Source organism: Ylistrum balloti, unplaced genomic scaffold (genome assembly GCF_031769215.1).
Source record: "Ylistrum balloti isolate Yb309-2 unplaced genomic scaffold, AGI_CSIRO_Ybal_v1 Utg370070, whole genome shotgun sequence".
Lineage (NCBI taxonomy): Eukaryota > Metazoa > Mollusca > Bivalvia > Pectinida > Pectinidae > Ylistrum > Ylistrum balloti.
In genome coordinates, this window is record NW_026782112.1 from 743,999 (window position 1) to 872,535 (window position 128,537).

Genomic DNA, 128,537 nt, shown 5'->3' on the forward strand with positions numbered 1-128,537 from the left:
CATTCCGGCGATAATGATGAAAGACAACTGAAGTAACTGAACTGAAAAGAACCCACTTAATTTGAACGCTGTCACTTTGTAGATCTGGGTAATTTGAACGCTGTCACTTTGTAGATCTGGGTAATTTGAACGCTGTCACTTTGTAGATCTGGGTAATTTGAACGCTGTCACTTTGTAGATCTGGGTAATTTGAACGCTGTCACTTTGTAGATCTGGGTAATTTGAACGCTGTCACTTTGTAGATCTGGGTAATTTGAACGCTGTCACTTTGTAGATCTGGGTAATTTGAACGCTGTCACTTTGTAGATCTGGGTAATTTGAACGCTGTCACTTTGTAGATCTGGGTAATTTGAACGCTGTCACTTTGTAGATCTGGGTAATTTGAACGCTGTCACTTTGTAGATCTGGGTAATTTGAACGCTGTCACTTTGTAGATCTGGGTAATTTGAACGCTGTCACTTTGTAGATCTGGGTAATTTGAACGCTGTCACTTTGTAGATCTGGGTAATTTGAACGCTGTCACTTTGTAGATCTGGGTAATTTGAACGCTGTCACTTTGTAAATCTGGGTAATTTGAACGCTGTCACTTTGTAGATCTGGGTAATTTGAACGCTGTCACTTTGTAGATCTGGGTAATTTGAACGCTGTCACTTTGTAGATCTGGGTAATTTGAACGCTGTCACTTTGTAGATCTGGGTAATTTGAACGCTGTCACTTTGTAAATCTGGGTAATTTGAACGCTGTCACTTTGTAGATCTGGGTAATTTGAACGCTGTCACTTTGTAAATCTGGGTAATTTGAACGCTGTCACTTTGTTAATCTGGGTAATTTGAACGCTGTCACTTTGTTAATCTGGGTAATTGGAAATAAAAAGTAATCCCCATCCAAATGTCTTCTTTGTCTTTATAATTTCACCTCGTTTAATTTGAAAACGGTTAATTTGAAATGCCGCCATATTTGAAAGGTAAATACTGGTCCAAGACGGTACTAATGAACACATCTGTTCATTTGAAGGCCACCCCGGCGCTCCTGTCGTCACACTTTGGTGCGTATGTATCTCTAGTTCAATGCCCGGGAAAGAAGTATGATATAAAATGATTAAATTATGAGTATTAATCAATGAACTGTGTCTGTTTGAACAAATATTTTTGTTAGTTTGTAGGGGAGAGCGACAGGTGTTTTACAATAGCTTCGTCCACTTCGTCTATTTATTGTATACCATGCTAACTCTCCCTACGCCATGTTTTCATGTCATGAATGTATGATATGAGGTTCAATACAATAATTTTAATTTTAATTTGTCCAGCAAGAAGCGTAAACAACTGACAATTGATGAAAAATGTGAACTTTCAAGCTGTATATAAACTACTAAACAGTTTCTAATGAAATATCATCAAATTGTGGGAAGAATATATATATATATGCTTTCATCATTAACGTGTGATAGGCCTGGGTGCTAGAAAACGCCTAACCAGTTAATTTGAAACCCGGTTAATTTGAAACCCGGTTAATTTGAAACCGGGTTAATTTGAAACACGTTTAATCTGAAGTATTATTTCCATTCCCCGAAGATTTCAATATAATCGGGTTCGACTTTATATGTCAGTATTCTGATAAATATATGTATAATGGCTTCTTCATCTAAAACAAACGTAGGATGATGATGACGAAGATGATAATAATGAAGATGATGATGATGATGATGATGATGATGATGATGATGATGATGATGATGATGTGGCGCGCCAGTTAAAATCCTACAACGGAAGGGAGGTAATTCAATACATAGACAGTGGTTTTAGTCAGAGTGGCGTGAAATAAGACTGGAAACATTAATTAAAAAATGTACGTGTGTGTCAGTTAAAATGAAAGTGCTGAAAGTACTGAGAGGCTAAACGTATTGAAAAATGTTCACAAATAACCGCTAAGCTTTATTACTTTCCCCATACTCCTACACTTTGGAATGCAAAAATCACTAAAAAAAAGAGAACCAGAGGCTATCTTATATCTTCTTTAATTCTTATTTCAAATTTGACGACAATAATGTGAACAAATCAAAATAGGTAAAAAAAATGAAATAACAAAATAAACACAACCATACATTCTTCGCCAAATGATAAATAGCTCTATGATGAAGTTGACTAAATAAAACCTTTGAAATCCCCAAGATGTTGCAATTACTATCCTATCAATATGAGGATTTAGACAAATCGGAAGGACTTTATACCTACTTCTCTATTTTAAATGTATTGCAAAGTAATAGTCCTTACTTATTATAATTAAATTTGTAGTTGAGGAAAGTAGATAAGGTGTACACAGCATTTCAGATAGATTAAAGTGTAAATAATTACATTAAATGTATTTACATGCCTATCTTCCTTGAAGTATCATGGTTAGACTTTTATTCCAGTAATTATATCTATAAAGGCATAGTTCTATGAGATTAAATTTGACTTCCATATATATACAAAATTTACAATATTTTCACTGTAGCTACTACTATTTCTGATCTCCAATGCATTAGATAATGTCACCATGACACGCAAAATGAATAAATATGTTATGGAAATATTTCGTTCTAGTTAATTGATAATTATAAACATGAATATTTTGGTTTTTTATACGCGTTTTGTTTGAAGGAATATTTTCATTTCAAGGAACTTTGACACACATCAACAAACCTAGAGAAATCAGCACAATCAACCCTCATCAAATAAAACTAAAAGACAACAAAGTCAACATCATGATCAGTACAGTATCAAAAATATATTATTCATAAATCATGAGCACCAGTTGTACCTTGCCTACGAAGCGCAAACTTTTTATCTACAAAACCTTGAAAAAGAGTCATGGCCGTGGGTGTGAAAAACCTGAAAAAGTGTCATATCGGCGGGTATGCGCGTAGGACGAACAGTCCAATTTTGTGACGTCTAATAAGGTAAAATGATGTTATGTATTAAGACGATCTTGCACAACGACAAGGATTAAAGCAAAATTGATGTTCTGTTTGTAAGTTTTCTTTGTTATAAGTGCTGTTAGTTAATAATTCAAACCAAGCCACCAGACTAGCTTCTTATCATGGCGCCAAATCGCACGTACAGTGTTCTGTACGCTTACGTCATGTCGAGAAGGATTCATAAGCCGCCATACAGTAAATACACTGTAAATCAAGTCACGCAGTTACAATAAACTTGGAAGATACAAGAAACCATTTTTTGCTTACTTACGGCAGAGACGTATCTGTGCTTACGGTTAATATGGTTGTTTTCTAGGAACATTCACAGCAGGCGTTAAGAATCACGTCAGCTCGACCTTCTTCAACAGCACAGGTGTCGGGGCTGTCCGTGAGCAAATTCCGTAAAATATATTGTTCAAAATTTATCAATAGTTCAACCACACTATGCTTCTTTTTTTTGAAATATATAGTAATCGTATTGTTATTTAAAAAATAAACTTATTGTGGATGCTTTTTAAATAGCGATTTAAAAGATTGCGGCATTACTTACGCAGAAAATTGCCGCTAGATATTTCAGCCAATGAGAAGGCCAGGATCGGTAAATTTTGTCTGAAAAGCCGTCGCAATAGGTTGTACGTACTGAGTACGTTTAGCCTAAAAATCTCACAATGGAAGGGAGATAATAAAACCAGTACTCGAGGAAAAAAACGCTTCTTATACTGTTGTATGTACCATGTAATTATATAATAACAAACAATACTGTTGGATGTAATTATTTCATAACAAACAATACTGTTGGATGTAATTATATAATAACAAACAATACTGTTGGATGTACCATGTAATTATATAATAACAAACATTACTGTTGGATGTAATCTGTTGGATGTAATTATATAATAACAAACAATACTGTTGGATGTAATTATATAATAACAAACAATACTGTTGGATGTACCATGTAATTATATAATAACAAACATTACTGTTGGATGTAATCATATAATAACAAACAATACTGTTGGATGTAATTATATAATAACAAACAATACTGTTGGATGTAATTATATAATAACAAACAATACTGTTGGATGTAATTATATAATAACAAACAATACTGTTGGATGTAATTATATAATAACAAACAATACTGTTGGATGTACCATGTAATTATATGATAACAAACAATATTGTTGGATGTAATTATATAATAACAAACAATACTGTTGGATGTAATTATATAATAACAAACAATACTGTTGGATGTAATTATATAAAAACAAACAATATTGTTGGATGTACCACGTGATTATATAATAACAAACAATATTGTATGATGTAGTTATGAAAGGGTGCGTGTTACTTAAAACATTTAAACATTTTCATAATATTGATATCATAATCAATGAATTATAAATATCTTAATATCTTCACACTTATATTTTGAATTGTTGCGATTTTTAATTACAGTTTGATTAATGAAACTAAAGCTGTTTATAAGTGATTACTCTGTTTTATTTTTTATTCAAGCGTGTTACATGTACCTTCGTGAGGTAAAGAACACGTTTTATTTTAGGAAATAAGTCAGTAAATTAATCAGTTTTCGAGTAATCATAGCTAAGGTAGAGTGCAACATCGCTCAGCCTCCAGCTCCATCGCAGAATACCTTTTTTTTTTTTTTTTTGTTCTTTGTTTTTATTTTCTGTTTTTTTTTTTTTTTTATTTTTGTCTTTTATTTATTTATTTATTAGTATTGTTTTGTTTACTGCTGATATAGTCAATGGCCCAATCGTGAGAATTTATCAATTTAATGACATAAGTGACCTGTTTTCGTATATTTACGATATATATGTGCCTCTAACTTGAAATATTTTTATCTTTTTATCTCCACTATTAGATATAGACATAGAGAATATTTTTTTGTATAATTTATTAGAAAGAAGGCCTACAACAAGCATAGTTCCCACAAAAACACCAAAGTTGTATTTGAAATGTTTAAAACTTCTTAAAACGCTGAGTCTTAGATGTTTATTAGTTATAAGCTTAATTTATTTATTTATTTCCAATGTAAGGAATGTGACTTGTTAAGAAATAAATCTTATACATTTAAAACTTGTTCTCAAAAGTTGGTTTTCTGCTTTTATTCTAAGTATTTTTTTTCATAATGGGCTGCACGTATTGTCTGTTTTGGCATTTGTTTCTTTTCGAAAAAAAAATTCAATGGCTCGTTAAATAGAATGCATGAAAATAATCATAACTCTTGAAAAAGGCACTGTATACAGCGATTTGTGTACATGTGTAGTTAATAATATTTTATGCTTCATCTTTTAGAGTTGCTTCCCTTGTATCATTGACATCAAAATTCTTATCAACGTAATCATCGGTGACAGTGTCTCCTACTTGACTTGACGAGATAAAGACCTACTTTTGACCGCGGATCATGTGTTAGATTTTAACTTGGCTAGACGGTAAGTGTCACGTATTATTTATTCATAGCACAAATCGAGACTATATTGATGATTGTCATAACATATTCACTGGGTGCGCATAACGAAATTTTCTAATCCGCATTGTCACCATTACGTAATCATGTATGTCATAAACCGTTTGTAAGAACAAGTTTTAACACTGTATCGACTTTCTATCAAATTCCAATTTTAACTTTGGCATATTGTTACTTCCATTTTCAGCGCTGTTTTATTTTCACCACAGATGCATTAATAAACTGTATTTACACGTGTATGTCGGTTACAGGTTTACATTTACAGGTAGACAGATCCATACCATTAGGGCTGATTGTATGGTGTTAGTAAGATGAATCTTTGTTAATGTCAATGACGTATGATGGTTCTAACATATGTCCCTATCAATGTACCATTTGTTTGTTCGTTTATCTGGTGGCTGACTCAAAAGAACCGCACACGGGAGGCTCGACGTATGCCACCCAAAGCACACTGTTTACATAGCGGACCAAAATGCTGTGTAATTCGCCGCTTTTCCTGTGCTTTTTGAGAGGATAGCATTATTCAGACGTGAGTTCTCAAAAGTGTGACTCTATTTCGTAATGATATTGTCGTTTGTTGTTGCGGAATGACAGTCTGAAGGATACTTTGATGCAGTATTCATATAGCCATATGTGTCCATAGTACTGTAAATATGAGTAATGTTACCTGTGCGCTTACCTGTATCAGTGAACACCGGTTATTGACAAAACAATCGCCACGGTCCATCGGAGCGCTGGACAATAACAAGTGCATCTAAAACTTTGCAAGAGGCCCACGGGGCCTGCATGGAACCATGACGCCAGACGATGTTATAGTAATGAAATTGAACTAGGAGCGATCGAAGCTCAAGTGACGAAAACAGATAAGACGGAGTTCTCTGCGACTGGCTAGGAAGGTGAGATAAAGAGCATCAGACAGGAGACATAAGAATCATAAACATTGGCCGAGGGGACCATTAGTTTTTATGATGGTCAGAGACAAGTGAGTGAACGGTATGACAGCTGAACGGCGAAATGAAGGAACATCGCCTATATAAAGATATGGTAGAGAGCGAGTTCATTTCTCTCAGGAAGGAGTGCAACGAATTTTACAGTGTTGTAGAAGACATTCAGTGCTAATCTATGAGGAACAATCTAGTAGTCGACCATAGAATTTGGCTGGCAACGTTCATCGTACTAAGAAACAAATTCCCGGGAGAAACAGTCCAATAGTCGCTCGCTTCATTTATCAAGCTGATCGACAGTCGGTGCTGGAAAGGGGTTACCTCCTACGTAATACCTTATTTGGGATTAGTGAACAGTTTCCTGTGGCAGTTGAGGAGCCTCGTAAAGATCTTTACCCCATTATGAAATGCTATAGTTAAAAAATCTGCAAAGTGAAGACAAGACGTATCTCAAGGGGGAAATGTACCCGAGAGACTCTGTAGCAGACAACAATCTTGATACCTCTGATAGACATACAATGGATACAAAGTTTAATCTAGGTTTCTATAGTGATGTTGTTCAGGCTCCTCTTATTGACGTATCTACTGTATCTAACAGCCGAGTATCCAATCAACAACGTTTAACGTCGTCTCTGATTTAAGATGTGACCGAGCCAAGGCCAATCAGTCGTCATTCTTACCCATCTGGAACAGTCTCTGTGTCACCCCTAGCAACTGAATCAACTACTTAGGACCAATCTCCGAATATTTACGTGCCGAATGACCAACTGACACAAATAAAACGTTTAATAAATTTTATGCATTGAAGAATTCGAGCCGCAACGAATGCAAACGGAGGACCTACTGGTTATTGAGACAGGGGAAATTTTAATGACTACACCCTCTGGAACCTTGACATGTTTCGCCTCACTGGTGATAACTAATCACTTCATTGAATGTGTTATCCAGTAAAATAAATCTTAATCTTTGATTAGTTGAAGTGACATATTTGAATGAAAGAGTAAAATTATTACAAACATTTATCGATTGCGTTTCTTTTACGTGTCAGTATATATACATGTATAAATATATTGAAATTATGAGGATGTTTGGGATTTATTCTCCCCTGTGTGATGGGATATGTGTAATCTGTGTATGTTGTAAGCTATGTTTTCCCCATCTTTGTAGCGCTTGTATTTGTACTGTAAATATATGCACTGTACTGATACACAGTAAGGGTTAAGGTAACATATGAATTTAATTAAAGATAAAGTGTCATTCCTAAGGATACAACTAAATCTCCACGGCTTGGGAGTGTCGACCGCGGACCTCTAATGCTGCTTGTGTAAATTGGTATGTAATTTAACATTGCAATTTTATTTAACAAAGTCTATCCCAGAGTTCCATTTTGTTCTGATCTATCAATATTATAGTTAAACAGAAGGTGTTCGTGTATGGACAGTGTGTTTGATCAGAGATGTACCTAATATAGTAATAATTCTGAGCTATGAATAAGTTGGTTGAATCTAAACTGCCACTGAGGTGAAACAAAAATGTTTTGAAAATGAAATCAATACAAGAGACAATGTCACGAACTCGCTGAAATAAGCACTTTAATATTGTATTCATGAAAACATGTAAAACAAAGTAACATATGAACAATTAATCTCATATTCAATCAACTGTCTATTTCACGTACTCATCAACCGTCGTACCTATGTATACCGACATAGCAAGCGTTCCGGGCATCGTAATGCAGACAATCCTCATCAGTTTGTTTCCTGAATTTATACTACATATGTAAATTATGCTGTAAAGGACGGACAAATAATCTCATAATGGTAGTCAATACACTATAACTCGATCCAGATCCGGCTGTCCAAGGGCCACCAAAGGATTGCCACCACAGTGTTGTCAGTACAGTAGGACTTGGTTATAAATAGCTCAACGTTAAGTAGCACAAGTAAAACCTAACTGTCAGAATAAATCTGAAAGTTTTACGCAGAAGTTCTTTTCATCTGAAACAAATTGTAACTTTTCATTTTGGAATTAACTTAACACACTTGGCCGCTTGACCAGCGTGCACGAGAGTACTGACCCATCAGGTTTGCGGCCGTTCTATCAGTCTACGCGCTTGTTGTACAACTTTCATACACTGGATTATTCATTAACTTTACTGTGGACGTCCGCCTGTCCAGTCGAATATTGTCGTCTAGCATAGGTGTTGACTTTCTCCTCCTGGCAAAATAAACAAATCTTAAAATATCACCGATATTGGCATTATTTTATGTAGATTTCAGGAAAATGGCCGGCTCAAGTTAAAATTGACACCTTACTCTCTAAATTAATTACTGTAACTCCATTTTCAGATATGCACTTAATGTTTAAGCAATAACACATTTGTAAAAAATAAAATACACAGAATTAAAACAAAATGCCGTGCACCGTATTCTGTAGTTGTTGTTACTAAGAAGTAAGACCGTAAAAAGGATAAAATTTCTGGTTTACAATTAGATTTAGTTAAATATATCAAAGATAATTTCACTTCCTTTTGATTTCCCTATTGTGGATTTTCCATTCCTAAGTAGTATGCACCTGCATCCCGAATATTTGATTTCCGTGAAGGATATCGAGAGCTGACATAGATGCAGGGTGAATAAGATCTTACATTTATCACCCATGGTCTCATTGGAAAATATTCATTTCTTTGTGCAATACAGGGCGAGGCGTTTTCATGCTCGTTAGTTTACATGGTGGTTTTAAAGTTATAACACTTGTCTTTATTTGAGAAGTGATACCGGTATCTTTGAAGGGTCACCATATAAATATTTGTTTTGTTCAAATTTTGTCTATATCTAAATTTTAATAGACTGTCTCCTATACATTCCCGATATTCTGATTTTCTATCCGTGGTAGAACCCTGCGTCAGATTCTGATTATCTATCCGTGGTAGAACCCTGTGTCAGAATCTGATTATCTATCCGTGGTAGAACCCTGTGTCAGAATCTGATTATCTATCCGTGGTAGAACCCTGTGTCAGAATCTGATTATCTATCCGTGGTAGAACCCTGCGTCAGATGGACTGTCTCCTATACATTCCCGATATTCTGATAATCTATCTGTGGTAGAACCCTGTGTCAGAATCTGATTATCTATCCGTGGTAGAACCCTGTGTCAGAATCTGATTATCTATCCGTGGTAGAACCCTGTGTCAGAATCTGATTATCTATCCGTGGTATAACCCTGCGTCAGATGGACTGTCTCCTATACATTCCCGATATTCTGATAATCTATCTGTGGTAGAACCCTGTGTCAGAATCTGATTATCTATCCGTGGTAGAACCCTGCGTCAGATGGACTGTCTCCTATACATTCCCGATATTCTGATAATCTATCTGTAGTAGAACCCTGCGTCAGATGGACTGTCTCCTATACATTCCCGATATTCTGATAATCTATCTGTGGTAGAACCCTGTGTCAGAATCTGATTATCTATCCGTGGTAGAACCCTGTGTCAGATGGACTGTCTCCTATATATTCCCGATATTCTGATTTTCTATCCGTGGTAAACCCTGTGTCAGATGGACTGTCTCCTATATATTCCGATATTCTGATTTTCTATCTGTGGTAGAACCCTGTGTCAGATGGACTGTCTCCTATATATTCCCGATATTCTGATTTTCTATCCGTGGTAAACCCTGTGTCAGATGGACTGTCTCCTATATATTCCCGATATTCTGATTTTCTATCCGTGGTAGAACCCTGTGTCAGATGGACTGTCTCCTATATATTCCGATATTCTGATTATCTATCTGTGGTAGAACCCTGTGTCAGATGGACTGTCTCTTATATATTCCCGATATTCTGATTTTCTATCCGTGGTAAACCCTGTGTCAGATGGACTGTCTCCTATATATTCCGATATTCTGATTTTCTATCCGTGGTAGAACCCTGTGTCAGATGGACTGTCTCCTATATATTCCGATATTCTGATTTTCTATCCGTGGTAAACCCTGCGTCAGATGGACTGTCTCCTATATATTCCGATATTCTGATTATCTATCTGTAGTAGAACCCTGTGTCAGATGGACTGTCTCCTATATATTCCGATATTCTGTTTTTTTTTTTCCGTGGTAAACCCTGTGTCAAATGGACTGTCTCCTATATATTCTGATTTTCTATCCGTGGTAGAACCCTGCGTTAGATGGACTGCCTACTATATATTCCGATATTCTGATTTTCTATCCGTGGTAAACCCTGTGTCAGATGGACTGTCTCCTATATATTCCGATATTCTGATTTTCTATCCGTGGTAGAACCCTGTGTCAGATGGACTGTCTCCTATATATTCCGATATTCTGATTTTCTATCCGTGGTAGAACCCTGCGTCAGATGGACTGTCTCCTATATATTCCGATATTCTGATTTTCTATCCGTGGTAGAACCCTGCGTCAGATGGACTGTCTCCTATATATTCTGATTTTCTATCCGTGGTAGAACCCTGTGTCAGATGGACTGTCTCCTATATATTCTGATTTTCTATCCGTGGTAGAACCCTGTGTCAGATGGACTGTCTCCTATATATTCTGATTTTCTATCCGTGGTAGAACCCTGTGTCAGATGGACTGTCTCCTATATATTCCAATATTCTGATTTTCTATCCGTGGTAGAACCCTGTGTCAGATGGACTGTCTCCTATATATTCTGATTTTCTATCCGTGGTAGAACCCTGCGTCAGATGGACTGTCTCCTATAAATTCCGATATTCTGATTTTCTATCCGTGGTAGAACCCTGCGTCAGATAAACTGTCTCCTATATATTCCGATATTCCTATTTTCTATCCGTGGTAGAACCCTGTGTCAGATGGACTGTCTCCTATATATTCCGATATTCTGATTATCTATCTGTAGTAGAACCCTGTGTCAGATGGACTGTCTCCTATATATTCCGATATTCTGGTTTTTTTTCCGTGGTAAACCCTGTGTCAAATGGACTGTCTCCTATATATTCCGATATTCTGATTTTCTATCTGTAGTAGAACCCTGTGTCAGATGGACTGTCTCCTATATATTCCCGATATTCTGATTTTCTATCCGTGGTAGAACCCTGAGTCAGATGGACTTTCTCCTATATATTCTGATTTTCTATCCGTGGTAGATCCCTGTGTCAGATGGACTGTCTCCTATATATTTTGATTTTCTATCCGAGGTGGAACCCTGTGTCAGATGGACTTTCTCCTATATATTCCGATATTCTGATTATCTATCTGTAGTAGAACCCTGCGTCAGATGGACTGTCTCCTATATATTCTGATATTCTGATTTTCTATCCGTGTTAGAACCCTGTGTCAGATGGACTGCCTACTATATATTCCGATATTCTGAGTTTCTATCCGTGGTAGAACCCTGCGTCAGATCCCTGAGATACTGGTGTCCGTCAACATTTTAACAGAAATGAAGATAGTGATGTCTCACTGAACAATTGTAATCCAATTTCATCCTCTCGTATGCCTCTGTATACATTTTATTACCGCAATGTCAACATGTTATTTCACACCGACCTAGCATACAGCATGGATGTCATCCACAATTATTTCTGTACAAATAGTCGGGTGAGATTTAAATTCGAGGTTGACTCTTCTCGTGTATAAATCCCACGCGAAACATTAGTGATTTACAGTATTACTGGCAGATAGAATGTAAGTTGTAGATTGCATTTGATACATACCTATGTTTGCGCCGTTTGTGAATAATGATTGTAATGATGATGAGGAAGCCACCTCCAGCTCCAGCCAATACATACCAATGGTCAACGATCCAGATCTAAAATCGGAGACAATGGTATAAAACAACCCTGACATTACATGTCACAGGTTAGCAGCCGTATAATAGAAATTTGTTTCATAAACCAACGTGTTTAATTGTAAATATATATATATGTCTGAAATCAGGAGATAGTATGCGTGTTTTAATCAACTGGCGATTACATCATGGTTCTACTTGTTGTTTAAATTGATGTCAATATCTAAATATCAAGAGAAATTCAACAAGAAAATTCTTGTTCCAAACAGCCCCTCATTTGCTCTTAACCAAAAATAACGCTCCTTTCAACCTCTGGTGACGTAAACGCTCCGCTCACTTTTGACGTTAAGCTGTCGATAAATTGAGTTAGAGAGTAGGCCGAGTAATATGAAAAAGCTAAATGGTTTCAGTGCAAATTTTCTGTCCAAATCCTTGTTTGTGTGGATTCCTGTTGTACATACCTAGAATTTATTACGTCTTAATGTCACAGCAAATACTCTTACGTAGATTAGTAAAACACTGGCATGCCACAGATAACTTCATTTAAGACATTGTAGTAATTTTAACTGGTCCTGGGTTGAGAATTTAGCATTGCATATTTGGCATTCTGATAATACCGACAAATTGTTTTAGACTTGAAGTAATTGGAAGGAGAGGTCATTGAGTTGGATATATCACTAAAATCCTCATCATTGTTCTCGTCGGCCTGTCATTTCATGTCTATGAACATGGTTAATCTGAGCAGATATTCACAATTAGAATTTAAATAAAATCATATTCATCCTAAAGTGAGAAATGATAGTATATCTGATCGGTGGCTTTTTCCTGCTATAAATAACCAAAGCTTCTTAAAGAATTGACTGAAAGGTACATGTACATCAGACATAATGGTTATTTATATTCCCATCCATACAAAAGACAAAGTTGAACACAACTAAATAGTAGCGGTTTATACCATAAACAAAACGTTTGGCCGAGATACACAAAATGACAATAGTAACTGACTTGATAGAATAACGGTTTATAATTAACACGATTCCAACTTTAACCACAAATATAGTTGTAATACTGTAATATATGGTGTTATAACTTGATACTACCTTGTCTGTTTGCGGTGGTTCAGTATGAAGAAGTGGGAGAGGAAACATGCTCTGTATGGCGGCGTCTGAGTTAATGGTGGTGTCCACCTGATTCTGTATCAGCGGTCGTCCATTACACGTGGCCGTAAACTCTATGTGGCATCTGGCATGACCACCGCTGGAAAGTGAATTAAGGAATATGATGAACAAATAATAAAATTATTGTTTCAACAATATACATAGCAGTGTGACTATATCGTAGTCCCAGCGCCTTGCCGACCACTAGGTCCTAATTGATAAATACCATCTCGATGGTTGTTTCTACTTTCACAATATGTGTGTTTTTGTGCCGCTTTTTCGCCATGTATCTTTCTCTCAAATGGATCGATCGTTGACTAACAATTGTGCGGACATCGGACACTACAGAAGATGAAATAGTTAAATACATCAGAAAGTTATTCAGAACACCTCAGCAGTGATATCCATCTGGCTCACTTGTTTCATTAAAAAGTAACATAGCATACGTAAAGTGAAGCTGTCCGATGTCTGATGCCCCCTGATGGCAGATACGTCCAACCAGAGTGTTCACTCCCGCTGTGAATAGCGTCAACATTGTGTCGTTTCCACTGCCAACAAACGTCAGGGACACATACTCTGTGATTAACAAAAAATACTGTATCAAAGAAATGTTAAATACTTAATAAAAATCCTAAACGGACCGTGGCGCCCATCATCGTTTCAACTATATTTGTTATTTCAAAGTGGGTTGTTTTCTCCTATCTTATTTTCTTTCCTCTGTGTTTTGCTCTTCTGATTTTTTTCAATTTCTCTTAGAAATTTTTAAATGGCAAATCCGGGGAAGTCATTTGTTGGCCATTTTGCTCTTTTCTGATATGTGAAATAACAGAAGCACAACTGGGGACCATGGGTAATGTTTGTGTGTATGGGATTTTAGAAATCTCCATGAAGTAATTATGGGACAATAGTGATAACAAACTTTCAATGTCAAAATCCAAGATGGCGACTGGTCAACCATTTTGTTTTCTGATCACTCTAAATTATAAAGGGAGATATGTCCATCTGGTAATTCTTAGGAAGTAGAGTTCACAAAATGTCAAAATTCAACATCGCCACCTGTCGGCCACGTTATTTCTATGATCAGTCCGATTATCAAACGTGCACAATTAGGGACCAATGGGAACCTGTTTATCAGAGAAAAATCCATCCTATACCTCTCAAGATAAAGTCATAACAATGTTTCATTGTCAAAATCGAAGATAGCCGCCTGGCAGCCATTATGTACTTTTGATCCCAAATCTAAAGACCACAGATAGGGACCAAGGACAGTGTTGATATGAGAAAGATCAAATACTTCTGATGAAATAGCAATGTTAAACTTTTTACTGACAAGATGACAGCCTGTGTGTTATTTCTTTTTGATGCATCAGTTAAAAAATAGTTCAATTCACAAGTAGTAATCAAGGGAAAGCTATATATGGCATTAGAGATTTACCCATTATGGACGTCTCCAGATTTACTATCATTGTCAAAATCAGATGGCCATACGACGGCCACTTTGCTTTTCGCTTAGGAATCAAAACGGCAAACTGCAAAATTATGGACCAAGGGTAACCTTCAAATGAAATTTGAGAATTATTCATTCGGCGTGATTCGAAAATCAAAATGGCCGACAAGTGGCCATCTTTGATTTCGATAGTAATAGATTATTATCGCTATTTCTGGAGAGAATGAGACGATGCACTCTGTATATACGTGTGAAATTCGAAAATTCTCTATCAACTATTTCTCCAGAAATATTAATTTTGAGAATGATCCATGTCAGAATGGTTTAAGGACGGGCGGACGGGGATGGGCGATTTGGTAACCCTTTATCTGACGAGGCTAACAAATACAACACGAATGCTCGAATCTGTCATGGATTATAATTGGCATAAACATGTATATAGATGTCATTAATCGTGTATTTTTTTTTAAAATTTTGCCAGCTCTTCTCTGACAGAAAAAATATATGTACATGTAAATAAACTAAACAATAAACCAATGCCTAAATTATCTACCCACGCTTTATGATGTCACTCTAGTTAAATAAAGGTATCCAAAGATTTTGTTTGTTTTTTCTGAATCACCTCCCATGAACAGCCAATAAATCCGTGAATGGTTACTTGGAGACTCATTGAAGAAGCTGATGTTTACATCATTGAACATGATGCAAGAGGACCGTCATAAGACATAAAGTGCAATTCAGGCCAAATATCTTGCCCACAACTTGATATCACAATTTGGTCCGTTATTCACCTTTCTCAGAAACACAAATCCACTAAGGTTACCTAGGTTAACACCCTAATCGAATGAGCAAATGGGCGTCATATCTACATAAGGTAGAAATTGGAACACAATATGACTTAGTTACTGTAAGGTATTAAAGAGAAAATTTTACCATTACTTATAGTAAGTGTACTATTGATACGATAATGAATATGACAATAGCGGTATCTAACACAATGTAATATCATAAAGCATTAATATGGTGTAAACAAAACCTACATATGCTGTATTAAGTTGATATCATACCTTTATCATCGTCAGTCGGTTTTGGAGATTGTCGGACTGTTGTCCCCGTGATGGTGGCAAGTGTTGTACTGGACGATGAATGACTATGCTGCTGAGTGTTGGATGTGTGGTGGGATATAGTACTTCTAGTAGTGGTTACTGGGTCATTGGGTGATGAACCAGATGTAATCGTTGACCTTGAACGCGTTGGTTTTTGAGATGTTGAAATACCCGCGTGAAGTTTATGCGATGTTGAGTTCGAAAACTGATGAATGTGTGTTGACTTCTCCGATGAGGATTGCACAGACGACGAAGTTCTATCAGTCGTGGTTGGAGATAGACTGGCATTAAACACGATGCCCTGTGCTGATGTTGCAGACGTTGCTGTCTCAGAATATGGTTTGACAGTCTTCTTGTTGGTTGTCACCTGTGATGATGAAGTAGTTGCCGACCTTGAGGACGTCTTTTGATTAGAATCGGTTACTTCCATGGAATGTGAGTTCCGTAAGTCATTTGTTGTATGAGGATTTTCTATTTCACAATTGTCGCCATACCAACCATCGGTACAAGTACAAGTGTAGCCGCCATGATAGTTCATACAAGTTCCACCATTGAGACAGACATGTTTAGAACATTCGTTGATATCAATGTCACACACGTGGCCATGCCAGCCCTTAGGACAAGAACAAGAAAAATTTCCAGGGACATTAACACACGACCCATTGTTTCTGCATACTGTTTGGGCGCATTCATCGATGTCAGCTGAGCAGTTTAGTCCTGTCCATCCTTCATAGCACTTACACGTAAACGAACCATTAGTGTTTCTGCATTTTCCGTTCCTGCATATGCTTGGATGTAAATCACATTCATCGATGTCAACAGAACAGTTGTGTCCGGTCCAACCTGGTTGACATGTACATGTGTAACTTCCATTAACATTTTGACATGTTCCATTATTGGAACAGGTTGTTGGCAGCAGGCATTCGTCAACATCAGAAGAGCAGACTTCATCAGACCATCCTTGAGGACATTGACAATGAAAATGTCCTCGTGTGTTTGTACACGTGCCATTGTTCAGACAAGGTGCTTTGTATTTGCATTCATCCACGTCCTCCGAACAGTTGCTACCTTTCCAGCCTGACGTGCATGAACACGTGTAGCCTTGGTCAATATTCGTACATGCTCCATTATTATCACATGGATGGAAAATGATGCATTCGTTTATGTCATCTGTGCAGTTCTTACCGGTCCATCCAGGTGCACACGAGCATGTATAACCACCATCGTGGTTATGACAGGTGCCCCCATTACCACATTGACCATATACCGCGCATTCGTCAACGTCAATCGTGCAATTATTTCCTTTCCAACCAAGATCACACGAGCATGTATAAGAACCATTCGTGTTTTGACACAAACCGTTATTTTGACACGGTTCATCTGTCATACATTCGTTAACATCAGTAAGACAAAAATGCCCTGACCATCCGACAGAACAACTACATGTATATGAACCTAACGAGTTAGTGCATGTTCCTCCATTGAAGCAAGGCGATAACGTGCTGCACTCATCAATGTCGTTCTCGCAGTGTTCCCCACTCCATCCATGTAAACAAATACAAATGTAGGATCCCTCGGTATTGTTACATAATCCACCGTTTTTACACGCATGACTTTGTTCACATTCATCTAAATCATCCTCACAATATAATCCTGTCCATCCGCTGCTACATAAACATTTGAACGATCCATTAGTATTTTGACAAGATCCACCATGTCGACATGTATCAGCAAAGGCACATTCATCGTTATCTTTCTCGCAATTCCTCCCCGACCATCCAGAATTACACTCACAGCTGTAGGATCCATTGGTGTTAAAACATGTTCCACCATGTTGACACACAGACAGATTCTGACATTCGTCTACATCCTCCTCACATTTTCCCCCAGACCACTGGCTTGGACAGTCACACTCAAAGCTTCCGTTAGTATTATGGCATGTCCCATTGTGATGACATATATATATGTCCTGGCATTCATCCATGTCTTTCTCACAGGTTTTTCCGGACCAACCACTAATGCATTCGCAGTCGAACGATCCGTTTGTGTTGTAGCAAGTGCCGCTGTGAAGACAGGGTAACATAGTCTGGCATTCGTTGATGTCAATTTGACATTTGCGTCCGGTCCAGCCGTTCATACAGTGACAAGCAAAACTTCCGTTTGTGTTTTGACACGTACCGCGATTGTTGCAAATTCCACTTATCTCACATTCATCATTGTCTGTTTGGCAGTTTTGTCCCGACCATCCTACCGTGCACTCACACGAGTAAGACCCATCTACGTTATAACAAACGCCTCCATTTAGACAAGGGTCTGTAGCGTTACATTCATCAACATCAGAATTACACAGCTCACCGGTCCATGTCTGTGGACAAACGCACGAAAAACTGCCATTACTGTTTAGACAGGTTCCGCCATGTGTGCAAGGGTTGGAGACAGCACATTCGTCAACATCTTCTTCACATGCACTTCCAGTCCAATGAGGACTACAAAGACACGTGTAACTTCCGTTTGTATTAACACATGTTCCGTTGTGATGACACGGGGTTGAAATAGTACATTCGTCAATGTCAACTTCACATCTTTTTCCTTCCCAACCTCTTTGACATTGACAACTGAAACTTCCTAAGTTATTGTTGCATGTTCCATTGTGGTAACACCATTTCTTGGTTTTACATTCATTTATGTCTTTCTCACAGGTTTTTCCGGACCAACCACTGATACATTCGCAGTCGAACGATCCGTTTGTGTTGTAGCAAGTGCCGCTGTGGAGACAGGGTAACATAGTCTGGCATTCGTTGATGTCAATTTGACATTTGCTTCCGGTCCAGCCGTTCATACAGTGACAAGCAAAACTTCCGTTTGTGTTTTGACACGTACCGCGATTGTTGCAAATTCCTCTTATCTCACATTCATCATTGTCTGTTTGGCAGTTTTGTCCCGACCATCCCACCGTGCACTCACACGAGTAAGACCCATCTACGTTATAACAAACGCCTCCATTTAGACAAGGGTCTGTAGCGTTACATTCATCAACATCAGAATTACACAGCTCACCGGTCCATGTCTGTGGACAAACGCACGAAAAACTGCCATTACTGTTTAGACAGGTTCCGCCATGTGTGCAAGGATTGGAGACAGCACATTCGTCAACATCTTCCTCACATGCACTTCCAGTCCAATGAGGACTACAAAGACACGTGTAACTTCCGTTTGTATTAACACATGTTCCATTATTACTGCAAGGATTTAGATGCATACATTTGTCAATGTCCGTGTCACATTGTATTCCCGACCATCCACCCTGACACTGGCAGACGAAACTTCCATTGGTATTCTGACAAATCCCACCATTAGAACAAGGATTGAGAGGCCGACATTCATTAACATCACTTTCACATGTGTGTCCTGACCATCCACCCTGACACTGGCAGACGAAACTTCCATTGGTATTCTGACAAATCCCACCATTAGAACAAGGATTGAGAGGCCGACATTCATTAATATCACTTTCACACGTGTCTCCTGTCCAACCCAATATACAAGTACAGTTGAAGCCTCCAATATAATTACTACATGTCCCACCGTTTTGACATATTGTAGTATTATAGCATTCGTTGGCGTCTATTTGGCATCTATATCCTGACCAACTGCCGGGACACAGGCAACTGAAGGATCCGTTTGAGTTGCGGCACTCTCCGCCATGGAGACATGGCGATGATAGTTTGCATTCGTCAACATCCTGTTCGCATGAACGTCCAGACCAAGCACGAGGGCACCTACATGTGTAATTACCTTCAACGTTTACACACGTCCCTCCATTTTTACAAGGATTACTGTTATTACTTTCACATTCGTTGATATCTTCGGAACATGTCAGACCCGTCCATCCGGACGAACAGGCACACTTAAAGCTACTTATCGTGTTAAGACAGCTTCCACCGTTCTGACAAGGATTTCTACCGGTCTGACACTTGTTGACTTCCATTGAACAGTTTGCACCTGTCCAGTCCGCTGTACAGGAACATTTATAATCTGCGGGTGTATTAGTACACGTGCCACCATTTTCACACGGATTTTTGGGTTGACATCTGTCTACTGAGGAGGTGCAGTTCTGTCCAGTCCTGTTTGGAGGACAGGAACAAGTGTATCCACCCTTGGTATTGGTACACGTGCCTCTTCCACACGGGAGTAGACTAGTACATTCATCGATGTCATTGGAACACGTGTGCCCATGCCAGCCGTCTTCACACTTGCATGTGAAGGACCCATTCGTGTTACTACACAATCCATTGTGCTGACATGGATTATTGCGACATTCGCTTACGTCGTTCTCACAATGTTGTCCTGTCCAACCCTGTCGACAGATACATTTACGATGTCCCTCTTTGTCGACGGTGCAGTTTCCATGGTCATTGCACAATGACCGCCTGCATGACGCACAGTTAGAACCTGTCCAACCTGCCGGGAGAACGAGAACAAAAAGAAATGATAAGATGGCCGCAAGAGTCATGTGTGCTGTATCAGCTCTGCTGTTCTTTGCTGTTTTATCTATTATAGAGGAGTTTTTAGCCATCATGATTCTGCATATAAGTCAGTAAGAGTGTATGGAAACAACTAGGACATTGCAGTTCCACAACTTACATGGGAAGGAAAAGATATTTTGTTGAAAACTTTTTCTACTACTCCAAAAAAAAAGTATATCATATATAAAGGATAAAAACATTGGATCTAGACAAGTGAGAACAAATCAGTATGGGTTAATATTACTATTACTCCTGTCCATCAATGTTGAATTGAACCCTGGACCTCCTAGTGAAGGGATTAACTCCACACACCTGGCATGTAACTTACCTGTTGACTTCTCTAGTATAGAAGTCTATTGTGTTGGCTGCCTACAGTCTTGGCACCAACAATGCCTGGGCGACAATGAGATAGTGAACAGTAGCTCAGATTAACTTACCTAGATTTGTGATCTATGTATCGATAGTCATTGCAATGAGGGAGGCCCAAGCTCTTACCTGATCATGTTTCAAGAGGTCTCTCTTTTGTGATCTGGAATGTGAGGAGTCTCATCAAACATTTTGATGAGGTAAATTCTATATTTTACAATCTAAGCCAAGTATCGTAGGAATATGTGAAACGTGGCTAACTGGCAGTCACCCCAGTAGTAACTATACCATTCCTGAATATGATTTTTTATAAGACTAGACAGATGTACTGGGAGTGGAGGCGGTGTCGCTTTTTTATATTAGTCAAAATGTTAAATACAGGGCTAAACCAACTTTTCAACACAACAGCCTTGAAATGTGCTGGGTTGAGATTTGCTCACACAATACTAAACCCATTCTCATGTGCTCACTCTATCGGCCACCAACGACACGTAGTGACTGGTATGAACTAATGACAGCGAGTGTTGAGCGAGCGTCTTTGGAAAATTCTAATATGATTCTGATGGGTGACTTCAACATTGATGCTCTCAACTCATCACCTAAATACCAAAATCTCAACTCTGAGAGTCTTGGACTCTACAACTTAGTACATGTACCAACTAGAACCACTCTGACTACCTCCACATGTATTGACCATATATGGACAAATATTCATGAGGATTTTACCTGCTGTGATTCTACCAACATTAATGTTAGTGACCACTATCCTGTTCATGCTGTAAAAGAACATTTGTGTAATCCTGAAAATAAATCAACTGGAATCAATACTATTAAATACAGATGTACAAAACACCTTAAAAACTTTCACTCCAAAATGACTTAAAGGAAGCCTTTCAGTTACCTATAGACACTAACAGAGACGTAAATGAGGCGTTAAGGAGTGGAACAAGACATTTTCTGATATATTGGATAAAAATGCTCCGATAAAAGAAAAAAGAGTGAAATACAAAACAATTCCAGAATGGTGGGATTGAGGACATAAGAACAGCCATGAAAATAAGAGATAACCACAAAAAACATAAAAACTATGATTTATATAGAAAATGGAGAAACAATGTTACTGCTTTAATTAGAAAAGCCAAAAGTAGTTTCTATATGAATGTCCTAGATACCTGTAAAAAAGAACCAAATACTGGAAATATTTCAAACAACTAGTACCTGGCAAGGTTTATACCAAACCTGATCATGTTGTTTTTAATGATAAACAAACTGATAAGCCTGATGAAATTTCAAACATTTTTAATAACTATTTTACAAATATTGTGAAGGAATATATCTCTGAAAATGACGTGAATACATTACCTGAGTGCTTGGATACTGTACATTCTTTTGTCTCGAAACATTTACCAAGCAAGACCATGTATAATATTCCTGAAATAACTTTATCATTTGTTAAAAAATTCCTGTTGAATATTGACTGTACCAAAGCCACGGGGCTAGATGTTATTTCTGCAAAGTACTTAAAAATGACAGCTGATGTTGTGGCTGAGACTATTACCACTTTGCTAAACATGTGTATTTATCAAAATTTGTTCCCTGATAATTTCAAACATGCCAAAGTGAATCAAAGTTTCAAAAAGGGTGAGAAAAGCTTGGTTAATAACTATAGACCCATATCTATCTTACCTGTTTTATCAAAAATCTTAGAAAAACATGTACACTCGTCTTTATATGATTTTTTAAACCAACACAATCTACTCATTGAAAGTCTGGTTTTAGATGTAAACATTCTTGTCAGACTGCTCTAACAGCCTTGACAAATAGATGGTACGAAGAAATGGACAAAGGCAAGCTTATTGGTGTTATGTATATTGATTTTAGAAAAGCCTTTGATCTTGTTGATTACAAAATTCTTCTACAAAAAATTAAATTACATGGATGTTCAGACAGTGCCATAAAATTTTTACATTCTATTTATCAAAACGCCTACAATTTGTTTCCTTAAAAAATAGTAATCCTTGTGAAATCACAACTGGTGTACCCCAGGGCTCAATTCTTGGGCCACTGATGTTTTTAATTTATGTCAATGACATGCCTCTTCATTCTAAACATTGTGAATTTTACATGTATGCTGATGATACAACAATGCAGAAAACCGGTAAATTTACTACTGTTATTGAAACAGGTTAGCGCACTGACTTTGTAAATGTGAAAAACTGGTGTAAAACAAACAAAATGGTTATAAATACAGACAAAACCAGTTATGTTTGTAGGCAGTAAACTGAAAAAACAAAAACAATCAAAGGAATTATGTATTGAATGTACTGATTCTGGTGATCTTACACTGGAAAATGTTAAACATGTGTGTGTATTGATGATACCCTTACTTGGAACAAACATGTCCAGGATGTCATCAAAAAGGTCAATTTCAAAATATATCAGTTATGCAGAATTAAAAAGTTTTTACCTGTTTCATCTGGAATCACTTATTGTAACTGTTTCATTCTACCTTACCTTGATTATTGTTAAAATATTTGGGGACATTGTTCTTAGACATATATATAAAAAAACTAGAGGGATTACAGAAAAAGAGTTTTACGTATAATTATGGATGCTAGCTACTCTGTATCAGGGGATGAACTATTCACCAAACTCAAATGGTTACCTTTTAGCAAAAGGGTGAACTACAACGAATGTATACTAATGTATAAAGTAGCTAACAAACTGTGTCCAAACTACTTGGACTGTAATATGCTTGTGTCCAGTGTACACAGCAGACAAACTAGGGCATCTACTGCTGATAACTATATCATACCTAAACACAAAACTGAAAAGTTTAGAAATTCCTTCCTATATACTGGACCAACTTTGTGGAATCAGCTTCCAGAAAATATCAGACAATGTGGAACCTTACCAACTTTTAAATTTCATTGTAAAAAATTCATCTCCAATTTACCAACCTAGATCCACATTTTTATGCCAGTCTTATTTTAGCCCTAAGATAATATGGTATCTTTATGAATGTTGCCAATTTATTGTTTTAATTATCAGTCCTTTATCCCTTATAAAACCTCGCTAATTTAGTCCTTTTATTATATTATTAGTCACTCTATAACCTTTATATATACCTCTTCACTATGTGCCTTTATCATTACATTTGTTTTATTGATGTACATCTTAGTCCTTCATGATTATGCTAGTTTACTGTGATATTTGTGATTTTTATATCATATGTGATGCTGTAATCTTAATGTTGTATATATTGTACATTTTACTGTCGACCACTTGTTAGAAGAGTCTTGTACTCAAAGTGTTATCGACTCTTAAATAAAGTAATTTATTATTATTATTATTATCATTATAGATGGTACAAAAATCACACGAGTGAACAGCTCCTTTCAATACACCTTTAGAATAATATACAGTACACCCAGACAATGAATTCCACTGCAACACAAAATTGTTTTGTTCTTTTTGGACCCATTAGTGATACCAAGGACTTAAATTGTGGAAAAATAGGAGGCGACAGCGGAAAATTCAAATTGCGGATCAAAGAAAAAAGACAGAATGGAAGGTCCACTTACTCAGAGATTTTTTGTTTCATTCCGTATTTACTGAACCGTGACATGTTAGAGTGGCATACATATTACCATCTATTTTCTTGTTCAAAGTGAAGATTGACGTGTTCTGGATGGTACGGAAGAATTTTAAACTGGATGAAATCATATCATTTTTGCCACAAGACGAAAGCTTTTTAATCCTGTAATACACTAGACGGATTTCTGAAGTTAATAAAACAGAATAGAACTATCCTTCAAGAGCACATGGTCTTGTACTTCTTTACAAATATATTTGCTACAACTGGTATTCATTCACCGTAAAACCATATGTCTTCTGATGGAACACAATGTCAAACTATATCATATGTCCAAACAACTATATGTCTTCTGACTAAACATAATGTAAAACTATATCACTTGTCCAAACAACTATATGTCTTCTGATGGAACACAATGTAAAACTATATCACTTGTCCAAACAACTATAGCACATGTCCAAACAACTATATGTCTTCTGATGGAACACAATGTAAAACTATATACATGTCCAAACAACTATATGTCTTCTGATGGAACACAACGTAAACTATATACATGTCCAAACAACTATATGTCTTCTGATGGAACACAATGTAAAACTATATACATGTCAAAACAACTATATGTCTTCTGATGGAACACAACGTAAACTATATACATGTCCAAACAACTATATGTCTTCTGATGGAACACAACGTAAAACTATATCACATGTCCAAACAACTATATGTCTTCTGATGGAACACAACGTAAAACTATATCACATGTCCAAACAACTATATGTCTTCTGATGGAATACAATGTAAAACTATATAAATGTCCAAACAACTAGATGTCTACTGACGAAATATAATGTAAAACTATATCACTTGTCCAAACATCTATATGTCTTCTGACGAAACATAATGTAAAACTATATCACATGTCAAAACATCTATATGTCTTCTGATGGAACACAATGTAAAACTATATACATGTCCAAGCAACTATATGTCTTCTGATGGAACACAACGTAAAACTATATCACTTGTCCAAACAACTATATGTCTTCTGATGGAACACAACGTAAAACTATATCACTTGTCCAAGCAACTATATGTCTTCTGATGGAACACAACGTAAAACTATATCACTTGTCCAAACAACTATATGTCTTCTGATGGAACAGAACGTAAAACTATATCACTTGTCCAAACAACTGTATGTTCTGATGGAACACAATGAAAAACTATATCACATGTCCAAACAACTATATGTCTTCTGATGGTACACAATGTAAAACTACATCACATGTCCAAACAACTATATGTCTTCTGACGAAATATAATGTAAAACTATATCACTTGTCCAAACATCTATATGTCTTCTGACGAAACATAATGTAAAACTATATCACATGTCAAAACATCTATATGTCTTCTGATGGAACACAATGTAAAACTATATACATGTCCAAGCAACTATATGTCTTCTGATGGAACACAACGTAAACTATATACATGTCCAAGCAACTATATGTCTTCTGATGGTACACAATGTAAAACTACATCACATGTCCAAGCAACTATATGTCTTCTGATGGTACACAATGTAAAACTACATCACATGTCCAAACAACTATATGTCTTCTGATGGAACACAACGTAAAACTATATCACTTGTCCAAACATCTATATGTCTTCTGATGGAACACAACGTAAACTATATACATGTCCAAACAACTATATGTCTTCTGATGGAACACAATGTAAAACTATATACATGTCCAAACAATTATATGTCTTCTGATGGAACACGACGTAAACTATATACATGTCCAAACATCTATATGTCTTCTGATGGAAAACAACGTAAAACTATATCACTTGTCCAAACAACTATATGTCTTCTGATGGAACACAACGTAAACTATATACATGTCCAAACAACTATATGTCTTCTGATGGAACACAATGTAAAACTATATACATGTCCAAACAATTATATGTCTTCTGATGGAACACGACGTAAACTATATACATGTCCAAACATCTATATGTCTTCTTATGGAAAACAACGTAAAACTATGTCACTTGTCCAAGCAACTATATGTCTTCTGATGGAACACATTGTAAAACTATATACATGTCCAAACAACTATATGTCTTCTGATGGAACACAACGTAAAACTATATCACTTGTCCAAACAACTATATGTCTTCTGATGGAACAGAACGTAAAACTATATCACTTGTCCAAGCAACTATATGTCTTCTGATGGAACACAACGTAAAACTATATCACTTGTCCAAACAACTATATGTCTTCTGATGGAACACAACGTAAAACTATATCACTTGTCCAAACAACTATATGTCTTCTGATGGAACAGAACGTAAAACTATATCACTTGTCCAAACAACTGTATGTTCTGATGGAACACAATGAAAAACTATATCACATGTCCAAACAACTATATGTCTTCTGATGGTACACAATGTAAAACTACATCACATGTCCAAACAACTATATGTCTTCTGATGGAACACAACGTAAACTATATACATGTCCAAACAACTATATGTCTTCTGATGGAACACAACGTAAAACTATATCACTTGTCACAACATCTATATGTCTTCTGATGGAACACAACGTAAACTATATACATGTCCAAACAACTATATGTCTTCTGATGGAACACAACGTAAACTATATCACTTGTCTAAACAACTGTATGTTCTGATGGAACACAATGTAAAACTATATACATGTCCAAACAACTATATGTCTTCTGATGGAACACAATGTAAAACTATATCACATGTCCAAACAACTATATGTCTTCTGATGGAACACAATGTAAAACTATATCACTTGTCCAAACATCTATATGTCTTCTGATTGAACAAAACGTAAAACTATATACATGTCCAAACAACTATATGTCTTCTGATGGAACACAACGTAAACTATATACATGTCCAAGCAACTATATGTCTTCTGATGGAACACAACGTAAACTATATACATGTCCAAACATCTATATGTCTTCTGATGGAACAAAACGTAAAACTATATCACTTGTTCAAACAACTATATGTCTTCTGATGGAACACAGTTATGTTGATAACAACTTTTTTAACTGTGTAAGGTTTTAACCATATCACTATACATTAATAATTGAAATTCTAAATATTTCAAAACATATTTAGATAGATATTATTGTTTGTTATATGTGTATCTGTTCACATTAAAGATCTATGGAAATAACACAGAAAGACAACACCTGAGACCACGGCCTCATATATTAGTGCACAAACCCACCATAAACAAAGACAAAACATATCAAATCAAAATAAAAAGATAACCTAAAAAGCTTCAGGAGAAATAAATTGCTTGTCTTACCTTGTTTACAATACTTCTGTCCTGTCGTTTTGTTACACTGTATCCTGGAAGATTCTACACAATGTACGCTACAGTTAATACCGTACCAGTTAGGTGTGCACCACACTAACATCTCCATTGTCACACTGCAAGACAAAACAAAGATAATTGTGATAAGATAATGAAATCAAAACGAGTAGAGGCTCAAATATACACCAAACAAACATCTCTATTGTAACACAGCAAGACAAAACAAAGAAAATAATGATAAAATGATAAAATAGAAGCAAATAGGGGCTCACATAGATATAACATAACCCCTTGATATTTCTTATTTCAAATGTGGTCAACTGTGATCTGGCTGTCTAAAATGAACTGACGTCCACCAAAATATAGTAAGAGAGTTTGTGATATAACTTTAACGTTAGCATATGGTTTCGAAAGTGATCAAGTGTGACCTTTGGCAATTAAACCATCAGCAATTAGCACCATAACGAATTATGTAGTAGAATTCGATGAAGTGACGTTATGTTATGCATATAGACTGAACTGTTTTTATTGTTGTATCTTTTTAGATGTTTTGTACACAAGCATTTGGCCTTAAATTGTCAATTGTGACTCTGTCTGACCTTTACCGCATTATTCTAGACCCATGATCAATAAACATTAACCAGTTATAATCTGATACGGTGATACTATGGTGTAAACATGAACTAAATCTATGTGACGGTCCTGAAATATCATGTTCACAATCCAAACCTAAATATCGTTTACTAGGAGGAGATATAATGGCTTACAAGAAGAATACCAAACCAATAAACGTATCGTTTTGTTGATATACATTCACACTGAACGTGGCATTATTTTCGTTGATTGACCAAGATTTACATTACGGGTTTCATGGATGAAGCAGAAGACGCTTACTCTTCCGGAACATTTGGTCTTATCCTCCTTGTTCTATTTTCAGGAGTCTCTGTGTAAATATTTCTGGTGTTCATGTTTTTCTCTAGTTTAATTGAATTTCATTTTTTATTATGATCATGTTACTGGTATTTTTTTATTGTCCCCCGACTCACCAAACCACACTTCCATCTTTTTTTATTGAGAAATTATCTGTGTTTCAAAGTCAGTACTAATAATGCTTTTCTTTACCGACACGGGGATTCACCAAAGGCTGGTTAATTATTGTGAATCAATTTTACTAAAAAATGAGTTATAATAAAGCTCGTATTGGCGTTTTGTTTACCTGACTACATGATGCATCACAATAACAGTTGGTGTTGCCTCGGCCAGGGAAATACTTGGTGTAATACTATGCGAAGACATCAGTTGATCTATGACTTCGTTGTGTTTCGTATCAGAATCTTGTACCTCAACGAACACACTAATCCTGCCCTGTTTCCATATAAAACGTATTTAAGTGAAACAATACATAGTCATATTTACATTTGTGAATTGCAAGCACGTAAAATATCAGTATATTATAGATTGTTAATTCTCACGTCTAGGCGAATACTAATGAAAATGGAGGTATATTGAGACGCAAAGCTGTGCTAGAAATACTAAACATAGATATACCAGACGTGCTACTGTCGGGTCTGGAGATTTGTTGTACACAGAAAGTCAATACCAGACATGGTACTGTCGGGTCTGGAGATGTGTTGTACACAGAATGTCAATACCAGACATGCTACTGTGTGTTGTACACAGAAAGTCAATACCAGACATGGTACTGTCGGGTCTGGAGATGTGTTGTACACAGAAAGTCAATACCGGACATGGTACTGTCGGGTCTGGAGATGTGTTGTACACAGAGAGTCAATACCAGACATGCTACTGTCGGGTCTGGAGTTGTGTTGTACACAGAAAGTCAATACCAGACATGGTACTGTCGGGTCTGGAGATGTGTTGTACACAGAAAGTCAATACCAGACATGGTACTGTCGGGTCTGGAGATGTGTTGTACACAGAATGTCAATACCAGACATGCTACTGTCGGGTCTGGAGATGTGTTGTACACAGAAAGTCAATACCAGACATGGTACTGTCGGGTCTGGAGTTGTGTTGTACACAGAAAGTCAATACCAGACATGGTACTGTCGGGTCTGGAGATGTGTTGTACACAGAAAGTCAATACCAGACATGCTACTGTCGGGTCTGGAGATGTGTTGTACACAGAAAGTCATTACCAGACATGCTAATGTCGGGTCTGGAGATGTGTTGTACACAGAAAGTCAATACCAGACATGGTACTGTCGGGTCTGGAGATGTGTTGTACACAGAAAGTCAATACCAGACATGGTACTGTCGGGTCTGGAGATGTGTTGTACACAGAAAGTCAATACCAGACATGGTACTGTCGGGTCTTGAGATGTGTTGTACACAGAAAGTCAATACCAGAAATGCTACTGTCGGGTCTGGAGATGTGTTGTACACAGAAAGTCAATACCAGACATGCTACTGTCGGGTCTGGAGATATAATTCTTTGTATACGTCCCTAGAAAGGCAATGCTAGATATATACTATACGTGTATTGGGAGTCCATGTCAGGCGTGTAGCATTCCCAAGGTATCCCGGCCAGGCATTCTATTTATTTGATTTATTTAACGGGTTTGTTGTCCACTATTACAGCCTTTCGGCCTTCCGGTCTTTCAGCGGACGAGAAAATATAGGGAAATGAGTAGGAGGGGAAAAGTGAAGCGATGGGAGAGAGTAGGATACAGGGATGGGGTAGAGAGATACCGTTTACGCTGATTGGTCTGTACTAAAACTATGATTTAGACGGCCACCAGCTGGCCTTATTTCAAACCTAACCTAACACTAAGCACATCGCACGAAGAGGACCGAGAGAGAGGGGTTGAGAATCTTACACTTGGTAAATTCCGATATGTCGATAGGATTTTGGAATTCCGTCAAAATTATTTAATAAATATTCCCTTATGCTAACCTAACCGTAACCTCTCGGTCGGCGTTATCACGCCTGCTCTTTTTCGAAAAGTCAGAGAGGGATCTTTATCGTGCGAGTTGGACATTTTAACACGGGCCACCATCTTAAGTCCCATCCGACGGAGTGTGGGTTAATGTCAGTTGTCGGTAAATTGCTAGTCTTGATCTGTTTTGTGTCTATACAGGTATAAATCGTCTTTCTATCTCTATATGCCATTCTTCACACTGTTCGCTTTATCAATGTCTATACTTTCTGTAAATCCGCACCGTTCCTTTCTTCGTGTAGCTGTTCCCTTTTCGGTTATATTTCGTGATTGTTAGTTAGTATTTGGAGAGGTTGGAGGTGTTAATAGGAGTTTACTGAGTGGTCAAAGAAATAGACTTGTTACGATGCAGCTTATTGGCCGAAGGAGCGTCATGAGATGATGTTAAACTTCCTGCGTTAAATGTAGCATTTCTACTGCTGTTAATGTCCAGTACGTACCCAGCGAGTCCAGACTAGGCGGGCGACCATCGGGCTTTCTGGCTTGGGAGTCCTGTTGTTTATGATATTGATATCGCCACATGTGTCTATTCTGTTGGCATTTGGAGTTGCAAGCGTTGTGATACACGGTGTATGGGTGCTGTTTATGCGAAAGATTTTTTTCTGTATAGATTTTTTTCGTACATATCGAGGTGTATACATATCTGTCATGATGATAACAACATTAAAATCTTATTTACCCAGGGTTACATATTTCTACAGATCTAATTTACAATATGGCCAAGCAGTAACGTATATACTGATATTACAGATAGATTTTCAATCAATTTTACATGGAAGAAGTAAATTATGAGAATTAAGATAATGCAGACATGAAATACAAAGAATACTTAAATATATAAAGATATCAGATAGTCATTTATAAATACTAAAATATATAACGACCCACACACTTCTAATCAAAATAGCGTAATGTATCACAGATATAGTCACTACAAAACGAAACATTCCTTAAAATATGTTTGAAAACAGCAACACTATCAGCATTTCTAAAATTTGCACTTACACCATATAATAAAACCGAACATATGTACACAAATGAACATAATATTTTTTTTTAAACAAATTTTTGACTTCAATATGAAAATATCGCGTTGCAATATTTAACAGAAATATGGATCTCACCTTCCTCCAATACAGATGCGAAATATTGGGTCACATTTGTCAGCATAATTGCAGTGTCCATGATGAGAATTTCCATCACAGCACTTCCGGTTACCCGCTGTTCCTCTGGACGTGCCATTAGGATTCGTGTAGGACTGGACTCGTAAAGCCACGAAGACATTCGGAACATCTCTCTAGATATATTAATTGTTAATCTGTTCTACATCGTTACGATAAATAGCATGCAAAACCTCATGGTTTTATCACATACCTTTTTATTCTATATCAGAACAGATCTATAACAATATCACTGTCTTGTTTCAAGTCAATGTGCACTAGCTGAACCAACAATCGGGCATTCAGTAAACCAACTGATCTTAAAATGTCAGTTTCAGGTGACGTCACTAGACAGGGGGTATCTCATACTATCATCAGTGATTAACAAATATATTTCACTCGGGTGTCAAATACAATTATATGAGTTACCGGTCTTCAGTGTTTGCTGACTTTGGAAATGAAACTTTACCATGGAATTGAAGGTTGCGTTACTAGTAAACAATCCTTTCAGGCTTTTGGTTTTGTGCTTTGTTTATACCGGATGTTATGATTTGTCAATTTTATAAGATATGTGTTCTCTCTTTTCATTGGTCTGCAAAAGTGTTATGTTGTGAAAATTCACAAAAATAGTCATATCATGTATCTCAGATCATTTTTATCTGGCTAGTCACTTATATTTAATAGAAAAATAATTTCAACCGTCCGATCAGTTGTAATGAGGTCGACATTATTTTATCTATTCAATACATGTCAACAGGTGGCGTGAAGGTAGGAAATATGGCGTGTGCCAATTCATCCTATTCGTATCCGAATCTACTTTCATGATATAGTACATGTATATTGTGACCGCCTAATGTAAGTATGGAAGATCATCAAATTGACCTGTTTTCACTATTATCTTATCGACATTTCATCTGACTACTTAATACCTCAGTGTACATAAGATCACACTACAACCGATCAGTCCCGTGAATTTGTTATCTAGAACACTGTACACCTCAAGTATACTGCACAATAGTACAGAAATATAAGCCCAGGGATACCTGATGTGGCGAATAAAATATTACAGGGATACCTGATGTGGCGAATAAAATATTAAAGGGATACCTGATGTGGCGAATAAAATATTAAAGGGATACCTGATGTGGCGAATAAAATATTACAGGGATACCTGATGTGGTGAATAATATATTACAGGGATACCTGATGTGGCGAATAAAATATTAAAGGGATACCTGATGTGGTGAATAAAATATTACAGGGATACCTGATGTGGTGGATGAAATATTACAGGGATACCTGATGTGGTGAATAAAATATTACAGGGATACCTGATGTGGTGAATAAAATATTACAGGGATACCTGATGTGGCGAATAAAATATTACAGGGATACCTGATGTGGCGAATAAAATATTACAGGGATACCTGATGTGGTGAATAATATATTACAGGGATACCTGATGTGGTTAATAAGATATTACAGGGATACCTGATGTGGTTAATAAAATATTACGGGGATAACTGATATGGTGAATAAAATATTACGGGGATACCTGGTGCGGTGAATAGAATATTACAGGGATACCTGATGTGGCGAATAAAATATTACAGGGATACCTGATGTGGTGAATAAAATATTACAGGGATACCTGATGTGGTGAATAATATATTACAGGGATACCTGATGTGGTTAATAAGATATTACAGGGATACCTGATGTGGTTAATAAAATATTACGGGGATAACTGATATGGTGAATAAAATATTACGGGGATACCTGGTGCGGTGAATAGAATATTACAGGGATACCTGATGTGGCGAATAAAATATTACAGGGATACCTGATGTGGTGAATAAAATATTACAGGGATACCTGATATGGTGAATAAAATATTACAGGGATACCTGATGTGGTTAATAAAATAAAAATATTACAGGGATACCGCATGTGGTGAATAAAATATTACAGGGATACCGCATGTGGTGAATAAAATATTACAGGGATACCGCATGTGGTGAATAATATATTACGGGGATACCTGATGTGGTGAATAAAATATTACAGGGATACCTGATGTGGTGAATAATATATTACAGGGATACCTGATGTGGTTAATAAGATATTACAGGGATACCTGATGTGGTTAATAAAATATTACGGGGATACCTGATATGGTGAATAAAATATTACGGGGATACCTGGTGTGGTGAATAGAATATTACAGGGATACCTAATGTGGCGAATAAAATATTACAGGGATACCTGATGTGGTGAATAAAATATTACAGGGATACCTGATGTGGTTAATAAAATAAAAGTATTACAGGGATACCGCATGTGGTGAATAAAATATTACAGGGATACCGCATGTGGTGAATAAAATATTACAGGGATACCGCATGTGGTGAATAATATATTACGGGGATACCTGATGTGGTGAATAAAATATTACAGGGATACCTGATGTGGTGAATAATATATTACAGGGATACCTGATGTGGTGAATAAAAAATTACGGGGATACCTGATGTGGTGAATAGAATATTACAGGGATACCTGATGTGGTTAATAAAATATTACAAGGATACCTGATGTGGTTAATAAAATATTACGGGGATACCTGATATGGTGAATAAAATATTACGGGGATACCTGATGTGGTGAATAAAATATTACAGGGATACCTGATGTGGCGAATAAAATATTACAGGGATACCTGATGTGGTGAATAAAATATTACAGGGATACCTGATATGGTGAATAAAATATTACAGGGATACCTGATGTGGTTAATAAAATAAAAATATTACAGGGATACCGCATGTGGTGAATAAAATATTACAGGGATACCGCATGTGGTGAATAAAATATTACAGGGATACCTGATGTGGTGAATAAAATATTACGGGCATACCTGATGTGAGGAAGTTGTGACGAATTGTCCAATCGGGGCTTTCATCAGATTTCCTATACTCGCTGTGTCGGTTGTCATCAACATGGATTCTATCTTGATGGCAAGTATCGGTTTGTTTTTGCATTTAAACGTAAACCAAAATGATTGCCTTCCTCTGAAATGAGAGTAGAAAAGACACGTGAAGATGCTAACACTCCGTAAGGCATGCCCTTTGTCCGTTGTCATGGGCATTCGTGTTAACATTACTTGTATTCCTATTTTGCCCTGAACTCAATTTAAATTAACATTCCGGTGGTATCTTGGTATGTTCTTTCTTATTCAGACCACATACAATATTCTCAAATTTCCTTTTTATACAATTAGAGATTTTAAACGTTGAACAAACATTTCATTTTTGACAGAATTTAGCAACCGAAAGACATTTCAAAAATGTTCTTACACAGCCCAAGGGCACTGAACTACATCGTGGCTTTACAGCTCAATAGACATGATTGGGAATACAACGATATCGACAAAAAGACAAATCTAATATATGTATAATGAACAGGTGTTAAAAATGATGTGTGATGTTTCCAACTGTTATGGCAAGGTAAAATCTATGCAATGTACATGTACCAATCAGAATTAAAATTTCCTTAGAAACTATATAAAATTTATCATTGAAAACATAACAGAAAAACACTGCCTAATGTTAAAAGTGAGCATATTCTTTGAAATACTGGTCTAACAGCATGTCCCCGCTAACACTGTATTGATGTACCAATAACCTTACCCATTTGTTCCCCACAAAGTCGTGTTTCCGTACACCAACGAACTCGGACACAGATGTGTTTTCACAATTGTCCTGAGTCCTGTCTGGAAGTGACCACGATGGGAAGAAGTGACCGAAGACTTAAATTGTATTACAGCTGGACCTACAAATGAAAATATGTCAATCAAAGCTTTTTCTAGTGCATTTAATTCTGTGAGGGCCATGGCACCAATTAGTATGAGGTGAAAAATTCTGAATGTATGTTATACGCATATAGCAGGGTCACAGCACTTTTATGTGTTTTCTCGAATTAAGAAGTACCATTAAAGAAACAGCTTGATTTTATAGGAAGCTTATATTTATGCTGAATGATGTCACTAAAGGTTTAATCATCTTTATTCCCACGTTGTCATTATATGCCTTGCAGGTAGAACGTAAGAACTGTATTGGATTTCCCATTACATGGCTGTGGTTCCCCTTTAATGCTTCTTTTGAAACTACCTCGTATCTCTTGCTGCTGATCATCCTAAGCTCCGACATACCAAAGTCGTCATGTTAAGAGCGATATGAAATCGGTGACCGCGAATGATGGGGCTACTAGCACTTTTATAGTGTTATCACAATGGAAAAACATTACTTGATCTCGGTAACACGTGACATTTTTTGTGGATTGTTGAAACTCTTATTGCAATGAATAACTCAGGTGTGTAACTGTGAGCTTTGTTATCAATATAAAAGAAAACAATGTTTAGAGACCTGATACACTAAAATACTAACTGGCAGTACACCTACCAGGAGTTTTACAAGAGAGCGTTCCGGTATTCCTATCACACATAAGGAATCTTGTTTTTGATGAAGGACAAAGGTTGGATGCAATCCTCCACACTTTGATGACTATATGCAGTCTGAAAACATATCAGGAACAAAGTTATTCATTTCACATGATATGCCTTGTCTAAAGTTACAATATATCATTATCCTCCCTTTCCTGAGTGCCAGTAAACCATTATGTATATCGATTGACGATATCCCATCTCCTGTGTTGAATGACAATATTCTACTTCCTGTCTCGACCGGCAGTATTACTAACTAAAGTTACTAAAGTAACTGACTAAAGTGGCAATACCATTTCTTGTTTAAAGTGACAATATAATTTCCTGTCTCGAGTTGACAATATAACTTCCTATCTCGAGGTGACAATATAATTTCCTGTCTCGAGGTGACAATATCATTTCCTGTCTCGAGGTGACAATATAATTTCCTGTCTCGAGGTGACAATGTATTAAATCTTATATGGAGTCATAATGAACTAGAAGAAATTATCAAAATGGACAGTGGTCATCGAAAGCCTCCGGTCAGGTTTGCGAGAAAGTTCCGTATAAGAGTTCATCTTTCCCTTATAATGAGCAGACAGAAGGTTTTCATTATAAGATTTATGTCTTACGTTGTCCTGTTGGAAAAGGTGATAGGGTATACTGATTTTGACGAGTTGCTCGCACCGGGCTGTAACCGCCTTACAGCTTCGAAACGTGCAATAGGTTCTGACTTTCTATTGCCGTCTTGGTCTGAAACAACAGCAACTATTCTCACATTCTGAAACAAACATTGTCAAAGGAACAAAAGTTACGATTTTTTGGTCTAAGTTAAATATCACACAGCCAACAGATTTAGTTAATATCTTACTATCATTAATCAAATATCACTCAGTCAACAGATTTAGTTAATATCTTACTATCATCCATCAAATATCACCGAGTCATCAGTTAATATCTTACTATCATCCATCAAATATCACTGAGTCATCAGTTAATAGCTTACTATCATCCATCAAATATCACTCAGTCTACAGATTTAGTTAATATCTTACTATCATCCATCAAATATCACTCAGTCATCAGTTAATATCTTACTATCATCCATCAAATATCACTCAGTCAACAGTTAATATCTTACTATCATCCATCAAATATCACTCAGTCATCAGTTAATATCTTACTATCATCCATCAAATATCACTCGGTCTACAGATTTAGTTAATATCTTACTATCATCTATCAAATATCACTCAGTCATCAGTTAATATCTTACTATCATCTATCAAATATCACTCAGTCATCAGTTAATAGCTTACTATCATCCATCAAATATCACTCAGTCTACACATTTAGTTAATATCTTACTATCATCCATCAAATATCACTCGGTCTACAGATTTAGTTAATATCTCACTATCATCAACTGGCTTTCAACGTCTATCACGTGTGCAGAAATTTTCGTTATACGTTTAAGAAAAAATAATCATATTAAAAGAATTAAAAAAGAGAATTTAGAAATCCTAATATTTCAATATGCAAATGATACATTTCTTCTTCCTTGCTGCGGGGGATAAATTTATTCTACTATATATAGAATTTGATGGAAGCTTAAATGATTTTACCAAACTGAATTTCAGTGCAAAAAGATGTAAACATTGAAAAGTTCTAATCAATACGTAATGATGAAAATAATAATACCTCCTATTGGTCAATTCATATTACCAAGTGATATCCCAATTTGATCATGTGTTTATATCCCTCCCGGACCCAAGCGAAATGGTGATTAAACGTTTTGAACTTTTTATAGAAAACAACAAATGGAATCAAAAGAAACGTTGTTTTTCAAAACTTTAGTACAATACAAAATATTTCATTTGTGTGTCACATAGCACAGTACAAAATGGTAACAATAATAGAGATGGCGGATTGAACATGGTTAATATGAATGTTTTCATTGACGCTATCAAACTGTGATGGGTTCGCAGACTTATACAGTAGCGAAGGGAAACGGAATTAATTTTTAAAAATCTTGATCAAAAATAATATATATTAAAGTATCGTAATATATGTGCAGACAACTTCTGGATAGATGCGTTCAAAGCTTGATACAAATTCAAAAGAAATAAATGAATTTCATGAAAGATAAATCTTATCCTAAATTATTTTGAGTAACAAAATATAACTTTTGCAGGTAAAGATGTGTTCTATCTATGATTGTATAAATGAGGAATATACAGAAAATTTCCTTTTATACTTTTCAGAAGAAATATCAGCATCACAAAGTTTGTTCAGGTTCATGGATTAATATTTTCAATTCGCTTCATGTGATAAAAAGGATCTTAAACTTGTTTCCATTTGTTCTGTGATTAATGAATCATCTCACGATTCTTTTATCTAGCTTTTCAAAGGCTGGCTTAAATGAAAAGTCTTAGACTCGTTGTCAAAGTCACATATATGGAAACCCTTGTAAGATCCTTTACGCTTTTTTATATTGGACTTATTTACATTTGAATATATATACGTATCAATGATATCCTTCTTTATTGTACATCTCCAGATATTTATTACGTTCACCATTTATCTACAAAACCATAAATTGCACATATTTGTAAAGTTCTTCATTTGTGTACCTTTAACTTTCGATATTTTGTATGATTTTACCTGTAACACCTGATATTATACGTATATATGTATACCGTTCATCATTTCCAAACTAACGAGCATCAAATACGTCCAGCTTCATATCACACAAAGAAATGAGATCACTATACAACTATACAACGAATTGCGCAGTGCAATCTGATTGGGACCTACTCAGTATTTATTGGGATAAAACTGTTTGATTCCAGGGTGAAGGGGGGTTGCCAAAATGCCAAAAAACGAAGGGAAAAAATAAAAAGTAAAAATTTCATGACATGATTGTCGTTAATTATGACAAGTGGAACAGGATGTACACATATATTTTTTGGCTGTTCCCGTATTTGAACTTTAATGTCACTACTTGGTTTATTTCGGATTACGAAATTTGTGTGTGTCTGTCTGTACATTACACTATTACAGATAGTCACCCAAATTGACGGTATCCCATCAGGTTTCAGTTCATTGTTTAAATATACTACAAAATATTCACATCAGATACTAATATCCTCTATTAGATCGAGGTGAAATATCACACACGTATCTTTACAGGATATTTTTCTTTCGATAAAGAAAATGTGATGTTATCTTGAATTATGTTATAAACATTCATAAAGTATAAATATCATGACCTACATAAAAGGTCTACTAACCTGATTCCAAGTATTCAGGTTTCCCGAAACTTTGGTGTTTGGGGTCACTTTACGTATATTTGCTGAGTCGATACTGTTGGTGTTTTTCAATGATCTGGTTTTTAAATTCAGTATCGTTGAATTGCCAGTACTAAAATGTTTCAAAACACAAATATAATATTAACAATACGATCTGTAACAGTATATACAGGTATTGATGACAAAGGTCAAACAATTACAATGTAGTAGATGATACAGCGGCCACCTATTATTAGAAACCCATCTCTTATTAATACCAGTTACAACGACAAGAAGGATTCTAGCGCAAGTATGTTGAAGCAAAAAATCTCCGAAATTATTACAAACCATGCCTTAGGTGTTATATTACTTGACCCAAAACACTTACACTGCACGATTTCAAAATGTTCAGTTCAATTATCTTATGTTTACAGCTGATTGAACAACGTTAACACAGGAATATTTGTATTTTCACAACCGTGTTTAGGACTCTGAGTAAAATACGTAAAATACAATCGGATTTAAATTAACAAAAACAAAAACGTTTTTCCAATAACTGAAATAATAGACCAGGCTGTGAGTCGTGTTTCCCTAATAATAACTGTAGGCTTACCTTGTGTACAAATTGATATCAAAGACAGTGTCGCACTGTCCATTCCAAAGTTTTCCTTTTCCGTTACCTCCCCTATCGCATGGTTCAAGGTTATGATTCCTGTACAACTTCCCAGATGGGTTTGTGAAGTTGACGATTTCGAGCGAAACCTTAAAGGTTGCCGCCGACAACTACAATGATGTAAATACAGATCGTTAAGACAACCGAAGTAAAGACAGGTAAACATACAGTAATTAGTAAGTGTTTTTACTTACCTGTGGTTGAAACAGAATGAAGAAGGAGACGACTTTATAGAGAACCATGATGTTCTTCCGCCACCAAGATACATATATGCATTTGTGTAACGGCAATGGCTGCCGCCCTATGTATACAGTAATGGTGTTATCTCGGCGATAACAGGTGTCGTCTGTGGGTACATTGTACTTAATGATAAACTCAATATTATATCTAATTGTATTTGAAATTACGTCCACGTCCCGTTGTATTATTTATTTATTGAATTCGTATATGCAAATGTGTAAAAAAAAAAAAAAAAAAAGCAAGGTAATACATTATAATATTAATCCGAATTCAATCAAACTCACGAATACCAACATGTCAACATAAACATACTCAAATACAATAACACTAAAGCAAAATATCAACAAAAGATTTACACGGAGACTCTTTAATAAGTACAAGGAGAATAAGACCAAGTGTTCCGGATGAGTAAGAACTTCTGTTTCATCAATGGCACCCAACATGTTAACCTTGGCACTTTCTCAAAAGAGAACAATCTATGTAAAGACGGAACCAACAACTAAAAAGTTGATTCCGAAAAATGACAACCCAACACAGACGTTGTGCCTTGACATTTAATTATCAACGTGATGCTTTCTAAACGCATTCTGAAAAACTTCCATTAATTGGTTGTAATAACACTGACAGCAATGAGAAATAATCACCATCATTATGATACCAGTGTGAAATAGTCACCATCATTATGATACCAGACAGAAATAATCACCATCATTATGATACCAGTGAGAAATAATCACCATCATTATGATACCAGTGAGAAATAATCACCATCATTATGATACCAGTGAGAAATAGTCACCATCATTATGATACCAGTGTGAAATAGTCACCATCATTATGATACCAGACAGAAATAATCACCATCATTATGATACCAGACAGAAATAATCACCATCATTATGATACCAGTGAGAAATAGTCACCATCATTATGATACCCGTGAGAAATAATCACCATCATTATGATACCAGACAGAAATAATCACCATCATTATGATACCATGATCACCATCATTATGATACCAGTGAGAAATAATCACCATCATTATGATACCAGTGAGAAATAATCACCATCATTATGATACCAGACAGAAATAGCATCATTATGATACTAGACAGAAATAATCACCATCATTATGATACCAGTGAGAAATAATCACCATCATTATGATACCAGACAGAAATAATCACCATCATTATGATACCAGTGAGAAATAATCACCATCATTATGATACCAGTGAGAAATAATCACCTTCATTATGATACCAGTAAGTAATAATCACCATCATTATGATACCAGTGAGAAATAATCACCATCATTATGATACCAGACAGAAATAGAAATAATCACCATCATTATGATGAAATAATCACCATCATTATGATACCAGTGAGAAATAATCACCATCATTATGATTCCCGTGAGAAATAATCACCATCATTATGATACCAGACAGAAATAATCACCATCATTATGATACCAGACAGAAATAATCACCATCATTATGATACCAGACAGAAATAATCACCATCATTATGATACCCGTGAGAAATAATCACCATCATTATGATACCAGACAGAAATAATCACCATCATTATGATACCAGTGAGAAATAATCACCATCATTATGATACCAGACAGAAATAATCACCATCATTATGATACCAGTGAGAAATAATCACCATCATTATGATACCAGTGAGAAATAATCACCATCATTATGATACCAGTGAGAAATAATCACCATCATTATGATACCAGTGAGAAATAATCACCATCATTATGATACCAGTGAGAAATAACCACCATCATTATGATACCAGACAGAAATAATCACCATCATTATGATACCAGTGAGAAATAATCACCATCATTATGATACCAGTGAGAAATAATCACCATCATTATGATACCAGACAGAAATAATCACCATCATTATGATACCAGTAAGAAATCATCACCATCATTATGATACCAGACAGAAATAATCACCATCATTATGATACCAGACAGAAATAATCACCATCATTATGATACCAGACAGAAATAATCACCATCATTATGATACCAGACAGAAATAATCACCATCATTATGATACCAGTGAGAAATAATCACCATCATTATGATACCAGACAGAAATAATCACCATCATTATGATACCAGTGAGAAATAATCACCATCATTATGATACCAGTGAGAAATAATCACCATCATTATGATACCAGACAGAAATAATCACCATCATTATGATACCATGAGAAATAATCACCATCATTATGATACCAGACAGAAATAATCACCATCATTATGATACCAGTGAGAAATAATCACCATCATTATGATACCAGTGAGAAATAATCACCATCATTATGATACCAGACAGAAATAATCACCATCATTAAGATACCAGAGAGAATTAATCACCATCATTATGATACCAGTGAAAGAAATAATCACCATCATTATGATACCAGTGAGAAATAATCACCATCATTATGATACCAGACAGAAATAATCACCATCATTATGATACCAGACAGAAATAATCACCATCATTATGATACCAGTAAGAAATAGTCACCATCATTATGATACCAGACAGAAATAATCACCATCATTATGATACCAGTGAGAAATAATCACCATCATTATGATACCAGACAGAAATAATCACCATCATTATGATACCAGACAGAAATAGTCACCATCATTATGATACCAGACAGAAATAATCACCATCATTATGATACCAGTGAGAAATAATCACCATCATTATGATACCAGACAGAAATAATCACCATCATTATGATACCAGACAGAAATAATCACCATCATTATGATACCAGACAGAAATAATCACCATCGTTATGATACCAGACAGAAATAATCACCATCATTATGATACCAGACAGAAATAATCACCATCATTATGATACCAGACAGAAATAATCACCATCATTATGATACCAGTGAGAAATAATCACCATCATTATGATACCAGACAGAAATAATCACCATCATTATGATACCAGACAGAAATAATCACCATCATTATGATACCAGTGAGAAATAATCACCATCATTATGATACCAGTGAGAAATAATCACCATCATTATGATACCAGACAGAAATAATCACCATCATTATGATACCAGACAGAAATAATCACCATCATTATGATACCAGACAGAAATAATCACCATCATTATGATACCAGTGAGAAATTATCACCATCATTATGATACCAGTGTGAAATAATCACCATCATTATGATACCAGACAGAAATAATCACCATCATTATGATACCAGACAGAAATAATCACCATCATTATGATACCAGACAGAAATAATCACCATCATTATGATACCAGACAGAAATAATCACCATCATTATGATACCAGACAGAAATAATCACCATCATTATGATACCAGTAAGAAATCATCACCATCATTATGATACCAGACAGAAATAATCACCATCATTATGATACCAGACAGAAATAATCACCATCATTATGATACCAGTAAGAAATCATCACCATCATTATGATACCAGACAGAAATAGCATCATTATGATACTAGACAGAAATAATCACCATCATTATGATACCAGTGAGAAATAATCACCATCATTATGATACCAGTAAGAAATCATCACCATCATTATGATACCAGACAGAAATAATCACCATCATTATGATACCAGTGAGAAATAACCACCATCATTATGATACCAGACAGAAATAATCACCATCATTATGATACCAGTGTGAAATAGTCACCATCATTATGATACCAGTGAGAAATAGTCACCATCATTATGATACCAGTGTGAAATAGTCACCATCATTATGATACCAGTGAGAAATAATCACCATCATTATGATACCAGTAAGAAATCATCACCATCATTATGATACCAGACAGAAATAATCACCATCATTATGATACCAGTGAAATAATCACCATCATTATGATACCAGTGTGAAATAGTCACCATCATTATGATACCAGTGTGAAATAGTCACCATCATTATGATACCAGTGTGAAATAGTCACCATCATTATGATACCAGTGTGAAATAGTCACTATCATTATGATATGATTAGAATATGTATGTATTATTTAAACTTTCATCAAAAGGCGCTATTCACTTATATCTATTGTACAACCTTCGGAATTTTTGGGTAATATACACTGCATGTGCCCGAGGTGTACGTTAGATCCAGTAGAATAGCGCCATGGTTTAGATTATACACATAAGCTTGATTTTCTTCTACAATTATCAGATACATATGAAGTATACGAAATTGACGAATCTCAGAAGGACCTAATATCTGTATGATGCAGTTCAATTCAATATTAGACACTTCTGTATCAGATCTAGATTTGTATTCAAATGTTCCATTCACTTGTGTTTCTTTTGTGCAATTTTACGGTTAACCTGTCACCACTTTGGTCCTGATTCGAGAACAAAGAAGATACTGATGTTCAATAAATGGATCTTATTCTGGTCAAAAGTTTCATCGAAGATTTTTTAAAAGATGTAAGTCTATTGATAGAAATTTGAGGAAGGTTTGATATAAGTCATGCTTAAACGTTAAATTTGTCCTGTGTGGCCATACGAGCAAGGCATGCTATATAAATATATAATAAATACATATATATGATCAATACAATTGTTAACTATTGTCCGCGGAGTGTGACGTGCAATTGTTTTTGTTGCGATCACATATATGTTCAGTGTCTACAGTGCAAAACATACATAGGTTGATATAAAACATTTTTCATATTTCTTATCACCATCTTACATACAACAACTTGGGGTGTTTTTGTCCGTTATTAATGGCCTTTGGCGTCCATCGGCCGAAGGAATTATAGAGACACATAAATTTACACCACCGCTCTCGATTTAGATTTATAACTTTGTATTTGTTTTAAGTTCTATGTATGTGATGCGATTTATGTAATATTTGTGTCTTGATAAAGGGGCAGGTTGTCTCGATAATTTGACAATTCGTTTGTCCGTACTGTTGCTATTACCTCGTTGATCATATATCTATTCCAGTAATACGCATCCAACGAATATTTGTTTGTTAGGATCCAGTAACAATATTGGACCATGCTGTCGATATTACTAACTAGATTTTATATATAGAAGACCCAGTACCAATATTGGATCATACCGTCGATATTACTAACTAGATTCTATATATAGAAGATCTAGTACCAATATTGGACCATACCGTCGATATTACTTACTAGATTCTATATATAGAAGACCCAGTACCAATATTGGACCATACCGTCGATATTACTTACTAGATTCTATATATAGAAGATCCAGTACCAATATTGGACCATGCCGTCGACATTACTAACTAGATTCTAATATATAACATCCCTCCCCCTTTTCCATTCAATCCCCGGAGGAGGCTCATTATAAATTTTAACTTTGCGATTATTAATAATGATAATAAATTTATTCAGAATAAATATGTACAGATATGAATATATGGCATGTTATAACATATAACATGTTATACATAATCATGAATAAGTTGTTAGCTATATCTTAAATGTATCAGCTAATTATAATTATCAATAAAGACAAAAGTACATATATCCTAGGGTTTCCCAAAAAAGCGTTAAAACACTTATTTCCATTGGGGTCCTTAAAATGGATTTACAAATGTATTTCCCTCAATAATATACATAATAACTATCATGATTCTCTTGCATTTTGTTTTGAAAGTGACGTTTCACTTGGGTTTTGAACTTAATCTTGTTTGATATACTTTTAATATAATCTGGAAGAGAATTCCATTCTTTTGCGCCTGTAAAATAGAATGTTGTAGATTCTTTCCCTTGTACTGATGGGAGACTGAAATTATATGCTGAGGATCGAGTATTTTGTAGACATGGATTCCTGTTAAAGGAAATATACATACAGTTTGGAGCCTTTTCATGGAAGACAACATATGATTCAGTCTGATTTGACTAACCCTATAATTAATGTCTAACATGTTTGTACGCAAAAAATCACTGCATCTTATACTGTGCCTATTTTGAACATTCAAAATAAATCTTATTACTTTGTTTTGTGCTACTTGTAATTTATATTTTAGTTTGTTTGACAAACCTTCATACCAACCAGCACACGCATAGTCGAAATGACAAAGAATCAATGCCAAGCAAAGAGTTTTTCTCGACCTATACGATAGACATTGCTCATTTCTGTAGAGAAATTTTAGTCGCTGATTTACCTTTTTAACAATGGAATCTACAATTTCTTCACCTGAAAGCAAATCGTTAACGTCTATACCAAGATATTTTATACACGTCATAACTTAAATGTCATGATAATTGCCCAATATTTTAAAATTCATATTTGTAGCTTGATCCAATTTTCTTTTAGGGCCAAAAATAATACTTTCTGTTTTACCTAAATGTAGAGAAAGCTTGTTATCCACTAACCATTCCTGATAGGACTCTAACACCAGACATGTTTGCAATATTACTGTTGGGTTAAGATGGGGAAAATGTATAGCAGAATCGTCTACATACTACAGCAACATGGAATTAGAATCAATGCTGACTTGCATATCATTGACATATATCAAGAACAGAAGAGAACCTAATAAACTCCCCTGAGGTACCCCACATTTTATCTTACATGACTCGGATGTTACTCCATTAATATCTACAATTTGTTTCCGTCCCGAGAGATAGGGTCTAAACCATTTTAGTGATTCCACTTCAAGAACAGAGAGCTTATCACATAAAATATTGTGGTCAATGTATCAAAGGCTTTTTGCAAGTCGAGCAATACCATACCTGTAAACAAGCCTTTGGAGAACTGAGATTTGATATGGTCTAACATATGTATTAAACTTGTGTCAGTAGAATATTTGCTTCTGAAACCGGACTGAAGTTCATAAAGTAAGTTATTTCTTACCAAGAAAGTTTCTAACTGGCAAAACACACCGCGTTCAAGGAATTTTGATACTACACTTAGAATACTAACAGGTGTGTAGTTTTCGGCCTTCAGTCTATCTAAGTCACTTGATGTATGCTGAAACAAGGTCTCTGAGTGAATTTTCACATGTTGCATGCTGAATCTAGAACGTCCATGTATATGTTGATATTTTCTTAATAAGAGACGTTTTGCGTGACAATCCAGCCACTGAGGTAAAAATGTTCACTTTATATATCTTAAATGTGAGATATCGGTGTATGTTTTACCTTAGCTATGTTGAGTCAAGGATCTTAGCGTAAATTCTGACTTGGTGTATGCTTTTCATCAGGAGTCACAGTTTGGGCCCCACATAATGACACCTACATCGGAAGTCCAGCTCCCCAACGATAAGACTCCATCAGAGCCATTATATATCTCTCTCTCGTATTACTATCTTTAAGTGTAAACGACTGTATTTCGCAGGTGAACTTTAATTGATTGGAAATGAGACATAATAACCGGTGATCGTTTCATCCAACCCATCACTCATTTCTGTCTGGGAGCATTCAAGCTCGTGATTGGATCAACCAATCAGCGACTAATGCCTCACTCTTCTTTGGGTCAGATGGAATACTTCGACACCAGGTCGCCATAGTTGAATGAGTTCTTGATGCCAAATGATTGCATCATAACCAAACAATAATGTCTCAAAGATGAACATAACTCACGGCGCTGAGTGATTCAAACAGGTCACCCTCTTCATATTTAAGGGCACAGACCTGTGACAGGAACGAGGCGGTAAATATATTAAAAACCCCTTCCAAACTATCTCTCTCTCTCTCTCTCTCTCTCTCTCTCTCTCTCTCTCACACACACACACACACACACACACACACACACACACACACATCCTTGTTAGACGTTCAAGAGCTAGCTACATAACCGCCAAGTGTACATCTGTAGCATCTTCTGTTCGAAGGAAGTTACGTTCGGTTGCAGGCAATCCAGTTTTTCTGTAAACATAGATAAAGCTTTAGAATTTCTTGATATTGTGTCTATTTACTTGGTGTATACAGAATCTGTGGCTCTGTGTATTGTTTCAATTGAAGTTTTCAGAATTAAAGGTCCTGGTGTAGATTTTCCCTGAATAAGGGACAATAGTGTAAACTTTCCTTGAGCAAGGGACAACAGTGTAAACTTTCATTATTTCAAAACTAAGCCATGGATCTCCGTGCAAATACGTCATTGATACTTCCATCAAATCATCCGTGTTAGCCTTTCATTTTAGCAAACACCTTCAAGTTGATACACGATTTTTTATTTTCAAAAAAACCTTCCAACATTTCCGACTTTTTCTCGAATTTCAATTCAAAGTTGCCTATTCATTCTTGTTATTGACTTGAATTTCCTGACATCAAGTTAGTTTTCAGAAACGTTTCTTCAAATATAGTTTAAAATACATCTCTTGATACAATACCGTTGCACGACGTCCATTACCTGACAAACAAGTGTTATTTTTTTGAGGATTTTCTATCCAAATTACCATTATTATTCAATAAGGACATTAAAATATAGCTAGGTGATATATCAAATCTTTTCGTTCTTCAATCAAGCATTCGATCTTTAGTTCAATAAAATATATCTCTCCCTTAAGATCTATGCCAGCGACATCACACTATACAATGTATAGAAAAGAGTTTTGTCGAATTTTAGCACTGACACAATTTATAGTGAAGAGTTTTGTCGAATTTTAGAACTGACACAATTGATAGAGAAGTGTTATGTCGAATTTTAGCACTGACACAATTCATAGTGAAGAGTTTTGTCGAATGTTAGAACTGACACAATTGATAGAGAAATGTTATGTCAAATTTTAGCACTGACACAATTTATAGTGAAGAGTTGTGTCGAATGTTAGAACTGACACAATTGATAGAGAAGTGTTATGTCGAATTTTAGCACTGACACAATATATAGTGAAGAGTTTTGTCGAATGTTAGAATTGACACAATTGATAGAGAAGTGTTATGTCGAATTTTAGCACTGACACAATTTATAGTGAGTTTTGTCGAATTTTAGAACTGACACAATCGACAGAGAAGTGTTATGTCGAATTTTAGCACTGACACAATTCATAGTGAAGAGTTTTGTCGAATGTTAGAACTGACACAATTGATAGAGAAATGTTATGTCAAATTTTAGCACTGACACAATTTATAGTGAAGAGTTGTGTCGAATGTTAGAACTGACACAATTGATAGAGAAGTGTTATGTCGAATTTTAGCACTGACACAATATATAGTGAAGAGTTTTGTCGAATGTTAGAATTGACACAATTGATAGAGAAGTGTTATGTCGAATTTTAGCACTGACACAATTTATAGTGAGTTTTGTCGAATGTTAGAATTGACACAATTGATAGAGAAGTGTTATGTCGAATTTTAGCACTGACACAATTTATAGTGAGTTTTGTCGAATGTTAGAATTGACACAATTGATAGAGAGGTGTTATGTCGAATTTTAGCACTGACACAATTTATAGTGAAGAGTTGTGTCGAATGTTAGAACTGACACAATTGATAGAGAAATGTTATGTCGAATTTTAGCACTGACACAATTTATAGTGAAGGGTTATGTATACATTATTTTTCATCACTCTTTTTTTACTCCGTACAAGTTGCACTAACGTGTATCATACTAATATCACTTACACATACGAAATCAGTTAATATTAGTAAGATATTATTGATGATAAAGTCGACCATGACTTCAATTCGGTGGACGAGTTACGTACAGAAATTCAATGATTTACTCAAACTTATATTTAATGTGTTGCGTTTAGCTAATAATATCCTTAATCACAGTCAAATTCCTTTCCCATTTTAACATGACTCTAACACAGGTGACAGTTTAAATGACCTTACAACTTTCATTCTTACACAAAATACATAAACTTAACGAACTAAATCTTTTTATTTTCAACACAATACAGACTTCATCATTTTCACTTTAAACTTTGTTTATTAAATCGGTAACGTACAAATCCTTTCTCTTATTCAAATACTTATCCATACATTTTAACTTTGTGACATGTTACAAAACAATGTAAAAATGTTCTTTATCATTGAAATCTTACAAAAATTACCATGAAATACATGATTACGTCACAATAACATCTTATGTTATTTTACATAGACTATTGTTTTTAAGTAAGAAGACGCTAAAGTAACTTTATATAACGTTGAATACTTTGTCATCAAAATACAATAAATTAAGGGTGTATGCCTAGAAACTTAACATCTGTTGAATATAGAAAACAAAAATGGATGATGGGGTAGAGAGTGTTAAATCAATAAAGAAAAGAGATATACATCTGTTGTATATAGAAAACAAAAATGGATGATGGTAGTGGGAGTGTTAAAACAACAAAGAAAAGAGATATACATCTGTTGTATATAGAAAACAAAAATGGATGATGGGGTAGAGAGTGTTAAATCACAAAGAAAAGAGATATACATCTGTTGTATATAGAAAACAAAAATGGATGATGGGGTAGAGAGTGTTAAATCAACAAAGAAAAGAGATATACATCTGTTGTATATAGAAAACAAAAATGGATGATGGTAGTGGGAGTGTTAAAACAACAAAGAAAAGAGATATACATCTGTTGTATATAGAAAACAAAAATGGATGATGGGGTAGGGAGTGTTAAATCAACAAAGAAAAGAGATATACATCTGTTGTATATAGAAAACAAAAATGGATGACGGGGTAGAGAGTGTTAAATCAACAAAGAAAAGAGATATACATCTGTTGTATATAGAAAACAAAAATGGATGATGGTAGTGGGAGTGTTAAAACAACAAAGAAAAGAGATATACATCTGTTGTATATAGAAAACAAAAATGGATGATGGGGTAGGGAGTGTTAAATCAATAAAGAAAAGAGATATACATCTGTTGTATATAGAAAACAAAAATGGATGACAGGGTAGAGAGTGTTAAATCAACAAAGAAAAGAGATATACATCTGTTGTATATAGAAAACAAAAATGGATGACGGGGTAGAGAGTGTTAAATCAACAAAGAAAAGAGATATACAACACTCAAATTAATAACATATCTTAATGAATGCATATACTTTGAATCATACATTCTCGCGCAGTTTAAATTTTGAGGGGTATTCAAAATTTTTTGGCATTTAATATTGTTGATAAATATTATGATATTTAGTATCCAGTCATAGATCTCCATTTAAATTGAGCTGTTTGTCCTTTCATGAACACACATAGATTCATGAAAGGAGAGTAACGGCAAAATAACCAATAATAATATTCCACTAAAATCACCCAATTGACAATACAAAATAATCGCGAACAACATTCCCACTAAAATCACCCATTTAACAGTAGAAAATAACCGCGAACAACATTCCCACTAAAATCACCCATTTAACAGTAGAAAATAACCGCGAACATCATTCCCACTAAAATCACCCATTTAACAGTAGAAAATAACCGCAAACATCATTCCCTCTAAAATCACCCATTTAACAGTACAAATAAACCGCGAACAACATTCCCTCTAAAATCACCACTTTTACAGTACAATATAACCAAGCACAACATCCCCTCTAAAATCACCCATTTAACAGTACAAAATAACCGCGAACAACATTCCCTCTAAAATCACCACTTTTACAGTACAATATAACCAAGCACAACATTCCCTCTAAAATCACCCATTTAACAGTACAAAATAACCGCGAACTACATTCCCACTAAAATCACCCATTTAACAGTAGAAAATAACCGCGAACATCATTGCCACTAAAATCACCCATTTGACAGTAGAAAATAACCGCGAACATCATTCCCTCTAAAATCACCCATTTAACAGTACCAAGTAACCGCGAACAACATTCCCTCTAAAATCACCCATTCAACAGTACGAAATAACCGCGAACAACATTCCCTCTAAAATCACCCATTTAACAGTACAAAATAACCGAGAACAACATTCCCTCTAAAATCACCCATTTAACAGCACGAAATAACCGAGCACCATTCCCTCTAAAATCACCCATTTAACAGTACCAAGTAACCGCGAACAACATTCCCTCTAAAATCACCCATTTAACAGTACGAGATATCCGCGAACAACATTTCCACTAAAATCACCCATTTAACAGTACCAAGTAACCGCGAACAACATTCCCTCTAAAATCACCCATTTAACAGTACCAAGTAACCGCGAACAACATTCCCACTAAAATCACCCATTTAACAGTACGAAATAACCGCGAACAACATTCCCACTAAAATCACCCATTTAACAGTACAAAATAACCGAGCACAACATTACCTCTAAAATCACCCATTTAACATTACGAAATAACCGAGCACAACATTCCCTCTAAAATCACCCATTTAACAGTACAAAATACCGCGAACAACATTCCCTCTAAATAACCCATTTAACAGTACGAAATAACCGCGAACAACATTCCCTCTAAAATCACCCATTTAACAGTACAAAATAACCGAGAACAACATTCCCTCTAAAATCACCCATTTAACAGCACGAAATAACCGATCACCATTCCCTCTAAAATCACCCATTTAACAGTACCAAGTAACCGCGAACAACATTCCCTCTAAAATCACCCATTTAACAGTACGAGATATCCGCGAACAACATTCCCACTAAAATCACCCATTTAACAGTACCAAGTAACCGCGAACAACATTCCCTCTAAAATCACCCATTTAACAGTACCAAGTAACCGCGAACAACATTCCCACTAAAATCACCCATTTAACAGTACGAAATAACCGCGAACAACATTCCCACTAAAATCACCCATTTAACAGTACAAAATAACCGAGCACAACATTACCTCTAAAATCACCCATTTAACATTACGAAATAACCGAGCACAACATTCCCTCTAAAATCACCCATTTAACAGTACAAAATACCGCGAACAACATTCCCTCTAAATAACCCATTTAACAGTACGAAATAACCGCGAACATCATTCTCATTAAAATCACCCATTCTACAGGATAAAATAACCACGAAAAACATTCTCATTAAAATTATGTAGCAACATGCGTTGTTTTCTTGCATATCCTAGACAACATCAGCCTATGTTTTGATTATAGTAAAAATTGTTCTTGACAATGGTCCAGCTAACATACTTGTGTTATGACCTATTTTAGGGTTGAAGCTTTGGTCAACATCTAGGTAACAGCTGCGTTAAAGGCGACAGTCATTTTCATTCATTTCAGAATAAGCATTCTCCTCACCATTGACCACATCCTGAAAACCAGAGGACTTTTGTTAAACACCTGTTATATATGTACATGATTAACTGCGGGTAAATAAACACAGCGGATAGATAAACAGCGGATAAATAAACACAGTGGATAAATAAACACTGTGGATAAATAAACACTGTGGATAAATAAACACGGCGGATAAATAAACACTGTGGATAAATAAACACAGCGGATGGATACACCCTGTGGATAAATAAACACGGCGGATAAATAAACACTGTGGATAAATAAACACGGCGGATAAATAAACACTGTGGATAAATAAACACAGCGGATAGATAAACACTGCGGATAAATAAACGCTGCGGATAAATAAACACAGCGGATAGATACACAGCGGATAAATAAACAGAGCGGATAGATAAACAGCGGATAAATAAACACAGCGGGTAATAAACAAAGGGGATAAATAAACACAGCGGATAGATACACAGCGGATAAATAAACATAGCGGATAGATAAACAGCGGATAAATAAACACAGCGGATAAATCAACACTGCGGATAAATAAACACGGCGGATAAATAAACACAACGGATAAATAAACACTGCGAATAGATAAACAAGGCGGATAGATAAACACTGTGGATAGATAAACACAGCGGAGAGATAAACAGCGGATAAATAAACACAGCTGATAATAAACACTGTGGATAGATAAACACAGCGGATAAATAAACACAGTGGATAAATAAACACTGTGGATAAATAAACAATGTGGATAGATAAACAGCGGAAAAATAAACACAGCGGATAGATACACAGTGGATAAATAAACACTGTGTATAAATAAACACAGCAGATAAATCAACACTGCGGATAAATAAACACGGCGGATAAATAAACAACGGATAAATAAACACTGCGAATAGATAAACAAGGCGGATAGATAAACACTGTGGATAGATAAACACAGCGGAGAGATAAACAGCGGATAAATAAACACAGCTGATAATAAACACTGTGGATAGATAAACACAGCGGATAAATAAACACAGTGGATAAATAAACACTGTGGATAAATAAACAATGTGGATAGATAAACAGCGGAAAAATAAACACAGCGGATAGATACACAGCGGATAAATAAACACAGCGGATAAATAAACACTGTGTATAAATAAACACAGCAGATAAATAAACACTGTGTATAAATAAACACTGTGGATAAATAAACAATGTGGATAGATAAACAGCGGAAAAATAAACACAGCGGATAGATACACAGCGGATAAATAAACACTGTGTATAAATAAACACAGCAGATAAATCAACACTGCGGATAAATAAACACGGCGGATAAATAAACAACGGATAAATAAACACTGCGAATAGATAAACAAGGCGGATAGATAAACACTGTGGATAGATAAACACAGCGGAGAGATAAACAGCGGATAAATAAACACAGCTGATAATAAACACTGTGGATAGATAAACACAGCGGATAAATAAACACAGTGGATAAATAAACACTGTGGATAAATAAACAATGTGGATAGATAAACAGCGGAAAAATAAACACAGCGGATAGATACACAGCGGATAAATAAACACAGCGGATAAATAAACACTGTGTATAAATAAACACAGCAGATAAATAAACACTGTGTATAAATAAACACAGCGGATAAATCAACACAGCGGATAAATAAATACTGCGAATAGATAAACACTGTGGATAGATAAACACTGTGGATAAATAAACACTGCGAATAGATAAACACTGTGGATAGATAAACACTGTGTATAGATACACAGCGGATAAATAAACACTGCGAATAGATAAACACAGCGGATAGATACACAGCGGATAAATAAACACAGCGGATAAATAAACACTGTGTATAAATAAACACAGCAGATAAATCAACACTGTGTATAAATAAACACAGCAGATAAATAAACACTGTGTATAAATAAACACAGCGGATAAATCAACACAGCGGATAAATAAACACTGCGAATAGATAAACACTGTGGATAAATAAACACTGCGAATAGATAAACACTGTGGATAGATAAACACTGTGTATAGATACACAGCGGATAAATAAACACTGCGAATAGATAAACACAGCGGATAAATAAATACAGCGGATAAATAAACACGGCGGATAAATCAACACAGCGGATAAATAAACACTGCGAATAGATAAACACTGTGGATAGATAAACACTGTGGATAGATAAACGGCGGATAAATAAACACAGAGGATAATTAAACAGCGGATAAATAAGCACTGCGGATAAATAAACACGGCGGATAAATAAACACAACGAATAAATAAACACTGCGAATAGATAAACACGGTGGATAGATAAACACTGTGGATAGATAAACGGCGGATAAATAAACACAGAGGATAATTAAACAGCGGATAAATAAGCACAGCGGATAGATAAACACAGCGGATAGATAAACACTGTGGAAAAATAAACACAGCGGATAGATCAGCACTGCGGATAGATATACACTATGGATAGATAAACAGCGGATAAATAAACACAGCGGATAGATGAACAGCGGATAAATAAACACAGCGGATAAATAAACACTGCGGATAGATAAAAACTGTAGATAAAAAAAACAATGTGGATTAATAAACGAACAATGTATTTATTGTACACAACAAGTGTGTAATGCAATATTTTGTACTTATTCATTGTCAATTAAAAAAATAATTGGACCAGCGTGACATTGGTGTGCTGCATCTTGTTGTCAAAGTCTGACCCAGTGATATCAATGTCATGAGTTTAATAGAACAGACACTTTAGTGTCAAGGTCAGTATAAAGTGATGACGTAGACAGACCCAGTGACGTCAATGTCAGGAGTTTAATAGGGTAGAACACTGTGTTAACAAAGTCAGTAGTTTTTTTTCATATTCAGACCCAGTGACATCATGATATCTATGTGTTACTTAGTGATAACGGTTTATCTGTGCTTAGTTACTTACTGTAACGATTACAACGATTTACCTGTGCCAAGATTAAAACATTATTCTAACGATTAACCTGAGCCAGGAAAGATATGCTATTATAACAATTTACCTGTGCTAAGTTAAATGTATTACTATTATAGTGATATGCTTACCTGTGGTCAAATAACCTATGTAAGTGCTTATCACGCTGCAATATCTATGATGTGATATATATGGTAGTACTACGATTCACCTCTGCTAAGTTAAATACGATATCACATGTCTAACTATTTACCTATTGTGAGATAAATGCATAATTATTTTCATTGATTTACATTTCCTGAGATGTTGAGGTAAAGATACATATACGAAGTGTGATATAAATATGGTACCTGTGCGTGCTGCAGCAAGGATACGGGTCAAGTTAATACAGTATAGTGATTTACCATCAATAGATATGAGGAGTGTTGTGCATGGCATTATGACTACACTACAGTCTTCATTATTCTTCCAAGTAGATGTGTACTATGGACTTTCAAAACAGATGACCTATTTTTCTATTTCAATAAAATATATCATCCGATTATAGAGGATACGGTAAATTCGCCTCATCAATGAATGGTTTAAAAGTAAAGATACTTTTATAGTAAATCTAAAATTGTTGAAGAGAGTTAAATCATATGATCATTTATATTTTTCTCAGTCACCTCCTAGGTTTCAAACTTTAGACCCTAAGCACCACTGACCCTATAAAGGATATAACAGCATGATAAGTATGATAAGTTAAATTCATTGTTTCGATGTACTATGTCATATTTAAAAACTGTATTGAAATATGCCTTTCATTTGAGTGTCCTTTGTACAATATCCAAGAAAGTAAATGTAGACACTGCCTGTGGCCCTTCAGACGCCGAGGTTTGCCGTTTTCTGAACGCCACGTTTTAATTCATTCGAATCGTAGCGCGATTTAGAATATACTGTACTTGACGGTCTCCTGAAATCTCGAGATAAACGTGAAATTACGACATCTACTGAGTTCCGGTGCTAGCACAGCTCACATTTTAGATATCTACATTTCTTTTGACCACTTTTGTTTTTCCTCAATGGCCTCCTATATTTCAAAATACACATGGTGTTTGATTCGTTATTTGGCTCTACTATAGCTAATTCTAAATTTGTGTTTAAAACTGATGTTTGTATCTACTGACATTCTGACACTTTTCGAGGCTTGATCTACAGGTATAAGTGTACGTGAAATATCTATATATATGTATATATATGAGAGTGCCAGATATCCGTTATCATTGTACCTGTATTTGGTCCTGGTTATCAGGCGAACATATATATTGCTGAAAGGAAATGATTAGTAAGGTCAAAATAATTCCATACAGTGAACATTACATAACCTTACACTGATTAATTCTGGTGTGCTTGTCGTCATCAGGACAGGTGATAGTAATCGTTACTGATTTATGAATACATGTTCTGTAGACAAAACGTCATGTTATGTTTAACTAACATGATAGTAACAACTGGACACATATAAATATATATAGGCAGATCGGAGTTCCCACAAATCGAGTTTTAAAAAGGGAGCCCATTCTCCGAACTGAACACATTTCATGTACTATTATGTTAGCACAAGCATTGTAACAGAACAATTGATTTAACAACATTGTAAATAATACAGATCATTCATTACCGTTACAATTTCCCAATACATATATGCACCATATAATAAATTATCAAAGTTCAATTATTATGTTATTTAGAATACTTAAATATTTCTGCTCTTTATCATGATATTTTATTATTTATTGTTTATTGGTTTGCTGTTTGCTTTAAAGTTGTGACTGGTTCCTACTTCCACGACCACAATAACATGTATTTTTACATATACATGTAAACAGGTTTGATTATATTCCCTGATAGCAAGATCCGTCCATGTTATTATAATACAGACAATATCGGGTAAAACACGACTCATTTAACCACCCAGACAGAATAATTAACACTACATTGACGGGTAAGGATGTTATATCGGATTCACAAATATCAGATTTCTAGGAGAATGATTTATTCTACATTGAGGGGTAGGGATATTATATCGGATTCACAAATATCAGATTTCTAGGAGAATGATTTATTCTACATTGAGGGGTAGGGATATTATATCGGATTCACATGAAAGATATCTAATGTGCTAACAGAATCAGATTAACATACAATGATACTAAAGTTAAAAAAACACGATAATGGTGTAATAAATACAGATTTACACAGGGATGTTGTGACACTTCTCTATTGTCTACTTATCAAATATGTAACCCATGTAGCCTACCTGGTACCCCCAATGTGTACTGGGTTCACTGCACTAATACCTCATATGTCACGTGTCATGTTGTTTACTTCATGTATGTATACAAGTGCGTGCGTATGATGGTCGAATGGGGTGAGCGGTGTGAACGGAATGCACGGGCGGACCGGAGCCCTGTTACGTCCCCAACCCAGCACTCGCCATTCATTCCTCTCCTGGACACCGAGGTGGTCAGGTCGTCACATCAGAGCCACATTATCCATTGTCTGTGCCATGGTAAGTGTATCGTCCATTATACGTTGTCATATTACAATTATATTCGCGTGTATTTGTTACGTCGTGTGTAATTGTTCCGGTCAATGTACTTGTGCAATATATGTGTCGTTTACATCTCATTTCTGTTTATTGTAGGTTTTACTGTGATAATTAAACCATAAAACAAAACCCGAGACGTTTGGTTTTTATTACACCCCAGACGGTCTACACATAGGACCAAAGAAGTCCAAGTAACGTTTAACATTAATACATTTATAATACAAAAAAAATATACCTGGGATATATCCATGGTATTGTAAACAGTATTCTCAAAGACTAAAGCAGCGGTACTGTCTCGGATGCTGTCCCGGAGCTGTAGATCACCCTCGTCTATATAGGTTGGAGCATTAATCTTTCTTCTACAAGTAAAACATATAATGACTAGCATTTATGTGGAAGAGACAAATCCTTGTGTATATGTCATCGTTGTGATCATGAAAGATCATTCAGAATTAAACGTGCCCTCTTTAATATCGTCTACCATAAAACGTACAGCCCAGTATAGAACGTCATACTGCATACTGCTTGACATGTCTTAACTGTTCGCTGCTTACACTGCCTTCTGTGGTAAGCAGTAGACAACGTGTTGTCATATACGGAATTGTATAGGGCCTGCCTCTGTATTGTTATAGTGTTTGCCATATCATGGTCATCTTGACCTCTTTATCAGTAAATCAAACTGGTATCTGCATTTAATTAACTATGATTCTATTATATGAAGCCTTTATCGAATATTTGATTTCAAATGCACGAATTAAGTGAAATAAACATTACAGTTACTACTGTTTGACCTTTAATGTTCTTGATAAAATTTGGATTCTTTTGTATGCCTACCATCTTCTATCTAGTTAGATTAACAATTAAGAGCCGGTATCTTTCTGTAAAACTAAATTTAAAACGTATGTCTGATTAAGATCACATTTTGGCTATGTACTTTAAAGATATGAAGAATACCTTATACTCCGTAGGTTCATGTACACATATCATTGTAATTATTGTTGAACGAAACGAACTTACTTCCGTTTCCTGTAAATTACAAGTGCCGAGATTATTACTAGTAACATCCCGCCTCCAACACCGGCAAGGATTGGCCAGTTATTTGCTGTCCAGTTCTAAAACATACAAAAACATTATACTTTATGACGTTGGGCATAAGCTGAAATAGATGTATCTCAAATGATCATTCTGTAAACTTCATCAGATTTTAAAAAATCGTACAAAAGACAAAGGAATAAGGAGCGGTTTTCAATACAAGTTTAGAATCATATACATTATAGTCAAATTATGAATTTAACACGTACTTTACAGCTGTTCATTATGGGGCCTATGCATCTCCTTGTCTAGATTTATAATTTTCTTTCGATCACTTTGGAGTTGTTGAGGCCCTTAACATCAATTACGAGACCTAGCAGGACGAACCAGCAGTTCTATTCATTGCTTGACTCTACTCTTTCTAACTCTATTTAAAGGAGATATTCCCTTATATAGTATTTGTACAATATCCTACTTGTGTATATGCTGAACCGTTTAACAATTTGAGATTATGTACAGTATACACAATAGGACGTGATCATTACGTTTTAAGAACCCAAATCGCACAACTAATAACCTTGTCGAGGTAACTCAATTCACATCAATGATTTATGTTCCAGGAAGAACCCAAATCACAAGAGTTCCAGGAGGCTGGAAGGTACTGAAAGACGAATATATTAGTCAAATTATGGTAACAGTTTTAATGTACATGTAAATTCACCATGTCGTTGGTGTCTCGGTAGATATTACATACCTGATCCCCCTTGTTAGCGCTTGCGTTTGAGAGGTCAGAAGCTATAGTGGTGGGCTTGGCTTTCTTTGACGACGTGGATGAAATACCAATACCGTCACGAGTAGTTGAGGTCACTAATTGTCGTGAGCTGGATACCATGGCCATATCTGCTGTTGTCGTTGAGCTTACTGAATGGCTACTGGACACAAATAAAATGTTTGTGATTGTTTCATGGGTTGAAGAAACACGATCTTCCACAGTGATGGATTGCAATGTTGTGTCTTGTTTAGGGGTGTTTATTAATGATTGTTTGGAAACGACTAACTTATTTGTGGTGTGTATTGAGATTGAAGAAGCTTGTGCTGTTGATTTCTGTGGTATTTTACTAGAACTGACGTATTCTGTGGTTAGCCGATTTGGTTCTGACGTCGTTTCGACAGGAATATGTATTGTCAGATGGTCAGACTCGGGGGTAGTTGATTCATGAACTTCTTCCGTACAATTTTGTCCATCCCAGCCAATATTACATGTACACGCAAAACTGCCATTGGTGTTGTGACAAGATCCGTGATAACAGATGTTTCCGACTTTACATTCATCTATATCCGTGTCACAATGCTGACCTGACCAGCCATCTGTACACATGCACGCATAAGATCCGACATTGTTGTTACATGTAGCCTCGTTTTGACAAGGGTTGTTTTCACATTCATTTATATCCTCAGAACACGTGCTTCCATGCCAGCCTTGGTTACAATGACATCTATAGCCTCCGGCGTCATTGGTACAGGTGGCGTTGTTCTTACACAAGTGTTGATTACATTCATTCACATCAGATGAACAATTATCTCCCCTCCATCCAGACAAACAGGAACAATTATAACCGCCATCTTTATTGTGACAAGTGCCGTTATTTCTACAAACGTTTGGTTTCATTACACATTCGTTGACATCCTTATCACAACTCCAGCCGGTCCATCCCGTTGTACAATGACACGTGTAATTACCGTTAATGTTGTGACACGTGCCACCATGATGGCACGGACTACTTCGACATTCATTAATGTCAGTATCACAAAGTTGGCCTGTCCAGCCGTGAGAGCATTGACAACTGAAGCTGCCGTTGGTATTTGTGCAATTACCGCTATTTTGACAAGGATGATTTTGACACTCGTCTACGTCTGTCCGACACAGATCCCCTGTCCAGCCGTCAGTACAATTACATCTGAAGCTACCCTGGCTGTTGATACATTTCCCTCCATGATGACATATGGTTTTGTTAGAACATTCATTCACGTCACTGTCACAAGTGTTTCCTGTCCAACCTTTTACACAAGAACACGAGAAGTCACCGTCACTATTGGAACACGTTCCGCCGTTATGACATACATTATTACTCTTACATTCATCGACGTCTACCGAACAGTTTGTACCAGACCAGTATTTTGTACAATTACAATTATAACCACCCTTTGTGTTTGTGCATGAGCCATTGTTTTGGCAGGGGTGATGTAAGGTGCATTCGTCTATATCATCAGCACATGTGTTTCCATGCCAACCCCGAGAACACTCACACCTGTATCCACCGTCAATATTGTTACATGTCGCGTTGTTCTTACACACGTTTTCATTACATTCATTCACATCAGATGAACAATTATCTCCCCTCCATCCAGACAAACAGGAACAATTATAACCGCCATCTTTATTGTGACAAGTGCCGTTATTTCTGCAAACGTTTGGTTTCATTACACATTCGTTGACATCCTTATCACAACTCCAGCCGGTCCATCCCGTTGTACAATGACACGTGTAATTACCGTTAATGTTGTGACACGTGCCTCCATTTAAACAAGGGTTATGTTGACATTCATTAATGTCAGTATTACAAAGTTGGCCTGTCCAGCCGTGAGAGCATTGACAACTGAAGCTGCCGTTGGTATTTGTGCAATTACCGCTATTTTGACAAGGATGATTTTGACACTCGTCTACGTCTGTCCGACACAGATCCCCTGTCCAGCCGTCAGTACAATTACATCTGAAGCTACCCTGGCTGTTGATACACTCCCCTCCATGATGACATATGGTTTTGTTAGAACATTCATTCACGTCACTGTCACAAGTGTTTCCTGTCCAACCTTTTACACAAGAACACGAGAAGCCACCGTCACTATTGGAACACGTTCCGCCGTTATGACATACATTATTACTCTTACATTCATCGACGTCTACCGAACAGTTTGTACCAGACCAGTATTTTGTACAATTACAATTATAACCACCCTTTGTGTTTGTGCATGAGCCATTGTTTTGGCAGGGGTGATGTAAGGTGCATTCGTCTATATCATCAGCACATGTGTTTCCATGCCAACCCCGAGAACACTCACACCTGTATCCACCGTCAATATTGTTACATGTCGCGTTGTTCTTACACACGTTTTCATTACATTCATTCACATCAGATGAACAATTATCTCCCCTCCATCCAGACAAACAGGAACAATTATAACCGCCATCTTTATTGTGACAAGTGCCGTTATTTCTGCAAACGTTTGGTTTCATTACACATTCGTTGACATCCTTATCACAACTCCAGCCGGTCCATCCCGTTGTACAATGACACGTGTAATTACCGTTAATGTTGTGACACGTGCCTCCATTTAAACAAGGGTTATGTTGACATTCATTAATGTCAGTATTACAAAGTTGGCCTGTCCAGCCGTGAGAGCATTGACAACTGAAGCTGCCGTTGGTATTTGTGCAATTACCGCTATTTTGACAAGGATGATTTTGACACTCGTCTACGTCTGTCCGACACAGATCCCCTGTCCAGCCGTCAGTACAATTACATCTGAAGCTGCCCTGGCTGTTGATACACTCCCCTCCATGATGACATATGGTTTTGTTAGAACATTCGTCCACGTCACTGTCACAAGTGTTTCCTGTCCAACCTTTTACACAAGAACACGAGAAGTCACCGTCACTATTGGAACACGTTCCGCCGTTATGACATACATTATTACTCTTACATTCATCGACGTCTACCGAACAGTTTGTACCAGACCAGTATTTTGTACAATTACAATTATAACCACCCTTTGTGTTTGTGCATGAGCCATTGTTTTGGCAGGGGTGATGTAAGGTGCATTCGTCTATATCATCAGCACATGTGTTTCCATGCCAACCCCGAGAACACTCACACCTGTATCCACCGTCAATATTGTTACATGTCGCGTTGTTCTTACACACGTTTTCATTACATTCATTCACATCAGATGAACAATTATCTCCCCTCCATCCAGACAAACAGGAACAATTATAACCGCCATCTTTATTGTGACAAGTGCCGTTATTTCTACAAACGTTTGGTTTCATTACACATTCGTTGACATCCTTATCACAACTCCAGCCGGTCCATCCCGTTGTACAATGACACGTGTAATTACCGTTAATGTTGTGACACGTGCCTCCATTTAAACAAGGGTTATGTTGACATTCATTAATGTCAGTATCACAAAGTTGGCCTGTCCAGCCGTGAGAGCATTGACAACTGAAGCTGCCGTTGGTATTTGTGCAATTACCGCTATTTTGACAAGGATGATTTTGACACTCGTCTACGTCTGTCCGACACAGATCCCCTGTCCAGCCGTCAGTACAATTACATCTGAAGCTACCCTGGCTGTTGATACACTCCCCTCCATGATGACATATGGTTTTGTTAGAACATTCATTCACGTCACTGTCACACGTTTTTCCTGTCCAACCTTTTACACAAGAACACGAGAAGTCACCGTCACTATTGGAACACGTTCCGCCGTTATGACATACATTATTACTCTTACATTCATCGACGTCTACCGAACAGTTTGTACCAAACCAGTATTTTGTACAATTACAATTATAACCACCCTTTGTGTTTGTGCATGAGCCATTGTTTTGGCAGGGGTGATGTAAGGTGCATTCGTCTATATCATCAGCACATGTGTTTCCATGCCAACCCCGAGAACACTCACACCTGTATCCACCGTCAATATTGTTACATGTCGCGTTGTTCTTACACACGTTTTCATTACATTCATTCACATCAGATGAACAATTATCTCCCCTCCATCCAGACAAACAGGAACAATTATAACCGCCATCTTTATTGTGACAAGTGCCGTTATTTCTGCAAACGTTTGGTTTCATTACACATTCGTTGACATCCTTATCACAACTCCAGCCGGTCCATCCCGTTGTACAATGACACGTGTAATTACCGTTAATGTTGTGACACGTGCCTCCATTTAAACAAGGGTTATGTTGACATTCATTAATGTCAGTATCACAAAGTTGGCCTGTCCAGCCGTGAGAGCATTGACAACTGAAGCTGCCGTTGGTATTTGTGCAATTACCGCTATTTTGACAAGGATGATTTTGACACTCGTCTACGTCTGTCCGACACAGATCCCCTGTCCAGCCGTCAGTACAATTACAACTGAAGCTACCCTGGCTGTTGATACACTCCCCTCCATGATGACATATGGTTTTGTTAGAACATTCATTCAAGTCACTGTCACACGTTTTTCCTGTCCAACCTTTTACACAAGAACACGAGAAGTCACCGTCACTATTGGAACACGTTCCGCCGTTATGACATACATTATTACTCTTACATTCATCGACGTCTACCGAACAGTTTGTACCAGACCAGTATTTTGTACAATTACAATTATAACCACCCTTTGTGTTTGTGCATGAGCCATTGTTTTGACAGGGGTGATGTAAGGTACATTCGTCTATATCCTCAGCACATGTGTTACCATTCCAACCTGTCGTACAGTGACACTTGTAGCCTCCACGTCAACATTGTTACATGTCGCGTTGTTCTTACACACGTTTTCATTACATTCATTCACATCAGATGAACAATTATCTCCCCTCCATCCAGACAAACAGGAACAATTATAACCGCCATCTTTATTGTGACAAGTGCCGTTATTTCTGCAAACGTTTGGTTTCATTACACATTCGTTGACATCCTTATCACAACTCCAGCCGGTCCATCCCGTTGTACATGACACGTGTAATTACCGTTAATGTTGTGACACGTGCCTCCATTTAAACAAGGGTTATGTTGACATTCATTAATGTCAGTATCACAAAGTTGGCCTGTCCAGCCGTGAGAGCATTGACAACTGAAGCTGCCGTTGGTCCAATTAGCCCGCGTTACACTTACACGTGTAAGACCCAACACTGTTTACGCAGTGCATGTTTTTATGTGGACATTTTGTATGTTGGCACTCGTTGATGTCATTCTCACAATTGTGTCCACTGAATCCTTGACACGCGCACGTGTAGGACCCGATCGTGTTGTTACACGTGCCTCCGTGTTGGCATGGATTTTGATGGTGACACTCGTTCACATCACTGTTACAGTTATGTCCGTTGTATCCTCCGTGACACGAGCACGTGTAGGACCCGATCGTGTTGTTACACGTGCCTCCGTGTTCACAGGGGTTATGTTGGCATTCATTCACGTCAGTATCACAATGATCACCCGTCCAGCCCGCGTTACACTTACACGTGTAAGACCCAACACTGTTTACGCAGTGCATGTTTTTATGTGGACATTTTGTATGTTGGCACTCGTTGATGTCATTCTCACAATTGTGTCCACTGAATCCTTGACACGCGCACGTGTAGGACCCGATCGTGTTGTTACACGTGCCTCCGTGTTGGCATGGATTTTGATGGTGACACTCGTTCACATCACTGTTACAGTTATGTCCGTTGTATCCTCCGTGACACGAGCACGTGTAGGACCCGATCGTGTTGTTACACGTGCCTCCGTGTTCACAGGGGTTATGTTGGCATTCATTCACGTCAGTATCACAATGATCACCCGTCCAGCCCGCGTTACACTTACACGTGTAAGACCCAACACTGTTTACGCAGTGCATGTTTTTATGTGGACATTTTGTATGTTGGCACTCGTTGATGTCATTCTCACAACACTGAATCCTTGACACGCGCACGTTAGGACCCGATCGTGTTGTTACAGTCCGTGTTGGCATGTTTGATGGTGACACTGTCACATGTGTTACATTTGTCCGATGTATCCTCCGTGACACGAGCACGTGTAGGACCCGATCGTGTTGTTACACGTGCCTCCGTGTTAACAGGGGTGAGGTTGGCATTCATACACGTCAGTATCACAATGATCACCCGTCCAGCCCGCGTTACACTTACACGTGTATAGACAACCTGTTTACGCAGTGCATGTTTTTATACATTTTGTATGTTGGCACTCGTTGATGTCATTATCACAATTGTGCACTGAATCCTTGACACGCGCATAATCGTGTTGTTACACGTGCGTGTTGGCATGGATTTTGATGGTGACACTCGTTCACATCACTGTTACAGTTATGTCCGTTGTATCCTCCGTGACACGAGCACGTGTAGGACCCGATCGTGTTGTTACACGTGCCTCCGTGTTCACAGGGGTTATGTTGGCATTCATTCACGTCAGTATCACAATGATCACCCGTCCAGCCCGCGTTACACTTACACGTGTAAGACCCAACACTGTTTACGCAGTGCATGTTTTTATGTGGACATTTTGTATGTTGGCACTCGTTGATGTCATTCTCACAATTGTGTCCACTGAATCCTTGACACGCGCACGTGTAGGACCCGATCGTGTTGTTACACGTGCCTCCGTGTTGGCATGGATTTTGATGGTGACACTCGTTCACATCACTGTACATTTACAGTTATGTCCGTTGTATCCTCCGTGACACGAGCACGTGTAGGACCCGATCGTGTTGTTACACGTGCCTCCGTGTTCACAGGGGTTATGTTGGCATTCATTCACGTCAGTATCACAATGATCACCCGTCCAGCCCGCGTTACACTTACACGTGTAAGACCCAACACTGTTTACGCAGTGCATGTTTTTATGTGGACATTTTGTATGTTGGCACTCGTTGATGTCATTCTCACAATTGTGTCCACTGAATCCTTGACACGCGCACGTGTAGGACCCGATCGTGTTGTTACACGTGCCTCCGTGTTGGCATGGATTTTGATGGTGACACTCGTTCACATCACTGTTACAGTTATGTCCGTTGTATCCTCCGTGACACGAGCACGTGTAGGACCCGATCGTGTTGTTACACGTGCCTCCGTGTTCACAGGGTTTATGCTGACATTCATTCACGTCAGTATCACAATGATCACCCGTCCAGCCCGCGTAACACTTACACGTGTAGGACCCAACACTGTTTACGCAGTGCATGTTTTTATGTGGACATTTTGTATGTTGGCACTCGTTGATTTCATTCTCACAATTGTGTCCACTGAATCCTTGACACGCGCACGTGTAGGACCCGATCGTGTTGTTACACGTGCCTCCGTTTTCACAGGGAGTATGTTGGCATTCGTCAATATCCTGTGAACAGTTACGTCCAGTCCAGCCACTGTTACATGTACAACGGTAGGTTCCAGGACTATTTTCACAATGACTTGTACCAGGTCTGTGACAGTAATGTCCCTTACACTCATCAATATCATGACAGTCGTTTCCTGTATAACCTGTGTGATTAGAAGCGGAGATAGAGACAAATTCATTGAATTTATGTAATTCTGAAAATGCTCTCTCTCTTTGTCTCTCTCTCTTTGCTGAGAGGATTTAAATTCTTACAGTTAACATCCGCTAGATGATTAATCAGACATTCTATATACAAAACCTAAGTCATTACTACAGTCATAAGATATCGGCTGTCCATTATCGTACTGCTACCTGACATGTCCCTGGATTAAACGAGTTATCATACTGATACTGATACCTGACATGTCCCTGGATAGACATGTCCCTGGATAGCCTGTGTCCGAGTTATCGTACTGATACCTGACATGTCCCTGGATAGGCTGTCCGAGTTATCGTACTGATACCTGACATGTCCCTGGATAGGCTGTCCGAGTTATCGTACTGATACCTGACATGTCCCTGGATAGGCTGTCCGAGTTATCATACTGATACCTGACATGTCCCTGGATAGGCTGTCCGAGTTATCGTACTGATTATCATACTGATAAGTGACATGTCCCTGGATAGGCTGTCCGAGTTATCATACTGATACCTGACATGTCCCTGGATAGGCTGTCCGAGTTATCGTACTGATACCTGACATGTCCCTGGATAGGCTGTCCGAGTTATCGTACTGATACCTGACATGTCCCTGGATAGGCTGTCCGAGTTATCGTACTGATACCTGACATGTCCCTGGATAGGCTGTCCGAGTTATCGTACTGATACCTGACATGTCCCTGGATAGACTGTCCGAGTTATCATACTGATACCTGACATGTCCCTGGATAGGCTGTCCGAGTTATCATATTGATACCTGACATGTCCCTGGATAGGCTGTCCGAATTATCATACTGATACCTGACATGTCCCTGGATAGGCTGTCCGAGTTATCATTGATACCTGATATGTCCTGATATGTCCCTGGATAGTACTGTCTGGATAGGCTGTCCGAGTTATCGTACTGATACCTGACATGTCCCTGGATAGGCTGTCCGAGTTATCGTACTGATACCTGACATGTCCCTGGATAGGCTGTCCGAGTTATCATACTGATACCTGACATGTCCCTGGATAGGCTGTCCTAGTTATCGTACTAATACCTGACATGTCCCTGGATAGGCTGTCCGAGTTATCATACTGATACCTGACATGTACCTGGATAGGCTGTCCGAGTTATCGTATTGATACCTGACATGTCCCTGGATCGGCTGTCCGAGTTACCATACTGATACCTGACATGTCCCTGGATAGGCTGTCCGAGTTATCGTACTGATACCTGACATGTCCCTGGATAGGCTGTCCGAGTTATCGTACTGATACCTGACATGTCCCTGGATAGGCTGTCCGAGTTATCGTACTGATACCTGACATGTCCCTGGATAGGCTGTCCGAGTTATCGTACTGATACCTGACATGTCCCTGGATAGGCTGTCCGAGTTATCATACTGATACCTGACATGTCCCTGGATAGGCTGTCCGAGTTATCGTACTGATACCTGACATGTCCCTGGATAGGCTATCCGAGTTATCGTACTGATACCTGACATGTCACTGGATAGGCTGTCCGAGTTATCATACTGATACCTGACATGTCCCTGGATAGGCTGTCCGAGTTCTAGTTATCCTACTTATACCTGACATGTCGCTGGATAGGCTTTCCGAGTTATCCTACTGATACCTGACATGTCCCTGGATAGGCTGTCCGAGTTATCATACTGATACCTGACATGTCCCTGGATAGGCTGTCCGAGTTATCATACTGATACCTGACATGTCCCTGGATAGGCTGTCCGAGTTATCATACTGATACCTGACATGTCCCTGGATAGGCTGTCCGAGTTATCGTACTGATACCTGACATGTCCCTGGATAGGCTGTCCGAGTTATCGTACTGATACCTGACATGTCCCTGGATAGGCTGTCCGAGTTATCGTACTGATACCTGACATGTCCCTGGATAGGCTGTCCGAGTTATCGTACTGATACCTGACATGTCCCTGGATAGGCTGTCCGAGTTATCGTACTGATACCTGACATGTCCCAGGATAGGCTGTCCGAGTTATCGTACTGATACCTGACATGCCCCTGGATAGGCTGTCCGAGTTATTGTACTGATACCTGACATGTCCCTGGATAGACTGTCCGAGTTATCGTACTGATACCTGACATGTCCCTGGATAGACTGTCCGAGTTATCGTACTGATACCTGACATGTCCCTGGATAGGTTATCCGAGTTATCATACTAATACCTGATATATCCCTGTAATGGCTTTCCGAGTTATCATACTGATACCTGACATGTCCCTGGATAGACTGTCCGAGTTATCATACTGATACCTGACATGTCCCTGGATAGGCTGTCCGAGTTATCGTACTGATACCTGACATGTCCCTGGATAGACTGTCCGAGTTATCGTACTGATACCTGACATGTCCCTGGATAGACTGTCCGAGTTATCGTACTGATACCTGACATGTCCCTGGATAGGCTGTCCGAGTTATCATACTGATACCTGACATGTCCCTGGATAGGCTGTCCGAGTTATCATACTGATACCTGACATGTCCCTGGATAGTCTGTCCGAGTTATCGTACTGATACCTGACATGTCCCTGGATAGGCTGTCCGAGTTATCGTACTGATACCTGACATGTCCCTGGATAGGCTGTCCGAGTTATCATACTGATACCTGACATGTCCCTGGATAGGCTGTCCGAGTTATCGTACTGATACCTGACATGTCCCTGGATAGGCTGTCCGAGTTATCATACTGATACCTGACATGTCCCTGGATAGGCTGTCCGAGTTATCGTACTGATACCTGACATGTCCCTGGATAGGCTGTCCGAGTTATCGTACTGATACCTGACATGTCCCTGGATAGGCTGTCCGAGTTGATACCTGACATGTCGTACGAGTTATACAGATACCTGACATGTCCCTGGATAGGCTGTCCGAGTTATCGTACTGATACCTGACATGTCCCTGGATAGACTGTCCGAGTTATCGTACTGATACCTGACATGTCCCTGGATAGGCTGTCCGAGTTATCATACTGATACCTGACATGTCCCTGGATAAGCTCTCCGAGTTATCGTACTGATACCTGATATGTACATGGATAGGCTGTCCGAGTTATCATACTGATACCTGACATGTCCCTGGATAGGCTGTCCGAGTTATCGTACTGATACCTGACATGTCCCTGGATAGGCTGTCCGAGTTATCGTACTGATACCTGACATGTCCCTGGATAGGCTGTCCGAGTTATCATACTGATACCTGACATGTCCCTGGATAGGCTGTCCGAGTTATCGTACTGATACCTGACATGTCCCTGGATAGGCTGTCCGAGTTATCATACTGATACCTGACATGTCCCTGGAGGCTGTCCGAGTTATCATACTGATACCTGACATGTCCCGAGTCCGAGTTATCGTACTGATACCTGACATGTCCCTGGATAGGCTGTCCCTGGATAGGCTGTCCGAGTTATGTACTGATACCTGACATGTCCCTGATACCTGATATGTCCCTGGATAGGCTGTCCGGTACTGATACCTGACATGTCCCTGGATAGGCTGTCCGAGTTATCGTACTGATACCTGACATGTCCCTGGATAGGCTGTCCGAGTTATCGTACTGATACCTGACATGTCCCTGGATCGGCTGTCCGAGTTACCATACTGATACCTGACATGTCCCTGGATAGGCTATCCGAATTATCGTACTGATACCTGACATGTACTGATACCTGACATGTCCCTGGATAGGCTGTCCGAGTTATCATACTGATACCTGACATGTCCCTGGATAGACTGTCCGAGTTATCATACTGATACCTGACATGTCCCTGGATAGGCTGTCCGAGTTATAGTACAGATACCTGACATGTCCCTGGATACACTGTCCGAATAATCGAACTGATACCTGACATGTCCCTGGATAGACTCTCCGAGTTATCGTACTGATACCTGACATGTCCCTGGATAGGCTGTCCGAGTTATCATACTGATACCTGACATGTCCCTGGATAGGTCTGGATAGGCTTTCCGAGTTATCATACTGATACCTGACATGTCCCTGGATAGGCTGTCCGAGTTATCGTACTGATACCTGACATGTCCCTGGATAGGCTGTCCGAGTTATCGTACTGATACCTGACATGTCCCTGGATAGGCTGTCCGAGTTATCATACTGATACCTGACATGTCCCTGGATAGGCTGTCCGAGTTATCGTACTGATACCTGACATGTCCCTGGATAGGCTGTCCGAGTTATCGTACAGATACCTGACATGTCCCTGGATTGACTGTCCGAGTTATCGTACTGATACCTGACATGTCCCTGGATAGGCTGTCCGAGTTATCGTACTGATACCTGACATGTCACTGGATAGGCTGTCCGAGTTATCATACTGATACCTGACATGTCCCTGGATAGGCTGTCCGAATTATCATACTGATACCGGACATGTCCCTGGATAGGCTGTCCGAGTTATCATACTGATACCTGACATGTCCCTGGATAGGCTGTCCGAGTTATCGTACTGATACCTGACATGTCCCTGGATAGGCTGTCCGAGTTATCATACTGATACCTGACATGTCCCTGGATAGGCTTTCCGAGTTATGATACTGATACCTGACATGTCCCTGGATAGGCTGTCCGAGTTATCATACTGATACCTGACATGTCCCTGGATAGGCTGTCCGAGTTATCGTACTGATACCTGACATGTCCCTGGATAGGCTGTCCGAGTTATCATACTGATACCTGACATGTCCCTGGATAGGCTGTCCGAGTTATCATACTGATACCTGACATGTCCCTGGATAGGCTGTCCGAGTTATCATACTGATACCTGACATGTCCCTGGATAGGCTGTCCGAGTTATCGTACTGATACCTGACATGTCCCTGGATAGGCTGTCCGAGTTATCGTACTGATACCTGACATGTCCCTGGATAGGCTGTCCGAGTTATCATACTGATACCTGACATGTCCCTGGATAGGCTGTCCGAGTTATCATACTGATACCTGACATGTCCCTGGATAGGCTGTCCGAGTTATCGTACTGATACCTGACATGTCCCTGGATAGGCTGTCCGAGTTATCATACTGATACCTGACATGTCCCTGGATAGGCTGTCCGAGTTATCATACTGATACCTGACATGTCCCTGGATAGGCTGTCCGAGTTATCGTACTGATACCTGACATGTCCCTGGATAGGCTGTCCGAGTTATCGTACTGATACCTGACATGTCCCTGGATAGGCTGTCCGAATTATCATACTGATACCGGACATGTCCCTGGATAGGCTGTCCGAGTTATCGTACTGATACCTGACATGTCGCTGGATAGACTGTCCGAGTTATCATACTGATACCTGACATGTCGCTGGATAGACTGTCCGAGTTATCATACTGATACCTGACTGGATAGGCTGTCCGAGTTATCGTACTGATACCTGACATGTCCCTGGATAAGCTGTCCGAGTTATCGTACTGATACCTGATATGTACCTGGATAAACTGTCCGAGTTATCATACTGATACCTGACATGTCCCTGGATAGGCTGTCCGAGTTATCATACTGATACCTGACATGTCCCTGGATAGGCTGTCCGAGTTATCATATTGATACCTGACATGTCCCTGGATAGGTCTGGATAGGCTTTCGGAGTTATCATACTGATACCTGACATGTCCCTCTCCGAGTTATCGTACTGATACCTGACATGTCCCTGGATAGACTGTCCGAGTTATCGTACTGATACCTGACATGTCCCTGGATAGACTCTCCGAGTTATCGTACTGATATCTGATATGTACATGGATAGGCTGTCCGAGTTATCATACTGATACCGATACCTGTCCGAGTTATCGTACTGATACCTGACATGTCCCTGGATAGGCTGTCCGAGTTATCATACTGATACCTGACATGTCCCTGGATAGGCTGTCCGAGTTATCGTACTGATACCTGACATGTCCCTGGATAGGCTGTCCGAGTTATCGTACTGATACCTGACATGTCCCTGAATAGGCTGTCCGAGTTATCGTACTGATACCTGACATGTCCCTGGATAGGCTGTCCGAGTTATCGTACTGATACCTGACATGTCCCTGGATAGGCTGTCCGAGTTATCGTACTGATACCTGACATGTCCCTGGATAGACTGTCCGTTTTCGTACTGATACCTGACATGTCCCTGGATAGGCTGTCCGAGTTATCATACTGATACCTGACATGTCCCTGGATACCTGGACATGTCCCTGGATGGACTGTCCATATGTGATGTAACACATACCCAGCTCCACGTGTCTGTAGTAGAGATGTACGTAGATGCGATGTCCAGCTGATTGGTAGTGTGGTTTAAACGGACGTCACCACATGTGGAAAGCTGGTTTGTATCCGGTCTAACTATCGTATCGACACAGTTCCCATTTCCGGTGTCATGTGGATCACTGTATAGAAAAAAAAAGAAATAAAAAACATTTTCAACATCAAAACTAGACTCAAAAATATCCCCGTATGTTTTATCTTCAGATAAATCTTAGGGTCATATTTTCAATTTCAAAACTTTATAGCAAATAATATATATATCACCTTTATATGTTCATTTCTTTATATCGTTCGGAATTATTAAATTAAACCAAAATATCAAGAGAATTTTTATTTTTGATTACTAACAGATGTAAAGGTTTCAACACTGACACATTAAATATGACTGATACTTCTCTAAGATGAGATAAAGCAATATTTAAATAACAATGACAAAAATGCGGATGCGGAGCGATATTTTGGCAACTTGACATTGAAAATGAACTCCAGAATATATTTAAATGTTTGGTCAGTCATTTAAGGACTAACTTGTTATAATTTGTTCTCTCCTTGTAGCCACATATTCAAAGATGCGTGTCGCACGTGCTTGTGTCTGTGACTTACTTGTTGACACATATCCTGAAATGCGTGTCGCACGTGTCTGTATCACAGTCAGGAAGCGTACCGCCGTCACAACATTGTCTAGCTTTTCCATTTGTTTTACACGATTTGTCTGGGTTAGTGTAAGCTTGAATCTTCCACGCAACAATCGCAGCTACTTTCATCTAAACAAACAAGGCGACAATCAGGGATATTAAATTGGTATCTCATAACTCAATTACTCAACGTTATTATAGAAGTCTTCTCTGGTCGATGATTTTGTATCAATATCACTGATTAGCACTAACTAAAACTACCGTCACCATATTTATCATCACAAACAATTATTTGTATATTATTTTTAAAATTGTAAAAAGTAAATTCCACAAAAATGGACAGTTGAGAAGCTGTTAAATGACTTCGTACACCAAAGGATGAACATATGCGTTAAACAGGGGACGAAGACACGTAGGATTTGGTTACAGAAAAAAAAACCTGAAGTTATCTACATAAACTGCTATCCCGATTAATCATTGGTAACTAACTTGACTTCTGGTGAAACATTTCAGTGGGATCACGATAGCATTTGATTATAAAACCGAAGACAGACACCCGGTTTTTTGGATTGTTTTTTATTGATATTAACAGAGTTATGAAATGAACACTAAACAAGAGGATGATAAATATTATGACGTACACCACTTTGGTAGTTGGTTAATTTCGTGGGAACTATGTTGAGGGACCCCTGGTTTGTGTATCCCTCTGTAGCTAGGGCGGCCTGTATAATCATCGGATCGACAGCCTTGTTCCCACACTTGGCAGTGAAACCAACCCTGGTTATGATAGGAAAGATGTAATATATCGTATTGACTCATATAAACATTTTTTGAATGTCATCATCATCATCATTATCATCATCACTGAAATAATTGACAAAATTCATGATGACGATATCACGCCGCTTTGATTACCAAATCAAGTACAACATATAAGTACATGGGATAAGTTGTAGATCAGTGTATATATCGACACAATACTTGTGATTATATATCTAATTAGCTTTCTGTCTACTTCACCTTTTGTTCTAATGCCTTAAAAGGTGTTTCTGTGTTTTTCTGTCTGAAACATCTACATTAGCAGGAGAAATACTTTTCCTTTTTAAGTAATTTCCTGGACTTACCTGGTAGTCGACCATAGATACTGAGCCGAGGACAGTTGTATTGTAGGACAAATGTGTTTCCTCAGGAAGGAACCAATCAATCTCTGAAAGTTCTGGATTAGGTTGTCGGTAACACTGGTGTAGGTTTTGTATCTAACAATAACTGGTTCTGAAATGTTTATATTATATCACGATGGTTGTAATGTCTGAAATATTTATATTATATCACGATGGTTGTAATGTCTGAAATATTCATATTATATCACGATGGTTGTAATGTCTGAAATATTTATATTATATCACGATGGTTGTAAGTCTGAAATATTTATATTATATCACGATGGTTGTAATGTCTGAAATATTTATATTATATCACGATGGTTGTTAAGTCTGAAATATTTATATTATATCACGATGGTTGTAATGTCTGAAATATTTATATTATATCACGATGGTTGTAATGTCTGAAATATTTATATTATATCACGATGGTTGTAATGTCTGAAATGTTTATATTATATCACGATGGTTGTAATGTCTGAAATATTTATATCATATCACGATGGTTGTAATGTCTGAAATATTTATATTATATCACGATGGTTGTAATGTCTGAAATATTTATATTATATCACGATGGTTGTAATGTCTGAAATATCTATATTATATCACGATGGTTGTAATGTCTGAAATATATATATTATATCACGATGGTTCTAATGTCTGAAATATTTATATTATATCACGATGGTTGTAATGTCTGAAATATATATATTATATCACGATGGTTGTAATGTCTGAAATGTTTATATTATATCACGATGGTTGTAATGTCTGAAATATTTATATTATATCACGATGGTTGTAATGTCTGAAATGTTTATATTATATCACGATGGCTGTAATGTCTGAAATATTCATATTATATCACGATGGTTGTAATGTCTGAAATATATATATTATATCACGATGGTTGTAAAGTCTGAAATATTTATATTATATCACGATGGTTGTAATGTCTGAAATATTTAGTATTGATATCACGATGGATAAAATGTCTGAAATATTAAGTAACCTTTACTGGTACAAAGTAGCCACAGACTTAATAACAACAATATCTTTTATTTATCCAGGGTTGCATATTAAGACAAGTCTTGTTTATAATATGGCCCTGCCGTAAAATATATACACATATCACAGAAAGATGTTACATTGGATGTTACCGGTACATAAAATACATAAATTGTGAATATTAATTAATTATAAGATACAATGTAGAACAAACATTATTACAATACATAGTTTGCTAAGATCTATTATAATGTCATCGAAATATTGTAACTGTAAGATACATCAATACAGGCGTAAAATATATTCAGATATCACAGATATCAATGATTGTTGCAAAGCTAAAATCTAAAATTTTGAGAAGAGCTCCTGTAGATATTTATGTTTGAAAACAGCCACACTACAAGAATTTCTAATATTTTCACTGATACCATTTAGTAAAACTGAGCAAGTATATGAGCGTTTAAAATACTTTGTTCTAGCTAAAGGAATATAAAATTTGTTCGAAACTGAAGATCTTGTGTTTCTAGAAGTGACATCCCTGACAAAGGTAAAAAGACTACACAAGACTCCTGGGGTATCTCCATGTAAAATTTTGAAGGCTAGAGTTGCTTTCCCAAAAGTGTGATATTCTTCAATAGGTAGCCATTTTAACTGTTTAAAAAGAAATTTGGAAGGAGTGAGAACATCTTTCACATTCAATAAAATTCTCGCTGCCCTTTTCTGTAGTGTAGAAATCTTCTGGATATAAGATGTGTTACTAACTTCACACCAAACTACCGAACAATAGATGAAGTGAGGGAAAACTATACTTTGATAAACTTTGGTAAGCACATCGTTTGACATAAATGGCTTTATCCGTCTAAGTACACCTATCTACCTTGAAATTTTCTTGGAAATGTAATTAATATGTTCTTTCCAAGATAGACAGTTATCCACATATAAACACCAAGAAGTTTTGCGAATTATACAGTTTCAATAAATAAGTTGTCTACAGAAATTTTCAGCTCACGACATCTGGCTAATTTGTGAGCTGATCCAATCAACATACACTGAGTTTTGCTAAGATTAAGACTAAGTTTATTATCTCTCATCCACTGGATTGTACATTGAAGATCCTCTGTCATTTTCATTTCTAATTGATTTATCCCTTACACTCTGTGAGGTGTCATCAGCATACATAGTTACTGAGGAATGTTTCAAACATTTGGGATAATCATTTATATTTAAAATAAACAATAGAGGCCCAAGTATCGAGCCTTGAGGCACACCAATACTAATGGGTGAAAAATCACACCACTGTTACATACAGCTTGTGATCTATTTGATAGATATGATAAAAAGAACTTAAGTGAAAGAGGAGACACATCATATGCTTTGAGTTTGTGTAAAAGAACGGAGTGATTAACTGTGTCAAATGCCTTACGCAGGTCGATAAAAACAGCACCTGTCAAAAATCCTTCATCTATATTTTGTAACCATTTGTCTACTACGCTCACCAGAGCTGTATCTGTGGAAGGATGAGGACGTAAAGCAAACTGACAGTCACTGAATAATTGATTCTTGGAGAGATAATCATAAAAAGTATTATGTACATGTTTCTCCAATATCTTACTGAGAACTCTTAATACAGACACAGGTCTGTAATTATTGACTAGGGTAGGGTCACCAGCTTTAAAAATAGGTGTGACCTTGGCCTTCTTCCATTCAGAAGGGAAAACACCTTTAGATAAAGACATATTATACAGAAATGTAACAAAATAGGGTTTAGTGTAACACAACTGGATTTTCATATGGGATTGGTTGAAATAAGCTTAAACAATATTTCGTTTAATGTTCAATAGTATGTCAATATAACACATATAGGTAGTTCACAGGGGTGTGGATAATTACTTGCATATATACACTTAGGTTGGTGTAGTCTTGACCCCCCGAGATTCTTATCAGTGGGTGTACAGCTTCGGCCAGTTAATTAGAGACTATACCCACTTCCTAGATAATCAAACTTATGCAATTTCCCGTTCGGACAGTGGCCATCTAATAGTAGAGTAATTATTAGGGTCTATTTCAAGTAACAAATTAGAAGGGAGAATCTCAACCTTGCACCCGAATACAGGTGGCTATACTTCAACAATCGTAACATCTAGTAACACGTGAAGTCCATATTAGGGGATGGCCGGACAAGCTTGGTCCATAGTAAGATAAAAGGGGGGAGATCTTCAGGTTAGAACACGCAGCCTTTGGGGGAGCCCATAAGATGAACAGTTCTGATAAGAGACACAATGTGAAGTACTGGTATGAGTATATGAACTCTGTATGTTGATGAGATGTTCCTTTTGTACATGTAACATTATTATTATTCAACATGTAATAAACATGGCTATTACCAACAAGTACGTGTGTTTATGCCTACTGTGTTACAACTGGTACACTGTAGACACAGACACAAGTCTCAACCTTACTCTTACATATACTGTAGACACAGACACAAGACTTAACCTTACTCTTACATACACTGTAGACACAGACACAAGACTTAACCTTACTCTTACATATACTGTAGATTACATACACAGACACAAGACTTAACCTCTTACATACACTTACTCTTAAGACTTAACCTTACTCACTGTAGACACAGACACAAGACTTAACCTTACTCTTACATACACTGTAGACACAGACACACATACACTGTAGACACAGACATAACTTAACCTTACTCTTACATACACTGTAGACACAGTAAGACACAGACACTGTAGACACAGACTTAACCTTACTCTTACATACACTGTAGACACAGACACAGACTTAACCTTACTCACATACACTGTAGACACAGACATAAGACTTAACCTCTCTTACATACACTGTAGACACAGACACAAGACTTAACCTTACTCTTATACACTGTAGACACAGACACAAGACTTAACACTGTACATACACTGTAGACACAGACATAAGACTTAACCTTACTCTTACATACACTGTAGACACAGACACAAGACTTAACCTTACTCTTACATACACTGTAGACACAGACACAAGACTTAACCTTACTCTTACATACACTGTAGACACAGACACAAGACTTAACCTTACTCTTACATACACTGTAGACACAGACACACTGTAGACACAGACACAAGACTTAACCTTACTCTTTACTCTTACATACATATACTGTAGACACAGACACAAGACTTAACCTTACTCTTACATACACTGTAGACACAGACACAAGACTTAACCTTACTCTTACATATACTGTAGACACAGACACAAGACTTAACCTTACTCTTACATACACTGTAGACACAGACATAAGACTTAACCTTACTCTTACATACACTGTAGACACAGACACAAGACTTAACCTTACTCTTACATACACTGTAGACACAGACACAAGACTTAACCTTACGATTACATACACTGTAGACACAGACACAAGACTTACATACCTTGTAGACAGACACAAGACTTTATCTTACACACCCTGTTATCTTGAGATAGACACTTACTCTGACTGCTGCACTGTAGTCCGAGTTGCCCGTTGTGACATGATATGTATGGATTACTTCCGGTGTAATGGTGGGTACATTGGGGACCTGTGTATCCGGAGTCACACCATGCCTTCATTTGTATGGTAAGGCTGCAAACAGTGAAATATTTCCTCAGTGTTTGGACTTCAGTTTCATCATTTAAGACATTGAATTGTTTTCCTGCAAGCAACTAAAGGGGAAAGCCGAGAGGGAGAGAGAGATTTATTCCTAAATATGACAAACGAGAGTATGTTAATTACACTTTCTCTTGGAGAAAAAAAATGTTATTTAAGACATTGAAATTGATTCCGTTTCGATTTGTCATATTTTAACAAAGTTCGGGAAAAACACAGAATCACATGTGACAAGGAGACATTTCTTTGTAAACAAGATTTAGAAGTATATCTTAAAATAAAGGATACTGTGTATGTATTCTCGCTTTTAATAATGTGTTGATACACCTTCAAAAATAACACATGGAACAGAAAAGACCACGTTTGACTACTGGAATCTGAAACAAGTGATACCATGGAAACTGTATTGCTTCACCTTTAAAACAATATAGTATGGGGAAGGTTTCGTGTGAATTAAGACTGTAAGAATTATGTAAGTCACACAATTATATATCACCTGTCAATGTTTATGATCCAATAATCAATTAACATTCGATAAATTAACCTCATTTTAAGTAAACCTCTAAAATATGTACCTGTGGTACGTGTGTGTATGACCGATTGAATGAAGTCAACATGACAAATATTGTGTTTCGCGGAAGTTTGCAGATTCACGACCGTCTTTAGATGATTTCTTAATTTGAACATTTGAATGTCAATAAAATTATTGAAATCATCACTTAAAAGTTGAACTAGATAACAAATCATGATATACCGTTCCATTAGAGGATTAAATTTTTTTTGAATACAGTACATTTAATCAAACAAATTAACAAACATAATCCTTGATACATGGAAACATAAAAACATACGAAGACACAATCTACAGAAAAACGTGTAACTATAATATATTCAATAGAATGTACAGTATTTGTATACTTATATTTTACCCAAGTACTTAAATATTTCACTCTTATTGTTTATGAAAAACAAATAAATATATATATTAATTATAATTTTTTAAATTGTTATTATTATTATATTACCTATGAATAGTTTACTTACCAAATAAATAAAACATAACATGTACTAGCATATCAAATTAAGTAATTTATTTCCGGGTCAAAATCCGGAGTTCATTATCCTGACGTTAGTTTGGTTTTTAGTTTTTACGTTTATAAACGTGTCGCTTGGTCGGGTGTAGAGTGTGAACTCGTATTTTAGTCGTGTTGCTGTGTCAGCTACAGTGGGGTGTTGGTTAACAACCAGTTAGTATTGTTTTAGAAAAATGGACTGTGTGTCCGGCACAATAATGATATATCTTATCTTTCGGATAGTCTCCGAGCACACTAGCTATATAAAGAGGATGTTCTTATGTCGTTCTACAGTGGCAGATTTTACTGATGACAATTAATATCTGTGTTGAACAACAAGGGAAATACTGGTATGTCAACATAATCTTCATTCAAACTCCAATTCGATAAAGCTTGCACATAAGAAAATCTACACGGCAACCCTAAAAAAGTACAAAGAGATCAAGATCAGGTGTTTCTGTGGAAGGATAAATGTCTTCTGTTTTATCAATGACACCCGCCTTTTAAATATTGGCCAAGCCAAGCAAGTGCTGTTACGCTCAAATTAGAAACAAGTTTGATAACGGAATCACCAGACATGCTAACGAGCATTTAACACGTCAAACATCGTATTACACTCAAAACATTTTCTAACCATATCATTAAAATGACTATCTCTCTAATTTCTGTGTTGTGAGTTTATTTGTTACATGTGAACATGTAAACGCTATAGGTGTAGTTTAACGGAGTGACCATAATCAATTACAATACTGCAGATAGGATTCGAACCTAGACCTCTGACTTACTAGTCTCTTTGCCCAGTGGTATATTACGGCTAGTATTTACCGCGGTTACATACTACCGGTCCAGGAAATAACTCGTCCTCGAATTTCTAGCGGTTACAATACTTGTGAAAAAAATACCAACATGTCAACATATCAATATCCAAACTCAATTTACATCACACCAGGACAAAATATGAGTAAAAGAAAGAGTAAACGTCTTTTGCATCATCGACGACGACATCCATCATGTAAACCCTGATCAATATAAGCAAGAAATGTCACGTTTTCAAATAAGAACAAGGTTATGAACAACGGAACTAACAGGTAAACTAACGAGCATCAAACACGTCCAGCTTCATATCGCATAACGGAACCAACATGCACACTGACGAGCATCAAACACGTCCAACTTCATATCGTACAGCGAAACGAACAGGCAAACTAACGAGCATCAAACACGTCCAGCTTAATATCGTACAACGGAACCAACAGGCAAACTAACGAGCATCAAACATGTCCAGCTTAATATCGTACAACGGAACCAACAGGCTAATTAACGAGTATCAAACATGTCCAGCTTCATATCGCTCAACGGAACCGACAGGCAAACTAACGAGCATCAAACACGTCCAGCTTCATATCGTACAACGGAGCCGACAGGCAAACTAACGAGCATCAAACACGTCCAGCTTCATATCGCTCAACGGAACCAACAGGCAAACCAACGAGCATCAAACACGTCCAGCATTATATCGCACAACGGAACTAACAGGCAAGCTAACGAGCATCAAACACGTCCAGCTTCACATCATGCAAAGGAACAGAATAATTTTTCAATGAGGAAAAAGTCCTCTGATACAAGACATGGAATACTTGACAAATTCAATCTATTTTCATGATCTAACTCAGATTGAGATTGTGAGATTGTATAAAAGACACAGAAGTGAATAACTCGTTTTAATAGACAGATAGAGAAAATCCATTAATTAAACTGCATCATACAGCTTCTAGGACTCATCAGTGGTGCTACATTATACAGCTGTTTCATCCTTTAGGACTGGTCAGTGATGCTACACCATACAGCTGTTTCGTCCGTCTAGGACTCGTCAGTGATAATACATCATGCAGCTATTTCGTCCTTCTAGGACTGGTCAGTAATGCTACATCATACAGCTGTTCGTCCTTCTAGAACTCGTCAGTAATGCTACATCATACATCTGTTTCATCCTTTAGGACTGGTCAGTGATGCTACATCATACAGCTGTTTCGTCCGTCTAGGACTCGTCAGTGATAATACATCATGCAGCTATTTCGTCCTTCTAGAACTCGTCAGTAATGCTACATCATACAGCTGTTTCGTCCTCCTAAGACTCGCCCGTGATGCTACATCATGCAGCTGTTTCGTCCTTCTAGGACTCGTCAGTGATAATACATCATACAGCTGTTTTGTCCTTCAAGGACTCGTCAGTGATAATACATCATACAGCTGTTCGTCCTTCTAGGACTCGTCAGCGATGCTACATCATACAGCTATTTCGTCCTTCTAGGACTCGTCAGTGATGCTACATCATACAGCTGTTTCGTCCTTCTAGGACTGGTCAGTAATGCTACATCATACAGCTGTTTCGTCCTCCTATGACTCGTCCGTGATGCTACATCATACAGCTGTTTCGTCCTTCTAGGACTCGTCAGTGATAATACATCATACAGCTGTTTTGTCCTTCTAGGACTTGTCAGTGATACTAAGGGCCTTAATTTTGAAGCCTTGGAGTCGACTGAGAAAAATCCGAAATGACCGAAAGAAAAGTCAATATTTAGACGGGGAGGTGCAGCAGCCCCATCGTTCAATTACCTTCGTCATTTTCATATACCAGAGGATTTTAGAAAAGCGTCAAATACTCAGTGCCACTATTTGAATGAATTTAACCGTGGCGTGCTGGTTACGGCACGAGGACTCCGCCAACAGTGTCTATCGCCTGATGTCTCAAAGATTGTATAAAACATCATTTGTTCTTATTCTCCTTATCCATTTTTCAATCCTGTTCATAAATTTTGTCGCTTTATATTTTTATTGATTTTGTATTGATTTTAGGATGACTACACACAAGCTGAATCTAATACATGTATATTTCTGTACCGATAAGCCAGGCGGTGATATTGAAACATTTCTCAGTAAAAAGTGTAAATAAAAACAGGATTTCATATAAGATCGATAAGATGAAAACTTAACGGAAACAAGCTGCAGATGTCACCATTAAATAAAGGCATAGCGAAAAGTAATACAAAATGAAAAGATCGTCATGGTGATTTCGGACAAAAATACGTAACTTATAAATACCTTGTGTGATTCGTCATCACAATCGGGTAGTCTCCAGGACAACTCTGACTATATCCGGGGACTATAGACAGAGGGTAATTAAATATGTCTATCAAATCACCAGCTCCCGACGAGTCCTTGTCAAAAGGGTTTATTAGCGCAAGAATGTCCGACTGCAAAGTGTGATTTTGATAACAAATAAGTTTTTGTTTAGATAGATGTTTTAATCAGTTAGACACATTACATGCTAGAACAAATACGTCCTTATTACTTTATTATAAGACACCAATCAAATAGATACAATGGCTATTGTGTAACTCTCCCCCATTTTCCGAATATTTTTGCTTAAAAAAAACCCCAGAAAACAAACAAACATACAAGAGAAATACTAGGAGATGAGGGAAGGATGAGATGATTAGAGGATGAGAGGATGGGAGGGTGAGAGGATGCGAGAGTGAGAGGATGAGAGAGGTGAGAGGATGGGAGGGTGAGAGGATGGGAGAGTGAGAGGATGAGAGAGGTGAGAGGATGGGAGGGTGAGAGGATGGGAGAGTGAGAAGATGGGAGAGTGAGAGGATGGGAGGGTGAGAGGATGGGAGGGTGAGAGGATGGGAGGGCGAAAGGATGGGAGGGTGAGAAGATGGGAGGTGAGAGGATGCAAGGGTGTGATGAAGAGAGGATGAAAGGATGGAAAGGGTGAGATGATAGGAGGGAGAGAGGATGGAAGGTTAAGAGGATGGGAGGGTGAGAGGATGGGACTATGAGAGGATGGGAGAGTGAGAAGGCGGGAGGGCGAGAGGATGGGAGGGTGAAATGATGGGAAAGTGAGAGGATGGGAGAGTGAGAGAGATGAAGGGAGGGTGAAAGGATGAGAGGGTATGATGATGAGAGGATGAGAGGATGGGAGGGTGAGAGGTTGGGAGAGTTAGAGTATGGGAGGATGAGAGGATGGCAGGGTAAGAGGATTGGAGGGGTAAGATAATGAAAGAATGAGATGATGGGAGGATACGAAGTTTGTAGAACAGAAAGTTACAGAAATAGTTATTTCCTATCAACTCTAGGTGATTTTAATATACTCCAACCTGACTTAGTAAACATTAATTCAATACAGAAATTTCAGAAAGTTATAAAGCCCAATGTAAATAATCAAACAGGTGCCATCAAAACTTTTAAATACACAGGACCTAGAAAATATAATATGTTATTATGCCAGCTTAGAAACAATGCTAGTAACTTAAACTCTGATTTATTTAATGACCATTTGCTTGACACTTCAACATGTATATGTAGTCATCAAACTGAAAATGCTCATCACTACCTTCTTGAATGCCCATTATACACTGACTATAGAAACCGGTTAATTCAACATATAGCTGAAATAGACACACACCTAGATCATGACCACTTAAACATTGAAACTTTTTTGAATGGTTGTAAGGTATGTAATGCTGACATCAATTTAGCCTTACTTCATATAGTATTTGAGTATTTCCATCTTACTAATAGATTTAATGTATAATTTCTCCATTTAATCTTTCTCCATTTAATCTTTATCTACGGATCACTGAAATAATACCTGATGTATGTAAATCAGCAATATCAAGCATTTTAATAGCATTTCTGACTGAAATTGATGAGCATTTTGAAAGTATTTTTTGAATGTATTCTTTAAATTCATGATTACTACTTATACTTATGTAGTAGTAATTAATTTGTTAACTTATATACTATGTTAAGAGGACCAACTCCAATATAGATGAAAAAAACTGAAATACCATGTTATAAACCTCTCAAACTTAACCATGATCTTACCTATCAACATAGAAAATGCAGAATTGTTGATAAGTTATTATGCATATCCTTGGGTGGATGGTCTTTATGGACTTTATGACCTGAATCCCTGGATTCTTGCATGGTAAATTAACAGTAAACCTGTATCATTTCAACTTATTTATAATCCTATGAAAAATAATCTGACATAATGAACTACTTCACGTTCCACAATAAATTGGAGTTACCTCCCTTCACCTGTTATATCCTAATTTAATATATACAATATTTTACTCACTGGATTTTCTTGCAGATAAATGTAATGTATTTATGTATTAATTCTGGAAAGGACTGATATAGGCTCAGCCTGTTGTCCAATCCGTTTAACATATGGAATGTTAATAAAATTTTGTTGAAATGAAAAATGGGAGGATAAGAGGATGGGAGGGTGAGATGATGAGAGATTGAGAATATGATAGGGTGAGAGGAAGGGAGGGCGAGATGATGGGAGGATGATAGCAGGGGAGAGTGAGAGGATGCGAGGGTGAGATGATGGGAGGGTGAGAGGATGGAAGGCTGAAAGGATGGGAGGTGAGATGAAGAAAGGGTGAGAGGGTGAGAGGATGGGAGGGTGAGAGGATGGGAGGGTGAGAGGAGAGATGATGGGAGGGTGAGAGGATGGAAGGGAGAGTGAGAGGATGGGGGTGAGATGATGGGAGGGTGAGAGGAGGGTGAGAGGTTGGGAGAGTGAGAGGATGTGAGGATGGGAGGTGAGATGAAGAAAGGGTGAGAAGATGGGAGGGTGAGAGGATGGGAGGGTGAGAGGTTGGGAGAGTGAGAGGATGGGGGTGAGATGATGGGAGGGTGAGAGGATGGAAGACTGAAAGGATAGGAGGTGAGATGAAGAAAGGGTGAGAAGATGGGAGGGTGAGAGGATAGGAGGGTGAGAGGTTGGGAGAGTGAGAGGATGGGGGTGAGATGATGGGAGGGTGAGAGGATGGAAGGCTGAAAGGATGGGAGGTGAGATGAAGAAAGGGTGAGAAGATGGGAGGGTGAGAGGATAGGAGGGTGAGAGGTTGGGAGAGTGAGAGGATGGGGGTGAGATGATGGGAGGGTGAGAGGATGGAAGACTGAAAGGATAGGAGGTGAGATGAAGAAAGGGTGAGAAGATGGGAGGGTGAGAGGATAGGAGGGTGAGAGGTTGGGAGAGTGAGAGGATGGGGGTGAGATGATGGGAGGGTGAAAGGATGGAAGGGTGAGATGATGGAAAGGTGAGAGGATGGGAGGGTGAATGGATGAGAGGGTGAGAGGATATGGGAGGGTGAGAGGATGGGAGAGTGAGAGGATGGAGGGTGAGAGAATGGGAGGTTGAGAGGATGAGAGGGTGAGATGATGAGAGGGTGAGAGGATGGGAGGGTGAGATGATGGAAGGGTGAGAGGATGGGAAGGTGAGACGATTTAAGGGTGAGAGGATTGGAGGGTGAAATGATGGGAAAGTGAGAGGATGGGAGAGTGAGAGAGATTATGGGAAGGTGAAAGGATGAGAGGGTGAGTGATGGGAGAGTGAGAGGATGGAGAGGGGAGATGAGATGATGGAGGGTGAGAGATGTGAGGTTGAGAGGATGAGGGTGAGATGATGGAGGGTGAGAGGATGGAAGTGTGATGATGAGAGGATGGGAGGATGAGATGATAGGAGGGTGAGAGGTTGGGAGAGTGAGAGGATGGGAGGGTGAGAGGATGGGAGGGTGAGAGGATGGGAGGTGAGATGATGGAAGAGTGAAAGAATATGGGAGGGTGATGGGAGGAGGGTGAGATGATGGGAGGGTGAGATTATGAGAGGGTGAGAGGATGGGTAGGTGAGATGATGTGTAGGTGAGATGATGGGAGGGTGAGAGGATGAGGATGTGATGAGAGGATGGAGATGGGAGGATGAGAGGATGAGAGAGAGTGAAGATGGATGGAGAGAGATGATGAAGAGGGTGAGAGGAGAGTGAGATGAGTGAGGATGGAGGGTGAGAGGATTGGATTGTGAGAGGATTGGAGGGAGAGGATGGGAGGAGTGGAGAGAGATGGGAGGGAGAGGATGGGATGAAGGATTGGATTGTGAGAGGATTGTAATGCGAGAGGATGGGAGGGTGAGAGGATGGGAGGATGAGAGGATGGGAGAATTGAGGGATTGGAGGGTGAGAGGATGTGATAGTGAGATGATGGAGGGTGAGAGGATGAGAGGGTGAGAGGATGGAAGTGTCAGGGATGGGAGAGAGATGAGAGAGGTGAAGGGATGGGAGGGATGAGGATGAGAGAATGAGAGGATGAGGGTGAGAGGATGGGAGGGAGATGATGGATGGTGAGATGATAGGAGGGTGAGAGGATGGAACTGTAATATGATGAGAGAATGAGAATATGGGAGGGTGAGAGGATGGGACGATAAGAGGATAAAAGGGTATGAGGATGGGAGGATGAGATGATAAGAGGGTACGAGGATGGGAGGGCGATTGGATGGAAGGGTGAGGTGATGATAGGGCGAGATGATGGGTGGGTTAGAGGAGGGGGTGTGAGATGATAGAAGGGTGAGATGATGGGAGGGCGAGAGGATAGGAGAGTGAGAGGATGGACGATGGAGAGGATGGGAGAGAGAGATGAGAGGATGGAGGGTGAAGGGATGGGAGGGTTGAGATAATGAGAGAATGAGACGATGACAGAGTAAGAGGTTGGGGAGGTAAGATGATGGACAGGTGGGATGATGGAACGGCGAGAGGATGGGACTGTGAAATGATGGGATAGTGAGAGGATGAGACAGTGAGAGAGAGGATGGGAGTATGAAGATGATGGGAGGGTGAGAGGATGGACGAATGAGAGAATGTGATGGTTAGAGGATGGAATTGTGAGAGGATTGTAGGACGAAAGGACGGGAGGGTGAGAGTACGGGAGGGTTAGAGGATGGGAGGATGGGAGGATTGGAGGGTGAGAGAATGTGAGAGTGAGATGATGGGATGTTGAGGGAATGACAGGATGAGAGGATGGAAGTTTCAGATGATGGGAGGACGAGATAATGGCCGGGTGAAGGGATGGGAGGGTGAGATGATGAGAGTATGAGACGATGACAGGGTAAGAGGAAGGGAGGGTAATATGATTGAATGTTGAGATGATGGGAGGGTGAGAGGATGGGACTGTGAGACGATGAGAGAATGACAATATGGGAGGGAGAGAGGAAGGGATGGTGAGATGATGGAATGTTGAGATAATGGGTGGGTGAGAGGATGGGAGGGTGAGAGGATGGGACTGTGAGACGATGAGAGAATGACAATATGGGAGGGAGAGAGGAAGGGAGGGTTAGATGATGGGAGTTTGAGATAATGAAATTGTAAGATGATTGGAGGGTGAGAGGATATGAGGGTGAGAGGATGGAGGAGTGAGTGGATGGAAGTGTGAGAGGATGGGATTGTGAGAGGATTGTAGGACGAGAGAATGGGAGAGTAAGAGTATGGAGGGGGGGTGACATGATTGGAGGGTGAGAGGATGTGAGAGTGAGATGATGGGATGTTCAGGAAATGACAGGCAGAGAGGATGGAAGTGTCAGATGATGGAAGGACGAGATGATTTCAGGGTGAAGGGATTGGAGGGAATGAGAATATGGAAGGGTGAGAGGAAAGGAGGGTAAGAGGATGGGAGGGTGAGAGGATGGGACTGTGAGATGATGAGAGAATGAGAATATGGAAGGGTGAGAGGAAAGGAGGGTGAGAGGATGGGAGGGTGGGAGGATGACAGGGTAAGAGAATGGGAGGGTAAGATGATGGAATGGTGAGATGATGGGAGGGTGAGAGGATGGGACGATGAGAGGATGGAAATGTGAGATAATGGGAAAGTGAGAGGATGTATGAGTGTGAGGATGGAAGTGTGATAGGATTGGATTGTGAGAGGATTGTAATGCGAGAGGATGGGAGGGTGGGAGTATGGGAGGGTTACAGGATGGGAGAATTGAAGGATTGGATTGTGAGAGGATTGTAATGCGAGAGGATGGGAGGGTGGGAGTATGGGAGGGTTAGAGGATGGGAGAATTTAGGGATTGGAGGGTGAGAGGATGTGATAGTGAGATGATTGGATGGTGAGAGAATGACAGGGTGAGAGGATGGAAGTGTCAGATGATGGGAGGTCGAGATGATTTCACGGTGAAGGGATGGGAGGGATGAGATGATGAGAGAATGAGAGGATGACAGGGTAAGAGGATGGGAGGGTAAGATGATGGAATGGTGAGATGATAGGTGGGTGAGAGGATGGAACTGTAATATGATGAGAGAATGAGAATATGAAAGGGTGAGAGGATAGCATGATGAGAGGATGGAAGGGTATGAGGATGGGAGGATGAGATGATAGGAGGGTAAAAGGATGGGAGGGCGATTGGATGGAAGGGTGAGGTGATGATAGGGCGAGATGATGGGTGGGTTAGAGGAGGGGGTGTGAGATGATAGAAGGGTGAGATGATGGGAGGGCGAGAGGATAGGAGAGTGAGAGGATGGACGATGGAGAGGATGGGAGAACGAGATAATGGCAGGGTGAAGGGATGGGAGGGTTGAGATAATGAGAGAATGAGACGATGACAGAGTAAGAGGTTGGGGAGGTAAGATGATGGAAAGGTGGGATGATGGAAAGGCGAGAGGATGGGACTGTGAAATGATGGGATAGTGAGAGGATGAGACAGTGAGAGAGAGGATGGGAGTATGAAATGATGGGAGGGTGAGAGGATGGACGAATGAGAGAATGTGATGGTTAGAGGATGGAATTGTGAGAGGATTGTAGGACGAAAGGACGGGAGGGTGAGAGTACGGGAGGGTTAGAGGATGGGAGGATGGGAGGATTGGAGGGTGAGAGAATGTGAGAGTGAGATGATGGGATGTTGAGGGAATGACAGGATGAGAGGATGGAAGTTTCAGATGATGGGAGGACGAGATAATGGCCGGGTGAAGGGATGGGAGGGTGAGATGATGAGAGTATGAGACGATGACAGGGTAAGAGGAAGGGAGGGTAATATGATTGAATGTTGAGATGATGGGAGGGTGAGAGGATGGGACTGTGAGACGATGAGAGAATGACAATATGGGAGGGAGAGAGGAAGGGATGGTGAGATGATGGAATGTTGAGATAATGGGTGGGTGAGAGGATGGGAGGGTGAGAGGATGGGACTGTGAGACGATGAGAGAATGACAATATGGGAGGGAGAGAGGAAGGGAGGGTTAGATGATGGGAGTTTGAGATAATGAAATTGTAAGATGATTGGAGGGTGAGAGGATATGAGGGTGAGAGGATGGAGGAGTGAGTGGATGGAAGTGTGAGAGGATGGGATTGTGAGAGGATTGTAGGACGAGAGAATGGGAGAGTAAGAGTATGGAGGGGGGGTGACATGATTGGAGGGTGAGAGGATGGACGATGGAGAGGATGGGAGAACGAGATAATGGCAGGGTGAAGGGATGGGAGGGTTGAGATAATGAGAGAATGAGACGATGACAGAGTAAGAGGTTGGGGAGGTAAGATGATGGAAAGGTGGGATGATGGAAAGGCGAGAGGATGGGACTGTGAAATGATGGGATAGTGAGAGGATGAGACAGTGAGAGAGAGGATGGGAGTATGAAATGATGAGAGGTTGGGAGAGTGAGAGATGGGAGGATGAGATGATGGGTGGGTGAGAGGAGGGGAAGCCGAGTGGATAGAAGAGTTAGAGGATAGGAGGATGAGATGATGACAGGGTTAGAGGATTGGAGAATGAGAGTATTGAAGGGTGAGAAGATGGGAGGGTGAGATGATAGAAGGGTGAGATGATGAGAGGGTGAGATGATGGAATTGTGAGATGATGGGAGGGTGAGACGATGGGAGGGTGAGAGGATGGGAGGGTTAGAGGATGAGATGGTGACAGGATTGGAGATTGAGAGGATGTGAGTGTGTGATGATGGGATGGTGAGAGAATGATAGGGTGAGAGGACGGAAGTGTCAAATGATGGGAGGACGAGATGATGGGAGGGTGAAGGGATGTGAGGGGAGGGGTATTATGGGTGGGTGAGGATATTCTTCATGAATAGACGACGCTCGCTTGGTAAATCAATATAAGTTATTGCACGCTGTCAAAATGTGATATAAACAGATAACAACTAAAGTGTGATTTCAGAATTTAGCAAGATTTTCTTATCATGTATTGATAAGCTCTTTGATCAATTCATCCTCAATTTAAAGCATGCACAATTCAGTCCAGGGAAGGACACATTTTGTTCCATCGGTATACCAATTGTATCTTGGAAGATTTTACTACCAAAGTTAGCTAAAATATTGTCAACGGGAAATCGGGTTAAATTAACTTCTGTTTGGCTTGAGAAGCCCTTAGTAGTTTTGTTATATCGATATATTAACTAGTGTTGATTGTTCGAGTGGATACCAGGAAGGTGTCGGCAGTATATAAACATCGATGATCTACATATGTACATTGTTAATTATAGTATCGCAGTCTTAATCAGATATAGATATACTTACATTCCAGTTGCTTGTAGTTCCTGTCCATATGGCGCTGTTTCCGAAGTTTATCTCGTTTTTATTATTAAATTGTTTGGAATCGTGATTAATGAAACATCCAGAGCTGCCTTTCCTGTAACCAAGGTAACATGTTACTTATATAAGTAAATATATATATAGTGCTGCTATGTCTAATAAAACATCCAGAGCTGTACTTCCTGACACCAAAATAACATGTTACTTATATCAGTAAATATATATATAGTGTTGCTATGTCTAATAAAACATCCAGAGCTGTACTTCCTGTAACCAAGGTAACATGTTATATAAGTAAATATATCTAGTGTAACCATGTCCAATAAAACATCCAGAGCTGTACTTCCTGTAACCAAGGTAACATGTTATATAAGTAAATATATCTAGTGTAACCATGTCCAATAAAACATCAGAGCTGTACTTTCTGTAACCAAGGTAACATGTTATGTAAGTAAATATATCTAGTGTAATCATGTTCAATAAAACATCCAGAGCTGTACTTCCTGTAACCAGGGTAACATGTTACTTATATAAGTAAATATATCTAGTGTAACCATGTCCAATAAAACATCAGAGCTGTACTTTCTGTAACCAAGGTAACATGTTATGTAAGTAAATATATCTAGTGTAATCATGTTCAATAAAACATCCAGAGCTGTACTTCCTGTAACCAAGGTAATATGTTATGTAAGTAAATATATCTAGAGGAGTCATTAAATCGTCCGGAACCATCCTTCCTCTAGCCTGGTTGTCTAGTTAAATATACAACTAATGAAAACATATTCAATACAGCATCAGAGCTGTACTTTCTGTAACCAAGGTAACATGTGGAATCATTAAATCGTCCAGAACCATCCTTCCTCTAGCCTGGTTGTCTAGTTAAATATACAACTAATGAAAACACATTCAATACAGCATCAGAGCTATACTTTCTTTAACAATACTGAAGTTTATTCGTAAAACACACGTCCAAATCATAGGAAAAATACACGGAAGAAGAAGTCATAAAAATGATCGAGTTTCTGGTTTAAAACTTCTTCGTCGAATTTGGTGGTAAGATCTTCCAACAGACTATGTAGCATATCTATGGGAATTAACTATGTTCCTGTGTTTGCCGACTTGTTTTTTTTTATACAAAGCTGAATCTATTGAAGAGCTTATCAAAACAGTTCACAACGACATTGCAAAGTCGTTTAATTTCACTTTCAGCTATATTGATGACGTTTTGTCTTTAAATAACAAGAAATTTATTGACTACGTCCATCGTATCTACCCACCAGGTACGACAGACTTCTATATCAGCTGCTTATCTCGATATTTTTCTACAACAAAACCAACATGGATAGTTTTCCATCATGCTGTATTATAAGCGTGATGATTTCAATATCCCTGTTGTGAATTTTCAATTTCCGGATAGCATTATTCCTGCATCTCCAACCTATAGTATTTACATGTCACAATTGATTCGATATTACAAGGCCTATTCCCATTATCACGATTGTCGTGCAGGAAGTCGTCAACTGACAAAGTTATAACACAGTCTTTGCAGGTTGATAAAAATTATGGGGAAGTTTTATGGTCTCTATAGAGTCTTTGTTTGATGCTGGTTAGTTTTCCTGTTGGTTCCATTGTTGTATACCTTGTTACTATCTGCAAAGGTGACATTCCTAACTTGGATTTACCAAGATTTACATGGCGGGTGTCGTCAATGAAGCAGAAGACGCTTACCCTTCTGAAAAACCTTGTCTTATTCTCCTTGTCCTTTTTCAGGAGTCTCCGTGTACATCTTTCTTTTGTTCATCCTTTGCCCCAGTTTTATGGAATTGAGTTAGTATTATGATTAAGTTGACATGGTGGTATTTTCTAGATTTTTAAACAATCGATTGGTTGGAAATAGGTGTAGCAATGATTGTATTGTGTCATCCATACCTGCCGATTTAACGTGACATAACGATTGATCGAGGGCGCATCTCTTGAAATTTCAATTTAATGTCACTATTGCTAAAACTATTGTGGAACTTTATCCTTGACTAGCTTGAAGACGATGTTATTTGGAATAACGCTTGATATTTGCTACTTACATTTGATAATTTACATTTTCACATTTCACTTAATTGTAGTTCATACTAAGTAATTTGCAATCCTAGTCTTTTATAGAGTGCTACTTTTCAAAACGAATCGATAATTGGATTATTAGTCAAATAATGAATTTAAATGCAAAATGCATCTGTGTCCGTGATGCATAGCGACTTAATTGTGACTTCGAGCCAACCTGCAGTATTAACCACTTGCAATTGAAACAAATTAACACTCGAAAAAATGTTTCCTTCAATTTGCTTCCAGGGTTTTCAACCTCTTGGTATGCAGTTCTATATGATATGTACCCTTAAAGAGCCCCTATGGTAACCAAATAACCGAGGTGGTCACGTTATTGGGGGTGTAGTGTCTCGTTTAATGTCGGTTTGATTTTGATATCACGTTATGCTGTATCATTTTAGAGAAAAAAGAAGAAAACATTTGTTTTAAATGCATTTATTACCAGAAGGACGAAACAGCTGGACGATGCAGTTAAGTTCATTGTTTGGCTTCGCTTTATCTAACTATAACCTTGTATCAAATGGTGCTATTCACTTATGTGTTTTTTTGTACAGTCCTTTAGATTTCCTATGGTCGACGCTATAGGTATACTGTTTGCCCATTAGGTTTGCCGTAACCTGTATGTTACGTTTTAATGGTGGCGCGGCTCAGAATATATATATGTACGTGATATTGTTCTAAAATTATCTGATGTATGAAAACTATTGAATAATGGTGCACGTCCTTGTCTAGATTTTAACTTTTATTTCGATCACTTTGGAATTCCCTTAGTCGCCTCCTACTCTTCAAAGTTTAGGCCCTCAGCATCACTGACAAACATAGCTCTTGGTCTCTTAAGTATTGTATTTTAAAAGATTTTGACACAAGTTAGTCATCCGGCATGAAAAGTGAATCAAGGTCATTCATTTGAAAAATTCAGTTGCTCTATATTCATGCTTACTCAACCTTAACTAGCTCTCAACATGACTAACATGGATTGATGAAACTCAGTTGATCTATATTTCTGTTTACTGAACCTTAACTAAATCTCAACATGACTATCGTGGAATGATGAAACTCAGTAGCTCTATATTCCTGTTCACTCAACCTTAACTAAATCTCAACATGACTAACATGGAATGATGAAACTAAGCTGCTCTATATTCCTGCTCACTCAACCATAACTAACTCTCAACATGACTAACATGGAATGATGAAACTTAGTTGCTCTATATTCCTGCTCACTCAACCATAACTAACTCTCAACATGACTAACGGGGAATGATGAACTCAGTAGCTCTATATTCCTGCTCACTCAACCATAACTAACTCTCAACATGACTAACGGGGAATGATGAACTCAGTAGCTCTATATTCCTGCTCACTCAACCATAACTAACTCTCAACATGACTAACGGGGAATGATGAACTCAGTAGCTCTATATTCCTGCTCACTCAACCATAGCTAACTCTCAACATGACTAACGGGGAATGATGAACTCAGTAGCTCTATATTCCTGCTCACTCAACCATAGCTAACTCTCAACATGACTAACGGGGAATGATGAAACTCAGTTGCTCTATATTCCTGCTCACTCAACCATAACTAACTCTCAACATGACTAAAGGGGAATGGTAAACGTAGTAATTGTAATTTGCTTCCTTTTCCAGGCCCTTTCCATGGTCATAGGTGTTACACTTTTCGATCATTCGTCCTAAGTTTGGTTCCGCTCATTAACTATTCATCAGCTCTTTAATAGTCACAGATATAGAATTGCAACCTGGTATAAAATAATAATTTAGCTGTGTGTTGGAGATTACTATTTGGGCAGTCTCGAATCTGTGTCTACGAACCAAAATCTAGCTTTACAGAAAGTTTCATTTTCATAGTATTTACACTTGGTCATGTTGTGAAGGATTTCCGAGTTGGAATTTGCTGAAATGTAGGTAGTTTGTTACCTTGACAGTTTTGTTCATTTTAAGACAGGTGTTCAGAAATAGATTTCTTCTATAAAGTTGTAGTCTTAGGTTGGAGTTAGCAGGCTTTGTTTGTTTTTTCTCATTTCTAGCATTTTTACTTGTAAACATGGCAATCACGCAAAATTTATCTCTCTACTATTAATGTAATTGCCAAACATGACCAGTGATTTCAAGAAAAACACAAATTAATTGTAGAGAGTAGAGAGTTCCAAATTTCCCCTTTGCTTGTCTCTACCACATCTGATGTTTTTCCTGTATCTAGACATCGGAAGTAATTATGTTTATCTCACCTGATGTATTCCACAGTTTGTTTGTATCGTCAAGAATGGTATCGAGATTTCCGGTAATATGTAGTTCATGTACTAAGTTAAACTAACCCATATTGAATATTATCGCCTGGATGTATCAAGAACAAATATATTTTTTGATTTAGGAAGAAAATACACAGGATTTGACTGGAGTCATCATTTTTTAAAATGTATATACCTATCTATAATTATATATCACAATGACAATTTTACTTACTTTTGTAGACAAATCTTGAAGTACCTGTCACGATGACAATTTTACCTACTTTTGTAAACAGATCTTGAAGTAGCTGTCACGATGACAATTTTACTTACATTTGTAGACAAATATTGAAGTACCTGTCACAATGACAATTTTACTTACTTTTGTATACAGATCTTGAAGTACCAGTCACAATGTCAATTTTACTTACTTTTGTATACAGATCCTGAAGTACGTGTCACATGTATCCTTATTATTTCCATCACACAGTTTCCCGTTACCGTTGTAATGAAGTCCGTTCCATGCCGTACCATCAGGGTTTGTAAAGTTGACCAACTTCAAAGAGTAACTGACTCTACCATCGGAAACCTTACGAATATAAAAAATGCATAAAGCAGCGTATCTGTCTTTACCATCAGCCACCTAAAGGAATGAAACAACCATCAGATACTTGCTGGAAGGAAGATATAGCAGAATGCAACAGTGAGTGACTGTTATCATCCACTTTACGAAATGAAACTGTCATCAGCCATCTGATGGACTGATATTGTCACCATCCTCCTGAAGGAATGTCACAGTCATCAGCCATCTGATGGAATGATATTGTCACCATCCTCCTGAAGGAATGTCACAGTCATCAGCCATCTGATGGAATGATATTGTCACCATCCTCCTGAAGGAATGTCACAGTCATCAGCCATCTGATGGAATGATATTGTCACCATCCTCCTGAAGGAATGTCACAGTCATCTGTCATCTGATGGAATGATATATATATATATATATAGGAATGTTATTGTCACCATCCTCCTGAAGGAATGTCTTAGTCATCAGCCATCTGATGGAATGATATTGTCACCATCCTCCTGAAGAAATGTCACAGTCATCTGTCATCTGATGGACTGATATTGTCACCATCGTCCTGAAGGAATGTCACAGTCATCCGTCATCTGATGGACTGATATTGTCACCATCCTCCTGAAGAAATGTCACAGTCATCAGTCAAATGATGGAATGAAATATATATATAGGAATGATATTGTTATCAGCCATCTGACGGAACAACATTGTTATCAGCCTCCTGACGGAATAACATTGTTGTCAGCCTCCTGACGGAATAATATTGTTATCAGCCTCTTGACGGAATAACATTGTTATCAGTCATCTGACATAATAACATTGTTATCAGCCACCTGACATAATAACATTGTTTTCAGCCACCTGACATAATAACATTGTTGCCATTGACGGAATAACATTGTTATCAGTCATCAAACATAATAACATTTTTGTCAGTGACGGAATAACATTGTTATCAGTCATCTGACATAATAACATTGTTGTCAGTGACGGAATAACATTGTTATCAGTCATCTGAAATAATAACATTGTAATCAGCCTCCTGACGGAATAACATTGATATCAGCCTCCACACGGAATAACATTGTTATCAGCCTCCTCACGGAATAACATTGATATCAGCCACCTGACGGAATAACATTGATATCAGCCTCCTGACGGAATAATATTGTTAGCAGTCATCTGACGGAATAACATTGATATCAACTACCTGACGGAATAACATTGTTATTAGCCACCTGACGGAGTAACATTGTTATCAGCCTCCTGAAGGAATAACATTGTTATCAGCCACGTGACGGAATAACATTGATATCAGCCTCCTGACGGAATAATATTGTTATCAGTCATCTGACGGAATAACATTGATATCAGTCATCTGACGGAATAACATTGAAATCAGTCATCTGACGGAATAACACTATTATTATCAGTCTGACGGAATAACATTGATATCAGTCATCTGACGGAATAACATTGATATCACTCATCTGACGGAATAACACTATAATCATCAGTCTGACGGAATAACATTGATATCAGCCTCCTGACGGAATAACATTGATATCAGCCTCCTCACGGAATAACATTGTTATCAGCCTCCTCACGGAATAACATTGATATCAGCCACCTGAAGGAATAACACTATTATCATCAGTCTGACGGAATAACATTGTTATCAGCCACCTGACGAATAACATTGTTATCAGCCACCTGACGGAATAACACTATTATCATCAGTCTGACGGAATAACATTGTTATCAGCCACCTGACGGAATAACATTGATATCAGCCTCTTGACGGAATAACATGGATATCAGCCTCCTGATGGAATAACATTGTTATCAGTCACCTGACGGAATAACACTATTATCATCAATCTGACGGAATAACATTGTTATCAGCCTCCTGACGGAATAACATTGATATCAGCCACCTGACGGAAAAACATTGATATCAGCCTCCTCACGGAATAACATTGTTATCAGCCTCCTCACGGAATAAAATTGTTATCAGCCTCCTGATGGAATAACATTGATATCAGCATCCTCACGGAATAACATTGTTATCAGCCTCCTGACGGAATGACATTGATATCAGCCTCCTGACGGAATAACATTGTTATCAGCCACCTGACGGAATAACATTGATATCAGACTCTTAAAGGAATAACATTGTTATCAGCCTCCTGACGGAATAACATTGTTATCAACCACCTGACGGAATAACATTGATATCAGCCTCCTCACGGAATAACATTGTTATCAGCCTCCTGACGGAATAACATGGATATCAGCCTCCTGATGGAATAACATTGTTATCAGTCACCTGACGGAATAACACTATTATCATCAATCTGACTGAATAACATTGTTATCAGCCTCCTGACGGAATAACATTGATATCAGCCACCTGACGGAATAACACTATTATCAGCAGTCTGACTGAATAACATTGTTATCAGCCTCCACACGGAATAACATTGATATCAGCCTCCACACGGAATAACATTTTCATCAGCCTCCAGACGGAATAACATTGATATCAGTCACCTGACGGAACAACACTATTATCATCAGTTTGAGGGAATAACATTGTTATCAGCCTCCTGATGGAATAACATTGTTATCAGTCACCTGACGGAATAACATTGTTATCAGCCTCCTGATGGAATAACATTGTTATCAGTTATCTGACGGAATAACATTGTTATCAGCCTCCTGACGGAATAACATTGTTATCAGCCACCTGACGGAATAACATTGTTATCAGTTATCTGACGGAATAACATTGATATCAGCCACCTGACGGAATAACACTATTATCATCAATCTGACTGAATAACATTGTTATCAGCCTCCTGACGGAATAACATTGATATCAGCCACCTGACGGAATAACACTATTATCATCAGTCTGACGGAATAACATTGTTATCAGCCACGTGACGGAATAACATTGATATTAGCCTCCTAACGGAATAATATTGTTATCAGTCATCTGACGGAATAACATTGATATCAACTACGTGACGGAATAACATTGTTATTAGCCACCTGACGGAATAACATTGTTATCAGCCTCCTGACGGAATAATATTGTTATCAGTCATCTGACGGAATAACATTGATATCAGTCATCTGACGGAATAACATTGATATCAGTCATCTGACGGAATAACACTATTATCATCAATCTGACTGAATAACATTGTTATCAGCCTCCTGACGGAATAACATTGATATCAGCCACCTGACGGAATAACACTATTATCAGCAGTCTGACTGAATAACATTGTTATCAGCCACCTGACGGAACAACATTGATATCAGCCTCCAGACGGAATAACATCGATATCAGCCTCCTCACGGAATAACATTGTTATCAGCCTCCTCACGGAATAACATTGTTATCAGCCTCTTGACGGAATAACATTGATATCAGCCTCCTCACGGAATAACATTGTTATCAGCCTCCTGACGGAATAACATTTTTATCACTCATCTGACGGAATAACACTATTATCATCAGTCTGACGGAATAACATTGTTATCAGCCACCTGACGGAATAACATTGATATCAGACTCTTGACGGAATAACATTGTTATCAGTCATCCGACATAATAACATTGTTGTCAGTCACCTGACGGAATAACATTGTTATCAACCACCTGACGGAATAACATTGATTTCAGCCTCCTGACGGAATAACATTGATATCAGCCTCCTGACGGAATAACATTGATATCAGCCTCCTGACGGAATAACATTGTTATCAGCCACCTGACGGAATAACATTGATATCAGACTCTTAAAGGAATAACATTGTTATCAGTCACCTGACGGAATAACATTGTTATCAACCACCTGACGGAATAACATTGATATCAGCCTCCTCACGGAATAACATTGATATCAGCCTCCTGATGGAATAACATTGTTATCAGTCACCTGACGGAATAACACTATTATCATCAATCTGACTGAATAACATTGTTATCAGCCTCCTGACGGAATAACATTGATATCAGCCACCTGACGGAATAACACTATTATCAGCAGTCTGACTGAATAACATTGTTATCAGCCACCTGACGGAACAACATTGATATCAGCCTCCAGACGGAATAACATTGATATCAGCCTCCTCACGGAATAACATTGTTATCAGCCTCCTCACGGAATAACATTGTTATCAGCCTCCTGACGGAATAACATTGATATCAGCCTCCTCACGGAATAACATTGTTAACAGCCTCCTGACGGAATAACATTTGTATCACTCATCTGACGGAATAACACTATTATCATCAGTCTGACGGAATAACATTGTTATCAGCCACCTGACGGAATAACATTGATATCAGCCTCCTGACGGAATAACATTGTTATCAGCCACCTGACGGAATAACATTGATATCAGCCTCCTGACGGAATAACATTGTTATCACTCATCTGACGGAATAACACCCTGACGGAATAACATTGTTATTCCTGACGGAATAACATTGTTATCAGCCACCTGACGTAATAACACTATTATCATCAGTCTGACGGAATAACATTGTTATCAGCCACCTGACGGAATAACATTGATATCAGACTCTGACGGAATAACATTGTTATATTATCATCCGACTGACGGAATAACATTGTTATCAGCCTCCTGACGGAATAACACTATATCATCAGTCTATCAGTTATCACCTGACGGAATAACATTGTTATCAGCCACCTGACGGAATAACATTGATATCAGCCACCTGACGGAATAACATTGTTATCAGCCACCTGACGGAATAACATTGTTATTAGCCTCCTGACGGAATACATTTTTATCACTCATCTAACAAAATAACACTATTATCATCAGTCTGACGGAATAACATTGTTATCAGCCACCTGACGGAATAACACTTTTATCATCCGTCTGATGGAGTAACATTGATATCAGCCTCTTGACGGAATAATATTGATATCAGCCACCTGACGGAATAACATTGATATCAGCCTCCTGACGGAATAACATTGTTATCAGCCACCTGAAGGAATAACACTATTATCATCATCATCAGCGTCCTGACGGAATAACATTGATATCAGCCACCTGACGGAATAACATTGATATCAGCCTCCTGACGGAATAACATTGATATCAGCCACCTGACGGAATAACATTGATATCAGCCACCTGACGGAATAACATTGATATCAGCCACCTGACGGAATAACATTGATATCAGCCACCTGACGGAATAACATTGATATCAGCCTCCTGACGGAATAACATTGATATCAGCCACCTGACGGAATAACATTGATATCAGTCATCTGACATAATAACATTGATATCAGCCATCTGACGGAATAACATTGTTATCAACCTCCTGACGGAATAACATTGATATCAACTTCCTCACGGAATAACATTGATATCAGCCTCCTCACGGAATAACATGGATATCAGCCACCTGACGGAATAACATTGTTATCAGCCACCTGACGGAATAACATTGATATCAGCCTCCTCACGGAATAACATTGATATCAGCCACCTGACGGAATAACATTGTTATCAGCCACCTGACGGAATAACACTATTATCATCAGTCTGACGGAATAACATTGTTATCAGCCACCTGACGGAATAACATTGATATCAGCCTCCTGACGGAATAACATTGATATCAGCCTCCTGACGGAATAACATTGTTATCAGCCACCTGACGGAATAACATTGATATCAGCCTCCTGACGGAATAACATTGTTATCAGCCACCTGACGGAATAACATTGATATCTGACGGAATAACATTGATATCGGAATCTCACGTCGGAATAACATTGATATCAGCCACCTGACGGAATAACATTGATATCAGCCTCCTGACGGAATAACATTGATATCAGCCCCCTGACGGAATAACACTATTATCATCAGTCTGACGGAATAACATTGTTATCAGCCACCTGACGGAATAACATTGATATCAGCCTCCTGACGGAATAACATTGTTATCAGCCACCTGACGGAATAACATTGATATCAGCCACCTGACGGAATAACACTATTATCATCAGTCTGACGGAATAACATTGTTATCAGCCTGCTGACGGAATAACATTGTTATCAGCCTCCTGACGGAATAACATTGTTATCAGTTATCTGACGGAATAACATTGATAACCAGTCATCTGACGGAATAACACTATTATCATCAGTCATGACGGAATACCATTGATATCAGCCTCCTCGGAATAACATTTTTATCAGCCTCTTGACGGAATAACATTGATATCAGTCATCTGACATAATAACATTGATATCAGCCACCTGAAGGAATAACACTATTATCATCAGTCTGACGGAATAACATTGTTATCAGCCACCTGACGGAATAACATTGATATCAGCCTCTTGACGGAATAACATTGATATCAGTCATCTGACATAATAACATTGATATCAGCCACCTGAAGGAATAACACTATTATCATCAGTCTGACGGAATAACATTGTTATCAGCCTCCTGACGGAATAACATTGTTATCAGCCACCTGACGGAATAACATTGATATCATCAGTCATCTGACATAATAACATTGATATCAGCCACCTGACGGAATAACATTATTATCAGTATCAGCCATCAGCCACCTGACGGAATAACATTGATATCAGCCTCCTGAAGGAATAACATCAGCGGAATAACATTGATATGCCACGGAATAACATTGATATCAGAATAACATTGTTATCAGCCACCTGACGGAATGAATAACATAATAACATAATAACATTGATATCAGCCACCTGAAGGAATAACACTATTATCATCAGTCTGACGGAATAACATTGTTATCAGCCACCTGTCATGGTTGAATACTTTGTGATACATTTTCATGGTTGGATACTTTGTAATATATTGTCATGGTTGGATACTTTGTGATACATTGTCATAGTTTGTTACTTTGTGATACATTTTCATGGTTGAATACTTTGTTATACATTTTCATGGTTGGATACTTTGTAATATATTGTCATGGTTGGATACTTTGTGATACATTGTCATAGTTTGTTACTTTGTGATACATCGTCATGGTTGGATACTTTGTGATACATTGTCATGGTTGGATACTTTGTGATACATTGTCGTGGTTGGATACTTTGTGATACATTTTCATGGTTGGATACTTTGTGATACATTTTCATGGTTGGATACTTTGTGATACATTTTCATGGTTGAATAATTTGTGGTACATTTTCATGGTTGGATACTTTGTGATACATTGTCATGTTTTGTTACTTTGTGATATATTGTCATGGTTGAATGCTTTGTGATACATTTTCATGGTTGGATACTTTGTGATACATTTTCATGGTTTGTTACTTTGTGATACATTTTCATGGTTGGATACTTTGTGGTACATTGTCATGGTTGGATACTTTGTGATATATTGTCATGGTTGAATACTTTGTGGTATATTGTCATGGTTGAATACTTTGTGATACATTTTCATGGTTGAATACTTTGTGATACATTGTCATGGTTAGATACATTGTGATACATTGTCAAAGTTGAATGCATTGTGATACATTGTCAAGGTTGAATGCATTGATATATTGCCGTTGTTGAATATGCTGTGATATATTGCCGTTGTTGAATACATTGTGATATAATGCCGTGGTTGAATACTTGCCCCCAAACAGATTAAGATCAGGATCAGCTGGATTGATATGACCATGTCTATGTTCAGGTTACTTCCCTTTGCGCCTTAAGATAAAAAAGAAAGAAAACGCGCACAATGTGTAACGTAAGTTGTATGGCATATTTAAATTTTAATATAATGAAAGCTTTGAATATGTTCACTTAAGTGTAAAAAGTAATCACACATCAGTCTGTTCCTACTTAACAAAACAGTTCCATATAATTTCTTTGAAACCTTATCACACTGCTGTCACTTTATTGCAATATACACGTATAAGTATCTCCTTAAACGCTTTACATTAATATGAAGAAAAACAATTCTTTTCACCAAAAAGATTTTGGTGATGTATGAAACAGCCATAGTAATAAACATACTATAATATACACTACTCACAATTTGATACGGATCACTTTTTTATTTAATGTGTAACGGTATCTATTTTAAGAATATAGTCTACAGTTCAATTTATGCATATTTCGGCATTATAAGATGAAGATTTAACAACACCAAGCTAAGAATAACAGTATTGATTTGCTTCAATGCTCATTGTACACAGATACCCCAAAAATCGCAAATTACGACGAAAGGGGCGAAAAATTAAGTCCTACGAAACAGTGTCGTTCAGCGAAAAATACAGTGTTAGTATCGAGTATAACGTCCTCGAGCATCAATTACGCTCTGGCAGCGGCGGCGCATGCTTCTGATCAAGTCTCGTATCCGGTTTAAGGGAATACTTGTCCATTCAGCGACGAGAGCTGCTTGAAGTTCCTGAAGCGTTCTAGGTTGGATGTTTCTCGGCGAAACAGCGTTCTGAAGCCTGTCCCACACGTGTTCAATAGGATTGAGATCTGGATATCGGGCTGGCCAGTCCATCCTCTCAATTGTTTCCCTTTCCAGATACTGTTCAGTCACACGAGTTCTGTGTGGTCACGCATTATCGTCCATAAGAATGAATTCCGGACCTATAGCACCAGCATAAGGCCTAACGTACATGTCTAGGACTTCGTCACAGTACCTCTGTGCAGTCAAACTGCCATTAAGGAACACATGAAGGTCGGTCTTGCCTTGCATGCTAATGCCATCCCAAACCATAACAGATCCACCACCATATCGGTCATGTTGGGAAACGTTAGCGGCATGGAACCTCTCATTTGGTAGTCGCCACACCCTGGCACGTCGGTCAATGAAATCTAAGCAAAATCTAGACTCGTCTGTAAAAAGTACGTCATTACGTAGTGACGTAGCGTTGATGAACCTTTGACGTCGAGCTGCAATAACAAGATAGCGGTCTTGACGCTGCGAGGTAAGTAGTTCACGACCCCCCACCATGTCTTCTGGAGACAGTTCCATAATTTTGGTAACGATTCCACATACGGGACACAACACAACAACAACAAAACAATCTGGGACACACCAAGGTCGTTGGCCACCTCCCTTTGTGACCTACCAGACCAATGCCCCTGTCCATATCTGAAGTGCTTAGACGTCTTCTAGCCTGCTGTCGGGGCATTTTGAAACCATTAAAATTCAAAATGTAAAGTAAAAAGCGAGATATTCCGCCACAAACGTATTGCTGACAATCTGCACGTAGGAGGCCCGTGCATGTACACGTGAAGTGTAGGCGTTACGGGTGACTGACCACATAAACACCCGATACACATAGACCTCGGTACAGATACAAACCAACAAATAAAAGGAATACATATTATTTTATTTTAAAAGAAAATTTTGCTAATTATTAGGTGTGATCCCTATCAAATTGTGTGTAGTATATAATGCTTTCGGAAATTATATCTCGATTTCAGTCGGAATATTGAAGAATAATAACTTCGTCACTAATGGATCATTAATAGATAATAACACTAACGCCTTCGTTGTGAGATAAACAATTCTGTATCATATTGTTATACATTGTTTATCTCACATACATGTTCCATTACAAAACAAATTGTTTTCTAGGCAAATAATTACAATCAAGTTTATCATTACGCTCAACATTTCAAACCTAATGTGTGTTTTATAATTATCATGCATCTTCAGCCAATGACCTCCTGAAAAATGGTATTGTCCGGAACTTTTAAAAAATAATAGTCATTCTATTATACTTTTATACTCTTATGTGTACTCAACTGTAAGCCAGTCTGTCTTATTTTCTCCTTGTCCGTTACAATGTAAAAAGTTAATTTTCGTAATGAAAATTTAGTATGTATTATAGTAAGCTTACATTGTACCTTTATTGTATCAATGCTTGGCATAGAATTTAATATCAACAATCAGACCACTTGTATCAGGTCCCCAAATATAAGGTCAAATAGATAAAAGTACTCTCGTACAACGATGCCCCACAAACTTTACTCAAGACTTTCTTACTCCTAAAACAAAGCTGTACAAGTTATTCATACTTACTGAAACAAACCAAATATGGACATTTAGTTACATTTCATACATTACAGACAGTATTTGGAAGCTGCAGAGACATGGGGTCATGCGCAATTCAACACAGGGCAAAAGTGTTTGACATAAATTGAAGATTTCGAGAAAAATGACAACTGTAGAGCTAGAAACTGGAAAACTATGAAAGTGATGAACTTATGATATCTTATATCCTTAGAACTGCTGAGAGATAACGTTACACACTCTATCCAAACTGTTTGATGGCATGTTCAACATTCAGCAATGAGTGATTACACTTGTAGACACGCTTAAGACAGTCCTGTACTTGTTCCAGCAGAACACGTAACAAACAGGTGCATGTTACATTGTATATGTGATATACATGATAATCATGATGATTTTACTTATAACCCATTCCTACACAGAAGTCGCACTGCTTTCCTTCAGTGCGACGATAGCATGGAAGTTGATTCAACTTTGAAGGGCTATTGACGAATACATGTTACACGAAGTTTATATATGAAACACATAGAAAATATCTGGTCCGCTTAATGGTCGTTTATCATATTGCTTTTATTTTAGCTCATTTAATTATATCTTTTGTTTGATATAATTATCAAATCGTGAGTCGTCGATATAAACAAGTCTCCTCACTTTTCTAACACTTTGGAATCATTACATATACTTACTTTGCTCTAGTATATATTTAGTTCAAGTTATCAGTAATATCTTTTAAAAAAAACCCAACATAATCATTCCGAACACAAATTCAAGAAAACTAGGGCAACAGCATGTGATTGTTTGCTCGATTCTAACGAATGACTTGGCAGTAATTTCTCGTTTTTTATCTACCGCTTAGAAACAGAGGAAGGACTGTAGAAGTAAAATGTGTCACTGATAATAAGGACTGTGCACGTAAGCCAATGTTCATATCTCATCTTGTTATCTAGTTTAATCGCCTGACTGAGAAGTTTCGTTAAATTTATGAAACAAACTTTTTGTTTCGGTTTGAATAATTTCAGACACTCTGGATTGATGTCAAAGTACGCTACCAGATTTCGTTATTATCACACTGATCTATTCATAGTTTGATGGCAAATTTCAAATATTTCTTCTGAAATTATTATACGTGTGTGAATGTTTATATGATATGCATCTAAAATATTCATAAATTTGATAACAATATGATACAGTTTTACGGTCGTCATAGTGACCTTAGTAAAACAATATTCTATTTCTTTGGGTGATAGGAAAATGTGTTTGATGCTCCTTAGTATGCATGTGTGTTCCGTTGTTGTATACTTTGTCATCATTTGAGAAAGTGACATTACTTACTTGAATTGACCAAGGTTTAAATGACGGGTGTCGTCGATAAAGCAGGAGACTCTTACTCTTCCGGAACACCTGGTCTTATTCTCCTGGTACTTTTTCAGGAGTCTTCGTTTAAATCTTTCTTTTGTTCATGTATTCCTCTAGTTTTATTAAATGTAAGATTTGATTACGATTATGTTGGCATGTTGACATTTTCTTGTTGTTTTATAGATGTCATGTCTAATATCAATACGTGATACTATTGTGTATATTGATAAAGGTGATATTTTTATCTACATATATATACGTTTTTAGCAGCAATTACTTAAAAATAATATAATAAAAAAAATACCGATATATCACCAGAATCTTAATTCAAACTCAAATTCAATAAAAAGAAGGCAAAAATCAAAACTAAGGGCAGATCAAATCGGAAAGCCCAATGAAGAATAGATTATAGGACAAGCCCACATGTCCCAGTACTATGTCCGATAAACACATCGAGAAACGTCGTTCACCAGTAATATTGGTTCAATGTTCCAATGAGAAAGTCAACCTACCTTACTGATTGTAATCTACTCCAACAATGCTGAAGCTGACACAAATATTTTACCTAACTTTACCTAACTCACTTCTTCTTAAACTGATAGTTGTAAAGACCGGAATGGCCGAAAGAGGGCGCCTCTTGGAATATTATTAACGGTAAAACATTTGAACAGTGAACAGTAGATAAGCCCTATCTCGCTATGTTTCTAACCCATTGTGCCATGTATGTAGATCGATAAGTAATGGTAAAGTCAGACGTTGAAAATATGATTCACTTTTGCAATATTAAGGGTTTATGAGCAAACAGCTTATGCGATATCTAGTAATAATATCATTGGTATGGTCCAATATTGCTACCGGATCCTAACAAACAAATGTTCGCTGGATGTGTATTACTGAAATAGACATATGATCAATGAAGTAATAACGACAGTATGGAGAAGTGAATTGTCAATTTTTTCGAGGCAACCTGCCCATTTATCAAGACGCATATATTACATAAATTACATCACATACATACGACATAAAATAAATTCAAAGTTAGAAACTAAAATCGAGAGCGGTGGTGTAAATTTAGGTGTCTCGATAATCCTTTCGGCCGATGAACGCCGAAGGTCCTTTATAAAGGACAAAACACCATCTTAAGTTGTTGGATGAAAGGTGGTGATTCAAGTATCAAAATGTTTTGTTGAAATATCGGTACGCTGTGTAAGTTATGTGATCGCAGAAAAGAAATCAAAGTACTGAAAGTACTGAGAGGCTAAACGTATTGAAAAATGTTCACAAATAACCGCTACGCTATATTACTTTCCCCATACTCCTACACTTTGGAATGCAAAAATTACTAAAATAAGAGAACCAGAGGCTATTTGTCTTAACTTTAAGCGATTTTATATTTTCTTTAATTCTTATTTCAAATTTGACGATAATAATGTGAATAAATCAAAATAGGTAAAAAAAAATAACAAAATACACACAACCGTATATTTATCGCCAACAAGCCAAATGATAAATAGCTCTATGATGAAGTTGACTAAATAAAACCTTTGAAATACCCAAGATGTTGCAATTACTATCCTATCATTATGAGCATTTAGACAAATCGAAAGGACTTTATACCTACTTCTTTATTTTGAATGAATTGCAAAGTTATAGTCCTTACTTATTATAGTTATATTTGTAGTTGAGGAAAGTAGATAAGGTATACACTGCATTTCAGATAGATAAAAGTGTAAGTAATTATATTAAATGTATTTACATGCCTATCTTCCTTGAAGTATCATGGTTAGACTTTCCTTCCAGTAATTATGTCTATAAAGACATAGTTCTATGAGATTAAACCAGACTTCCAGATATATACAAAATTTACAATATTTTCACTATAGCTACTACTTTTTCTGATCCCCAATGCATTAGGTAATGTCACCATGACACGCTAAATGAATAAATATGTTATGGAAATATTTCGTTCTAGTTAATTGATAATTATAAACATGAATATTTTGGGGTTTTATATACGTGCTTTGTTTAAAGGAATATTTTCATTTCAAGGAACTTTGATAGACATTAACAAACCTTGAGAAATCAGCACAATCAACCTTCATCAAATAAAACTAAAAGACAAAAAATATAAGTTATAACAAAGTCCACATCTTGGTCAGTACAGTATAAAAATATATCATTCATAAATCATGAGCACCAAATGTATCTTGCCTATGAAACGCAAACTTTTTATCTTCAAAAAGTTGAAAAAGTGTCATGGCGGTGGGTGTGAAAATCCTGAAAAAAATGTCATATCGGCGGGTGTGCGCGTAGGACGAACAGTCCAATTTTGTGACGTCTAATGAGGTAAAGTGATGTTATATATTAAGACGATCTTGCCACAACGACAAGGATTAAAGGAAAATTGATGTTCTGTTTGTCAGTTTTGTTTGTTTATCAATGCTGTTAGTTGATAATTCAAACCAAGCCCCCAGACTAGCTTCTTATCATAGCGCCCGTACAGTGTTCTGTACGCTTACGTCATGTCGAGAATTCCGTAAAATATATTGTTCAAAATTTATCAATAGTTCATCCATACTGTGCTTCTTTTTTGAAATATATAGCAATCGTATTGATATTAATAAAAAATAAACTAATTTTGGATGCTTTTAAGATAGCGATTTGAAAAATCGCGGCATTATTTACGCAGAAAATTGCCGCTAGAGGGCTCTAACTCTTTTCGATATTTCAGCCAATGAGAAAGCCAGGATCGGTAAATTTTGTCTGAAAGGCCGTCGCAATAGGCTATGCGTACCGAGTAGGTTTAGCCTAACAACATTGCCACATTCCGAGGAAAGGAGCTTACCAGTACATCCGGTCCCACTCTAATGAAAAGTTGATTTAAAATAAGAAATTATACAGATTTTAATGAATGTATGTATAATTAGAATAAAAAAAGTATTGTAACAAAAAATTAACAGTTAAATGCACAAAAAGACAGAAATAGGGTTGTTTTTATTTTAATTATCCTCTCTGCATTGATAAAATGTTGATACTTTGATTTGGTTTTAGATAGCCGTATGTAAATTCTAGACTGGTGTTATCACCCACTGTTATGAAGCTACCTACATGAACCATTGATAACATATGTCTATTTTCTTCGATAATAACTAGGACGCAATAAAAATTCGAATAACAGAGTCGGCATTCAACCATCTGATGTCCCGAGTAGAGGTTAGAAACTTATCTTTTCATTAGCAAATTTTGCGAACTCAGAATTGATATTATGTATGCTGACAGAGGCCATTATGACACTGTGAAAATAAAGATAACTTCGACTCGCTAGAGTAAATTGCCGCCATTTAACTGAGAGAAGGAAAATTGCGGATATATTATGTATTTGAATAGTTATCTGAAAAGATTGCTCTGTTCATATGACAGATGTGACATGCAGGATACATTTTGCTAGTTAAACTGATTGGCTCACCACTGACCAAACTAACGACACTGCTCTAATGATATAGATTCGTATGGTACATTAATTTCGTAATAATTAGATACATATATATCCAATACTTAGTTATACTTTATCGTAATGTTTTTTCGTTTCTTTCGCACTTTTCAGAAATACCAGAAATAAAAAATGTGAAAATAAAAAAAATCTGAATATGCCCAAAAAATCACTGACCCACCACCAAAGCGATCAAGTCTGCATAGCGCTCTCCTGATCCATATTAGATATATCCTATCAAACTTTAAATCACTGTGGAAGTCAACACAAAACCTAGAATCATCTGTGAACATAACATTTCTCCAATGACGTAATTGCCAATTCAAATGATGAGTGGCCCATTGATGTCTGGATTGTCGATGACCTCTGGATAAAATAATGTGTGACTGCTACTTATAGCAATCATTAAATCATAGGTGTAACAGTGGCATGGAGTCTGTTTCTGAGTTGTCACAGTGATGAAATCCTGTAGTACATTATGTAGCACGCTGAAAAATCAAGACAGGACACTGATCAAAACCGTGACAGTGTGTCGTGTAACCGTCACATAAAATCAATCCTGTGGGCTGTCAGTGTGTACAGCGTGGTGTCCAGATCTGGGGCGTGTGACGGACGTTATTTGTCTGTTGATAGCGATTCCATATAGTGTGTAATCACGCTTTGAGATAACATGAAGCTGAGTGTGCCACAGTGTGTCAGGGTTTGAGTATATAACCAGCTTGAAGGTGATCATAGTGTCGTGCGGCTTCCATATCATTTATAATGTCTTCGCATGATTAGTTTTTCAAGTTTTGTTACAAATTGATTAAATGTTTCCAACATTCAACTTCACTTAGTGTAGAATAACAGAATCAAAACAAGGGTTTGTAGTAATAGACCATCAACATCACACCACCATAGTTAACAGTGTGTAACAGTGTGTAACAGGGGTAAGATATATTCATCAATCACTGAGTGCTTTCACAGTGTTGACATGACTTTAGGTACATATTATAAACTACGAGTGCAATTACCGGCAATACATGATTTGAATTTTTAAAGATATTATGGTCACAATTTATGATCCTTAACTTATTTTGTCCAGTATATATAGCAATCGTATTGATATTAATAAAAAATAAACTAATTTTGGATGTTGTAACAGGGTTTGAAAAATCGCGGCATTATATTACATCAGAAAATTGATCACAGTGTGTAACAGTGTGTAACTCTTTTGTAGTATATTTCAGCCAATGAGAAAGTGTGTAACAGGATCACTGAGTGTGATCAAATTTAACAGTGTGTAAAGGCCGTGCAACAGTGTAGGTGTATATTATATAACATCAATCACTGAGTGTGATGTGTAGTAGTATATTATATAAATCAATCACATTGATCACAGTGTGTAACAGTGAGGAAAGTTTGTAGCTATATTATATAACATCAATCACTGAGTGTGATCACAGTGTGAAAAGTTGATTTAAAATAAGAAATTATACAGATTTTAAGTGAATGTAACAGTGTGTAACAGGGTTTGTAGTAATTATATAAATCAATATTGTAACAAAAAATTAACAGTTAAATCAATCACTGAGTGTGATCACAGTGTGTAACAGGGTTTGTAGTTTATTATATAACATCAATCACTGAGTGTGATGTAACAGTGTGTAACAGGGTTTGTAGTATATTATATAACATCAATCACTGAGTGTGATCACAGTGTGTAACAGTGTGTAACAGGGTTTGTAGTATATTATATAACATCAATCACTGAGTGTGATCACAGTGTGTAACAGGGTTTGTAGTATATTATATAACATCAATCACAGTGTGAGTGTGATCACAGTGTGTAACAGTGTGTAACAGGGTTTGTAGTAAATTATATAACATCAATCACTGAGTGTGATCACAGTGTGTAACAGGGTTTGTAGTATATTATATAACATCAATCACTGAGTGTGATCACAGTGTGTAACAGGGTTTGTAGTATATTATATAACATCAATCACTGAGTGTGATCACAGTGTGTAACAGTGTGTAACAGGGTTTGTAGTATATTATATAACATCAATCACTGAGTGTGATCACAGTATGTAACAGTGTGTAACAGGGTTTGTAGTATATTATATAACATCAATCACTGAGTGTGATCACAGTGTGTAACAGGGTTTGTAGTATATTATATAACATCAATCACTGAGTGTGATCACAGTGTGTAACAGTGTGTAACAGGGTTTGTAGTATATTATATAACATCAATCACTGAGTGTGATCACAGTGTGATCACAGTGTGTAACAGGGTTTGTAGTATATTATATAACATCAATCACTGAGTGTGATCACAGTGTGTAACAGGGTTTGTAGTATATTATATAACATCAATCACTGAGTGTGATCACAGTGTGTAACAGTAGTATATTATATAACATCAATCACTGAGTGTGATCACAGTGTGTAACAGTGTGTAACAGGGTTTGTAGTATATTATATAACATAATCACTGAGTGTGATCACAGTGTGTAACAGGGTTTGTAGTATATTATATAACATCAATCACTGAGTGTGATCACAGTGTGTAACTGGGTTTGTAGTATATTATATAACATCAATCACTGAGTGTGATCACAGTGTGTAACAGGGTGATCACAGTGTGTAACAGGGTTTGTAGTATATTATATAACATCAATCACTGAGTGTGATCACAGTGTGTAACAGTGTGTAACAGGGTTTGTAGTATATTATATAACATCAATCACTGAGTGTGATCACACAGTGTGTAACAGGGTTTGTAGTATATTATATAACATCAATCACTGAGTGTGATCACAGTGTGTAACAGTGTGTAACAGGGTTTGTAGTATTATATAACATCAATCACTGAGTGTGATCACAGTGTGTAACAGGGTTTGTAGTATATTATATAACATCAATCACTGAGTGTGATCACAGTGTGTAACAGTGTGTAACAGGGTTTGTAGTATATTATATAACATCAATCACTGAGTGTGATCACAGTGTGTAACAGGGTTTGTAGTATATTATATAACATCAATCACTGAGTGTGATCACAGTGTGTAACAGGGTTTGTAGTATATTATATAACATCAATCACTGAGTGTGATCACAGTGTGATCACAGTGTGTAACAGGCTTTTTAGTATATTATATAACATCAATCACTGAGTGTGATCACAGTGTGTAACAGGGTTTGTAGTATATTATATAACATCAATCACTGAGTGTGATCACAGTGTGTAACAGTGTGTAACAGGGTTTGTAGTATATTATATAACATCAATCACTGAGTGTGATCACAGTGTGTAACAGGGTTTGTAGTATATTATATAACATCAATCACTGAGTGTGATCACAGTGTGTAACAGGGTTTGTAGTATATTATATAACATCAATCACTGAGTGTGATCACAGTGTGTAACAGGGTTGGTAGTATATTATATAACATCAATCACTGAGTGTGATCACAGTGTGTAACAGTGTGTAACAGGGTTTGTAGTATATTATATAACATCAATCACTGAGTGTGATCACAGTGTGTAACAGGGTTTGTAGTATATTATATAACATCAATCACTGAGTGTGATCACAGTGTGTAACAGGGTTTGTAGTATATTATATAACATCAATCACTGAGTGTGATCACAGTGTGTAACAGGGTTTGTAGTATATTATATAACATCAATCACTGAGTGTGATCACAGTGTGTAACAGTGTGTAACAGGGTTTGTAGTATATGATATTACATCAATCACTGAGTGTGATCACAGTGTGTAACAGTGTGTAACAGGGTTTGTAGTATATTATATAACATCAATCACTGAGTGTGATCACAGTGTGTAACAGGGTTTGTAGTATATTATATAACATCAATCACTGAGTGTGATCACAGTGTGTAACAGTGTGTAACAGGGTTTGTAGTATATTATATAACATCAATCACTGAGTGTGATCACAGTGTGTAACAGTGTGTTTGTAGTATATTATATAACATCAATCACTGAGTGTGATCACAGTGTGTAACAGGGTTTGTAGTATATTATATAACATCAATCACTGAGTGTGATCACAGTGTGTAACAGGGTTTGTAGTATATTATATAACATCAATCACTGAGTGTGATCACAGTGTGTAACAGGGTTAGTGTGTCACAGTGTGTAACAGGGTTTGTAGTATATTATATAACATCAATCACTGAGTGTGATCACAGTGTGTAACAGGGTTTGTAGTATATTATATAACATCAATCACTGAGTGTGATCACAGTGTGTAACAGTGTGTAACAGGGTTTGTAGTATATTATATAACATCAATCACTGAGTGTGATCACACAGTGTGTAACAGGGTTTGTAGTATATTATATAACATCAATCACTGAGTGTGATCACAGTGTGTAACAGGGTTTGTAGTATATTATATAACATCAATCACTGAGTGTGATCACAGTGTGTAACAGTGTGTAACAGGGTTTGTAGTATATTATATAACATCAATCACTGAGTGTGATCACAGTGTGTAACAGGGTTTGTAGTATATTATATAACATCAATCACTGAGTGTGATCACAGTGTGTAACAGTGTGTAACAGGGTTTGTAGTATATTATATAACATCAATCACTGAGTGTGATCACAGTGTGTAACAGGGTTTGTAGTATATTATATAACATCAATCACTGAGTGTGATCACAGTGTGTAACAGTGTGTAACAGGGTTTGTAGTATATTATATAACATCAATCACTGAGTGTGATCACAGTGTGTAACAGGGTTTGTAGTATATTATATAACATCAATCACTGAGTGTGATCACAGTGTGTAACAGTGTGTAACAGGGTTTGTAGTATATGATATTACATCAATCACTGAGTGTGATCACAGTGTGATCACAGTGTGTAACAGGCTTTTTAGTATATTATATAACATCAATCACTGAGTGTGATCACATTCTGTAATAGTGTGTAACAGGGTTTGTAGTATATTATATAACGTCACTCACTAAATGGGATAACAATGTCACAAACCAATTGTATTTTTGTCGAATCGTTATTTTCTCTCTTGGTTCTTCTCTGGTAATGTTTCTCTTTGAGTGTTTCGTGTGAAATATTTTCTGTTACACGTGTATTTACACTGTTGGGAATCTTTAACGATAAATACATCATTTTTTCTGAAACCAAATATAGAAGATAGATGTTATATTACTTTTATAGGTGATTGATGGTAGAGTCAGTTACTCTCTGAAGTTGGTCAACTTTACAAACCCTGATGGTACGGCATGGAACGGACTTCATTACAACGGTAACAGGAAACTGTGTGATGGAAATAATAAGGATACATGTGACACGTACTTCAGGATCTGTATACAAAAGTAAGTAAAATTGACATTGTAACTGGTACTTCAAGATCTGTCTACAAATGTAAGTAAACTTGTCATCGTGACAGCTACTTCAAGATCTGTTTACAAAAGTAGGTAAAATTGTCATCGTGACAGCTACTTCAAGATCTGTATACAAAAGTAAGTAAAATTGTCATCGTGACAGGTACTTCAAGATTTGTCTACAAATGTAAGTAAAATTGTCATCGTGACAGGTACTTCAAGATTTGTTTACAAAAGTAAGTAAAATTATTATCAAATTCTGTGTAATTTCTTCCTAAATCAAAAAATATATTTGTTCTTGATACATCCAGGCGATAATATTCAATATGGGTTAGTTGAACTTAGTACATGAACTACATATTACCGGAAATCTCGATACCATTCTTGACGATACAAACAAACTGTGGAATACATCAGGTGAGATAAACATAATTACTTCCGATGTCTAGATACAGGAAAAACATCAGATGTGGTAGAGACAAGCAAAAGGGAAATCTGGAACTCTCTACTCTTACTGTTTTTGATTGGAATCTAAAATAAAAGTCGTACCAACACAAAGCTGAATATTATCTTGAAAAAAAATGAAAACCCCAAATTATGCACTTTTAACAAGACAAGACCAATTGTAGCAAGCTTTAACAGGTTTAATTTAGTCTTTAGATTTTAATTAAAAGCTTTATAATGAGGTACTCACAAAATATCACCCAAGGCCACACCGACAAACTGTACTGCTACCTAAAATCCGTACAGATGAATGGCCGGAACTATAGAAAAACACCCTAACCGAATCACAATCTGACCTGAATATTATTAATGTTCGACTTTATACCAGGTTACAAATCTATATCTGTGACTATTAAAGAATTGATGAAGATTTAATGAGCGGAGCAAAAATTAAGATAGAATGATCGAAAAAGGTAACACATGAGACATGGCAAGAGTTTTGAAAAAGAAGCAAATTACAATTAACACGTTCATCATTCCCCGTTAGTCATGTTGAGAGTTAGTTAAGGTTGAGTGAGCAGGAATATAGAGCTACTGAGTTCATCATTCCCCGTTAGTCATGTTGAGAGTTAGTTAAGGTTGAGTGAGCAGGAATATAGAGATACTGAGTTTCATCATTCCACGTTAGTCATGTTGAGATTTAGTTAAGGTTGAGTGAGCAGGAATATAGAGCTACTGAGTTCATCATTCCCCGTTAGTCATGTTGAGAGTTAGTTAAGGTTGAGTGAGCAGGAATATAGAGCTACTGAGTTCATCATTCCCCGTTAGTCATGTTGAGAGTTAGTTAAGGTTGAGTGAGCAGGAATATAGAGCTACTGAGTTTCATCATTCCCCGTTAGTCATGTTGAGAGTTAGTTAAGGTTGAGTGAGCAGGAATATAGAGCTACTGAGTTTCATCATTCCACGTTAGTCATGTTGAGAGTTAGTTAAGGTTGAGTGAGCAGGAATATAGAGCTACTGAGTTTCATCATTCCACGTTAGTCATGTTGAGTGAGCAGGAATATGAGAGTTAGTTAAGGTTGAGTGAGCAGGAATATAGAGCTACTGAGTTTCATCATTCCACGTTAGTCATGTTGAGATTTAGTTAAGGTTGAGTGAGCAGGAATATAGAGCTACTGAGTTTCATCATTCCATGTTAGTCATGTTGAGAGTTAGTTAAGGTTGAGTGAGCAGGAATGCAGATAAACTAAGTTTCATCATTCCCCGTTAGTCATGTTGAGAGTTAGTTAAGGTTGAGTGAGCAGGAATATAGAGCGACTGAGTTTCATCATTCCCCGTTAGTCATGTTGAGAGTTAGTTAAGGTTGAGTGAGCAGGAATATAGAGCAACTGAGTTTCATCATTCCCCGTTAGTCATGTTGAGAGTTAGTTAAGGTTGAGTGAGCAGGAATATAGAGCTACTGAGTTTCATCATCCCACGTTAGTCATGTTGAGAGTTAGTTAAGGTTGAATGAGCAGGAATATAGAGCTACTGAGTTTCATCATTCCACGTTAGTCATGTTGAGAGTTAGTTAAGGTTGAGTGAGCAGGAATATAGAGCTACTGAGTTCATCATTCCCCGTTAGTCATGTTGAGAGTTAGTTAAGGTTGAGTGAGCAGGAATATAGAGCTACTGAGTTCATCATTCCACGTTAGTCATGTTGAGAGTTAGTTAAGGTTGAGTGAGCAGGAATATAGAGCTACTGAGTTTCATCATTCCCCGTTAGTCATGTTGAGAGTTAGTTAAGGTTGAGTGAGCAGGAATATAGAGCTACTGAGTTCATCATTCCACGTTAGTCATGTTGAGAGTTAGTTAAGGTTGAGTGAGCAGGAATGCAGATAAACTAAGTTTCATCATTCCCCGTTAGTCATGTTGAGAGTTAGTTAAGGTTGAGTGAGCAGGAATGCAGATCAACTAAGTTTCATCATTCCCCGTTAGTCATGTTGAGAGTTAGTTAAGGTTGAGTGAGCAGGAATATAGAGCAACTGAGTTTCATCATTCCCCGTTAGTCATGTTGAGAGTTAGTTAAGGTTGAGTGAGCAGGAATATATAGCTATTGAGTTAATCATTCACCGTTAGTCATGTTGAGAGTTAGTTAAGGTTGAGTGAGCAGGAATGCAGATCAACTAAGTTTCATCATTCCATGTTAGTCATGATGAGATTTAGTTAAGGTTGATTGAGCAGGAATATAGAGCTACTGAGTTTCATCATTCCACGTTAGTCATGTTGAGAGTTAGTTAAGGTTGAGTGAGCAGGAATGCAGATCAACTAAGTTTCATCATTCCCCGTTAGTCATGTTGAGAGTTAGTTAAGGTTGATTGAGCAGGAATATAGAGCTACTGAGTTTCATCATTCCACGTTAGTCATGTTGAGAGTTAGTTAAGGTTGAGTGAGCAGGAATGCAGATGAACTGAGTTCCATCTTCCCCGTTAGTCATGTTGAAAGTTAGTTAAGGTTGAGTGAGCAGGAATATAGAGCTACAGAGTTTCATTCCACGATAGTCATGTTGAGAGTTAGTTAAGGTTGAGTGAGCAGGAATATAGAGCAACTGAGTTTCATCATTCCACGTTAGTCATGTTGAGATTTAGTTAAGGTTGAGTGAGCAGGAATATAGAGCTACTGAGTTTCATCATTCCACGATAGTCATGTTGAGAATTAGTTAAGGTTGAATGAGCAGGAATATAGAGCTACTGAGTTCATCATTCCCCGTTAGTCATGTTGAGAGTTAGTTAAGGTTGAGTGAGCAGGAATATAGAGCTACTGAATTTCCTCAAATGAATGACCCTGATTCACTTTTCACGTCGCATGACCAACTTGTGTCAAAATCTGTTTAAAAAACATTACTTAAGAGACTCAGAGCTACTCTATTGTGTAATTCCATGGGACCTCTTATGAACGTAGAAACATATTTGAATACAAATTTAAAGTTCGATACAGTAGAGACAAGTAACGAAGTAAACTGTATCATACAGCTGCTTCGTCCTTCTAGGAATCGTCAGTGATGCTACATCATACAGCTGTTTCGTCCTCCTAGGAATCGTCAGTGATGCTACATCATACAGCTGTTTCGTCCTTCTAGGACTCGTCAGTGATGCTACATCATACAGCTGCTTCGTCCTCCTAGGAATCGTCAGTGATGCTACATCATACAGCTGCTTCGTCCTCCTAAAAATCGTCAGTGATGCTAAGGGCCTAAACTTTGAAGAGTAGGAGGCGACTAAGGGATTTCCAAAGTGACCGAAAAAAAGTTGAAATCTGGATGGGATAGGTGCACTAGCCCTATCATTCAATAATTTGCATATATCAGATAATTTTAGAACAATATTACGTTTATATGTGTATTCTGAGCCGCGCCACCATTAAAACTTGGTTTACATATAGCGTCTACCATATACCATATACAATCTAGAATTATTATTATTATTACAATCTTAACGGCCCGTCAACTCATAAAAGGTCATTAGGACCATCAATCTTAAATGGGTATATCAACACAAAATATTAAAATGGTACGTATTAGTCTATTATTAGACCAACATCTTTCGGGAAATGTATAATCTTATCAATCTCAACAGTTTTAAAAAGGGTTTTTTTTAGACATGTAATGTTACGATAAAAACATTCTCGAGTAGATAGAAGGTCAATAAAGTCCTATAAAAATGTTTAACGGTGAATGGATCATCATATCCTTTGCACCGAGCAATCTAGAAGACTGTTCAAATAGATATACAAGCGAATAGCACCATTTGATACAAGGTTATAGTGAGATAAAGTGAAGCCAAACAATGAACTAAATTGTATCGTCCAGCTGTTTCGTCCTTCTGGTAATAAATGCATTTAAAACAAATGGTAAAGTTTAAGTTTCTTATATCTAATCTAAAACAAAAAAATACAGCATAACGTGATATCAAAATCAAACCGACATTAAACGAGACACTATACCCCCAATAACGTGACCACCTCGGTTATTTGGTTACCATAGGGGCTCATTAAGGGTACATATCATATAGAACTGCGATGCCAAGAGGTTGAAAATCGTGGAAGCAAATTGGAGGAAGTATTTTTTCCGGGTGTTACTACAATGTGAATTATCGTTATTTGATCTGAAGGATATTTCACCTGATGCTGTTAATTTGTTTCAATTGCAAGTGGTAAATACTGCAGGTTGGCTCTAAGTCACATGAAGTATGAACTACAATTAAGTGTAATGTGAAAATGTAAATTATCAAATGTAAGTTGCAAATATCAAGCGTTATTCCAAATAACATTGTCTTCAAGCTAGTCAAGGATAAAGGTTCACAATATTTATAGCAATAGTGATGTTAATCATATGCTGTAGTTATAAAGTATTTATTAAATTGAAAATTCAAAAGATTCGCCGTGGATCAATCGTTCTGTCACGGCAAAGTATAAACAAAAGAAAGATGTCACGTTATATCGGCAGGTATGGATGACACAATACAATCATTGCTACACCTATTTCCAACCAATCGATTGGTTAAAATCTAGAAAATACCACCTGTAGTGTCTTCATAATAATTCATAACTGCTCCCCCCCCACCTACCCCCCCCCCCCCCCGCCAACTTGTTGTATGGTATGTTCCCTGAGCATGCGCACGGTAGAGAGAGCGAGACGGGAATAAAGATGTCAGCCATGATGATTCAATTCGTTGTTATAATCTGAGTAATCCGGTGAGAAAACTCAACAATTAGCGACGAGGATGGCGGTAAAAAGAACCTACACATTTAATTGGTGAGAATGGCGACTCCAGTTTCAACAGATATCGGTGGGATTCCCCAATTTGACTGTCATTCTGACCCAGCTTCAGTTGGCGCAAGGTGGAAGAAATGGCGGCGTGCTTTCGAACTTTTTGTGGAAGGGAAAGGTGTAACTGGAGATGCACAGAAGAAAGCGTTATTGCTACATTGTGGTGGAATGCAAATGCAGGACATTTATTTCACTTTCCCAGCAATTGAGCCTCGTGAGCACACGGACGAAACGGTGTACACGGTAGCCATGAGCCAGCTAGATAAGTATTTTACACCTCAAGTCAACGTTCCATATGAGAGACATATTTTCAGAAACATTTCACAACAACCATCAGAGACAATCGATCAGTTAATAACAAGCTTACGACAACAAGCAACCTTCTGTGATTTTAATGATATTCCCGATCAAATAAGGGATCAGGTCATCGAGAAGTGTAATTCTCACAATCTCAGACGTAAACTACTAGAAAAAGGGAAAGATTTAACCCTGGATCAGCTACAAAATATCGCAAGGGCTATGGAAAGCAGTGAAAAACAAGCCGTTAGTATTGAGGGGACACCGACTACACCACGCGGTACCGGCGAGGTAAATCGAGTACACCATTCTAAGCGCAGAACTGAACCTGATCGACAGACCGGAAACCGGAAGTGCTATCGCTGTGGAAGCACAACACACTTACAGAATTCAGATTCTTGTTTTGCCAAGGATAAGGAGTGCCACAAGTGTCACAAAATCGGTCATTTGGCTAAATGTTGTAAAACGAAACAACAACGGAACAAGGAAACGACACGAAACGGTCAAAAACGTACAGGCAAGTCAAATGTTCACTTAGTAGAAACTGACTATGCTTTTACTCTGGTAGATGAAAGTAAAAAACCAACGATTCAAGTTAACATTGGTGGCGTGTCTGATATCTCGTTGATAGTTGATTCCGGTGCAAGCTGCAATGTAATAAATGAGGAATTGTGGAAAGAACTGAAACAAAAACGAGTGAAATGCATGTCAAGGAAAACGGTCAAAAATCTGTTTGTGTACGGAAGTGAAACATCTATGAATGTGATAGGTTGTTTCCAGACACATGTCTCTGTGGGTTCCAGATCAATTGATGCAGAGTTCACAGTTGTTCGCGAGAAAGGTAAAGGACTTCTTGGATACAAGTCAGCTACAGATCTTGGTGTTCTGAAGATTAATACCGACCATCAGCAGTTACAGGTAAACTCAATAGAACAGTTAGGGACTGATGAACTTGTGAAGAAATATAAGTCATGTTTTGAGGGACTTGGGAAAGTAAAGTCTTTTGAGCTAGATATCCCAATAGATGAATCTGTCACCCCAGTAGCACAGAGTATGAGAAGAATTCCATTTAACTTGAGAGAGAAATTAGAAAACAAACTTGATGAGTTAGAGAAACTTGACATTATAGAAAAAGCAAATGGGCCAACACTATGGGTGTCACCAGTGGTGGTAGTTCCCAAGGGAGATACAGATATTCGACTTTGTGTGGATATGAGAAGGGCTAACGAAGCAATTATAAGGGAACGACACCCTATTCCTACAGTGGAGGAAGTACTGTATGACCTGAATCAAAGCACTGTATTCAGTAAGCTGGACATTAAGTTAGCTTTTCACCAAATCGAACTTAATGAAGCATCACGTTCAATCACAACATTTGTGACTCACAAGGGATTATATCGCTATAAACGCTTGATGTTTGGTATATCATGTGCCCCAGAAATGTATCAACGTGTGATCCAGCAAGCTCTACAAGGTTGTGAAGGTGTGCGCAACATATTTGATGATATTATCGTCCATGCCCCTACTGGGCAAGAACATGACGCCAGGCTAGAGTCTCTACTTAAGACCATACAGGAAAAAGGTTTGACATTAAATCCAGACAAGTGTCAATTCCGTATGTCTGAACTAATGTTCATGGGACACCTACTCTCAGCTCGCGGGATTGGTCCTGACACTGAAAAGGTAAGAGCTGTGATTGAGGCTAGACCACCCAATAACCCAGGGGAGATAAGAAGTTTTCTGGGACTAGTCAACTATGTGGGGAGATTTATCCCTAATTTGTCTACAGTGGCTGAACCACTAAGCCGTCTCACAAAGAAAGGAGAACCATTTATCTGGGAGGATTCCCAGGAAACAGCATTTCGAGAGCTGAAAGGTCGTTTGGCAAATACAGAAACTTTGGGTTATTTTGATAGAAATACAAAAACAGTTCTGATCACTGATGCAAGTACAAGAACAAAACGGAGAACGCCGTGTCATATGCTATGTTAGTAAGAGTCTGACCACGACCGAACGTAAATACAGACAGAGCGAGAAGCTCTAGGGGTAGTGTGGGCTTGTGAACGTCTACATATGTACTTATATGGAACAGAGTTCAAATTACATACAGACCACAAACCACTGGAATGCATTTATTCTGCTACATACACAGGCAAATCAAGTGCTCGGATTCACCGATGGGTTTTACGACTCCAGCCCTACCGGTTCAAAATGAAATATATACCTGGACCACAAAATGTGGCTGACACTCTATCTAGACTTATAGATGACAAGGGCAAGGGAAATAACTCCAACATAACTGATGAATACCAGTTCAATGATGCAGAGGAGTACATCAGATTTGTGGCTCAGCATGCAACACCCCGGGCATTGACTACAAGGGAAATTGAAGAGGCATCAGCTGTAGACCCGGACCTCATACAGTTAAGAAAGTGTATTCGCAGTAAGCAGTGGCACAAGTTGGAAAACAAACATTATTTACCTCTCAGAGATGAGCTGTGTATTGTAGGACAGCTAGTTCTAAGGGAACAAGAATTCTCATTCCCGAGACCTTACGTTGAATGGTTATTGAGGTAGCCCATGAGGGACACACAGGGGTTGTTTGTATGAAACGCCGTCTACGGACTAAAGTATGGTGGCCTGGAATAGACAGAGACGCAGAACGATTTTGTAAAACATGTCATGCATGTCAGTTTGTAAGCCAACCTCAGGCACCAGAACCAACAAAACCAACTGAACTACCAACGGGTCCATGGCAACCTGTTTCAGCCGATCTCATGTGTTTGCCATCTGGTGACTATCTTTTTGTAGTCGTGGATTATTTTAGTAGATACTTTGAGGTCGACACAATGCGGAGTACTGACACAATGCGGAGTACTACCACTGAGCGGATCATCAAAAGCTTGAGAAAAATATTTCTCACACACGGATTACCGTTAAGTATCACAACAGTCAACGGTCCTCAGTTTATTGCAGACTTATTCGTTGATTTCCTTGCTGAACAAGGAATAGAACATAGACGCGTGACCCCTCTTTGGCCTCAAGCCAATGGGGAAGTGGAGAGGCAGAACAAGTCGCTCCTGGAAGGAGGAAATTGACAATCATTTAATGAGTTATCGCACAACTCCTCACACAGTGACAGGTGTGAGCCCCGCAGAACTTCTCTTCAAACGTAAATTAAGAACACGGTTACCCGGCATTGAGGATAACTTTGTTAAAATCAGATTTCATTATTATCGCGATTTCATGCACGAGTTAAATTTCTATGGGTTGTTTATTTTTATGGACATGGCTACAAATAAGTTTTAGTTATAAGTTCAATGTTTATGGACATGGTTAAAAATAACTTCCAAGTTTGGAGTTTATTCATTTTGATTAAGATTCATAACCAAAGTTAATTGTTAGATTCTGAAAAAGGAGGGATGTAGTGTGTTCATAATAATTCATAACTGCTCTCCCCCCCCCCCCCCCCCCCCCCGCCAACTTGTTGTATGGTATGCTCCCTGAGCATGCGCACGGTAGAGAGAGCGAGACGGGAATAAAGATGTCAGCCATGATGATTCAATTCGTTATAATCTGAGTAATCCGGTGAGAAAACTCAACACCACCATGTCAACTTAATCATAATACTAACTCAATTTCCATAAAACTGGCG

The 128,537-nt window shown here is 37.7% G+C and overlaps 4 protein-coding genes across 4 annotated transcripts; 1 reads left to right on the forward strand and 3 right to left on the reverse strand.

Annotated features, from left to right (window-relative positions):
• Positions 1-8,508: 8,508 nt before the first annotated feature.
• On the reverse strand, positions 8,509-40,586 carry LOC132549625 (neurogenic locus notch homolog protein 1-like). The gene is made up of 14 exons (XM_060213572.1): positions 40,539-40,586; positions 40,285-40,454; positions 39,675-39,804; positions 37,014-37,162; positions 36,362-36,474; positions 35,591-35,732; positions 31,866-32,038; positions 27,773-27,907; positions 20,098-20,355; positions 15,856-19,992; positions 13,788-13,917; positions 13,285-13,441; positions 12,111-12,205; positions 8,509-8,617 (listed from the first exon to the last, which is right to left on the reverse strand). The coding sequence occupies exons 1-14, from the start codon at positions 40,584-40,586 to the stop codon at positions 8,509-8,511; spliced, it is 5,946 nt and encodes a 1,981-aa protein (XP_060069555.1).
• A 9,918-nt stretch (positions 40,587-50,504) lies between these two features.
• LOC132549626 (neurogenic locus Notch protein-like) lies at positions 50,505-67,268 on the reverse strand. The gene is made up of 5 exons (XM_060213573.1): positions 66,431-67,268; positions 61,234-66,047; positions 60,465-60,559; positions 59,683-59,806; positions 50,505-53,873 (listed from the first exon to the last, which is right to left on the reverse strand). Exons 1-5 carry the CDS (start codon positions 67,266-67,268, stop codon positions 53,811-53,813), a joined length of 5,934 nt encoding a protein of 1,977 aa, XP_060069556.1. The 3' UTR covers positions 50,505-53,810.
• Positions 67,269-67,517: 249 nt separating this feature from the next.
• On the reverse strand, positions 67,518-107,597 carry LOC132549627 (neurogenic locus notch homolog protein 1-like). The gene is made up of 6 exons (XM_060213574.1): positions 107,400-107,597; positions 76,900-77,013; positions 75,744-75,904; positions 75,059-75,262; positions 68,116-68,732; positions 67,518-67,912 (listed from the first exon to the last, which is right to left on the reverse strand). The coding sequence occupies exons 1-6, from the start codon at positions 107,595-107,597 to the stop codon at positions 67,518-67,520; spliced, it is 1,689 nt and encodes a 562-aa protein (XP_060069557.1).
• Positions 107,598-124,576: 16,979 nt separating this feature from the next.
• On the forward strand, positions 124,577-127,980 carry LOC132549628 (uncharacterized protein K02A2.6-like). The gene is made up of 3 exons (XM_060213575.1): positions 124,577-126,830; positions 127,035-127,325; positions 127,694-127,980. The coding sequence occupies exons 1-3, from the start codon at positions 124,577-124,579 to the stop codon at positions 127,978-127,980; spliced, it is 2,832 nt and encodes a 943-aa protein (XP_060069558.1).
• The last annotated feature ends 557 nt before the right edge of the window (positions 127,981-128,537 follow it).

Bases quoted from the DNA above. Each gene is read 5' to 3' on its own strand.
- LOC132549625 (XM_060213572.1), bottom strand. From the start codon at position 40,586: ATGGTTCTCTATAAAGTCGTCTCCTTCTTCATTCTGTTTCAACCACAG. The intron at 39,805-40,284 runs GTAAGCCTACAG...GAAACATTTTAG, and splicing joins GATATCAATTTGTACACAAG to TACTGGCAATTCAACGATAC. The intron at 32,039-35,590 runs GTAAGGTTATTG...TAATATATCTAG, and splicing joins ACTTTGTGGGGAACAAATGG to AGAGATGTTCCGAATGTCTT.
- LOC132549626 (XM_060213573.1), bottom strand. From the start codon at position 67,268: ATGCCAACACGGACTGTAACAACACGATCGGGTCCTAACGTGCGCGTG. The intron at 66,048-66,430 runs GTAAGTGTAACG...GTTGACGTGGAG, and splicing joins CAGTGTTGGGTCTTACACGT to GCTACAAGTGTCACTGTACG. The intron at 53,874-59,682 runs GTATATTTTTTT...TCTGGTTTTCAG, and splicing joins ATACCATGGATATATCCCAG to GATGTGGTCAATGGTGAGGA.
- LOC132549627 (XM_060213574.1), bottom strand. From the start codon at position 107,597: ATGGACTGGCCAGCCCGATATCCAGATCTCAATCCTATTGAACACGTG. The intron at 75,263-75,743 runs GTAAGTCACAGA...TTTTCTATACAG, and splicing joins TTCAGGATATGTGTCAACAA to TGATCCACATGACACCGGAA. The intron at 68,733-75,058 runs GTATCCAGGGAC...TTACTGTCACAG, and splicing joins CCATCCAGGGACATGTCCAG to ACCTGGTACAAGTCATTGTG.
- LOC132549628 (XM_060213575.1), top strand. From the start codon at position 124,577: ATGGCGACTCCAGTTTCAACAGATATCGGTGGGATTCCCCAATTTGAC. The intron at 126,831-127,034 runs GTACAAGAACAA...CTACATACACAG, and splicing joins AGTTCTGATCACTGATGCAA to GCAAATCAAGTGCTCGGATT. The intron at 127,326-127,693 runs GTAAGCAGTGGC...ATCTTTTTGTAG, and splicing joins GTTAAGAAAGTGTATTCGCA to TCGTGGATTATTTTAGTAGA.